Consider the following 117,784-nt stretch of genomic DNA (forward strand, 5'->3'; position numbering starts at 1 on the left):
GCAGCTGCAGAACACCTGATAGGTGCGTGTGTGTGTGTGTGTGTGTGTGTGTGTGTGTGTGTGTGTGTGTGTGTATTAGGTATAATGTGTGTTTATAAGATTTAAGATATTAGTTATTGGTCATAAATCAGATTGTTATTATAATAAATGTGGCATCTTTGTCTTGCCCCCTGAAAAGATCCTGTGTAGCTTTGTCTGTCCAACAACTGAGCCCTACAGCTTGTTTGGCTAAAGCATTTCCAGAAAGGCAGCCATTTTCCACAGGGCTAATCCGCAACTGCAGGTAGGAAAGGTAAGAAAAACGCTGCTTGAGAATCTCTGAGCGTCTGTTTTATGCATATCGACTCGGACGGTTTTGATGTGGGACGTTGACTGTGTGTGTGTTAACTTTTCAGTTTCAGGCATTAAATAATCATTGTTTGTCTCCTCTAGCTTGCACCCCCAGCATTTTGCACAAGTGTGAAAATTTAAATCAATGATAAAAAAATGCTTTAAAAATCACCATTGCTGTTCTCCACTGAAATTATGGAAACATCAAAACTGAATTCTGCGAGGGGTCCTCCTTTCTAATTTGAATGTGCTGGGCTTTAATTTCTGGCCGTTGGTTCGTGTTCTGCCTTTCTCCGCTCATGAAAAAGCTCCTCGGTACCTGGGATTTTCGACCTGGGAAGATATTTATACACACAATCAAGTCATTTCTCAATTTCCTTTTTGGGAAGTTCAACAGATTTAAGCATTTTCTCCAGCCATCAAATCTCTTTTTGGTTCTCTCCTATGCACCCCTTCCAATTTGCCTGAAACAATTGCTCAGGGGTGGGGGCGTGTCGCTCAATGTGGTGTTGACTCTGAAACCTACTGAGATATAGTTAAGCGTCGTTCTTACTGAGTCTTAATGATTCATAGATTCCAAGGACCATTGTGCTCATCTGGTCTGACACCTCCTGGATGACACAGGCCAGAGAACAGCCCCCAAATAATTCCCAGCCTGCTGTTCAATATTCCCCATGTAGCTATGGATTGGAATCAAGGCACCCCCTAAACCTGCTTGTAGTGAAGTGGCCTGGCTCCCAGCCGCCCCAGAGAGGGACGAGCTCCTCCAGATGCCAAAGTGGGCGGAGCCACTGGCGCCTGCCCCCGCCCCCCAGAGGTCAAGGCGCAGGACCAGAAGTATAAAAGCCCAACCCCAGGGCTCAGAAGCTGCCTGGCCCCCGGAGAGGCCGGATGCTGGTGCCCTAGCTCCCAGTGGGAAGAGTCCTGCCGCCTGCGACCGACCCGAGGACTGGCCATACCCATTGAGGCCGGACGCCGACCAGACGCCGGAGAAGCCAGTAAGCCTACCGGTGCGAAGGGACCCAGAGGCGCTGCCCAGCTTACCGCTCGCGGAGTGCCCCGAGGAGCCCATGGTGCTCGATGCCGCAGAGGACGCCGAGCAGATGCAGGTACGGATAGAGCGGGAGGTGGCTGCAGCACACCCAGAGCCACTGTCAGGACCCCCACCGACCTGGCAGGCGAGGACCCCGGGCTGGGATGCAGTGGAGCGGGCGGGCCTGTGTCCCCCCTGCCACCCCACCCACGGGTGGCATCTCCCCTCGCCCTGACGCTCAGGACCAGGAGCCTCGGCTTGTCCTTGAACTGGTTGTTTGCTACCCCACCCTGACCCAGGGCCTGGGCCTGATCCTGAACTCTGTGCTCAGCCCCTGCCTGAGGGCCTGAGCCCTGGACTGGTTCCTGCCCCACCAGGGTAATTCCCCGACTCACCAGACTTGTGTAGCGAGGCGGCCTGGCTCCCAGCCGCCCCAGAGAGGGGCGACCCCAGCAGCGCCCACCTGCACCCCTTCGGGGAGACTAGACAGCCCCGGGCGCTCCGGCGCTCCATCACCGCCGGGTTTTAGCAGCAACGCGATCTGAACTGGGCCTCCCGGAGAGCTGCCCAGCCCAGCCCCGGCGCGGCAGACAGCTGCTCTGGGTGGCCAAGTTTGGTCGGAAGAAATATCTGGGCTGCCCTGGAAAAGGACACGATGAAATCCATCCACCCCCGTCCGCCAGAACCTCGCTTTGGGGCTGTACCCCTGCCCGGAACGAACAATTAATGGCTAATGCCCTAATTAATAAACAGCAGGAGAGCTGGCAAGGAGCCAGGGAACCAGCAGCTGTGGGAGCAGAAAAGGAGCGAGACCCCCAGCAACCAAGGCCTGGGGGGGCCCAGCTGCACCCCACTTTGACTAGAGATTCAGGGGGTTCGAGGCAGAGGAAGGAGCTTTTTCCAGGGAGCCCGGGCCATGCAGCGAGTGTGCCCGGCCTCTCCTCACCCCAGAGAGTTCAGCTCCACCCAGCCCCATAGCCTGGCTCACGGGGGGCAGGGAGGGGGCTCAGCCCCCTCGATCCTGGCATGCCCGTGGGTGCCTCAGTCCCTGTTCTCTGCCTCTTCCTCCTGTCCTGTCCTTCCCCTCTATCTCCCTAGCCCCCCGCAGCCCCATACCCAGCCCCCCGCCACTTAATGTGCCTGAACCCCCTTTCCTCAGGCCCCCTCCCAGCAAGTGTTCCCCCCAGAATAAACAAAACAAAAAGACCCCCCCCCGACAGAGACAGATTTTAGCACCCCAAGCTGGATCCAGGGGTTTTCCAGCTGGCTGGGGGCAGGGGTGTGTGTGGGGCAAGATGGACGGAGGGGTTTGGGGGGAATGGGTGGGGATGGAGGGATGTGTGTGGCTGCAGGCCTGTGGGGGGAGGGATGGATGTAAGGGTGCAGGGGGATGCAGGGGTGTGGGGGGTGATGGGTGCTTGGATGGGGATCTGGGGATGGATGAGTGGGGTGGAGGGCAGGGATGGAGGGAGAGAGGAGGGCATGGGGTATGGAGGACAGGGATGAGGGTGTAGGGGGATGGGGAAGTAGGGTGGGGATGGAGGATGTGGGGGATGGGAGGAATTGGGGGGGGATAGGTGGTTGGAGAGGTGGGGGGTGGGAATGAGCGTGTGGGGGTGGAGAGGATTGGGAGTGATGGGGATGGGGGTGGGGATGAGGGTGTGAGGATGGGAGGGGGTGAGGGGATGGGTAGTTGGAGAGGTGGGGGGGTGAGGATGGAGGGGATTGGGGGGATGGGTGGTTGGAGAGGTGGGGGTGGGAATGAGGGTGTGGGGGTGGAGAGGATTGGGGGTGGTGGGGATGAGGGTATGGGGATGGAGGGGATGGGTGGTTGGAAAGGTGGGGGGATGGACTAGGGTGTGGGGATGGAGGGGATTGGGGTGATGGGGATGAGGGTGGGGATGGAGGGGATTGGGGGATGGGTGGTTGGAGAGGTGGGGGGGTGGACTAGGGTGTGGGGATGGAGGGGATGGAGGGGATGGATGGTTGGAGAGGTGGGGGGATGGACTAGGGTGTGGGGATGGAGGAGATGGGGGTGATGGGGATGAGAGTGTGGGGATGGAGGGGATGGGGGGGATGGGTTGTTGGAGAGGTGGGGGGATGGACTAGGGTGTGGGGATGGAGGAGATGGGGGTGATGGGGATGAGGGTGTGGGGATGGAGGGGATGGGGGGATGGGTGGTTGGAGAGGTGGGGGGGTGGACTAGGGTGTGGGGATGGAGGGGATGGGGGGGATGGGGATGAGGGTGTAGGGATGGAGGGGATGGGTGGTTGGAAAGGTGGGGGGATGGACTAGGGTGTGGGGGATGGAGGGGATGAGGGTGTGTGGGGAGGAGCAGTGCAGTGGGTCCTGCACTTACCCCCCCAGCTGGCCCAGTTGTGCCATTTGCCCCCCTCCCGCCTGCCCACGTGCCCCCGGTCCAACACCCCCCCCCATCCAGACACCAGCCAGCTGTTTCCATTGGCTTTTATTAGAAAACTCTGGGTTGGACAATTTCATGGGCTCCCCTCAATCCCCCTCCCCTCGCTGTCCCCCGGCCCGGCCTCCCCATTAACCCCCCACCCCCCTGACACAGTCACCCAGCAAACGGGGCAAGCGAGAAATAACCCCGACAGACCCCCCCCCACACACTCTGCTGTTCGCCTGGGCATGCTGCACCCTCTGGTGGCAGCAGTGGGATACTGCACACAGACAACCAGCTCCGTGCACCCAGCTGCCCCGTGGTGCCAGCGGTGGGATACGGTGGGGCGTAAAGTGCATCGGCGCAGCACAGCAGGTGTCACCGCAGGGCCCATGCCAGAGCCAGGGTCCAAGTCAGGAAGGCCGGCAGGTGGCCCGGCAGGGCCCCACTGCAGAGACACTGGCCACCTCCAGGCTCCCTGCTTCCTCCCCGGGGCCCCGGGGCTGGCGATGCGGTGGGGGAACCCTGGCAGTACATCCAGTCCTGGGGGGCTGACCTGGGGTACCCGCTCTCAGCCTCCACGCTGCCCCCCAGAAACCGCCAGTACTGGGTGCCCTTGAAGAAGTAGGTGCTTCCTGCAGAGGAGAGAGAGAGATGAGGACAGGGCACTCGCTGCAGGGGTGACTTTGGATGGGCGGCACCGCAATACCGCTCTGTGCCACGAGAGGGAGCTTGACACCAGGCTGCCCAGCTGGGTGTCAGCAAAGGAGGCCCGCCTGAGAAGCAGCGTTAGCTTGGGGAACTGCCTGCCACTGGGAAACTGCCAGCGATGCATTGTTAGCCTAGGGGACTCCCGCCCACACTGGGAATGCTTCTGGAGACACTCTGCTAGCCTGGGGGACTCCTTGCCACTTGAAACACAGCTAGAGGAGCACCGTTAACCTGGGGAACTCCCCACCACTGGGAATGCCACCTACCATCGTTCCAGCTGATGATGTCATCCAGCCCAGGGGGCACCCCCTTCCAGAGGGTCACGGACCTGGGGTACCCGGGCTCCACGTTTCCAGCTCGGTCGTCGAAGCGCCAGTAGCGGGAGCTCTCGAAGAGGTAGGTCTTGCCATTGTGCCCCCAGACAAAGGCCGCCTCCACTCTGACCCCCGGGGGCAGCCCCAGGTCAGTGATGGGGCGGGGAGACCCTGGATCCACCTGGGTGTCAGTGAAGACCCAGAAATGCTGCCCTGTGGAGAGGGTGGAGAGTCAGTATGGAGGGCGGCAGAGTGGGGGCTGGGCTGGGGATTCACGTTGGGGGGTTAATGGGTGCACAGGGGCAGGCTGGGGTGGTTATGGGGTGCAGTGGTTTGTAGGGCAGGCTGGGGGCAGGAGGCAGGCTGGGGGTCGTTATGGGGTGCAGTGGTTTGTAGGGCAGGCTGTGGGCAGGAGGCAGGCTGGGGGTGGTTATGGGGTGCAGCGATATGTAGGGCAGGCAGGAGGTAGGAGCAGGCTGGTGTGGTTATGGGGTGCAGTGTTCTGTGGGGAAGCTGGGGGGTTTATGAGTGGTCAGGCTGTGGGGGGTCTGACACTATCTCCAAACCGCAGCCCGGGAACCCCCGTTCCCCACTGATGTGGGGGTGACGGGGGTTGTACAAAGCTGCCTTGTCAGGGCTGGTTTAAAAGCCTTGATCTGCTGACCACGACCCCCTGGCGGATGGGGAGCCTCCCTGGATGGGGCATTAGGAAGTTTTGCTCCATGTGTGACTGAAATCCGCTGGGAGGTCGGGAACCCCACAACCAGCCTGTCAGGAGCGACAGAAGAGCAGCTGTCCCTGCCCAGGCGGGGGCTGACGGCCCCTCAGGGGATCGGCTCCTCAGGGCTCCTTGGAGAGGTCATGGACCCAACGGGGCTGCTCAGCCCCGAGTCCAGCCAGGATCTTTCTAGCAGCTGGAAGAAAGTATAAAGGAGGGACAGAGACAGCATCACTTGGCCTCTCTCCTTCCCCATCTCAGCACCTGGATGACAGGCTGGAAGTCACAGACTTTGAACTGGGGAGACTGGTCTGGGGCGGGACAGGAATCCAGCCACCGTACTGCCTGGACCATCCTTTCGGGTCGGAGACCGCTCGGGTCCAATCCTGCTTAGGCTGTGGAATCTGGACGTGCGCCTGCGACTTCTCATCACTTAATAACCCGTCCTCCTGTCGTCAATAAACCTGCTGGATGTTTCACCTAGAACAGTGGGGTGCTTGGGGGAATCTCAGCTCAGGTTACAAAGGCTGAGGTGTGTCCACTTCCCTCTGATGAACTAATTAACGAGCGTGCACTGTCCAAGGGACTCGGGAGCAATGTCAGACGGTGTATTTCCAGGGTGCAAGGCTGGGGGGGTTGGCTGGTGCCGCTCCCAGGAGCACTCACACAGTTTAGCTGGGTGTGGGGGCTCACATGCAGACGGCTGAGTGATTGCAGCACCTGGAGGGGTTTGCTGCGTGTCACTGGCATTGCACTGTGAGACACGGCCCTGGCTGGAGAGTTCAGGGGGCACGGCTGTCCCACAGCCCCAGGCTGCACCCCAGGAGTCCCAGTGCCGCAGCTTGTCGTACCAAGCGAGCTTTGCGCTTCCTCCACTGGTGTGGAGATTTTAAGAGAGGCTTTAAGGGCGGTGGCTGGGAACAGCCAAGAGCCAGTTGGTTATTTTCGGTTTGCTGGTTTCGGGCCTGGGAAGGAGGAACAGAAAGAGCAGAAAGCCGAGCGAGGGGGCGCAGGTTCCAGGTTGGCGTTGCAGCGAGGAGAGAGCCCGAGCACGCCAGGCAGCCGCAGCCGCTGGAGGCTGGGGTTTACCAGCGCGCCTAGAGAGGGAAGCAGCGAGGCCAGAGGGGAAACCACACAAAGAGCTGGACCGAGGGGCCCGGGAACAAGCCGAGGGCTTGGCCCAGCAGAGGCAGCAGCACGTCACCGGGCAACAGAGCCGGCTGGCAGGTTTGCCGCATTTTTGGTGCTCAGAATGGGTCCAAGTCCCGCCACCCCCAACCCCCACCCCCACCTAAGGCTCTGGGAGGGGGGTTGGGTGCTGGGTGCAGGCTCTGGGCTGGGACAGAGGGTTGGGGTATGCGAGGGGGTGTGCGAGGGGGGTTGGGTGCTGGGTGCAGGCTCTGGGCTGGGACAGAGGGTTGGGGTGTGCGAGGGGGTGTGGGAGGGGGGTTGGGTGCTGGGTGCAGGCTCTGGGCTAGGATAGAGAGTTGGGGTGTGCGAGGGGGTGGGGGGGGTTGGGTGCTGGGGTCAGGCTCTGGGAGGGGCGCTGGGCTGGGCTGGGGTTGGGGTGCAGGAGGGGGTGTGTGAGGGGGGTTGGGTGCTGGGTGCAGGCTCTGGGAGGGGCGCTGGGCTGGGCTGGGGTTGGGGTGCAGGAGGGGGTGTGTGAGGGGGGTTGGGTGCAGGGTGCAGTCTCTGGGAGGGGGGTTGGGTGCTGGGGTCAGGCTCTGGGAGGGGCGCTGGGCTGGGCTGGGGTTGAGGTGCTGGTTTCGGATCGTTATTTTGTAGATCTTGACATGTGACAGTGACACGGTGGTTTGTGCTGTTTTGTTGTGGCCATGCTGGTACCTGGATACGAGAGCCGCACGGTGGGGGAGGTATATCGTTATCGGGCCGACGCTGGTTGGTGAAAGAGACGAGCTTTGAACTCCCCGAGCTCTCCTCTGGTCTGTGGAGCTCCAGAGGGCCTGTCTCGTTCACCAGCCAAAGCTGGTCCGAACACAGGTATTACCTCCCCCACCCTGGCTCTCGCCTTGTGTCTTCACAAGCTTGGACGCCTTGAATCTCAACTTTACCGTTATTCAAAGCTGATCTGACCTCCCCCAATAATTTCCCACCACTATGAAAATTAAAACTGATAAAAAGAAAAAATCCACCCCTGGGAACTGCTGTGTCCTGCATACGAGAAGGCAGACGATGGGACCAACAATTTTACTGCTTTTAGAAGCTGTGTGTGAAGAGAGGCCCCACCCTGACTGCAAAGTTAACCGGCGAGGCTCTGAATAGAGTCCATGAAATGCCAGCTCAGGACGCTTTAGATCAGTGTAAATTCGAAGACATGGTTGTAAAATGATTTCAGACTCCGCCTGACACCTAGCAGGCGAAGTTTAGAAATCTGGAGAGAGGCTGGGATGGGGAACAAGTAAACAGGGTGAAAGATCCGGTGGGGAAATGGGTGAGGGGAACTGGACTTGCACGTTTTGAAGCAACGTTTGATCTGCATTTCCTGAGCATATGTAAAGATGAGGTGAAGCGGGGTGGATGGGAGAAAAATGCGAAGCCTCTGGAGGAGACGGCATCACTCGCCGACACCTTTCGGCAGCCCCAGGCTCTATTGCTGGTAAAGCCCAGAGAGAGGGATTGAAAGCTGGTGGGACGCAGGGTGTGATGTCCCCCTGGTGTTCAGAGACAGCTGGTTCTGATCTGAATATGGCATAACGGAGATGTTGTTTATGCCAGATGGCTCAGGCGAGGTATCACTGGAGAGGTTCTGATTTCCTGAATGGGATTATCCAATTCGCACGCACGTATCCTTTCTGTATCTGGAGTTAGGGATATTGACTGTGTAACAATTACAACTGTGAGTGCCCTCGGGGCGGTGGGGGGACACCCACCAGACAGTCAGCCGCAAGGGGCCATTTACGGAGGACACTAGAGCTCCGAAGACACTAATCTCCCACCTTCCTGAGGCGTTTCCTGGGATGCTGCTTTGACACTGCAAGGTCAGGTGGTAACGTCGCCTGATGCAAAATATCCCCTTGGACACGCTGGTGCTTTCCCACTGGGTGAAGCAAAGGGTTCCTGCCTTAGGACAATCCTTTGTAAGGCTGGGGAGGGGCTGATCTGGACTCTCCTCCACGGCCTGCCCAAGAAGAGGGACTGTTGAAAGTACCTGGCGGGACAAGGGAACGAACCTGAGGGGAAAGGCAGGGGTGGGTCCAGGCTGAGACGGGGCCAGGCTGTAAGAAGAAATAACCAGAGCTCTGAGCTACAGCAACTCTGCATCCTGCCTAGTTCAGCATTTAGCCTGGGGAGGTTTGTAACCTGTTTCTCTAATGAATCGAGCTTGGTTTGCGTGTTTTGTGATGTGCTCAGGGATCCGCTTTCTTCTGTTTGCTGGCCCTTATCATCACTTACAATCTGCCTCTCACAGTCAATAAACTGATTTTGTTCATTATTAAACCCAGGTTGTGCCATTTCTAACGGAAGCAGTGCACCTCTCTCTTCAGCGAGGGATAGGGGGAATTGTTTTGAGCCTGAGCTGTGCAGATCTGTCTATACGGTGCCAGACAGGATTCTGTTGGGTTTATCCCCCCAAAGGGGTGGGTGCTGGGGGAGCCCTCTCACACCGAGCTGGGCCTGCAGCAGAGTGTGGCCCTATCTGTGTGCGCTGCCAGAGGCTGGAGAGCCTAACTCAGCAAAACGGGGAGGGAACCCAGGCTGGTGGAGCAGGAGGGGCTCAGGGAAACCCCAGTAAATCAGGCGGCATCCCTGATGGGGTGGGGGGGTCCAACCCGTCCCACAGGGTTCCATTTTACCCCTGGGAAGGAGGGTGGCTGGGAGGCTGGGCATTCATCTCCCCAAAGCCATTCCTGCCCCCCCCCACCCCAAATCTCCTGTGGAAAGAGAAGAGCCCAAGAGGTGCTCGGAGTGTAATTCCACTCAGCCCTGGGCTCGGAGGAAGCAGCCAGCGTTAATGTCTCTGCCCTGAGCACCGAAGCCCCTCGGGCGCCTGCCCCTCACCGGACGGGTTTGTGGGATTAGCCTCTGCAGAGCCGAACACGGCGCACAGCGAGGGGGTCTGGATTGGGGCAGGGAACATGGGACGAGACGGGAGCAGATTGTGGTGGCGCAGCAGAGGGCAGTTCAGGAAGGTGACGTGCACCGGGAGAGGCGGCAGGACTCTTGTGCCTTTGGCCAAAATGCACATCCAGACTGGCGGGCTGGAAAGTGAATGAAAGGCGGGAGTGGTGACGATAGATACCCCGACTGCCGTGCTAACTGGTAATGATTCTCCCGCCCCCGTGTAGCTCAGGTCCGCAGGAGGGAGCCTTCTGCCGGGACCCCGCAGGGAAAGGATGTGAGGACACAGATATTCACGCCTGCCTGCAAAGGTCTGGACTTTAAGGATGTAGGTCTATGTGAATCATTTAGCTAGTCGTGGAGGTACCAGAGAGAGAATCTGTGCCAGGGCCTCTCGCTGGGACAGTCTGAGGCCCTGTTCTTCGGCTAAGGCCATTGGCCAAGCAGCAGGGGCAGCCATACGCTGGGAAGGGAACGGTCACGTCCTCACACCCCAAACCCGTCACATTGAAACCAGGTGGGATTGGGCTGTTGGAAATACAGTCCTGTCCTGAGAGTGCCCGTCACCACCAGCTAAAGACGGTTAAAGAAAACTCAGTTTGATTTGATAGCACCCTGTCTGGCAGGGAATCACTTCTCAATGGTGTGAAACCCTCATTTCTGTCTGTTGGATCTTCATGGCCCCCACTTTTCTAGTGTTAATCTGTCTGGTTCCCAGTGTTTCTGGCTGCTGTATAATTCGCTTTGCTGGGGTAAGTTAGTGAGGGGAGGGGGATGTAATTGGCTGGAGAATCGTGTTACAGTATGTTAGGATGAGTTAGGGACATTTCAGCAAAGTGCTTGGTTGAGGTGGAGCTGAGAATATTGCTAAGTGCATTGGGGCAAACAGGAAGGAAGTGGGGATTCGAAAATCAGGACAAAGGAAGTTGGATTTAAGCTGCTGGAAATTCACCCCAAGAAACATCGAATTGTTTGCACCATCGGGTCTTGTTGCTCTGTTCATGCGAGAAGGACCCATGAGTGAGCGTCCAGGGCATTAGCTGCTGGCTGAACAGGGACAGACCCCGCTCTAGAGAGCATGGAGAGATGGGTCTCCGAGGGGGCCCCCCGAGGAGGAGACTGGGGCAGGTATAGCGGGAGTACGGGAATGTCTCCTCACTGATCACTTGGCAGAGGACACCCAGGACACAGCGGTTGATTCAGCATCTGTGCACCCAGCCTGTGACCCGGGAACGGTGTAACGGACCTCCCGGAGGGGAGCAGTCGTGCAGCTGACCTCTCAGAGACAGAGAAAGGGGGTGACGGAGGATACCCCGATCCAGGTCCTCAGGATGCTGCTCCTGATAGGCTTTTGGAGAGTAACCGTGTCTCTGGAACCCACGCCTGTGATAGCCGAGGAGATGAGTGCAGCAGGTTTCCAGGCGATGGTTGGGGGGGGGGAACACAAGGGTCCCAGCTGGCAGGAGAAGGACTTCCCCCGGGCAGGTGAGACACAGGAAGCAGCTAAGGGAGAGATGCCAGGAAAAGCACCTCTGGCCAAAGAGATCGCAGCCCTGTAGGGTCCTTCCCCACCCACCCCCAAGAGGGGAGATGGAATATTTGCACGTGCATAACCCTGCGGATGAGAGACAGCTCCGCGGGCGTTAGCCAACATGCACAGTCCCCTGACATCCTTCCCTCACTACGCCCCAGAGCCCCGCAGCGGTGAGCGGCTGGAGGACCCCCACTAAAGGGAAACCCCCCAGGAACGGAATGCGTGCTGAGGCGCACGGAGGATTTCAAAGACACGATGGGTTTTGAGCAAATCACAGTATCCAGCAGAAGGCACGATCTGACCAAGACACTCACACAGACTGATCTGTGATAGAGTTTGGTTAACGGCTACACAGACATATAGAGATGTTCTCCACCCACCCAGGGAAGACACACACACACCAGCTTGTGAGATCACCGGAGAGGGGCCACAAAGTGTTAACAGACTTTGCAAGAGCACCTGTGGGTAACACCACAATGTTTAGCAACGCTTGGGAGTGGACCTTGGGCCCACGGCCTCCGTGTCAGTCAGTGATTCACACCACTGCAAAGGGTGGAGGTGTGACTGTACCTTGAAATAACACCCTGGGAATCAACACTGTGTTCATCACTGATGTGGGGGTGACGGGGGTTGTACAAAGCTGCCTTGTCAGGGCTGGTTTAAAAGCCTTGATCTGCTGACCAGGCGGATGGGGAGCGTCTCTGGATCGGGCGTTAGGAAGCTGTGCTCTGTGTGTGACTGAAATCCGTTGGGAGGTCGGGAACCCCACAACCAGCCTTTCAGGAGCGACAAAAGAGCAGCTGTCCCTGGCCAGACGGGGGCTGACGGCCCCTCAAGAAGAATGATCTCTCTCAGGGGCTCCTTGGAGAGGTCATGGACCCAAATGGGGCTGCTCAGCCCCGAGTCCAGCCAGGATCTTTCTAGCAGCTGGAAGAAAGTATAAAGGAGGGACAGAGACAGCATCACTTGGTCTCCTTCCCCACCTCAGCGCCTGGAAGACACAGACTTTGACCTGAGGAGACTGGTCCCAGGCGGGACGGGAATCCAGCCAGTGTATTGACACCAGCGGTGCAGCGAGTGGGGTGAAACGCACAGCTTGTCGTACCAAGCGAGATTTGTGCTTCCTCCACTGGTGTGAAGATTTTAAGAGAGTCTTTAAGGGCGGTGGCTGGGAACAGCCAGAGCCGGTTGGTTATTTTCTGTTTGCTGGTTTCGGGCCCGGGAAGGAGGAACAGAAAAAGCAGAAAGCCGAGCGAGGGGGCGCAGGTTCCAGGCTAGCGTTGCAGCGAGGAGAGAGCCCGAGCACGCCAGGCAGCCGCAGCCGCTGGAGGCTGGGGTTTACCAGCGCTCGCGACGTCTCATCACTCAAACGCGTCTTCCTGTCGTGACTACACCTGTCAGACGCTTTACCTAGAACAGGGGGTTCGGGCTGGAGCGCGCGGGGGAATCTCAGCTCGGGCTGCAAAGCCTGGGCGTGTCCCCATTTCCTCTGATGAAGCGGCGAAGGAAGGGAGTCGAGCTCAGTGTCGGGTGGAAGATTTCTGGGGTGCAAGGCTGGGGGAGCTGGGGGATTGGCTGGTGCCTTTCTCTGAGTGAATCGTGAGCTGCTCTGGGAGCATTCACGCCATCCAGCTGGGTGTGGGGGCTCCACATGCGGACGGCTGAGTGATCGCAGCGCCTGGAGGGGTTTGCTGCCTGTCACTGGCATTGCACTGTGAGAGACGGCCCCGGCTGGAGAGTTAGCGGTACCCCAGTCCCAGGCTGCACCCTGGAGATCCCATCGGGGGGTGGGTATGGGTGCTCTTATACAGGGCAGGCTGCAGGCTAGGGGGTGCAGTGGAGCAGGCTCGGGGGGCTATAGAGGTCAGGCTAGGAGACTTATGGGGTGCAGTGTTACATTGTGGGGCAGGCTGTGTGGTCATATGGGATTGATGAGGGGTTTATGGGATGCAGCGTTGTGTGGGGCAGGCTGGAGATACAAGGAGGTTCAGGTGTAATGTGGGGGTCACCCCCCCTCACCAATGAAGAAGATGATCTTGCTGTCATTACTCCGCTCATAGACTGCATCGATCGCCCCAAAATCCAGGGGGAGCCCCATCCAGAAGCGTTGCGTCTGCGCTGGCTCCAGGGAAACCAGGTTACGGGCCGGCTGCATCCTCCAGAAATGCTTCTCTGTCAGAGAAGTGGGGGACCCAGACATTGGGGGGGCAGAAATGACCCCCCCACTGCTCCAAAAGTGGTGTTAGCCTATGGAACTCCATGCTACATGAATTTGGACATTCAAGTGAACTTAGCCTGTGGGACACCCCTCCAGAGCAACCTCCCATTGCAGGCTGCATAGAGGGACTGTTATCCTGCCAAACTCTCTCCTCCCCAAGCCTCCTCCAAGAAACTGTGTGCCCGCCCCCCGCTTCCCCGGGGCTGGGGAGAAATTGGGTTAATCTGCGGGACTTCCCTCCACAGGAAATGTACAATGAGCTGCAAAAATGATGTTAATCACAAGTTTGCAATGATTCTTTTCACTTCTTACCACCGGAAGTTGGACTGTGATCAACAACCCCCCCCTCCAGTAACTTGCCAAACTCCCCACCACAAGAAATGTGCCCTAATTAAGCTGTGCAAAACCCGTGCTGCTAACTAAGAGATCAGTTTGACAGATGCCCAGAAACCAGTGCTGCCAGTGGGAATTCGAGCCACATCAAAGTACAGGGAGCTTGCTTGCCAAACCATGCACCGTTAGCCTGTGGGACTCCCTGCCTCATGAAATCATAGTGAGGTTGCTGCAGAAATGTGTTGTTACCCAATGGGACTCCATGCTACATGAGATTATAAGGAGCTTGAACTGACTCCCATGATGCCCCTCTGAGAGGAGGGGGGGGCGATGGCGTTAACCCACGGGACTCCCCACCACATGAAATTGGGTTGCGGGGCGGGCGGGAAGCGACTCACTCTTGAAGAAGAAAACCTCCCCGCGGATATTGGCGATGGCGTCAAAATGGGCCTGACAGCGATCGGGGGCCGGCGGGCGGGGCCTGCGGGGACAGACAGACCAACACAAGTGGGGTGCACCGGACAGCCCCGGCAGGCAGGGGGGAGGAGGCTCGGTGCAGGGGGGGCGATGGGGTGAAGGAGGAAGGGGGCAGGTGGGAGGGGAGAAGCGACGTGGGGCCAGGGAGCCGATACTCACTGCTGGGTGGGTCGGTGGGGTGGCAGATCGGGGATGCGGGGCTGGGTAGGGATGGGCCGCGCTGGCGAATCCTCCCCCGGGCGAAGTTGTCTCCTCCCTGGAGCAGAACAAACGAGTGAAGAAGCGAAGGGATAAACGAAGGGAAGGAATTAACGAAGCACTAGCTGACGACTGGAGGAACGAGGCCTGGGAAGACGGGGTGGAAGCGGGAAGGAAGGAGAGAAGAGGGGAGGAGGGGAACAGGGCCGGGCCGGCTGCTCACCGTACAGGGTCTGGATGCCGAGGGCATCATCGGGGGGCAGCTGGTAGAGGTGGGGCAGCCCCACGGGGCCCTGGTAATAGGGCATCATGATGGACTCCTTGGTGGAGGAGTGGGCCAGGCCCAGGGCGTGACCGAACTCGTGAACCGCCACGGCGAAGAGATCAGTGCCGGCACCTGGGGGAAGGGGAGCAGTGAGACACTACAGCCCCCTGGCCGCTGCCTGCCCCACGGCACCCCCTGCTGCCCCCCACTCCCTCCGCACTGCTACCCGCCCCACAGCGCCCCCTGCTGCCCCCCACTCCCTCCGCACTGCTACCCGTCCCACAGCGCCCCCTGCTGCCTCCATGCTGCTACCCGCCCCACAGCGCCCCCTGCTGCCCCCCACTCCCTCCGCACTGCTACCCGCCCCACAGCGCCCCCTGCTGCCCCCCACTCCCTCCGCACTGCTACCCGCCCCACAGCGCCCCCTGCTGCCCCCACTCCCTCCGCACTGCTACCCGCCCCACAGCGCCCCCTGCTGCCGCTCTGCTGCTACCTGCCCTACAGCACCCCCTGCTGCCCCCCACCCCCTCTGTACTGCTACCCGCCCCACAGCGCCCCCTGCTGCCCCCTGCTGCTACCCGCCCCACAGTGCCCCCTGCTGCCCCCCACTCCCTCCGCACTGCTACCCGCCCCACAGCGCCCCCTGCTGCCCCCACTCCCTCCGCACTGCTACCCGCCCCACAGCGCCCCCTGCTGCCGCTCTGCTGCTACCTGCCCTACAGCACCCCCTGCTGCCCCCCACTCCCTCCGCACTGCTACTCGCCCCACGGCGCCCCCTGCTGCCCCCCACTCCCTCCGCACTGCTACCCGCCCCACAGCGCCCCCCGCTGCCCCCCACTCCCTCCGCACTGCTACCCGCCCCACAGCGCCCCCTGCTGCCCCCTGCTGTTACCTGCCCCACAGCGCCCCCTGCTGCCCCCCACTCCCTCCGCACTGCTACCCGCCCCACAGCGCCCCCTGCTGCCCCAATGCTACTACCCGCCCCACAGCACCCCCTGCTGCCCCCATGCTGCTACCCGCCCCACAGCACCCCCTGCTGCCCCCATGCTGCTACCTGCCCCACAGCGACCCCTGCTGCCCCCTGCCACTACACACCCCACAGAGCCCCCTGCCTCCCCCATGCTGCTACCTGCCCCACAGCGCCCCCTGCTGCCCCCATGCTGCTTCCTGCCCCACAGCGCCCCCTGCTGCCCCCATGCTGCTACCTGCCCCACAACGGCCCCTGCTGCCCCCTTGCTGCTACACACCCCACAGCGCCCCCTGCTGCCCCCATGCTGCTACCTGCCCCACAGCGCCCCCGCTGCCCCCATGCTGCTACCCGCCCCACAGCACTATGCTTCCCCTCAACACCACAGGTGGCGCTGTGGGGTGGGTAGTGGTGTGGGGGGCACTGGGGAGAAGCTACCCAACCCACAGTGCCCCCTGCTTCTCCCCAGTGCTCCCCACACCACTACCCACTCCAGAGCACCCCTCGCTGTCCCCCACTGCCCGCCAGGCTGCTCCCCACCCGACAGACCCACCTGCTGCCCCCTGCCCCATGGCACCCCCGCCAATCCCCCCCTTCACACACTGACCCTGCTGCTTGGCCTGCGGGTCGTAGATCCAGGTCTCCTCGTCGTCGAAGTGGGTGTCTCCGGAGATGGGGTGCTCCCCGGGGAAGAAGGCGTGGGCCAGGGTGCTGCCCGGCCCGTCGAAGGGGTACCCGTCCTCGTGGAAGGAGCGGCTGAACTCCACCAGGATGTCGGCGCCGGCGCCGGGGGCCTCACGGAAGGTCAGGGCCGAGGCGTTGGCCCAGGCCTGCAGGGCGTAGAAAAGCAGGGTGCGGACGTGGTCCCGGGGCAGGCCGGACGCCTGGGGGTAGGAGCGGACCCTGCCGGGAAAGGAGGGCGTGAGAAACCGGGGGAGGAGACGAGACAGAGGGCGAGAGGCGAACAAGGGAGCGAAGGAGAAAACGGGACCGGAGAGGAGAAAACCGAGAAAGGAACCCAGGCGTCCGGCGCTCACCTCCAGGTCAGCTCCTTGACGGGCCAGACGCTGCCGCTGTGGGCGTAACGCTTCCTCCGGCGCATCAGCTCCGAGGTGCCAATGATGTCGGGGAGGGAGCAGCGTGGCTGGTCCATCATCGCCAGGGTCCTGTCGTCTGCAGAGAGAGCGGGGATAGAACCCAGGCGTCCGGGCTCCCAGCCCCCCCCACTCTAACCACTAGCTCCCACTCCCCTCCCAGAGCTGGGGAGAGAACCCAGGAGTCCTGGCTCCCAGCCCCTCCTGCTCTAACCCACTAGACCCAACTCCTCTCCCAGAGCCAGGAGAGAACCCAGGAGTCCTGGCTCCCAGCCCCCCCAGCTCTAACCCACCAGCCCCTACTCCCCTCCCAGAGCCGGCAGAGAACCCAGGAGTCCTGGCTCCCAGCCCCCCCTGCTCTAACCCACTAGACCCAACTCCTCTCCCAGAGCCGGGAGAGAACCCAGACGTCCGGGTTCCCAGCCCTCCCCACTCTAACCACTAGACCCCACTCCCCTCCCAGAGCTGGGGACAGAACCCAGGAGTCCTGGCTCCCAGCCCCCCCTGCTCTAACCCACCAGCCCCCACTCCCCTCCCAGAGCCGGGGAGAGAACCCAGGAGTCCTGGATCCCATCCCCCCTGCTCTAACCACTAGACACCACTCCCCTCCTTGACCCAGAAAGAGAACCCAGGTGTCCCTCCACACTTACCCAGAATCCCCGTCTCCTGCAATCCCGCAAATTTCTGCATCATTCTGACAGCGTCGTGCAGCCCTTCTTCAGTCTGGAGTCGGGCCTGCATGGGGTCTGGGGGGGGCAGGTACCCGTAGCGGGTCAGCCAGTCCTGGGGGGGGGATAGCAGGGAAAGGGTTAAAAGCCTGAGAGAAGGGGGCAGCTCCTGGCTACTCAGTCCCGGCCTCGTCCAACAGGGGCGCTGTGGGGAGGGGGAGGGGCGCACTGGGGAGGGGGAGGGGCGCACTGGGGGGCTCTCGCTCCCTGCACCCCCCCCTTCGGTCGTGGGCTCAGAGCTCCCATTGTTCAGGCAGAGGAGAGCAAAGTTCAAACTGATGCCCCCAGGGTTTCCCTGCCCCCCCAACTCCTCTGCCTCCCCCCTTGCTGCTGGATGGGGGGTGGGGAAGGGAACGAGGCGAGCGACCCGGCCCAGTTGCAAGGCACCGGGGGATGGGACCTAGTGGATCCCTTCCTGGAGAGAAGGATAACTCGGGAATCCAGCGGGTGAGCAGATTCCCCCTCCCCCCCAAAACTGACCCAAGCGGGTCCCTCACACCTGGAGCTGGGATCTGACAGCTGAGAGTCGATGGATCCTTCCCACCAGAGACCGACCGATCCACCCGCCAGCAGCTGATGGAGCTCGAATCCACCAGATCCCTCCCAAGGCACAAACAATATGGGAGCCCAGTCAACCCTTCCTGTGGTGGGAGAAGGTGGGATCGAGTGGGCCCATGCTCGCCCGCATGCCCAAGGCAGACCTGGGATCAGGGAGTTGTGGGATCCAGTTGATCCCAGCCACAGGAGTGAGGGGGCAACCTGACCCGATGGAGGTGAGCGGGATCTTGTCGATTCTTCCCACTGGGACCCATTGGGGGTTTCCCAGGGGTAGCGTCTGGGATATAGGATCAAGTGGATCTTCCCCACAGAGCCAGACAATAAGCGCTGGGATCTAGTTAATCCTGCCTGTGATACAGATTGGATTGAGTCGATCCCCTTGACCATTTGGACATGGAGGAGATCCCTCACATGGTGGGATCTAGGAGATCCCCACAAGAGCCAAACAAAGCAGACACCCAGTGGATCACCTAGGGCAGGAAATAAACATGGGACCCAGCAGATCACTCTGAAGAGGCAGGAGGCAGCAGGATCTACTGGGATCTACCCACAGCTGTGGGATCCAGTTGGCCCTTTCCCAGGGAAGTGGCAGAAGCAGACTGGATCCCGAGGGGGGTGCAGCTGCTGGGAGCAAGTCACTCCCCGGGCGGGGTCGTGGATTGGATCCCGGGAGATCTGGGATCCAGTGGGTCTCTCCCGGGGTAGGGGAGAGGAAGCAGCCAGGAGTTAATGGGTTTCTCGCCTCCACTCTGCCGGCGCCTGCGGTGAGGAGTGACTCGAAACGCGGGTCGATTCCCAACCCAGAGCATCTGGCAGAGACAGGGGCTCGTCTCCTTCACCCTACTGCCCTCCAGAGAACCCAGGCGTCCGGGCTCCCCTCCCCCACCTTCTGCCCTCCTAGGGGATCCAGGCATCCGGGCTCCCCTCCTCCACCCAACTGCCCTTCCAGGGGACCCGGCTCCCAGCCCTCCTGCTCTAACCCACCAGCCCGCACTCCCCTCTCAGAGCCGGGAGAGAACCCAGGAGTCCTGGCTCCCAGCCCCCCCTGCTCTAACCCACCAGCCCGCACTCCCCTCTCAGAGCCGGGAGAGAACCCAGGAGTCCTGGCTCCCAGCCCCCCTGCTCTAACCCACCAGCCCGCACTCCCCTCTCAGAGCCGGGAGAGAACCCAGGAGTCCTGGCTCCCAGCCCCCCCTGCTCTAACCCACCAGCCCGCACTCCCCTCCCAGAGCTGGGAGAGAACCCAGGAGTCCTGGCTCCCAGCCCCCCTTGCTCAACCCACCAGCCCCCACTCCCCTCCCAGAGCTGGGAGAGAACCCAGGAGTCCTGGCTCCCAGCCCCCCTTGCTCAACCCACCAGCCCGCACTCCCCTCTCAGAGCTGGGAGAGAACCCAGGAGTCCTGGCTCCCAGCCCCAATCCACCAGACCCCCCCCCCCGCGCCAGGGAGAGAACCCAGGCGTCCGGGCACTCACCACGCCCTTGCTGAGGCGCTGGGTGCTGGGTCGGCCGGCCGGGCTGTGGGGCAGGCAGAGCAGGGTCCCTAGCCCGAGCCACAGGGCCGGGAGCCGCAGCATCGCGGAGGGGGCTGTCTTCACCCCACGGGGCGCTGAGGATCTGATGCTGCCCGGCGAGCTCGTCTGCCCTATACACCCCCCTCCCCGTCTGGCTCCGCCCCATCGCAGCCCCAGCCCGCATGGATCCACACACAGGAGCCCGGACGCCTGGGTTCTCTCCCGGCTCTGGGAGGGGAGTGGGGGCCTGGCGGGTTAGAGCGGGGGCTGAGAGCCAGGACTCCTGGGTTCTCTCCCCGGCTCAGGGAGCGGGGTGCTGCTGGGTCAGAGCAGGGGGGGCTGGAAGCCAGGACTCCTGGGTTCTCTCCCCGGCTCAGGGAGCGGGGTGCTGCTGGGTCAGAGCAGGGGGGGTTGGGAGCCAGGACTCCTGGGTTCTCTCCAAGCTCCCCCCAGGCTGGGTGTTGGGGAATTTGGTCAGCAGGTCGCAGGGCCGGCTGGCGGGGAGGGGTGTGTGTCTGTTTCTTTCTCTCTCAGATCCAGACCCCAATTAGTCGCTCTGCCCCCCTGGAGGAAACCCCCCCTCACTTGCTGCTTTGATCCCCCCCACCCGCATCCTCCCCTCCTTCCCCACTAATCTCCCTCTATTTCCTCCCGTCACACCCTGCTGCCCCCACCAGCACCCGGCAGGCGGGGTTCACATGGGGGGACCCACACACCATGCCTCTTAAAAGGGCCAGGTGCCCCCTCTGCTGCACCAGACCTTCTCCCTCATATTCCAGCCCCCCAAATACCCCCACCCCCTAGGTCTGTCTCCAGGCCCCCAACTCACCCCAGACAACCCAACCCCCTAGATCTGTCCCCAGCCCCCTCAAATACCCCAACCCCCTAGATCTGCCTCCCCCCCAGCTGCCCCAAATACCCCAGCCCCCCAGATCTGTCCCCAGCCCCTTCAAATACCCCCACCCCAGACACCCAAATAGCCCAGCCCCCTAGATCTGCCACCACACCCCCAGCTCCCCCTTCCTATCCCCCAATCCCTCTAGAGCTTCCCACAGCCTGAGCTCCCCTCAAATCCCCTCACAGGTCCCCCCCCAGTCCCAAATCCCCCCTCCCCTCCCAGCACCCTCGGATCCATCCCCACACTCGGGGGAGCCCACCCTAAGGACGGTAGAGCCAGCGGAGGGGGGAGGGGAGCCCCTGGCTGTCTCTTCCCCCCCCCCCATCCAGCCTCTTCTGCTGGGAAATTAACCCTGGGCCAGTCAGATCAAAGCCAGGGACCCCCACCCCTGCCATCCAGTTCCTTCCTCCTCTCCACCGCCTGGGGGGCTGGATACCACCAGACTGTGTCCAGCGCTGGGTGAGGAGCCCTGTGTGCCCAGCCCCCCCCCAGGGCCGGCCACATCCCAGCGCTGGGCGAGGGGTCCCCGTGTGCCCAGCCCCCCCCCCGAGCCAGTCACATCCCAGCGCCTGGCAAGGGGCCTCGTGTGCCCAGCCCCCCTCACCCCAGGGCCAGCCACATCCCAGCTCCGGGCGAGGGGTCCCCGTGTGCCCAGCCCCCCTCACCCCAGAGCCAGCCACATCCAAGCGCCGGGCAAGGGGCCCCGTGTGCCCAGCCCCCCTCCCCCAGGGCCAGCCATATCCCAGCGCCGGGTGAGGGGTCCTGTGTTCCCATTCCCCACCCCAGCCCCCTTCTCCAGCCCCGGGCCCCATCCCCAGTGTGTTAGGAGAAGGTTTCCCCGAGTCACAAGGCTGGAGGCTGCAGGGAGCTCAGGGCCAGCGGCTCCAAAGTGATTCCTGGGGATAAAAATACTCCAGGCCGAGGCTGATGGGAACAAGGGAAAGGAAACGAGACCAACCCCCCCACTACAACCCCTTCTCCTGCCAGAGTCGGGGAGAGAACCCAGGAGTCCTGGCTCCCAGCCCCCCCTGCTCTAACCCACCAGCCCCCACTCACCTCCCAGAGCTGGGGAGAGAACCCAGGAGTCCTGGCTCCCAGCCCCTCCTGCTCTGACCCACCAGCCCCCACTCCCCTCCCAGAGCCCAGAGAGAACCCAGGAGTCCTGGCTCCCAGCCCCCCCTCCCCTCAGCCAGGAGAACCCAGGAGTCCTGGCTCCCAGCCCCCCTGCTCTAACCCCTAGACCCTACTCCCCTCCCAGAGCCGGGGAGAGAACCCAGGAGTCCTGGCTCCCAGATCCCCCTCCCCTCCCAGAGCCGGGGAGAGAACCCAGGAGTCCTGGCTCCCAGCCCCCCCAGCTCTCACCCCTAGACCCTACTCCCCTCCCAGAGCCGGGGAGAGAACCCAGGAGTCCTGGCTCCCAGATCCCCCTCCCCTCCCAGAGCCGGGGAGAGAACCCAGGAGTCCTGGCTCCCAGATCCCCCTCCCCTCCCAGAGCCGGGGAGAGAACCCAGGAGTCCTGGCTCCCAGCCCCCCCTGCTCTAACCCACCAGTCCCTACTCCCCTCCCAGAGCCGGCAGAGAACCCAGGAGTCCTGGCTCCCAGCCCCCCCCCCCTCCCCTCCCAGAGCCGGGGAGAGAACCCAGGAGTCCTGGCTCCCAGCCCCCCCTGCTCTAACCCACCAGCCCCCACTTCCCTCCCAGAGCCGGGGAGAGAACCCAGGGGGCCTGGCTCCCAGCCCCCCCTGCTCTGACCCACCAGCCCCCACTCCCGTCCCAGAGCTGGGGAGAGAACCCAGGAGTCCTGGTTTCCAGCCCCCCCAGCTCTACCCACCAGCCCCCACTCCCGTCCCAGAGCCGGGGAGAGAACCCAGGAGTCCTGGCTCCCAGCCCCCCTGCTCTAACCACCAGCCCCCACTCCCCTCCCAGAGCCGGGGAGAGAACCCAGGAGTCCTGGCTCCCAGATCCCCCTCCCCTCCCAGAGCCAGGGAGAGAACCCAGGGGTCCTGGCTCCCAGCCCCCCTGCTCTAACCACCAGCCCCCACTCCCCTCGCAGAGCTGGGGAAAGAACCCAGGAGTCCTGGCTCCCAGCCCCCCTGCTCTAACCCCTAGACCCTACTCCCCTCCCAGAGCCGGGGAGAGAACCCAGGAGTCCTGGCTCCCAGATCCCCCTCCCCTCCCAGAGCCGGGGAGAGAACCCAGGAGTCCTGGCTCCCAGCCCCCCTGCTCTAACCACCAGCCCCCACTCCCCTCGCAGAGCTGGGGAAAGAACCCAGGAGTCCTGGCTCCCAGCCCCCCTGCTCTAACCCCTAGACCCTACTCCCCTCCCAGAGCCGGGGAGAGAACCCAGGAGTCCTGGCTCCCAGCCACCCCCCGCTCTCACCCACCAGCCCCCACCCCCTGTTGTTGTGGGTTTGTGGCTGGGCCTGTCTCGAGTTTGCCCAACAGCCGCTTTCGGCAACACTGGGAGAACAACAGGATGTGGGAGCTGCGCTAGTTACCCCATCGCCCCCAATGCCCGGGGGCTGGGCGGAGGTAAGTTTGGCTGTGGGGGCAGGGAGTGTCTGGGTGGGGGAGGGGTATACTGGTGGGGGAGGGTTTGCAGGTGCGGGAGGGGTATCGGGGGAGGGGTGTGAGGAGGGAAGGGGTGCATGGGTGAGGGAGGGGTATGAGGAGGGGGAGGAGTGTACGGGTGTGGGAGGGGTATCGGGAAAGCGGCATGAGGAGGGGGTGCATGGGTGGGGGAGGAGTATCAGGGGAGGGGTATGAGGAGGGGGAGGGGTGTATGGGTGAGGGAGGGTATCGGGGAGGGGTATGAGGAGGGGGAGGGGTGTACGGGTGTGGGAGGGTATCGGGGAGGGGTATGAGGAGGGGGAGGGGTGTATGGGTGAGGGAGGGTATCGGGGGAGGGGTATGAGGAGGGGGAGGGGTGTATGGGTGAGGGAGGGTATCGGGGAGGGGTATGAGGAGGGGGAGGGGTGTACGGGTGTGGGAGGGGTATCGGGGAAGCGGCATGAGGAGGGGGGTGCATGGGTGGGGGAGGAGTATCAGGGGAGGGCTATGAGGAGGGGGAGGGGTGTATGGGTGAAGGAGGGTATGAAGAGGGGAAGGGGTATCGGGGAAGGGGTGAATGGATGGCAGAGGGGTATTGGGGGAGGGATATGAGGAAGGGGAAGGGTATCAGGGGAGGGGTATGAGGAGGGGGGTGCATGAGTGGGGGAGGAGTATCGAGAGGGTTATGAGGAGGGGGAGGGGTGTATGGATGAGGAAGGGGTATCGGGGAGGGGTATGAAGAGGGGGAGGGGTATCAGGGGAGGGGTGAATGGATGGGAGAGGGGTATTGGGGGAGGGATGTGAGAAAGGGGAGGGGTATCATGGGAGGGGTATGAAGGGGAGGGTTATGAGGAGGGGGAGGGGTGTATGGGTGAGGGAGGGGTATCGGGGAGGGGTATGAAGAGGGGGAGGGGTCTCGTGGGAAGGGTATGAGGAGAGGGAGGAGTGCATGGGTGGGAGAGGGGTATTGGGGGAGGGATATGAGGAGGGGGAGGGGTATTAGGGGAGGAGTGCATGGGTGGGAGAGGGGTATTGGGGGAGGGATATGAGGAGGGGGAGGGGTATTAGGGGAGGAGTGCATGGGTGGGAGAGGAGTATTGGGGGAGGGATATGAGGAGGGGGAGGGGTATTAGGGGAGGAGTCCATGGCTGGGGAAGGAGTATGGGGGAGGGGTATGAGGAGGGGGAGGGGTATCGGCGGAGGGGTATGAGGAGGGGGAGGGGTATTGGGGGAGGGGTATGAGGAGGGGGAGGGGTATTGGGGAGGAGTGCATGGCTGGGGAAGGAGTATGGGGGAGGGGTATGAGGAGAGGGAGGGGTGCATAGGTGGGAAAGGAGTATGGGGGAGGGGTATGAGGAGGGGGAGGGGTATCGGCGGAGGGGTATGAGGAGGGGGAGGGGTATTGGGGGAGGGGTATGAGGAGGGGGATGGGTGCCTGGGTGGGAGAGGGGTATTGGGGGAGGGGTATGAGGAGGGGAGGGGTATTGGCGGAGGGGTATGAGGAGGGGGATGGGTGCCTGGGTGGGAGAGGGGTATTGGGGGAGGGGTATGAGGAGGGGAGGGGTATTGGCGGAGGGGTAGGAGGAGGGGGAGGGGAGCCTGGGTGGGGGATGGGTATCGGGGGAGGGGTACGAGGCGAGGGACGCCATCGGGACGGGTCGGCCCCAGGACAGCGCCGAGCGGCTCGGGGTCACCCCCACACACCTGCCCCCCCCGCCGGCTCCCATCGATCGCTCCCCTAATGCAGCCACTTCCCGGACGCGGCTGGCGGGCACCCAGGGGACCCACTAATGGATGGGGGATGGGCTGGGGGAGGCGCTGGCAGGACCGAGGGGCGGGGGAGGGGGCTGAGGCAGGTCGGGGACTGGTGGGGAGGTGGGGGGCGGGGAGCTGTGTTGGGGGGCCTGGCCGAGCACTTTGGGGGCCTGGGGATTGGTCGGGATTTGTGGGGGCTGGGAGCAGGTCTCGGGGGGGATTGGGGCTGTGGGTTTGAGGGAGGGGGCTGCGAGGGGGGATTTTGACAGGGTGGCAGGTGGGGATTTGGGAGGTTTCAGTGGGGCAGGGCAATGGGGGGAGTTTAGGACATGCTGGGGGTTGTTGGTGAAGGGACAGGGATTCGGGGCTGGAAGCAGGTATCTGGGGGCATTGGGGCTTTGGGTTTCAGGGATGGGGCAGGGCCGGCGGAGGAGGGAAGGGGACAGGGCTGGCAGAGGGGTGGAAGGAGGGATGGGGCAGGGCCGGAGGAGGAGGGGAGGAAGGAGGGATGGGAGCAGGGCTGGCGGAGAGGTGGAAGGAGGGAATGGGGCAGGGCCGGAGGAGGAGGAGTGGAAGGAGGGAATGGGGCAGGGCCGGAGGAGGAGGGGAGGAAGGAGGGATGGGGCAGGGCTGGCGGAGAGGTGGAAGGAGGGAATGGGGCAGGGCCGGAGGAGGAGGAGTGGAAGGAGGGAATGGGGCAGGGCCGGAGGAGGAGGGGAGGAAGGAGGGATGGGGCAGGGCTGGCGGAGAGGTAGAAGGAGGGAATGGGGCAGGGCTGGAGGAGGAGTGGAAGGAGGGATGGGGCAGGGCTGGCGGAGGAGTGGAAGGAGGGATGGAAGCAGGGCTGGCGGAGGGGAGGAAGGAGGAATGGGGTCAAGGCTGGCAGAGGGGAGGAAGGAGGGATGGGGCAGGGCCGGAGGAGGAGGATTGGAAGGAGGGATGGGGCAGGGCTGGTGGAGGAGGGGAGGAAGGAGGGATGGGAGCAGGGCTGGTGGAGGATTGGAAGGAGGGAATGGGGCAGGGCCGGAGGAGGAGGGGAGGAAGGAGGGATGGGGCAGGGCTGGCGGAGAGGTGGAAGGAGGGAATGGGGCAGGGCCGGAGGAGGAGGGGAGGAAGGAGGGATGGGGCAGGGCCGGAGGAGGACGGGAGGAAGGAGGGATGGGAGCAGGGCTGGTGGAGAGGTAGAAGGAGGGAATGGGGCAGGGCCGGAGGAGGAGGGGAGGAAGGAGGGATGGGAGCAGGGCTGGCGGAGAGGTAGAAGGAGGGATGGGGCAGGGCTAGCGGAGGAGGGGAGGAAGGAGGGATGGGGCAGGGCTGGCAGAGGAGTGGAAGGAGGGATGGGGCAGGGCTGGCGGAGGGGAGGAAGGAGGGATGGGGCAGGCCCGGAGGTGTGGAAGGAGGGATGGGGCAGGGCCGGAGGAGGAGTGGAAGGAGGGATGGGAGCAGGGCTGGCAGAGAGGTGGAAGGAGGGAATGGGGCAGGGCCGGAGGAGGAGGGGAGGAAGGAGGGATGGGAGCAGGGCTGGCGGAGGAGGGGAGGAAGGAGGGAATGGGGCAGGGCCGGAGGAGTGGAAGGAGGGATGGGGCAGGGCTGGCGGAGGGGAGGAAGGAGGGAATGGGACAGGGCCGGAGGAGGAGGGGAGGAAGGAGGGATGGGGCAGGGCTGGCAGAGGAGTGGAAGGAGGGAATGGGGCAGGGCCGGAGGAGTGGAAGGAGGGATGGGAGGAGGGCTGGCGGAGAGGTGGAAGGAGGGAATGGGGCAGGGCTGGCGGAGGGGAGGAAGGAGGGATGGGAGCAGGGCTGGCGGAGGGGTGGAAGGAGGGAATGGGGCAGGGCCGGAGGAGGAGTGGAAGGAGGGAATGGGGCAGGGCTGGAGAAGGAGGGGAGGAAGGAGGGATGGGAGCAGGGCTGGCGGAGAGGTGGAAGGAGGGATGGGGCAGGGCTGAGGAGGAGTGGAAGGAGGGATGGGAGTAGGGCTGGCGGAGAGGTAGAAGGAGGGAATGGGGCAGGGCTGGCGGAGGAGGGGAGGAAGGAGGGATGGGGCAGGGCCGGAGGAGGTGGGGAGGAAGGAGGGATGGGAGCAGGGCTGGGGGAGAGGTGGAAGGAGGGAATGGGGCAGGGCTGGCGGAGGAGGGGAGGAAGGAGGGATGGGGCAGGGCCGGAGGAGGTGGGGAGGAAGGAGGGAATGGGGCAGGGCCGGAGGAGGTGGGGAGGAAGGAGGGATGGGGCAGGGCCGGAGGAGGTGGGGAGGAAGGAGGGATGGGAGCAGGGCTGGCGGAGAGGTGGAAGGAGGGATGGGGCAGGGCCGGAGGAGGAGGAGTGGAAGGAGGGATGGGGCAGGGCCGGAGGAGGAGGGGAAAGAGGGATGGGAGCAGGGCTGGTGGAGAGGGAGAAGGAGGGAATGGGGCAGGGCCGGAGGAGGAGGGGAGGAAGGAGGGATGGGGCAGGGCCGGAGGAGTGGAAGGAGGGATGGGGCAGGGCTGGCGGAGGGGAGGAAGGGGGGATGGGGCAGGGCTGGCGGAGGGGAGGAAGGAGGGATGGGAGCAGGGCCGGAGGAGGAGTGGAAGGAGGGATGGGGCAGGGCTGGGGGAGGAGTGGAAGGAGGGAATGGGGCAGGGCCGGAGGAGGAGGGGAGAAAGGAGGGATGGGGCAGGGCCGGGGGAGGAAGGAGGGAATGGGGCAGGGCCGGAGGAGGGGTGGAAGGAGGAATGGGGCAGGGCCGGAGGAGGGGTGGAAGGAGGGAATGGGGCAGGGCCGGAGGAGGAGGGGAGGAAGGAGGGATGGGAGCAGGGCTGGCGGAGAGGTAGAAGGAAGGAATGGGGCAGGGCCGGAGGAGGAGGGGAGGAAGGAGGGATGGGAGCAGGGCCGGTGGAGGAGTGGAAGGAGGGAATGGGGCAGGGCCTGAGGAGGAGGGGAGGAAGGAGGGATGGAGCAGGGCTGGCGGAGAGGTGGAAGGAGGGAATGGGGCAGGGCCGGAGGAGGAGGAGTGGAAGGAGGGATGGAGCAGGGCCGGAGGAGGAGTGGAAGGAGGGATGGGGCAGGGCCGGAGGAGGAGGGGAGGAAGGAGGGATGGGAGCAGGGCTGGCGGAGAGGTAGAAGGAGGGATGGGGCAGGGCCGGAGGAGGGGTGGCAGGTGTCGCTCACCTGTGCCGGCCCCTTTGGGGCGGGGGGAGGAACCAGGAAATAAACAGGAACTGTACCCAGGGCACCTGCTGCTCCGATCCAGGGGGGACAGAACCCAGGAGTCCTGCCCTCCCCCTCCCTCTTCGGGCAGGTAGAACCCAGGCGTCCGGCCCCTCCTCTCCCTCCCCCTCGGGGTGCAGAGAGCCCAGGCGTCCGGCCCCCCAGCCATGGCAGCCCCCCCGCCGACGCCCCCCGCGCTGGGCGAGGGGTTCTACCCCTTCCCCACGGAGCGGCGGGGGGGCGCCGGGGACCCCGCCCCCGAGGAGCTGGGGGTGCTGCTGCAGCGCCGGGAGCAGGACCTGCTGCTGGCCGCCGAGCTGGGCAAGATGCTGCTGGAGCAGAACGAGGAGCTGCGGGGGCGCAGCCAGGCGCTGGCCCGGGACCACACGGCCGCCCTGGAGGTGAGAGCCCCGAGCCCCCCCTGCCCCCCGGGCCGGTATCCCCACCCCCCTCCCAGAGCCGGGAGAACCCAGGAGTCCGGGCTCCCAGCGCCCCTGCTCTAACCCACAAGCCCCCCGTAGAGCTGGGGAGAGAACCCAGGAGTCCTGACTCCCAGCCCCCCCCAGAGCTGGGGAGAGAACCCAGGAGTCCTGACTCCCAGCCCCCCCTAGAGCTGGGGAGAGAACCCAGGAGTCCTGACTCCCAGCCCCCCCTAGAGCTGGGGAGAGAACCCAGGAGTCCTGACTCCCAGCCCCCCTGCTCTAACCACCAGCCCCCCGTCCCCTCCCAGAGCTGGGGGGAGAACCCAGGAGTCCTGACTCTCAGCCCCCCTGCTCTAACCCACCACCCGCAACTCCTCTCCTAGAGCCAGGAGAACCCAGGAGTCCGGGCTCCCAGCCCCCCTTGTTCTAACCCACCAGACCCCAATCCCTTCCCAGAGCTGGGGAGAGAACCCAGGAGTTCGGGCTCCCAGCCCCTCCCTGCAATAACCAACCAGCCTCCACACCCCTCCCAGAGCCAGGAGAGAACCCAGGCGTCCTGGCTCCCAGCCCTCCAGTGCTCCAACCAACCTGCCCCCACACCTCTCCCAGAGCCGGGAGAGAACCCAGGAGTCCGGGCTCCCAGCCCCCCCTGCTGTAACCCACCAGGCCCCACTTCCGTCCCTGAGCTGGGCACAGAATTTAGGCGTCCGGGCTCCCAGCCCCACCCCAACCTGGTATCACCACACGCTCTCTCTGGCTCGGAGTAGGGGCTGGTCCCTGGGACTTTCTCCCCCACCCATGACTCACCCTCCCGCCCTCCTTTGCTCTGTTTTGCTCCCCTGCTCTCATTCTCCCTCTGCCCCATAATTACCCCCCTCCTTGCCCGGCTGGGGCCGACGCCCCCTGGCACCCGGTCTGACTGGTCCAGCCGGCAGCACCACCCAGGGGCGCAGCCAGTACCGAGCCCGGGGTGACCCCAGGCCTGGGCAGCCACCCCCAGAGCTTGGACTGGCTGGCTCGGGGGGGGGCAGGGAACAGGGCATGGGGCGGTTCCCCTCTCTTGGGCACTGGCCCCAGTCCAGTCTGGGGGGCACTGGCTGGCTCAGGGGGGACAGGGAACGGGGCATGGGGCAGTTCCCCTCTCTTTGGCACTGGCCCTGATCCAGCCTAGGGGGGATTGGCTGGCTCAGGGGGGCAGGGATGGGGCATAGGGCGGTTCCCCTCTTTTGGGCACTGGCCCCGATCCAGCCTGGGGGAGACTGGCTGGCTCAGGGGGGACAGGGAACGGGGCATGGGGCAGTACCCCTCTTTTGGGCACTGGCCCCAGTCCAGTCTGGGGGGCACTGGCTGGCTCAGGGGGGACAGGGAACGGGGCATGGGGCGGTACCCCTCTTTTGGGCACTGGCCCCGATCCGGTCTGGGGGAGACTGGCTGGCTCAGGGGGGCAGGGAACGGGGCATAGGGCGGTTCCCCTCTTTTGGGCACTGGCCCCGATCCAGCCTGGGGAAGACTGGCTGGCTCAGGGGGGACAGGGAACGGGGCATAGGGCGGTACCCCTCTTTTGGGCACTGGCCCCGATCCAGGCTGGGGGAGACTGGCTGGCTCAGGGGGGCAGGGAACGGGGCATAGGGCGGTTCCCCTCTTTTGGGCACTGGCCCCGATCCAGTCTGGGGGGCACTGGCTGGCTCAGGGGGGACAGGGAACAGGGCATGGGGCGGTTCCCCTCTCTTGGGCACTTGCCCCGATCCGGTCTGGGGGGGATTGGCTGGCTCAGGGGGGCAGGGAACGGGGCATAGGGCGGTTCCCCTCTTTTGGGCACTGGCCCCGATCCAGCCTGGGGAAGACTGGCTGGCTCAGGGGGGCAGGGAACAGGGCATGGGGCGGTTCCCCTCTCTTGGGCACTTGCCCCGATCTGGTCTGGGGGGGATTGGCTGGCTCGGGGGGCAGGGAAAGGGGAATGGGGCAGTTCTCCTCTGGGGCCGGGGGGGATGCCCAGGGCTGTTCTCACTCCGCTCCCCCCCACCCCCCAGAGGCTGGAGCAGGAGAAGTATGAGCTGCGCCGGCGGCTGGAGTCGGGGGTGGCCGAGTGGGAGACGCGGGTGGCAGAGCTGGAGGGGGACCTGGCAGCCCTGCGAGCCCAGCTGGGCCACCAGCGGCTGGAGCAGCAGGACACCAGCCGGGAGAGCTCCCAGGTGGCACAGGAGCTGTCGGAGCAGAACCAGCGCCTGGCCGAGCAGCTGAGCCAGGTCAGCCCGGACACCTGGGTTCCTTGGGAGGGGAGGGAGGCTAGTGGTCAGAGTGTGGGGGGGCGGGGCTGGGAGCCAGGATGCCTGGGTTCTCTGGGAGGGGAGGGGGGCCTAGTGGTTAGAGTGGGGGGTGGGGCTGGGAGCCAGGACGCCTGGGTTCTCTGAGAGGGGAGGGGAGGAGTGGGTAGTACTGGGGCTGCCCGGACATCCCCTCTATATCCCATGATCCTATTGGGCTGAAATCCCTTAAGCGGCTCAGGATCCTGGGGGGGAGGAGTTGGGGGGCAGGGGGTGAATTTCCTGAGTGGGTGGGTTTAAAGGGCCAGTGCCGGGTCCCAGGGAGCCCCCCCGTATCCCTCCCAGCTCGCAGTGCAGGCAGGTCCCTGATGCTGTGTCCCCAGCTCACTCCCCCCCTTGTCCATCTGTCTGTCTATCTGCCCCCCACCCCAGGCCTTCCAGCTGGAGCAGCGGCTGCAGGACGAGCTGATGGCCTTGCGGGTTGAGAATCGCACCCTGGGGATGAGCAGCGCCGAGCACGCGGCCCGGACCCAGAGCCTGCAGGCCGAGGTGAGATATGCACCCTCCCCTCCAGGGGGCGCTGGCTCTGGTCCCACCCTGGGGCAGGGTCTGGCTTGCTCAGGGGAGGGGAAGGACCCAGGGCCTCTCCCCTCCAGGGGGCGCTGGCTCTAGTCCAGCCCCAGGGCAGGGATTGGCTGGCTCAGGGGGCAGGGGGGAACGGGGCCTCTCCCCTCCAGGGGGCGCTGGCTCCGGTCCGGCCCCAGGGCGGGGATTGGCTGGCTCAGGGGGCAGGGGGGAATGGGACCTCTCCCCTCCAGGGGGCGCTGGCTCCGGTCCGGCCCCAGGGCGGGGATTGGCTGGCTCAGGGGGCAGGGGGGAATGGGGCCTCTCCCCTCCAGGGGGCGCTGGCTCTAGTCCAGCCCCAGGGCAGGGATTGGCTGGCTCAGGGGGCAGGGGGGAACGGGGCCTCTCCCCTCCAGGGGGCGCTGGCTCTGGTCCGGCCCCAGGGCGAGGATTGGCTGGCTCAGGGGGCAGGGGGGAACGGGGCCTCTCCCCTCCAGGGGGCGCTGGCTCTAGTCCAGCCCCAGGGCAGGGATTGGCTGGCTCAGGGGGCAGGGGGGAACGGGACCTCTCCCCTCCAGGGGGCGCTGGCTCCGGTCCGGCCCCAGGGCGGGGATTGGCTGGCTCAGGGGGCAGGGGGGAATGGGACCTCTCCCCTCCAGGGGGCGCTGGCTCCGGTCCGGCCCCAGGGCGGGGATTGGCTGGCGCAGGGGGCAGGGGGGAACGGGGCCTCTCCCCTCCAGGGGGCGCTGGCTCTAGTCCGGCCCCAGGGCGGGGATTGGCTGGCTCAGGGGGCAGGGGGGAACGGGGCCTCTCCCCTCCAGGGGGCGCTGGCTCTAGTCCAGCCCCAGGGCAGGGATTGGCTGGCTCAGGGGGCAGGGGGGAACGGGGCCTCTCCCCTCCAGGGGGCGCTGGCTCCGGTCCGGCCCCAGGGCGGGGATTGGCTGGCTCAGGGGGCAGGGGGGAATAGGACCTCTCCCCTCCAGGGGGCGCTGGCTCCGGTCCGGCCCCAGGGCGGGGATTGGCTGGCGCAGGGGGCAGGGGGGAACGGGGCCTCTCCCCTCCAGGGGGCGCTGGCTCTAGTCCGGCCCCAGGGCGGGGATTGGCTGGCTCAGGGGGCAGGGGGGAACGGGGCCTCTCCCCTCCAGGGGGCGCTGGCTCTAGTCCAGCCCCAGGGCAGGGATTGGCTGGCTCAGGGGGCAGGGGGGAACGGGGCCTCTCCCCTCCAGGGGGCGCTGGCTCCGGTCCGGCCCCAGGGCGGGGTTTGGCTGGCTCAGGGGGCAGGGGGGAATGGGACCTCTCCCCTCCAGGGGGCGCTGGCTCCGGTCCGGCCCCAGGGCGGGGATTGGCTGGCGCAGGGGGCAGGGGGGAACGGGGCCTCTCCCCTCCAGGGGGCGCTGGCTCCGGTCCGGCCCCAGGGCGGGGATTGGCTGGCTCAGGGGGCAGGGGGGAACGGGGCCTCTCCCCTCCAGGGGGCGCTGGCTCCGGTCCGGCCCCAGGGCGGGGATTGGCTGGCTCAGGGGGCAGGGGTGAACGGGGCCTCTCCCCTCCAGGGGGCGCTGGCTCCGGTCCGGCCCCAGGGCGGGGATTGGCTGGCTCAGGGGGCAGGGGTGAACGGGGCCTCTCCCCTCCAGGGGGCGCTGGCTCTAGTCCGGCCCCAGGGCAGGGATTGGCTGGCTCAGGGGGCAGGGCGGAACGGGGCTCTCCCCTCCAGGGGGCACTGGCTCCGGTCCAGCCCCAGGGCAGGGATTGGCTGGCTCGGGGGCAGGGGGGAACGGGGCCTCTCCCCTCCAGGGGGCGCTGGCTCTGGTCTGGCCCCAGGGCGGGGATTGGCTGGCTCAGGGGGCAGGGGGGAACGGGGCCTCTCCCCTCCAGGGGGCGCTGGCTCTAGTCCGGCCCCAGGGCAGAGATTGGCTGGCTCAGGGGGCAGGGGGGAACAGGGCCTCTCCCCTCCAGGGGGCGCTGGCTCTAGTCCGGCCCCAGGGCAGGGATTGGCTGGCTCGGGGGCAGGGGGGAACGGGGCCTCTCCCCTCCAGGGGGCGCTGGCTCTAGTCCGGCCCCAGGGCAGGGATTGGCTGGCTCGGGGGCAGGGGGGAACGGGGCCTCTCCCCTCCAGGGGGCGCTGGCTCTAGTCCGGCCCCAGGGCAGGGATTGGCTGGCTCGGGGCAGGGGGGAACGGGGCCTTTCCCCTCCAGGGGGCGCTGGCTCTAGTCCGGCCCCAGGGCGGGGATTGGCTGGCTCGGGGGGCAGGGGGGAACGGGGCCTCTCCCCTCCAGGGGGCGCTGGCTCTAGTCCGGCCCCAGGGCAGGGATTGGCTGGCTCAGGGGGCAGGGGGGAACGGGGCCTCTCCCCTCCACGGGGCACTGGCTCCAGTCCGGCCCCAGGGCGGGGATTGGCTGGCTCGGGGGCAGGGGGGAACGGGGCCTCTCCCCTCCAGGGGGCGCTGGCTCTAGTCCGGCCCCAGGGCGGGGATTGGCTGGCGCAGGGGGCAGGGGGGAACGGGGCCTCTCCCCTCCAGGGGGCGCTGGCTCCGGTCCGGCCCCAGGGCAGAGATTGGCTGGCTCAGGGGGCAGGGGGGAACGGGGCCTCTCCCCTCCAGGGGGCGCTGGCTCTAGTCCGGCCCCAGGGCGGGGATTGGCTGGCGCAGGGGGCAGGGGGGAACGGGGCCTCTCCCCTCCAGGCATCACCAGCTCTGACCCATCTCTTGGTCCCCAGAACCTGATGCTGCAGGAACGGAAGCAGGAGCTGGAGCGTCAGACCCGGCAGCTGCGGGAGGAGACCGAGGCCATGCAGGGGCTGGTGGAGACGCTGCATGAAAACCTGCTGCTGCTGCGCCGGGAGGTGCACGAGAAGGAGCTGCAGGTACGGCCAGGGGGTGCCGCACAGCGGGGAGGCTCGGCGGCGGGGGCTGTATTAACCCTTCATTCATCGTGTCCCTCTCCAGGCCCAGCAGCTCCGGGCCGAGGCAGAGGAGCTCCGAGTCTCCAACAGGTGGCTCCAGCGCCGGGTAAGGGAGATGGCGGATGAGATTCGTCTCCATGACTCAGATGCCTCGCTCGCCTCCCTGCAGTTGGAGATTGAGCAGAGCGGCGAGGGGAGCCTGGAGCAGAATGGGGGGCCTGCTAAGGTGAGCGGAAGGGTTCTTGGGGGGTCCCCAACATCCTTGTATGGGCTGGGGTACGTTCCCCTCCATTAAACCGGCATGAGTCTTCTGTTGGGAAACCTAGAACCCACTCTCTTGGTGAGCCTAGCCACTACCCAGAAACCCACCCCATGCTGAGAAACCTAGAACAAACCCAATTTGGGAAACCAATAACTTTCTCTTTGGGGGTGTCATAGTCACCCAGAACCCAATGGTTGTTGAGGAACCTAGAACAAACCAGATGATGGGAACTCAAGAACCTCCTCTTCGGGGTGTCTGTGTCACCCAGAACCCAATCATTGTTGAGGAACCTAGAACCCCTCTTGACAAATACAGAAAGTACCTAGAACCCCCAAAGTGGATGATGGACATGGAGCCCTCCCTCTTTGGGGCCATAGAAATTATCCAGAACTCATCCATCATTGGGGAACCTAAAACCTGCTCCTTTGGAAACCTGGAAATTGCCCCTCTGAGCACTGGGTAAGGGGGTCCCTGTCTAAACAGCCCCATGCTGCACCCCAGAGGAGGCTGCATCTCAGTGCCAAAGCTGCTGTTCTTGTATTGGGTTAGCCCCTGGCCAGGACCGTCTCTGAGGCTGCCCCTGGGGGTCCGAAGACCCCAGCCCGAGGGTCGGAAGAGGAGGGTGAATGTGCTAAACGGGTCTTGGCTCTGACCCAACTGGATCAAGACCTGTTGAGACAGAAAGAGGTAGAGATACAAAAACTCCATGACCAGGTGAGTGTATGGGGGGGGTGTCTCCCCGGGGTGGGAGGCCATAAGCGAGACCCCGGGTGGGAAGTATGGGAGTTGGTACAGAGTCCCTGGGTGATGCTCTGGAACTGCTCCCCACCAAGCCAGGCAGGACTCTGGGGAGCCTCCTCTCCCTTGGAGCAGAGTTGTGTGAGCTTCATGCCCTGAACGGCTTCATCTCCTGGGTCTCTCCTTGGAGCATTCAGCATCCTCTGCCCCTCCGTGCGCTTCCCACAGCGAGTCCGCCCCAGCGGGGTCCTGGGGAAGCCACAGGGTCCTGCACCCCCACTTTGCAGTCAGACGTGACTCTCAGCCAGCCAGTAACACAGAGGTTTATTTGATGACAGGAACAGAGTCTAAAACAGAGCTTGTAGGTACAGAGAACTGGACCCCTCGGCCGGGTCCATTCTGGGGGGCAGTGAGCCAGACCCCCACGTCTGCCCTTCACTCCTCGTCCCCAGCCAGCTCCAGACTAACCACCCCTCCAGCCCCTCCTCTGCTCAGCCCCTTTCCCGGGCCAGGAGGTCACCTGATCCCTTTGTCTCCAACACCGTCAGCCGGCACCTTTGCAGAGGGGGGGCCCAGGCCATCAGTTGCCAGGAGACAGAGTGTCAGGCATTTAGGGGCACTGGCCCCTTCCTCTGCAGCAATCACACACCCTTATCCCACCACCTAGATACTTAAGAACTGCATAGGGGAAACTGAGGCACCAACACGGTATTCAGAGAAAACATTAAGACATTCCCAGTTCGCCCCCGGGGGCCCCCCAGCAGGGGGTGCTGTCCCTGCCCTACCCGCTCTCTCTGTCCCCAGCTGACCCTGCAGCACGTGCAGCTGGGCAGCCTGCGGGGGGAGCTGGAGAGCCAGAGACGCCTCTTCCAGGAGAGCGACCGGGACGAGACCCTCAAACTGGCCGTGGCCGATCGGGACGAAGCCATTATCAGGTGAGACTCCCCCCCCCCCCCCGGCCCTCCCTCAAACCAGCCAGTCCCCCCCGACCCCAGGGCCGGGGCCCCCTAGAGGGGAAAGGCCCCATGCCCCATTCCCCCCACCCTGCACCATTGGGGAAGAGAGACCCCTTGTGTCCACAAGTGGGAACTGCCCCCAAACTGACAGTATCCAGGGAGACAGGGCTGGGGGGGAACGGGGGGGGCAGGGGGATGTGAGGGGCAAGACAGGAATGATCGTGGGGGAGGGGAACTGGGCAGGCTGGGCTGGAGGGGGGCTGATTGGGGGGTGGGGGAGATGGGGCAGGAAGAGGCTGGAGGGGAGAGGGGAACAGGGCAGCCTGGGCTGGAAGGGGACTGATGGGGGGGAGCGGAGGAGATGGGGGGGAGGGGGAGATGGGGCAGGAAGAGGCTGGAGGGGAGAGGGGAATGGGGCAGGCTGGGCTGGAAGGGGACTGATCGGGGGGAGCGGAGGAGATGGGGCTAGAGGGGGAGATGGGGCAGGAAGAGGCTGGAGGGGAGAGGGGAATGGGGCAGGCTGGGCTGGAGGGGGGCTGATCGGGGGGAGCAGGGGAGATGGGGCTAGAGGGGGCTGATTGGGGGACAGGGAGATGGGGCAGGAAGGGGTTGGAGAGGAGAGGGGAATGGGGCAGGCTGGGCTGGAGGGGGGCTGATTGCAGGGAGCAGGGGAGATGGGGCTAGAGGGGGCTGATTGGGGGATTGGGGAGATGGGGCAGGAAGGAGAGGGGAACGGGGCAGGCTGGGCTGGAGGGGGGCTGATAGGGGGTGGGGGAAATGGGGCTGGGGGGGCTATTGGGGGGGAGGGGAGCAGGGCTGGGGGCTGGATCTTACCTGTGGCCCCCCCACCGCAGGAAGGGCCAGATGGAGCTGGAGCTGGCCCAGGTCTCTCTGGAGCGGGACTCCATGAGCCAACAGCTGCTGGCTGCCATCCGCCAGAAGATGGCGCTGTGCCAGGAGCTGGAGGGCTGGCAGGTGGGTAACGACTTGGGGCGGGGGGGCAGGAAGGTTCCCCCCAGGACTCCTGAGTCCCATTCCTAGCTGGTAGAGGCCCAAAATAGTATCCTGGACTCCTGGGTTCCTACCTCAGTGGCTAAAATCACCATGACTCCTGGGTCCCGTCCCCAGCAGATAGAGCCCCGAGCACAGTGACCCGGACTCCTGGGTCCCACCCCGGTGGGTAGAGCCCCCAGCACAGTGACCTAGACTCTTGGGTCCCATCCCCGGCGGGTAGAGCCCCCAGCACGGTGACCCGGCTCCTGGGTCCCGTCCCCGGTGGGTAGAGCCCCCAGCACAGTGACCCGGACTCCTGGGTCCCAGCCCCGGCGGGTAAAGCCCCCAGCACAGTGACCCGGACTCCTGGGTCCCACCCCACCGGGTAGAGCCCCCAGCGCGGTGACCCTGAGTCCCATTCCCAGCTGCTACCGTCTCTGGGCCTGTGACTTGGACTCCTGGGTCCCCTGCCCAGCCTGTGGCTATGTTCACTTCTGTGCCCCCATTTCTCCCCACAGGACGACATGGAGTTCATTATCAAGCAGCAGCTGAAGCTCCAGTGGCAGCAAGAAGGGATCCCCACATCCCCCCTGGCTCTCTCCAGGACCCCGGCGCAGGCCAAGACCTCGCCTTTCTTTCGGCGCGGGAACAGCGCCCCCAATGGCACCAGCTTCCTATCGCTCTTCAAAAAAAGCTGAGACCCTGGGGGCTGGTTCTGGAGGTTCTAGGGGGTGGAGAGGAAGAGGGGTCAGGGTGGGGTGAGTGGACACAAGACACCAGCACCAAACAAAGGAAGCAGCCAGACCAGCTGGTACTGAGGTGCCAATGAGAGGAGTCTTTGGATAACTAGCTGCAAGGTCACTTAACAAGATGTTCTAGGTCACTCAGCTAGAGAGTCTGTCCAGAGGATTTGCTGATACGCTACGCAAGTTCCAGGTCTCCAAACCCTTCCTCCCTCAATTGCCCAATTGATGTTCTAGGTGGGTCAACAGAGCCATTCTAGGTACTCAGCCTCCGAGGTTTAATGCTGCACGTTGAACAAGCAAGGGTCCGGCCATGGGCTGTTCTAGGTTACCCAATCCTATCTAACTGGGTAACTGTAGTAGCTGCCCACGGGGTGCTAGGTTCTCTTACTGCACAACCTGTTGGCTAACTGTAACCAGCTGTATACTCCATATTGACTGGACTAAGGTTCTAGATTATCCTACTGAGTGATCTATATTGGCCAGCTTTATACTACTCGATATGCCAGGGGCGAGCAAACTTTTTGGCCACATCGAGTTTCCGAAATTGTATGGAGGGTTGGTTAGGGGAGGCTGTGCCTCCTCAAACAGCCAGGCGTGGCCTGGCCCCCACCCCCTATCCAACTCCCTCTGCTTCTCTCCCCCTGACAGCCCCCCCAGGACTCCAGCCCCATCCAACCCCCCCGTTCCCTGTCCCCTGACAGCCCCCATAGGACCCCTGTCCCATCCAACTCCCCCTGATCCCTGTGCCCTGATCGCCCCAGAAATCCCTGCCCCTGAGTGCCCCCCGCCACCCCATCCAGCCCCCCCTCCTTCTTGACTGCTCCCCTGGGACCCCTGCCTCTATTCAGCCCCCTTGTTCTCTGACCTCTGACTGCTCTTACCCCTATCCACACCTCCGCCCCCTGACCACCACCCTGAACGCTCCTGCCCTCTATCTAACCCCCTGTTCCCTGCCCCCTTACCACGCTGCCTGGGGCACCGATGCCTGCGGCACTACAGCCGTGCTGCCCAGAACACCAGGACAGGCAGCCGCACCGCCCGGCTGGAGCCAGCCATGCCACCGCCCAGCACAGAGCACCGGGTCAGGCCACGTCTCTGCAGCCCGGCTGCACGGAGCATTGTGCCGGTGGCCCAGTGAGCTCAGGCTGCAGGGGAGGGGGACAGCAGGGGAGGGGCCAGGGACTAGCCTCCCCAGCCAGGAGCTTAGGGGCTGGGCAGGAGGGTCCCTGGGGCCGGATGTGGCCCGCGGGGCATAGTTTGCCACCTCTGGGATATGCAGTATTGACCAAACAGGAGTTCCCTGTTATCCTGCTGCATAATCTAGGTTGGCCAACTCTATTCAACTGGATACTCCATAGTGAACAAACTAGGGTTCTAGGTTATCCAGCTGGTTATTCAACCCTTCTCACCATGGCTTGACAAACTGGATGGTGCTGATTAGCCAAATGAGTTTCATGTGAACCAACTGAGTGTCCTAGGTTAGGATACTGGATGTGTGAGGATACCCAGACGTCCCTTTCTAAATTGGCCAGTTGGATTCCCTGTGGCGGTAGCAGTTACGGTGCGTGATCCTAGCTGGTGTTCTTGGCTACACCATTCACTCCAAGTGGATGCACCGTGTTGACAAAGACATGGTCCTATGTCCTATCCTGTTTGGGGTTCTAGATCACAGAACTCACTTCAGGGGGACTCTTCATTGCTGGCCTGCCCCTCTATACTTCCCAATGGGAGGTTTGGTGTCAGCCAATGGACAGTTCTATATCACCCTACATCCTATTAACTCCCTTGCCTGTGGCTCTCAAGCTACCAAGACATGTTGCTCATCTGTTTTTTTCAGATGAGGACTCCGGACTAACATGCATTATGTGCAGACAGAAGGTGCAGAACAGGGCATCTGTAAAAAAAATCTGCTTCAGGTTTGGGGGAGAGGTTCTAGGTGACTCAATACAAGGCACACAAGGTGGCTGGCCAAAACACTAGAGAAGCCAAGAGAAAAGAGGCCATGTAATAACCCTCAGCACTGACCCTTAGCCAGCACCTTCCACTTGATTAGCACTTTAATAACCCTGATTAACCTCCTCAACCCAACCCCCGTAAACTGAGTTCCTAACCTTATCCCCACTTCACACGGGGCAACCTGAGGCACAGAGAGGTGAAGGGACTCGACCAAGGTCACACAGTGGCAGAGAAGAGAACCCAGGAGTCCTGATGCCCAGCCCCGTCCGCTGCTCTAACCTACTAGGCCCTGCTCCCCTTCCACAAAGCACCCTCCTAACAGCTACTTGGTGGGAGTATTTCCGACTCAAGCAGCCGAACGTTTGAGGTTCTAGATTCTATCACACACGCAGAGCAGGGCTCATCCCCCTCCAGCAGGGGGCAGAATATTTTGCTCCCGTATCTGCTCAACGTGCCCCGTGCACCTTGGGTTATTATATGACCAAAGGTCTATTTATCTACACAGGGAACATGCTCCATTACTAACCATTCGTACGGCGCTGACTCAGAGGCGGCCAGTCTCCAACACGCTTGGGTTGTGAGCAGGGATTTTTCTAGCCTGCTGCCTTGTGCAAATATGTATGCAGAGTGAGTGTAGAAAGAGTTGGTTACTAATCGCTGTGTGTGTGTGTGTCATTTCTACAGGGAGCCAGGACTCCTGGGTTCTCTCCCGGCTCAGGGAGGGGAGTGGGGGCTGGGAGCCAGGACTCCTGGGTTCTCTCCCCGGCTCTGGGAGGGGAGGGGGATCTGGCTGGTGAGAGTAGGGGGGCTAGGAGCCAGGACTCCTGGGTTCTCTCCCGGCTCAGGGGGGGGGAGTGGGGGCTGGTGGGTCAGAGCAGGGGGGCTGGGAGCCAGGACTCCTGGGTTCTCTCCCCGGCTCTGGGAGGGGAGGGGGATCTGGTTGGTGAGAGTAGGGGGGCTGGGAGCCAGGACTCCTGGGTTCTCTCCCTGGCTCTGGGAGGGGAGTGAGCGGCTGTGGTTGCTTCCTGAGGGGCAGGAGAACAATGGGGTGCTTGTGATGCTGTAGGGGGGTGGGCCGGAGGCAAGGCTGGAATGTCCTTCCCCGGGGGAGGAACACACCACAGACAGACAGATGGACAACTCCTCCAGCACAGACACCCCCCCCTGCCACAGGGAATGGGCTGTGGGGGGAGGGGGTCGCCCCAGATCTTGGGGGGATCAACTGGGGGGAAGGGACTGGATGTGTGTGGGAATCAGGGGAGCCATCTTCTGTGGGGCTGATGAAGGGGGCATCTGGGGGATGAGGAAGGGGGATCCCATTTCCTGGGCAGTGAGGGGGGTGACCCCATCTCTGGGAGGGGTGGACCTGACCACCTGTGGGGCACAGCGTGGGGGCCCCCAATCCAGTGGAGAAGGTCTGGGGGGGGGTAGGGATTTGGGGTGCATGAGGGCAGGGTGGGTGTTTGGAGGTTCAGGGAGCAGGTCTGGAGGATAGAGATTTGGGGTGCAGGGGGTGGGATGCATAGGGGCAGGGTGGGTGTTCTCTCCCCGGCTCTGAAAGGGGAGTGGGGTGCTGGGGGGCAGGGTGCATAGGGGGCAGGGTGAGGGTTTGGGGTGCTGGTGGTGGGTGCATAGGAGGTAGGGTGGGTATTTGGGGTTGCAGGGATGGGGGTTTGGGTGCTAGGGAGCAGGGTGCATGGGGGCAGGGTGGGGGTTTGGGGGTGCATAGGAGGGGGTTTGGGGTGCTGGGGTTTGGGGTGCATAGGGGGCACGGTGGGGGTTTGGGGTGCTGGGGTTTGGGGTGCATAGGGGCAGGGTGAGTGTTTGGGTGTGCAGAGGAGGGGGTTTGGGGTGTTGGGGGACAGGGTGCATAGAGGGCAGGGTGGGTGTGGGTGCAGAGGAGGGGGTTTAGGGTGCTGGGGGATGGGGTGCATAGGGGTGGGGTGCTGGGGTTTGGGGGTGCTGGGGGGCGCGGTGCATAGGGGACAGGGTGGGTGTTTGGGGTTGCAGGGATGGGGGTTTGGGGTGCTAGGGAGCAGGGCGAGGGTTTGGGGTGCTGGGGTTTGGGATGCATAGGGGCAGGGTGAGGGTTTGTGGGTGCAGAGGAGGGGGTTTGGGGTGCTGGGGGCGGGGTGCATAGGGGGCAGGGGAGGGGGTTTGGGGTGCTAAGGGGCAGGACTGGGGGGTGGGTGTTTGAGGGCGCGCAGGGCCGATCAGCCGGACGGGGGCGTGTCCGGGGGGGGTCACTTGGGCCCGCCCCCAGGCCCGCCCCAGCTGGTCGGGGAGCCGCAGGAAGGGCGGTTCTGGGTCAGCTGATCCCGGGTCCACCCAGCGCCGGGCCGCGGGCGCCGCTGGCCGAGGGGGGGTGTTTGGGGGCCCGAGTCCCGCGCGGCGCTGCCCGCCCCCTTCCTGCGGCCGGGGCCGGGGTCCGGGTCCCCTGGGGGAGGCGCCCCCGGCCATGAGCCCCTGAGCCGCGGCCCCTGCGCCAGGCAGCTCCCGGCCGGGACTTTGCCCGCAGCCCGCGGGCCGGGCCGGGCCTGACCGGACAGGGGGAGGGACCGGACCGGACCGGCGGGCGAATGGCTGGCAAGGACTATGACCATCTCTTCAAGCTGCTCATCATCGGGGACTCGGGTAGGGGCGTGCCCCCCTTCCCGGACCCCCCCCCCCCGCTTCTCCTGTGCCCCCTTCCCCGCCCCCCTTCCCCTGCTCCCCCTGGCGCGATGCCCCCTGTGTGCCCCCTTCCCGGCCCCCCCCCCGCTTCCCCTGCTCCCCCTGGCGCGATGCCCCCTGTGTGCCCCCTTCCCGGCCCCCCCCCCGCTTCCCCTGCTCCCCCTGGCGCGATGCCCCCTGTGTGCCCCCTTCCCGGCCCCCCCCGCTTCCCCTGCTCTCCCTGGCTCGATCCCCTCTGGGCCCCCTTCCCCTGCCTTGTCCTCCCCTTCCCCCGGCCCACCCTGGCGCGATCCCTCCCGCCCCCTCCCGGCGTGTTTCCCCCGCCTCCGGGCCCCCTTTGTCTGCCGCCTCCTGCCCTTCTTCTCGCTTCCCCGCTCCGTGTCTCTGGTTCCTTCTTTCCTCCCAGCTTCTCTTCGCCCCCCCCCCCTCCTGGTGCCTCTGGGGAAGATTCTCCCCCCCCATCTTCCGCCCCCCCAGTTCCTTCCTCGTCCCCTAGTTTCTCTCCCTCGCTCCATGTTCTTCCCTCTCCCGGCTCTGTCCCTGCCCCCCCCCCCCCCCCGTGTCATTTCTCTTCTGTCCGGCCCGTCTCCTGCCCACCTCCCCCCCAGCCCCCCCACTGTGTCCGCCCCCTCCGCCGCCTCTTCCCTTCCCAGCGCTCCAGCCCCCCCACCCTGCGGCCTAGGGGCGAGAGCGGGGGCTGGGAGGCAGGACTCCTGGGTTCTTTCCCAGCTCTGTGAACGTGGACATTTCCCTGCACATCTGTGCCTCAGTTTACCCATGAGTGCTCTGGGGGTAAATAGACCCCCCCATTTGAAATGCATCGAGCTCGACCCCTGTATAACGGGGGGGGGTTTTCTCCCTCCCCCTTTTCATTCCTCCTCTTTCTACCTCCTCCCTGTCTGTCCCTCTGGGGTGTGCCCTGGTGTTGTGCGTGGGGGGATCCCCCAGATCTCAGCCGGTTCCCTGCCCTGGCCGCCCTCGGGCGAGGTTTCTAACGGAGTGGTGCTCGGGAGGGGAGCTGCCCCGGATGCCTGGGTCCCAGTTTCTCCCCACCTGGTGAGGCCTGGCAGGCTGTGGGGGTGGGGAGAGGTGCAGCTGTTCCCTTCAGTCCACCCACCCCCTCCCTCCAGAGCAGCTGGGGCTGAGAGAGGCCAAGACCCAGGACTCCTGGGTTCTGTCCCGGTTCTGGGAGGGGAGTGGGGTCTGGTGGGTCAGAGCGGGGGGGCTGGGAGCCAGGACTCCTGGGTTCTCTCCCCAGTTTTGGGAGGGGAGTGGGGTCTGGTGGGTCAGAGCAGGGGGGCTGGGAGCCAGGACTCCTGGGTTCTCTCCCGGTTCTGGGAGGGGAGTGGGGGCTAGTGGGTTCGAGCGGGGGGGGGGGGGGGGGCTGGGAGCCAGGACTCCTGGGTTCTGTCCCGGTTCTGGGAGGGGGGTGGGGTCTGGTGGGTCAGAGCGGGGGGGCTGGGAGCCAGGACTCCTGGGTTCTGTCCCGGTTCTGGGAGGGGAGTGGGGTCTGGTGCGTCAGAGCGGGGGGGGGGGGCTGGGAGCCAGGACTCCTGGGTTCTGTCCCGGTTCTGGGAGGGGAGTGGGGTCTGGTGGGTCAGAGCGGGGGGGCTGGGAGCCAGGACTCCTGGGTTCTGTCCCGGTTCTGGGAGGGGAGTGGGGTCTGGTGGGTCAGAGCGGTGGGGCTGGGAGCCAGGACTCCTGGGTTCTGTCCCGGTTCTGGGAGAGGAGTGGGGGCTAGTGGGTTCGAGCGGGGGGGGGGGGCTGGGAGCCAGGACTCCTGGGTTCTGTCCCGGTTCTGGGAGGGGAGTGGGGGCTAGTGGGTTCGAGCGGGGGGGGGGGGCTGGGAGCCAGGACTCCTGGGTTCTCTCCCCAGTTTTGGGAGGGGAGTGGGGTCTGGTGGGTCAGAGCAGGGGGGCTGGGAGCCAGGACTCCTGGGTTCTGTCCCGGTTCTGGGAGGGGAGTGGGGTCTGGTGGGTCAGAGCGGTGGGGCTGGGAGCCAGGACTCCTGGGTTCTGTCCCGGTTCTGGGAGAGGAGTGGGGGCTAGTGGGTTCGAGCGGGGGGGGGGGGGCTGGGAGCCAGGACTCCTGGGTTCTGTCCCGGTTCTGGGAGGGGAGTGGGGGCTAGTGGGTTCGAGCGGGGGGGGGGCTGGGAGCCAGGACTCCTGGGTTCTCTCCCCAGTTTTGGGAGGGGAGTGGGGTCTGGTGGGTCAGAGCAGGGGGGCTGGGAGCCAGGACTCCTGGGTTCTGTCCCGGTTCTGGGAGGGGAGTGGGGTCTGGTGCGTCAGAGCGGGGGCGGGGGGGGCTGGGAGCCAGGACTCCTGGGTTCTGTCCCGGCTCTGGGAGGGGAGTGGGGGCTGGTGGGTCAGAGCGGGGGGGGCTGGGAGCCAGGACTCCTGGGTTCTCTCTGGGAGATGGGGTGAGGGTGACACTCCCTGGGTAAACACCCCGGGTGGCTCTGGGAGGGGAGTGGTTGGTGTCTGTTTGTGTTGTGGGTGCGGCAGGTCGCTCTGGGACCAGGTTGGGGGGGGTCTTGGCTGCTCCCCCTAACCAGCCCTTTCTCCCCACAGGGGTGGGGAAGAGCAGCCTCCTCCTGCGGTTTGCAGATAACACGTTCTCCGGTATGTACCCCCCCCCAGCCTGGCTGCCCCCCTCAGGTCCCCAGCCTCCTTCCCTCACTGCCCCCCAAACTCCTCTGCTCCCCGATTCCTCTCCCCACTTCACCCCAACCCCAAATCCTCCCTCTTCCCCCCCATGGGCCCTGTGGTTCTTGGGGGTCCCTTCCGGGTGCTTGTGGGGGTCCTGTGGGGTTCACATCTGGGCTGGAGCGACTGCAGTCCTGGCTCTGAGCCCCTCTCCCTGGGATGGACCCCACTGGGGGGGCACTGTTGGGTCTGGGGGTGTCTCAGGGGCTGGATCCTCACAGAGCCCTGTGACCCCCTCGGCAGGATGCATCATTCGTCTGTTTCTCCGTTTTCTCCTTCCTCCCTTTTCTCCTTCCCTTTCCCGGTTCCTCTCCGCTTCCGGCCCCCGCCCCCCGCAGGCAGCTACATCACCACCATCGGCGTCGATTTCAAAATCCGGACCGTGGTGATCAACGGCGAGCGGGTCAAGCTGCAGATCTGGGACACGGCGGGACAGGAGCGATTCCGCACCATCACCTCCACGTGAGCCGGACGCCTGGGTCCCATGGGGGGGGAGGGGTCAGTGATTAGAGGGGGGAGAGGGCCTTAAGCCAGGACTCCTGGGTTCTCTCCTGGCTATGGGAGGGGAGTGGGGGCTGGTGGTTAGAGCGGGGGGGGGGGGCCTGGGAGCCAGGACTCCTGGGTTCTCTCCGCGGCTCTGGGAGGGGAGTGGGGGCTTGTTGATTACTCGGACGCCTGGGTCCCATGGCGTGTCTCCCCCTCCCCCCCGGGGCAGGTATTACCGTAACACCCACGGCGTCATCATCGTCTACGATGTGACGAACCCCGAATCCTTCGTCAACATCAAGCGCTGGCTGCACGAGATTGGGCAGAACTGTGACAGCGTCTGCAAGGTGCTGGGTGAGTCTGGGGTCCCCCTCAGCCCCCCTGGGGTCCCCTCCTCCCCCGCAGCATCTGCAAGGTGCTGGGTGAGTCTGGGGTCCCCCTCAGCCCCCCTGGGGTCCCCTCCTCCCCCGCAGCGTCTGCAAGGTGCTGGGTGAGTCTGGGGTCCCCCTCAGCCCCCCTGGGGTCCCCTCTTCCCCCGCAGCGTCTGCAAGGTGCTGGGTGAGTCTGGGGTCCCCCTCAGCCCCCCTGGGGTCCCCTCTTCCCCCGCAGCGTCTGCAAGGTGCTGGGTGAGTCTGGGGTCCCCCTCAGCCCCCCTGGGGTCCCCTCTTCCCCCGCAGCGTCTGCAAGGTGCTGGGTGAGTCTGGGGTCCCCATTTAGCCCAACCCAGGGTCCCCCCTTTCCCTGCAGTGTCTGCAAGGTGCTGGGTGAGCCTGGGGTCCCCCTCAGCCCCCCAACACTGCCCTCCCCTAGGGGATCTGTCCCTTGCCCCCCATCCCCCTACCCCAGGGGACTCTGGGTTAACCCCTGGGGCCCGACCCCGTGTCTGACCCTGCCCCACGTCCCCGCAGTGGGGAACAAGTGCGAGGACCCGGCCCGGAGGCAGGTGGAGACAGCCGACGCCCGGCGCTTCAGCGATCAGATGGGGGTGCGGCTCTTTGAGACGAGCGCCAAGGAGAACCTCAACGTTGAGGAGGTAGCGGCACTGCTGAGGGGAAGCTCGCAGCGCGGGCAGGGAGGGGGACGGCAGCCTGGGGGCACCGCTGAGGGGAAGCTCCCGTCTTGGGATGTCGGGGGGGCGGGAGGGAACAGTCCATGGCTGGGACACTGTTGCCAGGAGCTCCCAGCACCATGCCAGGAAAGGGGGGTGGGGCTGCCAGGAAGTTGGCCTTGGCCTGGCACAGCTGTTTGGAAGTTTACAGCCCTGCAGGGGGCGGGGACGGAAGCTGGCGGGGGCACTGCTGTAGGGAATCTCGCAGCAGTGGGTGGGTGGCGGGGGCAGTTGGCAGGAAGCTCCCAGCACCATGGGGCAAGGGGGGAGGAGAGGCTGCAGGGATGCTGGCGGCACCGGGATTGGGCCGGGAGAAGCTGGCGGCGCTGGGGGCCGGCCGGGGGAAGCTGGCGGCGCCGGGATTGGACCGGGGGATGCTGGCGGCTCCGGGATTGGCAGCGCTGGGGGCCGGCCGGGGGAAGCTGGCGGCGCTGGGGGCCGGCCGGGGGAAGCTGGCGGCGCCGGGATTGGGCCGGTTGGGGGAAGCTGGCGGCGCCGGGATTGGGCCGGTTGGGGGAAGCTGGCGGCGCCGGGGGCCAGGATCGGGCCAGGGGGCACTGCTGCAGGGAAGCTCACCACCCTCTCGCCCCGCCCCCCAGATGTTCAACGCGGTGACGGCCATGGTGCTCCGCACCAAGCAGGAGAACCTGGCGCGGCTGCAGCACCCTGAGGTGGTGAAGATCAACAGGCCCAAGAAGAAGCCCCCTGTCAAGAAATGCTGCTGAGGGGCGGGGGCCCCCAAAACCTGGGGGGAACTGAGCTGCCCCCACCCCCTGGGGCAGGGATGGACTGTGTGTATGGCGGGGGGGGGGTATCTGCATCCCCTCCTGCCTGGGGGCTCCTGGCTGTTGGGGGCTGGAGTGTGGGCATGTGGGGGGGCTGGAGGGAGGGGGGGTTTGGTGCAAGGAACAGAGAAGGGGGAATAGAGGAGACTATTCTGCCCCTGAGGGGGCCTGGGCCCCCCAATTTTCCCCCTGCCCCCTAATCTGCCCCAGGCACCCCGTCCCTATCCCTCTAGCCCACTGTGAACGGGAAGATGCCACTTCCTGCCGCCTGCACTTCGGGGTGCACGTGCCCCCTGAAGTCATCAGGGTCCCACAAGTCTGGAGTGGGGGAACACATGGTGGTTGCTGATCCACTCCCACTGTGCCCCCATTTGTTTGGGGGGTCTCCCTGCTCCAGCTTTCCATTCTCCCACAGGGGACCCCAAATGTTCCCCAGCGGGGGCCCCACCAAGTGCCCCTCTGCACTATGCAATCAAACCCTCTTGAGCACTGGAAAAGCAGCACCTGGGAAATGGGGGTGCAGCGAGCACCCCGCACCCTCTCCTTGCCCCTCACGCTCTGGGAGCGGCCAGGGATGTGGCCCCCTCACTGGGAATAAGATGGGGTTCCCCCCTCTTTTCCGAGAGCTCCCCCCTCTGGGATCAAAGCTGGGGTTTGCTGCCCAGCTCTGAGCGCCCGCCCCATTAGGAACGGGGTGGGGGGCAGCCCCTGCACGGGGAGCAAAAGGAGGCAGTTCATGAGTGGGGAGCAGCCCCGGGCCCCCTCCTGGGGGGCATAAAGGGAGCTTGGAATTGGGGTTCACTCCAGCACTGGAACCGGGGGCACGGCTGGGGGGTGGGGTTGGCCCCCCAGTAACTGTGCAATAATCCGGCCACGCCCCCGGGGGGCTGAACTGACACTAACCCAGCCGCTGCCACGGAGACGTTTGTCTTCAATAAAGACAATTTAGGTATGAAAAGACGCCTGATTGCTCTGCCCGGATGCCTGGGTTCTCTCCTCGGTCCCAGAGCGTGAGGTCTAGTGGGTTGGAGCTGAGAGCCAGGACTCCTGGGCTGTTCCTCGCTGTGAATGCCTCGGTTTCCCCGCACTAGGCAGTTCTGACTGTCGGGGGGGCGGCACGAGGCAGGGGCCCCGGAACGGGAACCCAGTTAATTCAGATTCATTCCGTTTACACTTTGCCAGTCTGCTTTGGGCCAGCCCTGCTCTGGGGGCAGACTGCAGCCAGCGAGGGATCTGCAGGGAAACGGAAACTGGATTCAGCCGGAGGGCCTGGGCCACTGTGGTGAGGAAGCTCACTGCGCTGGGGGGGAGAACTCGCCGGTGGGAGGGTCACTGAGGCAGGGCACAGCGCTGGGGGTGGATAGCCGGGGGGAGAACTTGCCAGTGGGGGGGGTCACTGAGGCAGGGCATAGCGTGGGGGGAGAACTCGCCGGTGGGGTCACTGAGGCAGGGCATAGCGCGGGGGGTGGATAGCAGGGGGGAGAACTCGCCGTTGGGGGGCGGGTTCACTGAGACAGGGCACAGCGCTGGGGGTGAATAGTGGGGGGAGAACTCGCCGGTGGGGTCACTGAGACAGGGCACAGCGCTGGGGGTGAATAGTGGGGGGAGAACTCGCCGGTGGGGTCACTGAGGTAGGGCACAGCGCTGGGGGTGAATAGCAGGGGGGAGAACTCGCCGGTGGGGTCACTGAGATAGGGCACAGCGCGGGGGGTGAATAGTGGGGGGAGAACTTGCTGGGGCGGTGGGATCACTGAGACAGGGCACAGCGCTGGGGGTGCATAGCAGGGGGGAGAACTCGCTGTTGGGGGGGTCACTGAGGCAGGGCACAGCACTGGGGGTGGATAGCGGGGGGGAGAACTTGCCGGCGGGGGGAAGGGAGGGTCACTGAGGCAGGGCACAGCGCGGGGCGTGAATAGCGGGGGGAGAACTTGCTGGGCGGGTGGGGTCACTGAGGCAGGGCACAGCGCTGGGAGTGGATAGCAGGGGGGAGAACTCACTGTTGGGGGGATCACTGAGGCAGGGCACAGTGCGGGGTGTGGATAGTGGGGGGGAGAACTCGCCGGTGGGGGGGTGGTGTCACTGAGGCAGGGCACAGCGCTGGGGGTGAATAGCGGGGGGGAGAACTTGCCGGTGGGGAGGGGGGGGGGTCACTGAGGCAGGGCACAGCGCTGGGGGCAGAACTTGCCGGGGGGGGGGGGGTGTTACTGAGACAGGGCACAGCGCTGGGGGTGAATAGCAGGGGGGAGAAGTTGCTGGTGGGGTGGTCACTGAGGCAGGGCACAGCGCTGGGGGTGGATAGCCGGGGGGAGAAGTTGCTGGTGGGGGGTCACTGAGGCAGGGCACAGCGCTGGGGGTGGATAGCAAGGGGGAGAAGTTGCTGGTGGGGGGTCACTGAGGCAGGGCACAGTGCTGGGGGTGGGACAGTATGTGTAGAGTCTCTGGGGGCACCGCTATAGGGAAGCTCACAGCAGCAGGATGTGTCGTCACTGGCTGGGAGAGGGGACTATTCCGGGGAGGTGGGGGGGTTTGTAAAGCCTTTTTGAGCGCCTCCCCTGCTTTGAACTCTCAGGCTGGGGAGAAACACCATGTCCCCACCCCCAGCCCAAGAACCGCCGTGGCTGGGAAATCTTCCAGGCCAAATGCAAACCAGGGGTGCGCAGTACCTCCAGCAGGGAGAGAGGGGACCTCGCCAAAGTCCCCCTCCGTGTGTGGGGGGCAGCCCCACAAACATTCCAGACCTCCCCAGCCTTAGAGCTCTGTCCTTTATTGACCCCCGGGCAGCAGGAGAGACACAACGACCAATACAGTTTGTCTTGTGGGGGGCACTGCTGCGGGGAAGCTCGCAGCGTGGGGGACAGGGTCTGTCTGGGGTGAGTCGTACCCAGCGTCTCTCCAGCTGGGACGGGGAATGATCTGGCATCACAGCTCCATCTCCTCCAGCTGTGCCCCCTGGCCCAGGGGGAGCAGCGGGGGGGCAGCCAGGGGGCTGGGGGACAGCATAAGGGTCCGGATGGAGTGGGGTACCTGGCTCCCCGGGGGGGTCCACAGCACCAGCTCCGCAGAGGGGCTCCTGGGGCAGGGGAAGGAGACAGAGAGGTGTTAGATAATGCAATCCCGCCCCGCCCCCCTCCAGCCCCTCCATGGGGCAATACTCACAGGTACTGCAGGGGGATGCAGTCGGCCATGCTGAACTCCCCCTCCAGCACCACGCTGCCCCGCTCGGCCTCCGCCCCGCCGGCGTCCTCACTCCCTCCAGCCGCGGGCAGCCTGGGGGGGGAACACACAGCGCTGAGATGCAGCCACCTCTGGGGCGAGTCCCCTGCTCCCTATGGCCCGATGCGCCCGCACCCCCGCCCTGGGTACCTCTGCTCCGGCTGTGGGCAGTGGGCGTAATCCTGCACCCACTGTGCCCAGGCAGGGTCGGGCGCCGGACCCCGGGTGGGCAACCCATTGCCGCTGTAGACGTGGTCGTTCTCCAAGCTCAGAGTGTTGAAACGAGCCGCCATCTTCTCCTCCGACAGGAACTGCTTTGGGCCGGGCTGCCTGCGGCAGGCGGGGAGGGAAAGGGCAGCTCCCAGAATGCACTGCGCTTGCTTTCGCCAAGCTGGGGGGCTCCTGGGCTGCAGGGGCCAAGATGGGGCTTCCCAGCATGCATTGCGCAGTCATGCCAAGCCTTGGGCTCCTGAGCGCCCATGTAACCAGTCCGGCCAAGCCGGAGAGCTCCCAGAAGCCATTGCAGCACCTCACGCCAAGCCCAGGGTGTCACCTGGCAGCTGTGTTCTTGGGGAACCCGGGTGGGGCCCAGCCTGCCTGACTCCCAAGAGACCCCAGTTTACGCCTAAACAAATCTCTTGTTTCCCCGTGAACCATTCTTGTGTCTCTCCAAAACCCCTCTCCGCGCTCCGGTCAGTGCTCTGATGCCTGGATCTAAACTCTGCCTCAGTTCCCCTGCTGGGGGCTCTGCCTGGCTCCAGCACGCTGGAGCCTCCACTACCACCCCCACCCGGGACCCCCGATGGAGTCAAGCTTCCCGGAGTGGTGAGAACCCAGCTCGTGCTAGGTGTAGCTGTCTGCCCATGACCTGTGGGATCAATTATTGTTTTCTAAACCTGACTTTTATAACCAAATGTAAGTCTCGGAGGGGTGCCGGGTTAGTCTGTATCCACAAAAACGAGGAGTCCGGTGCCACCTTAAAGACTAGCTGATTTATAGGGGCAGAAGCTTTCGTGGGTAAAACCCCACTTCTTCAGATGAAGTGGGGTTTTACCCACGAAAGCTTCTACCCAAAAAAATCGGTTACTCTTTAAGGTGCTACCGGACTCCTTGTTGTTTTAATCTAATTTAAGGTCGATTTAATATTATCACTGTTTTGTCTGGCTCTCCCGTGGTTATTACCTGGCAATAAATAACGTTCATGGTTAAGCTGGTTGCTTCTCTCTCCCTCTCTGTCTCCCCATTAGGGGTGTTTTTTTGCTTCCCCATTCTCTCTGCAGCAATGCTGCTTGTACCTAAGCTAAAGGCCCCTGCTGTGCCCCCAAATCCTGTGGGGTTTGCTCAGCCAGTGGGTTATGACCAGAACAACTGTGGTGTGTGTGTAAGACCCCAGCCCTGGGGATAGCCCCATTGGGAGGGGATTGCAGCAGGGAGAAGCAGTGCCCCGTAGGAGAGCACAAGGGACACAGTCAGCACAGACCCACCCCCAGAAGAGTGAGCCTAATAAATTAGCGCACCCCAAAGTAACAGGCAAAGCTGGCAAGGGGTCTCCTGGGCTGCACTGCACCTAGTGACACGAGGCCAGGAACCTCCCAGAATGCACTGCGCTGAGTTACACCAAGAGAGGGGACTCCCAGCATGCACTGCCCCCAGTCCTGCCAAGCCCCGGGACTCTCAGCATGCACTGCCCCCACTCATACCAACCAGGGGAGCTCTCAGGAAGTCCCACCCTTGGTCTTGACAACTAGGGATCACCCAGCATGCACTGCGGCCAGGCTATGGTGAGGAGCCAGGTGGGGTTTAACCAGGAAGGGGGATGAAGGCCAATATAGGGGGGAACCCCCAGGCCTCCCCCATGATAGGGGCGAACTCCCATGTCACCCCACCCCACTCACTGCTCCTCCTTCTCCAGGCGGCGTTTGAGGGCCAGTGATGCCACGTGGGGCAGCTGGTGGGTGCTGAAACAGGAGGAGAGAGTTAAAATCAGGAGGTCCCAGCTCCCCGTCCCAGTTCTTTCAGTCCCAGCAGCCCCCCGTATGCTCACCATGGCAGTGCTGTGCCCGTGAAGCTGACCAGCCCCTGATTCCGAGCGGCCCAGGGCATCCTGCGGGGCACCTCCTGTCTCCAGTCAGGGGTCGGGGCTGTGCAGCGGGGGGAGCCTAGCCACGGGCGGCGGCTCCAGCCCATGTCCCCCCCAGGAAAGGGCAGCGCCAGGGCTCGAGGTCACTGCCAGCCCCAGCTGTCAGGGTGGGGGACCCATCCACAGGTCATCGCCTGGGGAGACAAGGGAGAGAAAGTTACATGCACAGCAACCCCGCCAATGGGGCTCACCCGGCCCTGTGCAGCTCCCAAGGCGCATGGCTGACAGATGGACCGAGCTGCTGGGCTCCCAGCATGCATTGCACCAGGTCATGTCAAGGTGAGGGACTCCCTGGATGCACCGGGCTGGGGGTGGGGGTCACGCCAAGCCATGAGGCTCCCAGGACGCACTGGGGTGGGTCACGCCGGGCTGAGGGGCTCCCAGGACGCACTGGGGTGGGTCACGCCGGGCTGAGGGGCTCCCAGGATGCACTGGGGTGGGTCATGCCAGGCCGAAGGGTCCCCAGGATGCACTGGGGGCAGGTCACGCCAGGCCGAGAGGCTCCCAGGATGCACTGGGGCAGCTCACGCCAAGCCGTGGGGCTCCCAGGATGCACTGCGGTGGGTCACGCCAAGCCGTGGGGCTCCCAGAATGCACTGGGGCAGCTCACGCCAAGCCATGGGGCTCCCAGGATGCACTGGGGTGGGTCACGCCAAGCCATGGGGCTCCCAGGATGCACTGGGGCAGCTCACGCCAAACTGTGGGCCTCCCAGGATGCACTGGGGCGGGTCATGCCAAACTGAGGGGCTCCTAGGATGCGCTGGGGTGGGTCACACCAGGCCGAAGGGTTCCCAGGATGCACTGGGGTGGGTCACGCCAGGCCATGGGGCTCCCAGGATGCGCTGGGGTGGGTCACGCCAGGCCATGGGGCTCCCAGGATGCACTGGGGTGGGTCACGCCAGGCCATGGGGCTCCCAGGATGCGCTGGGGTGGGTCACGCCAGGCTGAAGGGTTCCCAGGATGCACTGGGGTGGGTCACGCCAGGCCGAGGGGATCCCAGGACGCACTGAAGTGGGTCACGCAAAGGTGAGGGGCTCCCAGAATGCACTGGGGCGGCTCACGCCAGGCCGAAGGGTTCCCAGAATGCACTGGGGCGGCTCACGCCAGGCCGAAGGGTTCCCAGAATGCACTGGGGCGGCTCACGCCAAGCCATGGGGCTCCCAGGATGCACTGGGGCGGCTCACGCCAAGCCGTGGGGCTCCCAGAATGCACTGGGGCAGGTCACACCGGGCTGAGGGGCTCCCAGGATGCACTGGGGCGGCTCACACCAAGCCATGGGGCTCCCAGGATGCATTGCACCCAAGCACAACCCCATGAAAAGATGGGGCGGGCACTACAGAGGGGGCGTGGCTAGAAGCAGGGGGCGGGGCTGCAGTTCAGAGGTCACGCCACAGGCCGGAGTGGGGCCCGCGCGCATGCGCAGTGTGGCGGTTGCCGCCTGGGCGCGCGGCTTAGACCGTTCGTCTCGAGCCGCGGGCAGCGGTTGGGCGGTGTTCGACGCATGCGCGGTACGCACCTGGCGGAGATTTTTTTCGCACCTACCGGGGTCCTTTTTCTTGCTCCCCGTCCCCCCCACCTCAGCGTCCGTTGGATCCTCCTCCGCGGGCTTCCGGAGGGGGATGCGTGCGCAGCTTCCCCCGTCACGTGACGGGAGCGGACTAATAGACTGCGGGGCCTGCCGGGAACTGTAGTCCTTGGGCTTCTGCTGGGACGAGCCCGTCCGGTGCGTGGGGACTCCACTTCCCATCGGGTCCCGCGCGCGCTCGCTACCCCAGCCTCCCCGGGCGGGGCCGCGTTGCCTGCTGGGAGCTGTAGTCCTCGGCCGGAAGGCGCGGGTGGATGACGTCAGAGGAGCGCGACGAGGAGGCACGTTGTGTGAGAAGGCCGCATGGTGCCTCGGGAGGTAACTGGAGCCGCGGCGCGGGCAGGGGACGCGGGGGCGGCACCCAGCATGCACCGGGCGGGGGGCTCCCGGCATGCACCGGGCGGGGACCTGGCGTAGGCTGGGAGCCCCCCCCGGGTTGGCACGACCCGGCCCGGTGCATGCCGGGAGCCCCCCCGGGTTGGCGCGACCCGGCCCGGTGCATGCCGGGAGCCCCCCTGGGTTGGCGTGACCCGGCCCGGTGCATGCCGGGAGCCCCCCCGGGTTGGCGCGACCCGGCCCGGTGCATGCCGGGAGCCCCCCCTGGGTTGGCGTGACCCGGCCCGGTGCATGCCGGGAGCCCCCCTGGGTTGGCGTGACCCGGCCCGGTGCATGCCGGGAGCCCCCCCGGGTTGGCGTGACCCGGCCCGGTGCATGCCGGGAGCCCCCCTGGGTTGGCGTGACCCGCCCCGGTGCATACCGGGAGCCCCCCCCGGGTTGGCGTGACCCGGCCCGGTGCATGCCGGGAGCCCCCCTGGGTTGGCGTGACCCGGCCCGGTGCATGCCGGGAGCCCCCCGGGTTGGCGTGACCCGGCCCGGTGCATGCCGGGAGCCCCCCTGGGTTGGCGCCGCCCGCCCCGGTGCATACCGGGAGCCCCCCCCGGGTTGGCGCGACCCGGCCCGGTGCATGCCGGGAGCCCCCCCTGGGTTGGCGTGACCCGGCCCGGTGCATGCCGGGAGCCCCCCTGGGTTGGCGTGACCCGGCCCGGTGCATGCCGGGAGCCCCCCGGGTTGGCGTGACCCGGCCCGGTGCATGCCGGGAGCCCCCCTGGGTTGGCGTGACCCGGCCCGGTGCATGCCGGGAGCCCCCCTGGGTTGGCGTGACCCGGCCCGGTGCATGCCGGGAGCCCCCCGGGTTGGCGTGACCCGGCCCGGTGCATGCCGGGAGACCCCCGGGTTGGCGTGACCCGGCCCGGTGCATGCCGGGAGCCCCCCGGGTTGGCGTGACCCGGCCCGGTGCATGCCGGGAGTCCCTCGGGTTGGCGCCGCCCGCCCCGGTGCATGCCGGGAGCCCCCCTGGGTTGGCGTGACCCAGCCTGGTGCATGCCGGGAGTCCCCCGGGTTGGCGCCGCCCGCCCTGGTGCATGCCGGGAGCCCCCCGGGTTGGCGTGATCCGGCCCGGTGCATGCCGGGAGCGTGTATCCCAGTACTTAACCTCCTAACCCGCACTCCGTTCTGCCCCCAGATGGACGCTCAGCGTGCGCTGGAGCTGCTGCACATGACCGTCTTCTCCCAGAGCGTCTCGCCCTGTGGCAAGTACCTGGCAGCTGGGAACAACTATGGGGAGATCGCCATCTTCAGGTAACCCCCACCCTGCCCCACATCGCCCTCTGCCCCCTCGGGGCTGCTCCCACCCTCTCACCACCCTCTGCTCCCCCACAGCCTCTCGGCAGCGCTGAGCTCTGAAGCCAAGGAGGAGAGCAAGAAGCCGGTGGTGTCCTTCACAGGTAGGTGCCTGTCGGGCACGGGAGTGAGGGGTGATGGGGGATTCCCAGCATGCGTTTGGGCCACTCGCACCAACCTGGAGGGAGCCCGGGGTGCTTCATGCCTGGTCACACCAACCTGAGTAGCTCCCAGAATGCAATGTGCCCAGTCACATCAAACCAGAGGGCTCCCAGCATGCATTGTGCCTGGTCACGCCAATCTGGGGAGCTCCCAGAATGCACTACATCCAGTCACACCAAACCAGAGGGCTCCCAGCATGCATTGTGCCTGGTCATGCCAACATGGGTAGCTCCTAGAATGCACTGCACCCAGTCATGCCAAGGAGCTCCCATCATTCACCGAATCCAGCTGCCCTGCCTGTCCCCCAACACTGACGCCGCCTCGCTGCCCTCCGCAGCCCACGACGGCCCGGTCTACGCCATGGTATCCACCGAGCGGCAGCTGCTCAGCTCCGGCAACGGCGAGCTCAGGGCCTGGAACTGGAGCGACATCGTCAAGAAGGTGAGATGTGCCGCTCCCCTCCCCGCGTGTCCTGGGCTCCTGGGTCCCTGCTGACACCACCTCCCCTGCCCTGGGCTCCTGGGTCTCTGCTGATGCCCCTGCCCCGGGCTCCTGGGTTCTTCCTAACGCTGCGTCTCCCCCTGGCAGGGGTGCAAGGAAGCCTGGAGCCGCAGACCCCCGTACAGGTGAGCCCCCCCGTCCCCTGTCCCCACCCCCTTTGCTCTCTCACTCCTCCTCTCTCTCCTGTGCCAGGAGTAGCCTGGAGGTGCCCGAGATCAACAGCCTTCAGCTGAACCCCAAGGTGAGCCACCTTGCATTGTGGGAAGGGGGGTGCCCCTCTGTCCCCCAGCTCCCCCTCACCTGCTGTCTCTCTGCCCTTCACCCGCAGGATAACAGCATCCTGCTGGCCGGGGGCGACTGCGCCGTGCACGCCATGGACCTGGAGTCCGGCACCTTCACCGTGAGTGTGGGGTGGGGGGCACCATGGAGCTGGGGGGACCATGGGAGCCTGTGGGTGCAGCAACAGGCCACCAGGGGGAGCCCCCTTTGGTCACTGCTGGGGAAATGTGCAGGGTCGCACTGAAACGGGAGGGTAGCGTCTGTTTGTCCCTGTTCACCCCCGTCTGTCTGTCCTTGTCTGTGTGCCTGTCTTCCTGTCTGTCTGTCCCCATCCACCCCTGTCTGTCGGTCAGTCTGCGTCTGTCTGTGCCCATCTTCCCGTCTGTCTGTCCCTGTTCACCCCCGTCTGTCTGTCCCTGTCTGTGTGCCTGTCTTCCTGTCTGTCTGTCCCCATCCACCCCCGTCTGTCCAGCTCTCCGTCGCCGTCCACCCGTCAGCCGTCTGTCTGTCCCCGTCCACCCCTGTCTGTCGGTCAGTCTGCGTCTGTCTGTGCCCATCTTCCCGTCTGTCTGTCTGTCCCCGTCCACCCCTGTCTGTCAGTCAGTCTGCCTCTCTCTGTGCCTATCTTCCCATTTGTCTGTCCCTGTCTGTCTGTCCTCTTCTGTCTGTCCCTGTCCACCCCATCTGTCGGTCTGTCCTCGTCTGTGTGTCCCCGTCTGTCTGTCCCCGTCCTCCCGTCTGTCCTCATCTGTCTGTGCCCATCTTCCCGTCTGTCTGTCCCCGTCCTCCCGTCTGTCTCCGTCTGTCTGTCCCCATCCACCCTTGTCTGTCGGTCTGTCCCCGTCTGTGCGTGCCCATCTGTCTGTCCCCGTCCTCCCGTCTGTCTGTCCCTGTCTGTCTGTCCTCGTCTGTCTGTCTGTCCCCATTTGTCTGTCCTTGTCCACCCCATCTGTCGGTCTGTCCTCGTCTGTCTGTCCCCGTCTGTGTGTGCCCATCTTCCCGCCTGTCCCGGTCTGTGTGTGCCCATCTTCCCGTCTGTCTGTCCCCATCCTCCCGTCTGTCTCCGTCTGTCTGTCCCCGTCCACCCTTGTCTGTCGGTCTGTCCCCGTCTGTGTGTGCCCGTCTGTCTGTCCCCGTCCTCCCGTCTGTCTGTCCCCGTCCACCACCATCTGTCTGTGCCCATCTGTGTGAGCCCATCTTCCCGTCTATTTGTCCCTGTCTGTCCCCGTCCTCCCGTCTATCTGTCCCCATTTGTCTGTCCCCATCCACTCCCGTCTATCGGTCTGTCCCCGTCTGTCGGTGCCCATCCTCCCGTCTATCTGTCCCCGTCTGTCTGTCTCCGTCCACCCTTGTCTGTCTGTCTGTCCCCTTCTCTGTGTCCCCATCCCCCCCGTCTGTCTGTCCCCCTGTGCCCACTCTCTCTCCCTGTCTCCCAGCACGAGTTCCGGGGGCACAGCGACTACGTGCACTGCCTGGCGCTGCGGGACCAGTCCCAGGAGTGTCTGTCAGGCAGCGAGGACGGCACCGTGCGCATGTGGGGTGAGGAGCCGCCGTCGTGACACCCCTGTTCATCCTGAGCTCTAGGGCGGGGGGTGACTTGGAGCCTGGGGCCCTCTCCATGTCCTCTGGGATGGCGGGGGGCCGTCCATGTGCCCCCCTGCCACAGGCTGAGCGGTGATAAGGGCCCATCCCGCTGCTATCTCTCTGCCGGGGGCAGGTGATGACTTTGGGGGTGAGGGAGGCCCTGCCCCCCTCACACCGAGTTCTCTGTTGCAGATCTACGCACGGGGGCACAGGTCCATCTCATCGAAGTGCACAAATACGAGGTAACAACAGCTCCCCCCGCCTGTTCTAACCACCAGAGCCAACTTCCCTCCCAGAGCCGGGGAGAGAACCCAGGAGTCCTGGCTCCCAGCCCCCCCCCCTGCTGTAATCCACCAGACCCCACTCCCCTCCCAGAGCTGGGGAGAGAACCCAGGAGTGCACCCAGCCCCCCCTGCTCTAACCACCAGCCCCCACTCCCCTCCTAGACCTGGGGAGAGAACCCAGGAGTCCTGGCTCCCAGCCCCCCCCTGCTGTAATCCACCAGACCCCACTCCCCTCCCAGAGCCAGGGAGAGAACCCAGGAGTGCACCCAGCCCCCCCTGCTCTAACCACCAGACCCCACTCCCCTCCCAGACCTGGGGAGAGAACCCAGGAGTCCTGGCTCCCAGCCCCCCTGCTCTAACCCACCAGAACCCACTCCCCTCCCAGAGCTGGGGAGAGAACCCAGGAGTCCTGGCTCCTAGCCCCCCCTGTTCTGACCCACCAGACCCCACTCCCCTCCCAGAGCTGGGGAGAGAACCCAGGAGTCCTGGCTCCCAGCCCCCCCTGCTCTAACCACCAGCCCCCCCTCCCCTCCTAGAGCTGGGGAGAGAACCCAGGAGTCCTGGCTCCTAGCCCCCCCTGTTCTGACCCACCAGACCCCACTCCCCTCCCAGAGCTGGGGAGAGAACCCAGGAGTCCAGGCTTCCAGCCCCCCTGCTGTAACCCACCAGACCCCACTGCTCCCGCATTAACGGTCCCTCCTTCCCCTCCGGCAGGAATGCAGCCGGCCCCAGCACGGGAAGTGGATCCGGTGCCTGGCGACAGACTGTGACTGGATGGTGCGTGAGTTCCCAAGAGGGGGTGCTGAGGGCTCTGGTTGCACCTGGGTGGTAAAGTCACCACCTCCCCTATTGCGCGAGGCCAGGGGGGCTGCGGGGACGAGACGGGCCCAGCCCAGTCGCGTGAGGCCGGGGGGGCTGCAGGGCCGCACTGGGCCCAGTTGTGCGAGGCTGTGGGGCTGCACTGGGCCCAGTCGTGTGAGGCTGGGGGGCTGCGGGGACGGGACAGGCCCAGTTGTGTGAGGCCGGGGGGGCTGTGGGGCTGCACTGGGCCCAGTCGTGCGAGGCTGGGGGGCTGCGGGGATGGGACAGGCCCAGTCGTGCGAGGCTGGGGGGCTGCGGGGACGGGACAGGCCCAGTCGCGTGAGGCCAGGGGGGCTGTGGGGCCGCACTGGGCCCAGTCGTGCGAGGCTGGGGGGCTGTGGGGACGGGACGGGCCCAGTCGCGTGAGGCCAGGGGGGCTGCAGGGCCGCGCTGGGCCATCGTGCGAGGCCAGGGGGTTCCTAGGATGCACTGGGCTTGGTAACAGTTTCCCCCTGGCTGCGAGGGCTTGGCCTGAGACACAGAGGCTCATGGGATACAGGCTGTGGGGGGTCTCGGCGACGTCTGACCCCGTCTCTTCCCCCAGGTGTGCGGGGGGGGGCCGGCGCTCACCCTCTGGCACCTGCGCTCCGTGACCCCCACCACGGTCTTCCCCCTGCCCCACTGCCAGCAGCACGTCATGTTCTACCAGGACCTGGTGAGTGCCCCCCACACTGCGCCCCCCACACTGCGCCAGCCCCGAGCTCGTCCGTGCCTCCTCCCCCCCGCTGGCTAGTCGCCCAGCCAGCACGCGCCGGGTGGGCAGGCGTGGGGCCTCTTCTTTCCCCTGGGGGGCGTTCATTCCTCCCTTCCTTCCTTCGTTCTCTTCCCCTGTGTCGTTTGTTCTTCCTATTGCCCTGCGGGTTCGTTCACGTTTTTCATTGACTTACTCGTTTGTTCTCCTCCCTGGTTCATTCATTCTCCCCCTTGGTTCATTCTTTTTACTGATTCATTCCCGCATTTTCTTCTTTCATTCTGTTCCCCGATTCATTCTTTCTAGCATTCATTCGTTCTCCTTCCCGGTTCATTCATCCTTTCTTTCTATTTCTCCATTTGGGCCATTTTCATTCTTTCTTCATTCTTTCTTTCTCTTATTGTTCATTCCTCATTGGGGTTCTTTGTTCGTTTGTTCTTTTCCCGTTTGTTTTCATTTTTCTTTGCGTTCTTTCTTGCCTTCTTCCTTCCTCCTTCCCTCTGGGGCACCTGCCATTGGTCGCCATTGTTCTTTTCTTCTTTTTCATTCATTCGTTCTCTTGCCCCGTTAGTTCCCACCTTTGTTCTGTTTTTCCTCCATTCATTCTCTTCCTCCGTGGTTTTATTTCACTTTTTTCCCCGTTCGTTCTGTTCTCCTGTTGGTTTGTTCATTTGTTCTTTTTTCATTGTTTTCTTTCTGTTACCCTCTTCCTCCCTTCTTTGTCCTGCCCTCTTCATTCGTTCTCTTCCCCGGCGTGTTCATTTGTTCGCTTTTTTAATCATCCCTTTGTTCTAGCCCAGTGGGGCTCAGACGTTTGCACTGGTGACCTCCTTTCACTAACAGGCCTCTGAGCGCGACCCCGTTATACGTTAAAAACGCTCTTGTATATTTAACACCACTATAAATGCTGGAGGCAATGTGGGGTTTGGGGTGGAGGCTGGCAGCTCTCGACACCCCATGTAATAACCTCGCGACTTGAGGGGTCCCGACCCCCAGTTTGAGACCCCCTGGTCTAGCCCTTGGTTCCTTCTTTTTTGTTCTGTCCCCCAGGTCATTTTTTCACTCGTTCTTTCCGTCTCTCTCTCGTTTCTTCATTTGATTTCTGAGGTTCTTTTCCTCCGTCCCTGTCCAGCCGTTCAGCTCGTCATTCGTTTCCATTTGTTCGTTCATGTCGGCGCCTTTTCTCGTCTGGCCCGTTCCCCCTTTCGTATGATTGGTCTTTGTAATGCTCTCTCCATTCAGTCTAGTCCCCTCTTTTCTTCCCATCCCCCCGCTCGTTCATTCCCTCCGTTATCTCCCGGGGGCTCTCACTAACCCCCCTGCCCCGTCTCTGCCCCCCAGATCCTCTCGGCAGGGCACAGCCCGGCCATCAACCACCTGCAGATCAGCGGGGAAGTCAGGGCTCAGATCCCCTGCACGCCCCGCTCCGTCCACTCGCTCTGCGTCAACGAGCACTCCCCTGAGCACAAGGTAGGGGGCGCCCCACCCGCGCGGGGGGCTGGGAGTGACATGGCTCGGGGGGAGGGGCTGAGAGTGGGGGCGGGGCTGGGATTGGAGTGATTGGAAGGTACTTAACTGGGGGGACTTGGAGTGGAGTCAGGCACCTAGCTGAGAGGAGGGGGAGGGCAGGGGGCTGGGAAGGGGGGCTCTGGGGCAGGGACTAATCCAGCCCAATGGGGTCCCCGGGATCCTGGCCCCACTGATTCCCCACTCCCCATTGGTCTGACCCCCAGGTGCTGACGGCCGCCGGGAGCAGCCACAAAGTCGACGTCTTCACCAACTTCAGCTACCGGGCGTTTTCCCTCTGCTTCGCGTAGCGCCCCCCCAGCGCCCCCCGATCCCCTCCCCCCACCCCTAATCCCACACCCCTTCAGCTACCGGGCATTTTCCCTCTGCTTCACGTAGGGCCCCCCAGTGCCCCGATCCCGTCCCCCACCCCGATCCCACTCCCCTCCTGCTTCGCATAGCACCCCCCAATCCCCTCCCTGATCCCCTCCCCCACCCCTAATCCCTCACCCCTTCAGCTACCGGGCGTTTTCCCTCTGCTTCGCGTAGCGCCCCCCCAGCACCCCCCGATCCCCTCCTCTGATCCCCTCCCCCACCCCTAATCCCACACCCCTTCAGCTACCGGGCATTTTCCCTCTGCTTCACGTAGGGCCCCCCAGTGCCCCGATCCCGTCCCCCACCCCGATCGCACTCCCCTTCTGCTTTGCGTAGCACCCCCCAATCCCCTCCCTGATCCCCTCCCCCACCCCTAATCCCACACCCCTTCAGCTACCGGGCGTTTTCCCTCTGCTTCGCGTAGCGCCCCCCCAGCACCCCCCGATCCCTTCCTCTGATCCCCTCCCCCACCCCCAATCCCACACCCCTTCAGCTACCGGGCGTTTTTCCCTCTGCTTCATGTAGGGCCCCCCAGCCCCCCGATCCCCTCCCCCACCCCTAATCCCACACCCCTTCAGCTACCGGGCGTTTTCCCTCTACTTCGCATAGGGCCCCCCAGTGCCCCTCGATCCCCTCCTCTGATCCTCTCCCCCACCCCTAATCCCCCACGCCTTCAGCTACCGGGCATTTTTCCTCTGCTTCGGGTAGCGCCCCCGATCCCCTCCCCCACCCCAATCCCACACCCCTTCTGCTTTGCGTAGCGCCCCCCAGCCCCCCGATCCCCTCCTCTGATCCCCTCCCCCACCCCTAATCCCACACCCCTTCAGCTACCGGGCGTTTTCCCTCTGCTTCGCGTAGCGCCCCCCCAGCACCCCCCGATCCCTTCCTCTGATCCCCTCCCCCACCCCCAATCCCACACCCCTTCAGCTACCGGGCGTTTTCCCTCTGCTTCATGTAGGGCCCCCCAGCCCCCCGATCCCCTCCTCTGATCCCCTCCCCCACCCCTAATCCCACACCCCTTCAGCTACCAGGCGTTTTCCCTCTGCTTCGCGTAGCGCCCCCCCAGCGCCCCCCGATCCCCTCCTCTGATCCCCTCCCCCACCCCTAATCCCCCACCCCTTCAGATACCGGGCGTTTTCCCTCTGCTTCGCGTAGCGCTCCCCAGCCCTTCGATCCCGCCCCCCACCCCCGATTCCACCCCTTCCACTCCAGAGCCCCCCCAGGCACCTTTCCCTGCTCACTTTTGGTTTTTTCTCTTCTGTTTATTTTATTAATAAAATCCAGGTGACCCCCCCCTCGCCCGTCTCTGTGCCCCGGGGGTTCCTGCTGCTCAGGAGTTTGGCGGGGAGATCTGGAGCGGGGGGGTGCACGGAGCAGTCGCCCCACAGATCTGGGGGTGCACCGAGGCAGCGTTTGACGTGGAGGGCAGGAATGTGTTTAGCCAACCTGTGTTACCCAGAACCATGAGGAGCCGGGGCGGAGAATCCCAGCCGGGCCCCTCGCGTGGGCCATGCAGCCGGCTCCGCCTCCGGCCTCGCTGACTGCGCCCAGCTCTGGTGTGCGGCCTGCTGCCGGTTTCGTCACAGTTCGCGGTACAGCACCTCCGCCTCCGCCTAGGTCGCCGGGCTCGGGGCTCTCTGCCCGGTAGCCGGCCCTGGGCGACTGGGGGACCTGGCACCACACTCATCCCCGGGTCACTCGCAGCTGGTGTGAGTGACTCAGCGGGGACCCCGCAAGGGGAATGGGGGTGACACTGGCGATCGCGGGGGGAGCCGGCCTGGATCAGAGAAGGAGCCCTGGGGATTCCGAACCCGGCGAGCCTGGGGCTACGCGCAGCAGGAGACACTGGAGCTGAGTCTGAACGTGGGAGGTACCGTAAAGGGTGTGACAGCGGGGAACTGCCCCAGGGAGGCCAGGGGAGCCAGGCAGCAAATCCTCGGTCTAAGAGGCAACCCCCCCTTGCTCCAACAGCCCCCACTCCCCTCCCAGAGCTGGGGAGAGAACCCAGGAGTCCTGGCTCCCAGCCCCCCCTGCTCTAACCACCAGCCCCCACTCCTCTCCCAGAGCTGGGGAGAGAACCCAGGAGTCCTGGCTCCCAGCCCCCCCTGCTCTAACCACCAGCCCCCACTCCCCTCCCAGAGCTGGGGAGAGAACCCAGGAGTCCTGGCTCCCAGCCTCCCCTGCTCTAACCACCAGCCCTCCCTTCCCCTCCCCTCCTGGAGCTGGGGAGAGAACCCAGGAGTCCTGGCTCCCAGCCTCCCCTGCTCTAACCACCAGCCCCCACTCCCCTCCCAGAGCTGGGGAGAGAACCCAGGAGTCCTGGCTCCCAGCCCCCCCTGCTCTAACCACCAGCCCCCCCTCCCCTCCCCTCCCCTCCCAGAGCTGGGGAGAGAACCCAGGAGTCCTGGCTCCCAGCCCCTCCTGCTCTAACCACCAGCCCCCACTCCCCTCCCCTCCCGGAGCTGGGGAGAGAACTTAGGAGTCCTGGCTCCCAGCCCCTCCTGCTCTAACCACCAGCCCCCACTCCCCTCCCAGAGCCGGGCAGAGAACCCAGGAGTCCTGGCTCCCAGCCCCCCTGCTGTAACCACCAGCCCCCCCTCCCCTCCCCTCCCCTCCCCTCCTAGAGCTGGGGAGAGAACCCAGGAGTCCTGGCTCCCAGCCCCCCTGCTGTAACCACCAGCCCCCCGTCCCCTCCCAGAGCTGGGGAGAGAACCCAGGAGTCCTGGCTCCCAGCCCCTCCTGCTCTAACCACCAGCCCCCCTCCCCTCCCCTCCTAGAGCTGGGGAGAGAACCCAGGAGTCCTGGCTCCCAGCCCCCCTGCTGTAACCACCAGCCCCCCGTCCCCTCCCAGAGCCAGGGAGAGAACCCAGGAGTCCTGGCTCCCAGCCCCCCCTGCTCTAAACACCAGCCCCCCGTCCCCTCCCAGAGCTGGGGAGAGAACCCAGGAGTCCTGGCTCCCAGCCCCCCCTGCTCTAACCACCAGCCCCCCGTCCCCTCCCAGAGCTGGGGAGAGAACCCAGAAGTCCTGGCTCCCAGCCCGTTTGACTCTCACCAGATGAGGGTCTGGCCCCTTTGCTCAGACGTTCTTAATCTCACAAGTAACCCAAAGGTGGGGGGCAGTTTGCTCCTTTGTGCCTCATGGGGCTGGGAAACTTCTCCCAGTTCCAGGCCTGGGTCCCTCCATGCTGGTTCCTTGCCCGGCCTCATGGGACCTGTTCCACGGCAGCGGGTCCCGTGTCCACAGGGACGAGCGGGGCCCAGCCCCGGGTGCCAGGATTCACACAACTGGGCTCACTCCCCCCGGGCCAGGGCTGGACCTGGGATCTGTTTCTGCTCTTCCACCCGCCTGCTGGGTGACCTAGGGCGAGTCGCTTCATGGCAGCGTGCCTCAGTTTCCCCATCTGGCCAATGGGGCTAATGACGGGGGCTGGGAAGGGTGGTGGCAGAGCCGGGGTGGGTCCTGCCCGGGCTGCAGCGCTACGTTCCCACGAGCTGGGCTCTTCTATTTAACGTTTACGTTGTGGTGGGGGCCTAGGGGCCAACCTGGCAAAGGGGGGGCTTGGTTTGCGTGAATCCATTTTCCGGGGGGGAAGGATCAGAACGGAGGTTTCCCAGCCGCTTGCTGCCTGGTTCCCAGTTTGTGCTGGTCGGGAACAAGTTCCCGAGTGTGGGAAACGGGGAGGGGAAATGGCCCTTCCCCCCCTTGTCCGGCTGGCCGAGGCAGCAAGAGGCTGTGAAAAGTGGGGCTTGGCCCCCGTCTGGGTGTGAGACGTGGCTTCCCCTGACCTGCGCAGGGCTTGGGCCAGTGGCCAACAGAGGAACTTGGTTTTTTAAAAGAAAATTTAAAATGTTTTGAGGGTTTAAATAGCCCCACGCGATCCTCCCTCCCCCCTGTTGGGGTCTTGGGGGGATATTTCAGGGCCTGTGTGGAGGAGGATTTTGCAGTAGGTCAAACCCCAAACCCTGTGGCCATGGAGCTGAAAGCCGGGGGCCCGGCCGTGGGGGGTGCGTTCTCCAGCGACTGTATCGGTGACCCAAACATCACAGCCCAGGGAGGTGAGGCCAGTGCCTCCGGGATGGCTGGGACTGAGCCAACCCTCCAGGCAGCCTGGCAAAATCCACAGCCACCTTTCAGGGCTTTGGCTCGTGCGAGCTCAATGATTGCCACGCCCCGGATTAACGAGGGAGCCTAATTATTCTCTTGGCTTGTGCAGCGTGGGGACCTGGGCAGCCCACACTGGGAATGCCAAGGGCAGGGCTGCAGCAGGGAGAGCAGATCCTCCCAAGGCTGGTGGGTAACACTGAAGTGAAACTCCCCAACACGTTACCCCCGGTGCTCCCTGATCCCCCGCCACTGGTTACTGCAGGGGTTCTCACTTGTGTCCTGGTGACCCTGTCACACAGCAAACCTCCGAGTGCGACCCCCATTGTACATTAAAACCCCCTTTTAATATATTTAACGCCATTCTAAATGCTGGAGGCAAAGCGGGGTTTGGGGTGGAGGCTGACAGCTTGTGACACCCCTCCCCCGTAATAACCTCGCGACCCCCTGAGAGGTCCCAGCCCCCAGTTTGAGACACCCTGAGTTATTAAGAAGCTGAAAAAAGCAATCACCCCCCCCGCCCTTTACTGCATTCCAGTTCTCTGGTCCCAGCCAGCACCAGGTCCAGTCCAGGGCGAAGTTATCTAAACACTCTGCTCACTCTACAAAATGTTCTTCCGACCCCAAAGCGTGAGGCACGTTGCCAGGTCAATAGTAGTTTGGATTTTATGCAAAATCCCGCACTGCTGGCCAATCCTTCAGCATCTAAAACTAACGGTTTTGTAGGAAAGAACAAGAGGAGAGTGGCTCAGTGGTAACGAACGCAGACGTCAGAGTCCAGAGATCAGGTTCTTAGCAGCGCTGGGGAGGTTGCTGGCTTGAAAGTCCCTCTGGAGTCACCCACGGCTGGGCTGGGCCAGTCCGTCCCATGCTCAGAGCTTCGTTGGCAGAGCAGGGACTCCGGAGGTGGGAAGCAGGATTGAGACCAACTGGAGCTGATGCAGCTGCCATGTCCTTTGCCATGCGGCTCGTCCGTCCTCTGTCCCGAACACACAGCGCGTGGGCCTGGAGAAGCTCTTGGAGTCTCCTGTCCACGGGCCTGGCCCTACGTGGCTTCTGCAAGCGCCTTCATTGCCCAGCTGATGGCCTTTGGGGGGCCATCGGACAGACTGCCTGGTGCTGCTGCCAATCTGTCGGGGGGGGGGAGTCACCAGATCTACCCCCCTGCACACACACCTGTAACTCACCATACAAAGATGATAAACAACATCCTCCTTGGCCAATCATGACGTTTTCACTGACCCTGCACGTGGTCTCTCTGCTCAGAGTCATCGCAATGATACATATTGGCATTAATAACACCATAAAGTGTGTCCCATGGGCCATGCAGCGGCCCAGCTTGTTTAACGATCTCTTAGCGCCATGCAGGAGAACAGCGACAATGAGCCAGCAGAACTCACTGCTACAGGATGTCGCGGCAGCCGAGGGGGTCAGAAAACCAGTGGAGGTTTATAGGGATTATGGGAACATCCTGACTTCTGTTAGGAGCAAAATGGCCTCAGAGCTCCCAGTCTTCATGCTTCAGGGCTGTAAAGCCACCTTTGCCTATTGGTGGTCAGGAAGAAATGTCCAGTAAGGGTGAGTTATTCTCTTACTGGCCTCGAGGGTGTTGCTGAAGCAGCTGGCGACAATAAGTGACCGAGCTGGAGGGATCCATCCCCGTCTCTGGGACAGTGGCAATTTCTGTCTTTCCTTGGCCCACAGACAAGGGAAGTCCCCGGGAGGGGCAGAGCTAAATATGCCAAGCGGTGGCCATTGGATGAGGCGCCCTGGGATGCCACGGAGCTGGCAGCTCACAGGGTCTTGAGGGACTGTGTGTTGCCCCCCTTGTCGTGCCAGCAGGGGTCAAAGATGGGATAGACGGGCGTGTTGTCGAAGGATGTGTGGAAAGTGTGGATGTGGGTCAGTGTGTTGGGGTGATCAGCGTTGTAGAAGGAGACCACCCCATCCGTGTAGTTCAGGTGGACCCCTATGGTCTCAGGGTGGGGATGGATATCCAGGGACCATGGATTAGTGTCAAATATCCAGTACTTCTTCCCGGCCTTCTGCTGGTGGTAGCCAATCAGCCAGTAGCCCTCGGTGCAGACCTTGCGAGGGGGCCATGGCCACCTCTTCATGCTGATCAACCTCCCCTGCCTCCTGGCTCGGTCCGAGACGACGCCCAGGTTCCAGCGCCGCTTCCAGCCCACGGACACCTCCCAGTAGTGCTGCCCCGTGCTGAAGCTCTGCTTGGCCACCACGCAGTTCGTCATGTCGAATCGCCTCGGGCTGGAGTCGACAAACCTCTCTTGACTGACGCATGTCACCTCCTTCCCGTCCTTCGAGATCACCAGGTTAGGGTGAGCCATGTCCGGGTCCAGGGATAAAACTTCCTTCCCTAGAAAGTGAAAAGGGACAGAGGCTCAGGACTCCTGGGTTCTCTCCCCGGCTCTGGGAGGGGAGTGGGGGCTGGTGGGTGGGAGCAAGGGGGGCTGGGATCCAGGACTCCTGGGTTCTCTCCCCGGCTCTGGGAGGGTAGGGGGGGTCTGATGGGTGAGAGTGGGGGGGTGGGAGGCAGGACTCCTGGGTTCTCTCCCTGGCTCTGGTAGGGGAGGGAGATCTGGTGGGTGGGAGCAAGGGGGGTTGGGATCCAGGACTCCTGGGTTCTCTCCCCGGCTCTGGGAGGGGAGGGGGGGCTGGAATCCAGGACTCCTGGGTTCTCTTCCGGCTCTGGGAGGAGAGGGGGGCCTGGTGGGTTAGAGCAGGTGGGGCTGGGAGCCAGGACTCCTGGGTTCTAGGCACAGATCCCAAGGCCAGAAGGGACAATTGTGATCATCTCGTCTGACCTCCTGGATTATGTAGGCCTGGGACCTTCCCTAGAAGAAAATTCTCAGAGCAGAGCTTTCAGAAAATTCTCCCATCTTGATTTAAAAAGTTGTCCTTGATGGGGAATCTCCCCCGACCCTGGGTAAATTGTTCCAAGGTTAATTCTCATAGTTAAAAATTTGTGTCTTGTTTCCTGCCTAAGTCTGTCTAGCTTCAGCGGCCGGCCACTGGCTGGCGTGAGACCTTCTCTGCTAGACTGACGAGCCTGTTGTTAAATGCTGGTTGTTCCCCGGGTAGGTAATTACAGGCTGGGATCAAGGCATCCCGCACCCTGTAGCCACCTCTCAGTTAGGCTAAATAGATCGAGCTCCTGGGTCTCTCACTGTAAGGCTGGTTTCTAACCCTTGAATCATTCTCACGGCTCTTTTCTGACCTCACTCCAGTTTATCACCAGCCCCCTTGAATGGTGGGCACCAGACCTGGACACGGGCCCACCCAGCGCCAAATCCAGGGGAAATCCCACCTCTGCTCTGCTCCTGCTGGCGATTCCCCTGGCCAGCCACCCCGGGCTGGGCCCAGCTCCTGTTTGGCTCTGGCAGGGTGCAGAAGAGGATGGGGGGGGGGTTGGAGAGTCACAGCACTGGAGGGGCGGGAGAGGCACTGTCTGTGTTTAGCCCAATCCCAGCTGCTTTGAGCTGTGTTCTGATCATATCATGCCCCAGCCCCTGCCCTGACCTCCCCCAAACCCAGAGCTGCCTTCTGCATCCCAACCCCCTCATCTCTGGCCCCAATCCAGAGCCTGCACCCCACCACCCAGAGCCTTGATCTCCTCCTGCATCCCAACCTCCTGCCCCAGCCCAGAGCGCCTCCCACACCCTGAACCCCTCATTCCCAGCCCCACCCTGCAGCCCTCACCCCAGCCCTGACCCTCTCCTGCACCCCAAACCTCTCATCCTTGGCCCCACACCAGAGTCTGCACCTGCAGCCCAGAGCCCTGACCCCCTCCTGCACCCCCAGCCCTGAGCCCCTCCCACGCCCTGAACCCCTCATCCCCAGCTCTGTTGGGACATGGGCATCAACAATTTTCTTCAACTGGGTCACTGGAAAAAAGGGTTTGAAAACCACTGGGCCAGGATACTGCTTGGGCAGACCTCCAAGGAAAACAGAGGGTGCTGCAGGGAGTAGGATAGGGCTGTGGCAGGAGGCGCTCTCCCCTGGCAGTCAGAGCTGGCCCCAGTGCGGCGCTAGGGGGCGCTGTGCTGCAGGGGATCAGTAGGGGGCGCTCTCCCCTTGCAGCCAGGACTGGCCCCAGTGCAGTGCTAGGGGGCGCTGTGCTGCAGGTACAGGGCTCAGCAGGGGGCGCTCTCCCCTGGCAGCCAGGACCGGCCCTGATGCCTCAGTGCGGAGCTATGGGGCGCTGTGCTGCAGGGAGCGGGATGGGGCTGTGATAGGGGGCGGTCTACTCTGGCAGCCAGAGCTGGCCCCAGTGCGGGGCTACGGGGTGCTGTGGGGCAGGGAGTGGGTCAGGGCTCAGTAGGGGGTGCTCTCCCCTGGCAGCTGGGGCTGGTCCCAATGCCCCAGGGTGGCACTAGGGGGCACTGTGCTGCAGGGAACGGGCTCTGCAGGGGGCGCTCTCCCCTGAGGGTCAGGGCTGGCCCTAATGCCCCAGTGTGGCGCTAGGGGGCGCTGTGCTACAGGGAGCAGGGCTCAGCAGGGGGTGCTCTCCCCTGGGGGTCAGGGCTGACCCCAATGCCCCAGTGCAGTACTAGGGGGTGCTGTGCTGTGGGGGCTCTGCAGGGGGCGCTCTCCCCTGGGGGTCAGGGCTGGCCCCAATGCCTCAGTGCGGCGCTAGGGGACACTGTGCTGCAGGGAGCAGGGCTCAGCAGGGGGTGCTCTCCCCTAGGGGTCAGGGCTGGCCCTAATGTCCCAGTGCAGTACAAGAGTGTGCTGTGCTGTGGGGGCTGTGCAGGGAGCACTCTCCCCTGGCAGACAGGGCTGGCCCCGATGCCCTAGTGCAGCGCTAGGGGGCGCTGTGCTGACGGGAGCAGCATTTCTACACACAGCTAAAATTTTGTCGTGGGTATTTTTAGTAAATATCACAGGCCATGGGCAATAAACAATCAGTCCCGGACACCCCGGGCCTGGCTGCCTGGGGCTGGTCACGGAGGTCACGTAAAATCACAGAATTCGCAACCAACCTGTAGCTTTATCTCTGCACCTCCAGAAACGAATATTTTCTTTTTTGCAACTCTTCCAACCCGCACCCCATCATCTGCTGTGAGGCCTGGAAATCGCCTTTACATGGTGTTTCAGAGGCGGCGGGGACGGGCCGCCGGCCTGACTCACCGGGCGTGAGCGGCAAAGCTCTGGCTTACCAGGGAAATTTCTTCGGGGGAGATTTTTCCACATTCTGGTTTCAGAAGTCTCAGCAAGCGGCTGCCAGGACGGGGTGGAGGTGGGGGAAGGTCGATGGCTTTCCTGATGGATAAATCTCACACACACATTAAAAAGTGGGGAAAGGGAACTAAAGATGGATAAGTAAGAAAAAGACTAGCCCTGCCCACTAGTCCCAACTCCCCTCCCAGAGCCAGGGAGAGAACCCAGGAGTCCTGGTTCCCAGCCCCCCTGCTCTCACCCATCAGCCCCACCCCCCTCCCATAGCCGGGGAGAGAACGCAGGACTCCTGGCTCCCAGCCCCCCTACTCTCACCAACCAGATCCCCCTCGCCTCCCAGAGCCGGGGAGAGAACCCAGCAGTCCTGGATCCCAGCCCCCCCTGCTCTAACCCACCAGACCCCACTCCCCTCCCAGAGCCAGAGAGAGAACCCAGGAGTCCTGGATCCCAGCCCCCCCTGCTCTGACCCACCAGCCCCCACTTCCCTCCCAGAGCCAGGGAGAGAACCCAGGAGTGGAGACCCCAGCCCACTTCTGAGAGCCGGGGACAGCCTGGAGCCTGGACCCCTGGGTTTGAGGGTCCCCTTGTTGTCTGGTGGGTCCCAGTCCCAGGGCCTGGAGTCAGGGTAGCTAGGCCCAGGCAGAGATTCACTTTCGTTTTCAGGCTGAGGAGGAGCCTCAAAAACTGCTCTGGGCAGGAACTGGCAGCTTGTATCCAGCAGGCTCAGGAACTCCTGCAGAAGCCGCTGCCCTCACCCTGCCCTCAGCTGGAGTCAGCTTCTCCTGCCAGCTATGGGCAGGGGCTAACGGCGGTGACACAGCGATGAAAAGGGCTAGAAAACATGAGCTGTGAGGGGAGATTGAAAGAACTGGGGGTGTTCAGTCTGGAGAAGAGAAGGCTGGGGGGATGTGAGAACAGTTTTCAAGTACATAAAAAGTTGTTACAAGGAGGAGGGAGAAGAATTGTTCTCGTTAACTGCTGAGGACAGGACAAGACGCAATGGGCTTAAATTGCAGCAAGGGCGGTTTAGATTGGATGCTAGGAAAAACTACTTGTCCGGGTGGTTAAACACTGGAATAAATTGCCTAGGGAGGTTGTGGAATCTCCATCACTGGGGATTTTTAAGAGCAGGTTGGACAAACCCCTGTCAGGGATGGTCTAGATGGTGCTTGGTCCTGCCATGAGTGCAGGGGACTGGACTTGATGACCTCTTGAGATCCCTTCCAGGCCTGTGATTCTGTGATCATCAATGTCTCCCTCTTCTCTGATCAGAAGGAACACTGTTCCATGCCACCAAAGGAGGAACGGTTGTCATCATGCACACTAGGGAACAAACCCTACAACTCTTTGAAATGTACCATGACAGTCCCCGTGGTGGACATCAAGGAGTTGTCAACATAAGAATGGTGCTTATCTCAAGGTGCTATTGGCCTGGGATGACAAAGGACAGCGTCGAGTGGGTCTGTAATGTAATTAAACCAAACCCTGACCTGTGTCATTTAAAATTACTGAACCACCAAAACAGAAAATCAACCTGCTGGTGGCATCTGACTCAGATAGTGAAAATGAACATGCATCAGTCCGCTCCGCTTTGGATTGTTATCGAGCGGAACCCGTCATCAGCATGGACGCATGGCCTCTGGAATGGTAGCTGAAGCATGAAGGGACATATGAATCTTTAGCGCTGTCACGGAGTCACCAGGCGATGCTCTGGAACTGCTCCCCACCAAGCCAGTCAGGACTTCGGGGAGCCTCCTCTTCCTTGGAGCAGACTTATTCAGGGGAAGAAGCTCACACGTCTTCATCTCCTGGGTCTCTCCTTGGAGCATTCAGCATCCTCTGCCCCTCCGTGCGCTTCCCACAGCGAGTCCACCCCAGCGGGGTCCTGGGGAAGCCACAGGGTCCTGCACCCCCACTTTGCAGTCAGGCGTGACTCTCAGCCAGACAGTAACACAGAGGTTTATTCGATGACACGAACAGGGTCTAAAACAGAGCTTGTAGGTACAGCGAACCGGATCCCTCGGCCGGGTCCATTCTGGGGGGCAGTGAGCCAGACCCCCACGTCTGCACTTCACTCCTTGTCCCCAGCCAGCTCCAGACTAACCACCCCTCCAGCCCCTCCTCTGCTCAGCCCCTTTCCCGGGCCAGGAGGTCACCTGATCTCTTTGTCTCCAACACCTTCAGCTGGCACCTTTGCAGAGGGGGGGTCCAGGCCATCAGTTGCTAGGAGACAGAGTGCCAGGCATTTAGGTGCCCTGGCCCTTTGCTCTGCCAGATACTTAAGAACTGCCATGGGGACACTGAGGCACCAACACAGTATTCAGAGAAAACATTAAGAACTTTCCCAGTTCGTCACATCTCTCCCTCCTTCAAGACTGAACTGAGCGAGGTCACTCCAGCCAGTGACCTGGGGAAGTTCGAACCCACCAACGTTCCCATGGATGCCCCAGCATCTCTCCCATTCCTGGGTGTGAGTTACACCAGGACAGTCTAGTCTCACGCCCTCCCTTAGGTCGGGTGTGCTTGATGGCACTTGCAGGCCACATGTGGGAAGGCTTATGCAGCTTGAACCCTTTTGCCAGCCCAATACCCCTGGGGTTCAAACTGGGACGGGGTCTTCTCCCAGCACTCTGGGCTGCGATTCGGGCTCTCTTGGTTAAGAGCCCCCATCTTGGCCTTGGCCAGCTCTGGGCTTGGGCAGCCGCTTCCCACTTTGTGGCCCAGACGCAACGCCTCTGCCTTCCCCCCTTACACTTTCCAGCTTTTACCGTCAGTCCCACCTCCTTGAGGCAGCCCAGCCCCCTCTTCACCTGGCACACCTGTTCCTCCCAGGTTTGGCTAAAGATGCACATGTTATCAGTGTCTGCCAGGGTCAAGTTCTCCATCACCCTCTGCCTGTCTAGAATCTCCCCAGGCCTAGGCATAGGGTCGGCATCGGACACTGATGGCTTTAAGCTTCTGATAGCCCCCATAAAACCAGATCATCCTGTCTCGCTTGGGGATCAGCCCCACGGGTGAGGCCCATGGGCTGTAAAACAGCTGGATCCCATCTAAAGCCAGCAGGCCCTTGACCTCTCTCTCCAGGATCTGGGCTGCTTTCCCAGTGACTGAACGGGGAACACCTGATGGGGAGATTGGCTCCCACCTCAGGGAAGAGATCCCCCAGGGAGTCTTCCCTCTTCTCCTCCCAATCCTCCCCTTTCAGGTCCAGGGGTCCCCTCACTCTCCTCCCATCCAGCAGCTCGAATGGGAAGAACCCTATGGATTCCTGGGGCACCACCAGCTGTCTCCCGATTCTCCCCAGTTCTACTTCCCCTTGGGGAGCCCATTCCCGGGACAGGAATCCCTTCTCCTGCAGGACTCTGTCCCTGCAGCCTTCCCCAAGGGGGTTTGCAGCGCTGTGGCCAGCAAGTTCCCTCAGCTTCTCCAAGGAGGGATCCCTCTGCAGCTCGGTCTAGGATTCAGCGGCTGGGGCAGGGAGTGGGACCTGCTCCCTCTCGCTGGCTGGGCCTGGGGTCACAGCCCCCCTGAGCCCTGTCCCTGGTAGCTGCCTGCCTGCTGTGTAATCACTTCCCAGCAGCACGTCTGGACCAGGCAAACCTGGTTGGCAGCCGACCTGCCCTGCCTGGGTGTCCCTGCACTCAGCTGGGGTCTCAGCTCCCCCCGTGCTCAGCGCTGCCCTTGCTGTCCCAGTGGGGGCAGGCAGTGAGCTCTCTGCTCTGGTCCCAGCATCAGAGCTAGCATGAACCCCCTCTCTGGTGTGCAGGAGGGCGGGGAGCATCTCTCCCTCCCACTCAGCCCCAGGGGGCTGGTTACAGGTAGGCAGGTATCCTGAGCCCAGCAGCCCCTCCCCACTGCCAGCCAGGTCATTTGCATTTTCACTGACCATTTCCATCCTAGCCAATTGGTTCCCTGGATTTGAATTCAAACCCTCGGCCGTTACAGGAGCGGGGCCCGGATCCTGTCCCAAGGGGAGATAGTCACCCCCCAACAGGGCCTCCGAGCCGAGATCCTGGAGAACCCCAACCACCAGCCAGCCCGATCCCTCCTGGGTCTGCACAGGGATCTGGGCCATAGGCAGGGCGAGAGGCTTCACCCCAGGGAACTTCACCCAGGTCCCACAGTCCCTCAGCATCTAGGCTGCACCACCACAGTTCTCTCTGTCTCAGGGTCTAGCCCCCGCAGGCGTGTTTCCCCACTGACCCCTGGGCAGCCCCCTATGTCTCTCTGCTCCACCATCACCAGTCCACGCTGCTGCTGCTTCTCCTGCAGCTTTTCCTCGGGCTCTTGCTCTCTCATGGTCCTCTCGCTCTCTCGGGCTCTGCTCCCATCCTATCCGTCTCCAGTCTCCTGATGGAGAACCCAATCATGAAGACCCTCGTCTGATTGGGGACCAGACTCCCGGGGATGCCTGGCTGCTGCTCCAGCTGCTCCCAGATCCTCTTGTAGCCCCATCTGGGTCAGGAATCTGCTCCTCAGAGCGGTCCTCCTCCTCCAGCTGCACGATTAACTGTGCCTTGGTGAACGTCCCCATGCGTAACCCTCTCTTTGTGCACAGGATCACAATGTCCTTCTCAAGGAGACGGTGATAGGCCATCACTTCACCGTTCCCAAGTGGCTCTGGACTCACAGGCCTGTGTGCTCTTGGCTCCCCCATGGTTTCCAGGAAGAACCCCTGGTGTGCCAGCCCTCCTCGTGATCACCACCTCTTTGCCAGGGTCGAGCTGCAGACTCCTCCGTACCTGGGACTGCTCCTGCAATCCCCAGGGGAACCCTGCTACTGCAAAAATCCTTCTCTCTCCCAGGGTCGAGCGGCAAGCTCCTCCGCCCCTGAGACTGCTCGCTGCAGTCCTCAGGGGGACCCCGTTACTCCAACAGTCCTTCTCGCTGGTCACACACTCCCAGAGGTTAACTGCCCCCTGAAACCATCCCTCTCTGAGCCTTCAGCACGCCTGGTCCTCATTATCCCGCCTTTGCTGAAAATGTGTCTGGTATGACTGGTTGGCAAGAACAACCAGCTTTCCAAAGGAGCGCTGTCAGCAGGCGTTTTCTAGCACGTACTAGGACAGTGGAGAACGAGCCCATGTTAAACCACACACTGAAGTTGTGGAGCGGGCACACGCTCAAGCTAGCCAACAACAGTGACGAGACAATGAAGATTTAGAAACTGTGACAACATTTCTGTGAGCCAGCGTAACTGGAGCCACACGTGCGGAGTGAGGGAGCAGGCTGGGCCTTCAGAAAGGAAGCCGACGTGCTGTAATGAGCCACGGATGAATGGCGTTCGAGGGCAAAAGGAGAAAAGAGGTTTGGTTTCTGCTCTCAAAGGGCTGGATTCTGATCCCAGCTGCCCTGGGGTCAAACCGGAGTCACCCCCTGACTGCAGTGGGGTCAGGGCCAGATTCTGATCCCAGCTCCCCCTGGGGTCAACCCAGAGCGACCCCATGTGACACCCACTGCAAAACTCAGAAGGCCAATAAACAACCTGGCATTTATTATTGTTTAAAAACATTGGTTTTTTAATCAAGTCTCATGGTTTTTAAGCAGACTCTGTTCCCCGGAGATAAACCCAAAGCCAAGTGAAGTTAGCGTAGACCAGAGGTTCTCAGACATTTGTACCCGTGACCCCTCTCACCCAGGAAGCCTCTGAATGTGACCCCCCCCTAATACATTAAAAACACTGTTTAATGTATTTAACATCATTATAAATGCTGGAGGCAAAGCGAGGTTTGGGGTGGAAGTTGCAGCTCGCGACCCCCCCCATGTCATAACCTCACGGCCTCTTGAGGGGTCCCGACCCCCAGTTTGAGAACCCCTGGTGTAGAATATTTAACTGCAGACACGAGCCCAAGTGTCTGTGTTGGGTGAAGAAGATACTTGCAGCTCCCTGTACCGGCTGTTTTTCTTCCTTCAGGGTTTTGAACTCTTCAAAGTCTTTCTGATGCTCCCTTCTAAACTCATCGAGCTCCTGCGCCTGTTGGATGAAGGGTCCCAGGCCTTGGGGTTTGGCCAGGTCATAGCTCAGCTGGAGGTACTACTCTGGGCTGCATCTCATCAGCCTCACCTCCAATCTGACCACTTCCAGCACCAGGTTCTTCAGGGAATTCTTCCTCACTGCGGTGCCAGTCGAAGAAATTAATCGAACGCAGGAAGTAGCTGGGCAGGTGTCTCTTCTCCAGGCAGAACTCCAACACCTTCAGCAGGGTCCCCAGAGCATCCGGCAATGTGGCCCAGTGCTTTGTCTCTGGGTTGAGGTCAGAAGCCCAAAACAGGACCATCTGCAAGAGAAGAAGTTACTCACCTTGTGCAGCAACTGGAGTTCTCCCAGAACCGTGCCCCGATGGTACCTCACTTCAGGGGCGCACCCCCCGTGTGCCTTTGAGCAGAGATTTTTTGGTAGCAGCACCTGTTCTGCCTGTGTGTGAGCTCCACACATCCTTGTGTCCCATATTGAGATACCTAGAGGTGCAGGGACAAACTGCCCTCATTTCCTTCTCTACCGTGACATCCCACAAGATCAGAGGTTCTCAAACTGGAGATCAGGACCCCTTGGGGTCGTGAGGTTATTATGTGGGGGGTCACGAGCTGTCAGCCTCCATCCCAAACCCCACTTTGCCTCCAGCATTAATAATGGTGTTAAATATATTTAGAAGTGTTTTTAATTTATAAGGGGGGGGGTCACACTCAGAGGCTTGCTACGTGAAAGGGGTCACCAGTGCAAAAGTTTGAGAATCACTGCACAAGATGAAACATTTTCTGTCTTATTTTCTATCTCTCTCCTAATAGTTTCTAACACACGATTAGCCTTTTTGACTGCTGCTGCGCACTGAGTGGAAGTTTTCAGAGGACTATCCACAGTGACCAAAATCTCTTTCTGGAGTGGTAATAGCGAATTGAGAACCCATTGTCATGTATTTATAGTTGGGATTATGTTTTCCAACGTGCATTACTTTGCACTTATCAGCGTTGATAAGTCACCCAGTTTTGTGACATCCCCCTGTAACTCTTTGCAGCCAGCTTTGGACTTAATTATCCTGAATAATTTTGCCACTTTCCTGTTCACCCCCTTTTCCAGATCATTAATGAATATGTTGAGCAGCAAAAGTCCCAGTACAGACTCTTGGGGCACCCCTTTGTTTTCCTCTCTCCATTGTGAAAACTGACCATTAATTCCAACCCTATCTTTCAGCCAGTTACTGATCCATGAGAGAACCTTCCCTCTTCTCCCATGACAACTTACTTTGTTTAAGAGCCTTTGGTGAGGGAACTTGTCTCAGGCTTTCTGAAAGTCCAAGTACACTATATCCACTGGATCCCCCTTGTCCACTTGTTTGTTGACCCCCTCAAAGAATTCTAACAGATTGGTGAGGCACGATTCTCCTTTACAAAAGCCAAGTTGACTCTTCCCGAACAAATCATGCTTATGTGTTTGATAATTCTGTTCTTTACTATAGTTTCTACCAATCCGCCTGATATGGAAGTCAGGCTTACTGGCCTGTAATTGCCAGGATCGCCTCTGGAGCCCTTTTCTAAAATTGGCGTTTGCTTGGTCGTCCTCCAGTCATCTGGTTCAGAGGCTGATTTAGGCGATAGGCTACATACCTCAGTTAGTTGTTCTGCAAATTTCACATCTGAGTGCCTTCAGAACTTTTGTATTAATCCCTTCTGGTCCTGGGGACTTGTTACTGTTTAGTTTAACCATTTCTTCTAAAACTTCTTCTACTGACACATCAGTGTGGGTCAGTACTTCAGATTTGGTCCCCAAAGAGGATAGATCTGACATGGGAATCTCCCTCACGTCTTCTGCAGTAAAGACTGATGCAAAGAATTCATTTAGCTTCTCCGCAACAGCCCAGCCTTCCTTGAGTGCTCCCATAGCACCACAATCGTCCAGTGGCCCCACTGGTTGTTTGACAGGCTTCCTGCTTCTCAGGTATTGAAAAAAATCATACTATTTGTTTCTGTACTTTGTCGGGGGGGCTGGCTAGGTACTTCGGGCTGACAATGCCACCTAATGGTGATGCTCCAGGATAGAACACCCACCAGTGGGGGCCCCAGGGGTCGCTTTGCCTAGCAGCAATAGCACAGGGGTAATACCGCTCAGTGGTATGCATGGGAATGGCAGGGGAACTCCACCAGGTTCTTACCCAGGGCCCTTCAAAACAAAGAGATCCCAGTACTCGCAAGTGCTTTCCTTCAATCGCTTTCTACACTTGTCCCTCAAGCGGCATCTCCAGGGCTTGGACGTGGGGTCCTTCTTGTGTTCGCCCTGCTCTGTGTCTGGCAGCTCCTTTGCTGGCAACAGCAAGTCGTCCCTCTCCGCTCCCGCAGCCGGCTGGCTTCCCGCGCTGCAGCTAAGAGGTTCGACCCCAGCGGCTTGAAGTCCCGGAGGCTTCCTGCCAGGAGGCTCTTGCCCACAACTGCCCTCCTCCTCTGTCAGCCCAGACTGAGCCCAGCGACTCCCTTTTCAATGCTCCTACCACTGGGAGTGTGCCCAGTAGGGGCGAGGGGGCGTGGCCTCTTGGGCCCAGAACCGTTTGTTAACCCTCGCCTCTCCAGCGCAGGGTTGGTTCACCCTGTCACAATCTTTAGCAAGTTGCTTCTCAAATTCTTTCTTGGGCCTGACTTATTGTACTTTTACATCTAACCTGCCAGGGTTTGTGCTCCTTCCTCTTATCTTCACTAAGATTTGACTTCCACATTTGAAAGGATGCCTTTTTGCCTTCTGTGGTCTCCATTACTCTGCTTGGTAGCCATGGTGCCGTTGTTCTGGTCCTCTTACTGTCTTTTCTGATTTCGGGTATACGGTTAGTCTGCACCTCGATGATGGTGTTTTTAAATAGTCCCTATGTTCCTTGCAGGAATTTTACCCTTGTACAGCTCCTTTGAATTACCATCTAACTAGCTGCCTTGCGTAGTTCCCCTTATTAGAGATAAATGTTATAGTGGAGGGGTCTTTTTTTTAATTATCCCCCTAAATGTAATTGCATTGTGGTCACTATTACTGAGTGGTTCAGCCAGATTCTCCTTCTGGACCAAAGACTGAAAATCCTTGCACAGGGCAATGAAAGGCTGAACTCTGACGGAACTCGTGGAAATACCTGATTTCTTTAAATCCATCAGATAATCAAGAACATCGGAGAGGGAAGAATGATGAGGTGAAAACTGTCACTGAGGACCCCAGTGGTAAAATCTCTTCCATTTCTGAAGGTATTTCTAGTAGAGATCTTTGTATCTGTTTTATCTCTGCTGAGCAGGAAACCTCTATCACCAAGAACCATTGAGGAACCAGGCTCTGAACCAGAGAATGGCCACCCTGGGGTGGAGAGACCGACTGGAGTTCTGGGGCAGCCGACAGGAAACGACCAGGAGCTGCAGCTGGACAGGAAGTGAGACGAATCAGGTCAGAGAACCAGATCTGGTGCGACCGAGTTTGCGCAGCTGGAGTGATTCTGTCTCTGTCTCGTTTGATGTTGTTCAGAATCAGTGGTGTCAGAGGATATGCATGAAGACGAGATCTTGTCCAAGGAATGAGGAAGGTGTCTCCCAAGGACTGATAACCCAGACCTTTCTGTTGGCAGTGGTCGGAAAGAGGCCAACTTCTGGAAACCCTCAGGTCTGGAAAATCTGGCTGGGGATTTGAGGGGATTGAGGTCAATAGGGCACTGTTTTCACTCAGAGACCAGTATGGTACCTGGGCCTGGACTCAAGACTGGTCAGAGGGAGAGCTCCATCGTGACCAGCCTAAGTTTAATCTTCAGTTTTTACAACATCTCCTTTTAACTGCCAAGCAGATTTTGCACTTTGCTGGGATTTGAGGGTATCTCAGGCAGTGGCTACACGGGAATGTCTGTCACTGACTGGGAAAGCTAGAATCCTGGGGATCCCAGCATACCAAGTCAGCGACAACCCCTAAGCAAAAACCTCTCAGAATGGAGGGGAAGGGGCAGGTGGAGGAGGAAGGGGGCAAAGGGTACATTAAATGGATCCCCCCACCCCAAAGTATAAAGAAATAAATGAGGTGAGCTAAACAGCACCACACTCTAATTGTAAGTAAAACTGGAGGTTTAGCTAAGCTAACAAAGATGAAGTGGGCACGCTGGAGGCTCCATTTTAGGCCATCAGGCGATGGAGAAGGAATTGAGGGTGGTTCACCCAGGCACCTCTAGATATCCTCGGTATGGGGCGTGAGGATGTCTGGAGTGTGCTCTTGGGCAGAATGGGCACTGCTACCAAAATTCTCCCAATAAAGGCATCTGGGGCACATGGGCATCTGAGATGGAGAACCCAGAGCGAAACAGTTGGAAGAAGAAACACACAGCTCTAAGCACTAGACCCCACACCCCTCCCAGAACCAGGGAGAGAACACAGGAGTCCTGGCTCCCAGCCCCCACTGCTCTAACCCACCAGACCCCATTCCCCTCCCAGAGCTGGAATAAAATCCAGCTGTCTCCGCCCTCCCTCCCCTGCTGCTCTAACCCACTAGATATTTCTCCCCTGTACCTGTGGCTGCTCCTATCACTCATTCCCCACCCCCTCCCACTCTGCCCTCTCTGTCTGAATTACCTTCAGGTGGTAGGAGGTCAGGACTTTGCCATACCGCAGCCTCCACTTCTCCATGTTGATTTGCTTCATCAGCTGCAGCGCCTCTCGCCAGCACCATCGAGGTCAATGTCCCTGAGGAGTCGGGTCTCAGCCAGAGAGTAAGTGAGCCTGGGATGGGGTGGGGGAAATGGGGCAGGGCTGAATGGGAGTACGAGGTCAGACAGACCCCCTCATCCCAGTCCTGCACCAGGGTGTGTGTGTGTCCCTGTGCCCCCTGCTGGTGGGGATGGCCCCTGCTCTGTGTGTGTGTGTGTGTGTGTGTGTGTGTGTCCCTGTCCTTGCGCCCCCTGCTGCTGGGGATTCATGCTGTTCTGTGTGTGTGTGTCTTTGCCCCTCCATGCTAGCAGGGATAAGCCCCCCTCTGTGTGTGTTTTTGTTGACTTCTGCTAGAACAAACGAGATTTGCATTTTTACCTCCAATACAGATTCTTGGCCCTCAGATCAGTCCCAGTTCTGTAAATCTCCATGATATTCCAGGTGGGTTTGATCTGCTCAGTGCCCTGCTCCCGGTCCCACCAGTCGGAGAGCCACCTGAGATCCTGCTGCAGCCAATCCATGGACATGTCCACTTTATTCTGGACGGTGGGCACCAGGGCCGGCTCCAGGACCCAGCGGGATGCCTGCGGGAGGTCCACCGGAGCCGCGGGACTGGCGAGCGGCAGAGCGCCCCCTGCGGCATGCCGCCATGCTTGGGGCGGCGAAATGGCTAGAGCTGGCCCTGGGGGCACCAGGTCTATAGACACAGCTTGGCCGTCCACCTCTGCACTGAGCAGCACGGCTGGACTAATTGGTGTAATACCCACAGTGTTCTCCAGTCTAACGTTGCCTTGGAGAGGGCAAGACAGAGGAGTGGGAGTCAAAAGCCAACAGCTGACAGAGGTCAAAGCTTTGCAGATCTGAGATGATGGAAGAGCAAAGGTCAAGGGAATGAGGGCCAAGATCCCAGGACTCCTGGGTTCTCTCCCAGCTCTGGGAGGGGAGTGGGATCTAATGGCCTAGAGTGGGGGGTGGGCTGGGAATCAAGACTCCTGGATTCTCTCTCAGCTCTGGGAGGGGAGTGGGGTCTAGTGGCGAGAGCAGTGGGGGCTGCCAGCCAGCATTCCTGGCTTCTATTTCTGTGTCTCTGTGACATTGTGTAACTAATTTCATTTCCATGGGCACGTGGTGAGTTAGCGGAAGAACTGAGACTAGAAACCAGGAATCCTGACTCCTTAACCCCCAATTCTGGGAACTCCATTGTGCAAGAGAGATAATGAAGGAACAGTGAAAAATTTCTCACCACACAGCTCCACTGGTGCCCCTTAATCCTCACCTCCAACCCTGGGCTTCTCCCTTTATGCCCCCCAGCTCTGCCAATGCCCTGACCCACAGACCCTGCTATCACAGCTGTGGGCTTCCCCAACACACAGCTCTGCTTGTGCCCATCAACCCCAACCAGCAGCCCCTACTGTCACAGCCAGGGGCTCTCCCACCCCCTACAGCTCTTGTCAATCCCCTCAAACCCAACCCACAACCCCTTTTCAACGTATTTACTATTTTACCCTAAGCAACTTAACAGTTTTCCCTTCTATATTTCCCTCGTGCTTGTGCTTATAACTCCTCCACTTAGAGAGTCCCTTAATGTATATAATTTTACTTACTAATTCCAGTAGCAGGGTTTCTTTGCTCTAAAAAAAGAGAAGAGGCAAGAAAAGCACTAGTTAAAATCTGTGACACTTCATTTCTTTTACAGAAGGCTGATCACAAAGGTAAAACTGGAAGAAAATGATGAGATTCCTGCAGGGTTGGAAAAAGTCAGATTTCTTTGTGTCTATATTAATCAAGTCTTTCAGCCAGCCCACAGTAACAGATACGGGTTGTCTTAAGTGCTGAAATCAACACACACCGGAAATACGATCAGTTAATCCTGTTCCACACTCAATAGTTCCACTGTTTACTTCATTTATGGGGAGGATTTTTATCCCAGTATAGGAAAATCCTTCCAACCCCTGCTAGCATGAATGCTGTTATACTGATATTAAAGGGCTGTCGCATTTGGCAAGGAATTGACTGGAGCAACAGCAACACAACCCAGGTTGAAATGAGATTAAGAACATTCTCAGGACATGGATATAAAAACACAATGTTTACCCAGTGCAAATTGGTGTTATGCCCTTTACCACGGTCGCAAGGGTGCACCTCTTTGGCAAACTCCTTGGGAAGTTAAAGAATGAATTAACAGCAGGTGGCAAAAAGAGAAACCTGAAAAATATTCCTCAATAGAGCTGCTGGGGTTTACGTCGCCATAGTTATGGCACTCGTGGTACGGAGTATTCAGACCCCTCAGTGTCGTAGCTATGTACCTAACTTTTATGTGTAGATGAGGCCGTAAAGAGCTCACTCTGTTTACTTTATCAAAAAAAAAGATTAAGAGGTGACTTGATTACAGTGTATAAGGATCTTCATGGAGAGAAAATCCCAGCTACTAACAGGCTCTTTAATGTAGCAGATAGGGTCGCTAGGTGTCCGGTTTACCTCCTGCCACCCCATGAGTCTATTGTGCTGGAGGCATCCATTCACCCCACCTCACCTCTAGGACTCCAGTGCCCTGGGAGCCTCTAACCCCTCCCCTGAAGATTTCAGTGCACTGGGAGCATCTACCCCCTTCCACGATTCCAGTGCACTGTATCTACCCACCCCCATGATCCCAGTGCACTGGGAGCACATCCACCTTGAAGATCCCAACTCCAAGCACATTGATTCTCGAGAAGTTTATGTATAGTTTGTTTATGTATAATGTATAGTTTGTTATGTTTGGTGTGTGTGTGTATGTGTATATATATATATATATATATATATATATATATATATATATATATATATATATATATATATATATATATATATATATAAAAGTTAATAGAAGAAAAACAAGAAAATAAAACAAACCAAAACAAACACTCTATGTCAGTGTTTATCATCTTCCTGACCAGCCTTAATTAACTAATGCAGTAATAATGAATTAATATTCCCAAAGAAACTTACCTTCAGTCAGAGCTTTCTGGACACACTCCCACAATTCTGTTATTACACTATATGGACTAACGCTATTCTTCCAAAGCTGTAGCTGAAAAGGGGGGAAATACGACATCTTTAGACACTTTAATCCAAATCAAGAGGAAGCTGCAGGTTGGGACTGAGTGGTACCAGCAGAGCTGTGGTGGAAAGCCCTGGGCTGGGCTAGCAGAGGGCTGCAGATCAGGATTGAGGGGCACTGGCAGACCTGAGGGGCTGAGGGGGGGAAGAGCCCAAAGCTGGGCTAGCAAAGAGTGACTTTTTGAATGCCCTATGATCTCACTCACCTGCTGGTCATTTATTGTTTTTATGTCTTCCTCTGTGAGATCCACGTCTCCAGTCTTCCTCTCCAAGAGATCTCTTATTATCAGTTTGTTATAATCCACCACCACTTTGTTCCCTCAGCGGTACACTGGCACCCCATGCTTCAAGCTCTCCCAGACAGGCAGAAGACTTTTTGGGGTGTATAGTTTTCTATACAGGCTGCCCATAAGGATCAGGTTCGTGTTGTACTGGATGGGGACCAGGAAGTCATAGTCCCTGCTGCTGGACTCTGTCCTGACGTGGAGGTCCTGGGCTTGGCTGCCCACCAGGATGGCTTCCCCCGTGAACAGCTGCACATTCCACTCATGCACCCGAGCCATAATCCTGCTGACCAGAGCTTGCACCAGCTGGCACTCCCGCTCCCTTCTCTGGTGTTCCCTTTGCTCAGGATACACATGGTTCCCCAAGAAGCATTTCAGGAACTCCTGGACAAGTGTATGAAAGTCAGCCTGTTCCTCTTCCCTTTCCCTTGGCACCTCTGCCTCACTCTGGTACTTGCCAGCCATCCCTGCAAGGCACAGATGGCTCTTGGCAGGGCTGAGCCCTCCTCAGTCACTCGGAAAACTCTAGTAGTTCAGCTAGGCACTTCCTGTAAAAGGCACCTCCTGTCCTGCCAATAGCTCAGCCACATGGGGGAAGGGGGTGTTGTTTGCAGAGGGAATCGGCTGGTTATCTGCCAGAGAGACCTTTGGCATCTGACTTACCGGAAATGACACCATCACAATAATCCAATAGCAAACGCATGAGTCATTAGGAGACAAATTCCATTTCTTTCAGACTCACAGGGACCCCTGTGATCATCTGCTGAAATGTCCTGTATAACACAGGCCAGTGGACTGCCCTGAATTAATTTGTTTGCACTAAACCCCAGTTCATACTGGCAGGCTGGCTGCAGCGGCTCAAGAGCATGAGTACCAACCTCAGGGCAGACTGCTAAGAAGCAGGATACAAACCAAAAATTGAATGTGAATTCTATACTTAGATTTCACCAACTAGTTATCAAGTGTAAACTCCTCTGGCACGATACCAGCCTTAACACAGAGTGACAGATGGTCCCCTGGGATACTCTGATCTATCCTGCACCTACTCACGCCTGCCTTTGTGATAGATGGTCCTTTACACCAAAAATCACAGCAATATTCAGATTCCTCCCGAGCCCAAAGGACCAATCACTTACCCCAGGTCAATTACACCCTTGATCTTATACCAAAGAGAACCCGCTTGTAGCAAATCCTATAATAAATTATCTAAAGATTTACTAACTAAGAAAAAGAAATGAGAAGTTATTTACAAGGTTAAGGCAGGTAACTTATACACACAAATGAGTTACAGCCTTAGGTTCCAAAAGATGATAGAAGTTTCTGTAATCAGCAAACTCTATACATCTTTTAGGACTAGCCCTGGCCACGCACTGGGGATCTTTTGCTTATGCTTAGTGACCCTGGCCCCTCAGTGACCAGGCAGCAAAAAGACACAGTTTCTTCCTGTCAGGGATTTCTATTCCCTTCCTCCCAGAGTTCAGGCTGATGGGATGAGTTCATGTACAGGTCTTCCCTTCACTGGGTGGGGTGGAATGCAATTAACAAAGTCTTTGTTCTTTGAGGTTCACAATGGCTCATTTGATTTCAATGAGCATTCTGGTGGGCAGGCCCTAACACCTTCTGTAGGAAGCTGGCATTGTACATTAATGAATGCTTCTTTCCTGCTTGACGATTTACACAATTACAGAGGATTACAAGCGTTTTATAAAGTCTGAACCCTAAACACATTCTTAGAAACTTAACAGACTGCTAACACACAGGTGAGCCAGACTGCTTTCCAGCTATGTATTTGTCAGTGTTTAGTTGAGACCTTGGGGCCTTAGCATGAGCTGGCAACTGGTCTGCCAGCGTCACACAAATTTTTCAGAAAAACGCCCCATCTTGATTTACAACTTGCCAGTGAAGGAGAATCCACCCGAGTCCTTGTTAAGTTGTTGCAGTGGTTAAGTCCCCTCATTATTAACAAATTCATTCTTTTGAGTCTAAACCTGTCCAGCTTAAAATTCCAGCCATTGGATCTCATATGTTTGTCTGCTAGATTGAAGAGCTTCCTATTACAAAATTTCTGTTCCCTGTGTTGATACTATACTTATAGACTCTTATCTGCTCCAGAAGACATACCCAGTGTTGCCAATCACAAACCTTAAACGGTCATGAAAATGGCTTAAAATCATGAGATTTGGAGGGAAAAAACGCTGGGTTCTCTTTATTCACCTTTGGGTTTCCGAGCCTTTTAGGATCTTGTTTTCCTACTTGCCTCCTCAAACCCTCCACCGCTCCCCAAAAACAGTTTTGTTAAAGATGAAACCATCAGCTAGGTCCCTACTCAGCATAAGTATAGCACTACTTTCAGTACCCACAGAAGCGTTCTGTAGCATACTACTGAACAGAGCCAAACATGTCATCAATGAAAAACTGTGTACTGAATGAACACAAAACGATCATGTGTAGATCACATCTTTACCCTGAGACAATTGAATGAGAAAAGTCTTGCTTATCAGAGATGAATCTTGAACTACATAGATTTCACCAAATCTTTCAGCTGCATCCGTAGGGTCTCCATTGCAGATCTTGCAATAATATGGTCTTCCTAGAAAGATAGTGTCACTGACCAAGATGCTGTATGAAGCTTCAAAATGCTGTGTAAGGACAGAAAGTGGAGAGGCAGATTGGTTTGCTATCAGCAATAGAGTGTGGCAGGGTTGTATCTTAACACTTTTCCTTTTCCGCATAGATTACGTGATGCAAAAAGCAACATCAAAGGAAGATACAGTAGTTATGTGGAATAGAGAAAAGTTTCAAGAGACCTTTGCAGATGACATTGTTCTGGTGGACACAGATGACAATGCCATGACAAAGACCACTACAATGTCAAATGTGGTGCTGTCAAAGAGGATTAAGAAACAGCCAAAAGAAGACAAAAGTCATGATTGTTGAAAGAGTCAGCAATGTTGTGCATCTGATTGATGGTGAAGAATAAGGCATAGTTAACAAATTTGTATATCTTGGAAGCACAATCAGTACTGATGGCCAACTCCATAATGAAGTGGAAACAAGAACTGGAGAGGCAAGTTGGATTTTTTGAGACTGTCAAATATCTGAATAAATAAAGAGATTCACACTAGAACCAAGATAAAAGTTATACAATGCCACAGTGATACCCACATTGTTACATGCTTCTGAAACTTGGCAAGTGCTAGTGTCATAAACAGATAGCTAAGGGTTAATGTCTCTTTCACCTGTAAAGGGTTAACAAACAGTGACCTGCAACACCTGACCAGAGGACCAATCAGGAGACAAGATACTTTCAAATCTCGGTGGAGGGAAGCCTTTGTGTTTTTTGGGTTTTGCTTTGTTCTCTCTGAGCTCTGAGAGTGACCACATGTACCTACAGGCTCTCTAATCTTCTATTCCAATTTTGTAAGTATAAAGGTAGAAAGGCGGTATCGTCTTTTTATTTGTTTTCCTTTATGTGCAAAGGTGTATTTGGCTGGAAGTATTTTAAATTGTATTTCCATTGGAGGAGGCTGTTTCTCCAATTTCTATAAGCTGACAGACCCTGTAACTTTTTACCATCTAAATTGCAGAGATGAACCTTTTACTTTTTTCTTTCTTTTTATTAAAAGTTTTGCTTTTAAGACCTGTCTGATTTTTTTCTCCTAGTTAAGGCTCAAAGGAACTGAGTCTGTATACACCAGGGAATTGGTGGGGAGAAGGGAAAAGTGAATTTCCTTTGTTTTAGATTCACGGAGTTGAATCTGGATTGCCTCTGGGGGAAGGTATCATTCCTCTCTGTGTGGTGATTCAAGTTGAATCACGGTGATCTCCTAGTGTACCCAGGGCGGGAAAGAGCTGGGAGGAAGAAAGGAGGGGGAAGGGATATGGTTTATTCCCCTTTGTTGTGAGACTCAAGGAATTTGGGTCTTGGGGTCCCCAGGGAAGGTTTTGGGGGAGACCAGAGTTTATCAGGCACTCTACTCTAAGTCCTGATTGGTGGCAGCACTACAGGATCTAAGCTGGTAATTAAGCTTAGGGGAATTCATGCTAGTACCCATATTTTGGACGCTAAGGTTCAGATTTGGGAATTATACCATGACAGCTAGAAGCCCACAACAGGAAACAACACACTCCATCAGAGATGCCAGCTGAGAATACCTGGTGTCCGCTGGGGGGACAAAGTAACTGACGCTGATGTGTTATGAAGGACTGTCCAACAAACAGGCTGTAGAGATAATGATTCGAAAAAGAAGACTGAAGTGGTTTGGGCATGTTGCACAGATGTCAGGAAAAAAACCACACCCTATACTCCTAGACAAGCACTTGACTGGAGATCCAGCAATATCCCCTTCACAGACTCTCTCTCAGAGATCCCCCAATATCCCTGCTCAGGGATCCCCCAATATTCCTCTCAGAGACACCCATCAGTTTCTCTTCAGCGACCCTTACTAAACCTCACAGAATCCACGCTGTTAGAAATACACAATATCTCCCTCAGAGACCTCAAAACATCCCACAATATACCCACAGAGAAACCCAATGCCCCCTCAGAAATGCCCGAATAAGCCAATAGCCCACAAAGAAACCCACCAGTTTCCCCCATCAGACGTTCAAATATTCCCAAGAGACCTTCCAGTTTCATCCCCGATAACCCCACGATATCCCTCCCCAAGGATCACACAACCTCCTCTCTGACCACCTCCCAACATCCAACTCAAGACACGCCTAATATACTCACGGGGACCTCGCAACATCCCCCTCAGAGCCTCCCAATATTCCCTTCAGAGACCCCAATATATACCCAATATCTCCCCTCAGAGACCCCCAATATATCCTCAACATCCCCCTCACAGACCCCTAACATCCCCTTCAGAGCCCCCCAACATATCCCCAATATCCCCGAGACTCCCAATATCTCCCCAACAGACCCCTAACATCCCCTTCAGAGCCCCCCAATATCTCCTCAACATCCCCCTCAGAGCCTCCCAACATCCCCTTGAGACCCCAATATATACCCAATATCTCCCCTCAGAGACCCCCAATATATCCTCAACATCCCCCTCACAGACCCCTAACATCCCCTTCAGAGCCCCCCAACATATCCCCAATATCCCCGAGACTCCCAATATCTCCCCAACATCCCCCTCACAGACCCCTAACATCCCCTTCAGAGCCCCCCAATATCTCCTCAACATCCCCCTCAGAGCCTCCCAACATCCCCTTCAGAGACCCCAATATATACCCAATATCTCCCCTCAGAGACCCCCAATATATCCTCAACATCCCCCTCACAGACCCCTAACATCCCCTTCAGAGCCCCCCAATATCTCCTCAACATCCACCTCAGAGCCTCCCAATATTCCCTTCAGAGACCCCAATATATACCCAATATCTCCCCTCAGAGACCCCCAATATCTCCTCAACATCCCCCTCACAGACCCCTAACATCCCCTTCAGAGCCCCCCAATATCTCCTCAACATCCCCCTCAGAGCCTCCCGATATTCCCTTCAGAGACCCCAATATATACCCAATATCTCCCTCAGAGACCCCCAATATCTCCCCAACATCCCCCTCACAGACCCCTAACATCCCCTTCAGAGCCCCCCAATATCTCCTCGACATTCCCCTCAGAGCCTCCCAACATCCCCTTTAGAGACCCCAATATATACCCAATATCTCCCCTCAGAGACCCCCAATATATCCCCAACATCCCCCTCACAGACCCCTAACATCCCCTTCAGAGCCCCCCAACATATCCCCAATATCCCCGAGACTCCCAATATCTCCCCAACATCCCCCTAACATCCCCTTCAGAGCCCCCCAATATCTCCTCAACATCCCCCTCAGAGCCTCCCAACATCCCCTTCAGAGACCCCAATATATACCCAATTTCTCCCCTCAGAGACCCCCAATATATCCCCAACATCCCCCTCACAGACCCCTAACATCCCCTTCAGAGCCCCCCAACATATCCCCAATATCCCCGAGACTCCCAATATCTCCCCAACATCCCCCTCACAGACCCCTAACATCCCCTTCAGAGCCCCCCAATATCTCCTCAACATCCCCCTCAGAGACCCCCAATATATCCTCAACATCCCCCTCACAGACCCCTAACATCCCCTTCAGAGCCCCCCAATATCTCCTCAACATCCCCCTCAGAGCCTCCCAATATTCCCTTCAGAGACCCCAATATATACCCAATATCTCCCCTCAGAGACCCCCAATATATCCTCAACATCCCCCTCACAGACTCCTAACATCCCCTTCAGAGCCCCCCAATATCTCCTCAACATCCCCCTCAGAGCCTCCCAACATCCCCTTCAGAGACCCCAATATATACCCAATATCTCCCCTCAGAGACCCCCAATATCTCCCCAACATCCCCCTCACAGACCCCCTAACATCCCCTTCAGAGCCCCCCAATATCTCCTCAACATCCCCCTCAGAGCCTCCCAACATCCCCTTCAGAGACCCCAATATATACCCAATATCTCCCCTCAGAGACCCCCAATATATCCTCAACATCCCCCTCACAGACCCCCAACATCCCCCGAGACCCCCGATATCCCCCCAATATCCCCGTCAGAGAGCCTCGGACACCCCCCCTCAGGCCCCTTCCCCGCAGAGCCCGTTGGTGCCATTCCCCCCCCGCCCCCCGCAGCGCAGCTGTGAAGGGCGGGAAGGAAGCGGCTCCAGCACAGGGGGGGGGAGAGTAACGGCCGCAACGGTCACTGGCGGGGCGGGGCGGGGCCTGAGGGGTGATATTTGGGGCGGTTCTCTGGGGAGTCTCGGAGGGGCGACATTTAGGGGGTCTCTGAGTTGGGTTGGGGGGGTCTCTGAGGGAATCATGTCAGGGGCATGCCGGGGGTCTCGGAGGGGAGGTGGAGGGGATATGGGGGTTTCTGAGGGGGATGTTTGGAGTCTTGGGGGTGGGGGGTTTGAGGGGTTTCTGAACAGGGATGTTGGGGGAATATTGAGGGGCTCTGAGGGGGATATGGGGGGGGTCTCTGAGAGGTTTGTCAAAGGATCTCTGAGCAGGAATGTTGGGGAGATATTGGGGGTTCCTGAGGGGGGATATTGAGGGTTCCTGAGGGGGATATTGAGGGATCTCTGAGAAGTGATGTTGGGGGGTCTCTGGAGAGGGATATTTAGGGGCCTATTGAGGGGTGCTGTTGAGGGTTATCTGAGGAGGGATATTGGGGGGGTCTCGGGAATATTGGAGGGCTCTGAGAGGTCTGTTGGGGGATCTCTGAGCAGTGATGTTGGGGGTCTCTGAGTGTGGATGTTGGAGAGATATTGGGGGACTGTTGGGGTCTCTGAGGGGAATATTGGGGATGGTTGGAGTCTCTGAGGGGGAGGTTGGGAAGATATTGGGGGTCTCTGAGGGAGGTATTGGGGTCTCTGAGAGGGGATGTTGGGCAGTCTCTGGGGGGAAGTTGGGGGTCTCTGAAGATGGAGGTTGGGGAGATATTGGGATCTCTGGGGGATGTTGGAGGTCTCTGAGGGGGGATGTTGGGAAGATATTTGGGGTCTCTGGATGTCAAGGGGTTTCTGAGGTCCAATATTGAGGATCTCTGAGGGGGATATTGCGGTCTCTGAGGGATACTATGGGGAGTCTCTGAGGGGGCAGATTGGGGAGATATTGGGGTTCTCTGAGGGGGACAGAGGGGCGCTTGTACTGTAACCATCTGCCCCAGCCCCACAGCCCGCCAGGGGCATCGACTCAAGTACACTGAGATTGGGGTCCCCGTTGCTGCACACACACACACACCCCGACAGACTGCAGCCCCCATCGCTGCACCTGAGCAAACCATGGAGAGAAATGCTGTGAGCCCAGGAACAGACGCAGGGGGAGGTAAGCTGGATGGGGCAGTGGGTCGCAGTGGGACTCAGGACTCCTGGGTTCAGTTCCTGGCTCTGCCACAGATTCTCTGTGTGACCTTCATCATGTCACTTGGACTGTTTCTGACTCAGTTTCCCCATGTGTACAGTGGGGATTCTAGCCCTGCACAGCCTCCCAAAGGCATCGTGAGGATAAACACACTGATGATTGTGAGGTGCTCCGATACGTCAGGGTTGGTGCCTGTTACAGCTGAACCCTTGGCTGTCATTTAGTGGCCATCCAGCTCTAATTAAAGCTTGATCGTTTTCAGTGCGTAAACTTCAGACCAGTGCTCAGATTGCCTGGGCACTGGGTAGGCCCCATGGCGGCATGGGCTACGGTCAGGGATCCAAATGTGGGGCCATTTGACCAAGTGGTTCCCGGGATCCAGTCAAAAACAACCTGGCTTTAAGTTCACAGATTCTACCTGTGATTTGCTGAGCACTGGAATATAAGATGCTAATGGCTGATTGGAGAGGGGAGCTGGAAATATGGAGGGGCGGGGGCTATATGTCAGGGTGGTGGGCGTGACGTGGTGCTCCATATGACTTTATGGAAATAGCTTATGAGTGTGAATATAATGTAGTTGAAATATGCTTCATGCAAAAGATCTCTTGTAAGATATCATTACAAAGCTTATAATCTACTGAGTGTGGTCCTCCTATTTGTATGTATGTATCATTCTTGTATCTGAAACTAGAAATATGAAATATAACTCTGAGGTCCTCTTGTAATTATGCAAAGTGTGGGCCATTAATCGTAGAATCATAGAATATCAGGGCTGGAAGGGACCTCAGGAGGTCATGTAGTCCAACCCCCTGCTCAAAGGAGGACCAATTCCCAACTAAATCATCCCATCCCAACTAAATCATTAATGGTGGTTTGGAATCTTGATGGCTCTCATCAACTAGGACAATTGGTTGTAAATGGCTCTGTTTACTTGCAAGCCTTCCAGTGAGTCAGGCAGGGAAGAGTGAAAGCTTGAGGGTCTCACAGGACATGTGGCCATGTCACCTGGTACTGGAATCCATCTTAAACCTGGTGCTTTTCCATTTAGGAGGCGGTGTGGGGATTCCTGCCTTATGCTAAAGCTATATAAGGGTGTGGACCAGAACAAAGGAGGTTCCAGCCACCAGACATTCCCTAGTTACCATCTGAGCTGGAGCTAACAAGGACTGCACCAGGGGAAGGATTCTGACCAGACTAGGAAGTAGTCCAGTCTGTGAAAGAAGCTTACTGGAACATCTGAGGGTGAGATTTTATCTGTAATCAGTTTCGTAATGTATTAGGCTTAGACTTGCATGTTTTGTTTTATTTTGTTTAGTATCTTACTTTGTTCTGTCTGTTATTACTTGGAATCACTTAAATCCTACTTTTTATACTTAAAAAAATCACTTTTGTTTATTAGTAAACCCAGAGTAAGTGATTAATACCTGGGGGAGCAAACAGCTGTGCATCTCTCTCTATCAGTGTTATAGAGGGTGGACAATTTTGAGTTTACCCTGTATAAGCTTTACAGGGTAAAATGGATTTATTTGGGGTTTGGACCCCATTGGGAGCTGGGTGTCTGGGTGCTGGAGACAGGAGAACTTCTTAAGCTGTTTCCAGTTAAGCCTGCAGCTTTGGGGTGTGGATCAGACCTGGGTGTGTGTTGCAGCAGGCCTGCATGTCTGGCTGGACAAGGCAGGGTTCTGAAGGCCCAAACTAGCAGAGAAAATGGGTTCAGAGGTAGTCTCAGCACATCAGGTGACAGTCCCAAGGGGGTCTCTGTGACCAAACCCATCACAGCAGGGAAGGAGAGAGACACACCAGTCTTCTCTCACATACTTAAAGGCACCATAACACCAACGTAATAAAACCATCATGCTTTTGGGAACTAGATCATGGATGAGGTTTCCCTCACCAGCCCTGTTAGCATCTACACGCAATTCAGGGCCATTATCCCATGAGAACTGTGATAAATGAAGGGGAGTGGTAGCTCCCTTTTATGGACACCCAGCCAGCCAGTAGCTATAAAATTCCTCTTAGTAGCTGTTCTCTAATTGCTCTACCTGTAAAGCATTAAAAAGTCTCATTGCTATTCATAGGTAAAAGGAAATGAGTGAGTGGGCACCTGGCCAAAAGAGGCAATGGGAAGATTGCAATTGGGAAGAGGCAATGGGAAAATTGAAACAAGACCCCCTTTTGTCGTCTGTGGTTGTTCTCCTGGGGAGAGGTGGACAGGGCAGCAGTAATACTGTAAGAAGCTTGGGCCAGGTATGTAAAATCCTCGGTATCATACCTAGGGTTTGATTAGCTGGTGGCTACATCTGATTTCCTTTTTTTTTCTCAGCTCTTCCCCAGAGGGGGCGTGAAAGGGCTTGAGGGTACCCCACAGGAAAGAATTCCTAAGTGCACCTTCCTGGGCTCTCAAAGGGGTTCTGCACTTGGGTGGTGGTGGCAGCATCTACCAATCCAAGGTCAGAGATAAACTGTAACCTTGGGAGTTTAATACCAGCCTGGAATGGCCAGTATTAATTTTCAGAATCCTTGTGAGCCCCCACCTTTGGCACTCAAAGTGCCAGAGTGGGGAATCAGCCTTGACAAGAACAGTGTGCAGGAGGTAGGGGGGACAGTTAGGAATCACATAGTGACCATCTGGCCTAGTGGAGAGAGCAGTGGATCGGGACTCAGAAAACTGGTGTCTGTTCCTGACTCTGCCATTGGCCTGTGGGATGACTTCAGCCAAGTCATTTCCCATCTCAGTTTCCCCATCTGTACAATGGGGATAATGATGTTTTCCTCCTTGAGAGCTACTGGTAAAAAGCATTGTATAAGAGCTGGGTATTATTCACAATACTTGGCCACAGGAGCGTCTGAACTGCCCACCTACATGAGAATTGCAGCTGCCTCAATGAGCACTAGGTCCTGCCAACAACATTTTCTTTCTGTTCAAAAAAATTAGGAAATTCACTGACAAAAACCGTTGTGAATGCAGAGTTAAAGTTGCCCATGGGTAGCTCGTGCCCTTCTGGAACGTTGAGCTCAGCAACATTCGAACTTTGGAATCTCAGGGAATACAGTGTTATGGTAAATGCCCAACACAACCTTAACTCTGCTCTCTTTGAGCGATGCCTCAATACAGCCCTAATGCCCACACTCATACCCTGCCTTTGACCTGTATGGAGCAGGAACTCCCTACAGCCACCCTACACTCAAGACATTGAGCCTGACCACAGAAAGACACTGGAGCTACTAATAGTACAATCCCTTTCACAGTTAGTGAGAGGGATGGAGAACTTTACAGTAGCGTACATTGATGATATTTGTGTTGTTAGCCAAACCTGCGAGGACCATGTGTCCCAGGGAAGAGGGTGCTGATCACCTCTAGGATGCAGGGCTGACTGTAAAAGCTGGCAAGTGCCAGGTGGGGATGGCTGAGGTGTCATACCTGGGCCGTAAGATGGGGGGTGGCTGCCTAACGCCAGAGCCGGCCAAGGTGGGGGCAATCAGACATTGGCCTGCTCCCCAGACTAAGAAACAGGCCCAGGCATTTATCGGGATGGGGGGGCACTACTGGAGGTTTGTGCCCCACTTTATCTGTGTGTCTGCTCCCATCACTGAGCTATGTAAGAAGGGTGAGCCAGACAAGCTGATCTGGACTGGGCAGTGCCAGAGGGCTCTCTGCACGCTGAAGGAGGCTCTGGTCAAAGGCCCAGTGCTGGGAAACCCTGACTTTGACAAGCCCTTTATGGTGTTCATTGACACGCTAGACACAGAGCTGAGTGCGGTGTCAACGCACACTATTGCAAAGGAGAAACACCCCATCCAGTACCTGAGCAGAAAGCTGCTGCCCGGGAGCAGGGCAATGCAGCCATAGAGAAGCAATGCCTGGGCCTGGGATGGACTCTTAAAAGGCCACAGCCAAGTAGGGACTGTCTGTGTGGGGAGTGGGAGAGCAGGGGAGGACTTTAGGGGATGGACAATGCCAGGGCCTGTAACCTGAGCTAGGTAAGGGAGGGGAAAGGTCAACACCTTTGCCCGGGAAGGGGGAAAAAGGAAGGGAGTGGCAGGAGGGAAGCAGTTTTGAGTTTGGGCTTGGGGCTGTGTGGGCGGAATTCAGGGTATCCTAGCTAGGATCCAAGCACCCTGAAAGCCCAGAAGGACTCGGTGGAGGGGTCCTGACTGTGCTTGCAAGCTCTGCTGTAAGCTGTGTTCCTGTTGTCCAATAAACCTTCTGTTTTACTGGCTGGCTAAGAGTCACTGTGGGTCCCAGGAAGAGGGGTGCAGGGCCGAACTCCCCCACACTCCGTGACAACTGGTGGCAGCGGCGGGAGATACTGCACCCCGTGAACGGCACTTCCTGCAGTAAGTGACTGGGGAGCAGTAAAACGAAGGGGTGATTAACCCCTGGGAGTGTGTGCCCAGTGAGAAGGACTTTGCAGTAACAGAGTCCCCCGGGGGATTGCAGCAAGCGGTCCAAGAGGCGGAGGAGTCTACAGCTCGACCCTGGCAAAGAGGTGGTGACCTCAAGAAGGGCTGGTGCACTAGGGGTCCCCCTGGAAACCATGGGGAGCGGCGAGCACCCGGCCTGTGAGTGGTCAGCAGGAAGATGTATGCCAAACGGTGCAAGTGTGACCTGGTGGAGCTGTGCAAGCAGAGGAGGCTGCACCCAGGGAGGCTCAGCAAGGACCAGCTGATTTCCCAGCTGGAGCAGGGAGACCGCATGAATGAACGGAGCCCTGTCTCTGAGGGAAGCAGCTAGGCAGATGCAGCGCAGGCACCAGTGTCTGTCCCCGCTGGGAGTGGTCAGCCAGTGGACGAGGGCTTCCCGAGACCCCCCCTTCCTAGGCCTAGGGGAAGGGCGGGGAGGAGACCAGTGTATACCGAGGGCACCGTGACACCCCCGGCCAGCAGGGGATCCTCCCGGCGAAGCCCACCCCCCAGCAGGGCATCCTCTCGGCAACACTCGGCATCCGTAGAGCAGACACGGCTGGAATATGAAAGGGAGAAGCTCGAGTTAAAGAGGCAAAAGCTGGAGGAGAAGGCGAAACAGCGTAAACATGAGCAGGAGGAGAAGGAGAAACAGCGTAAACATGAGCTGGACCTGGCCCGGCTGGCAAGCAGTGGGGCCCCGGCTGCGGTGAGTGAGGGGGGACCCAAGCCTACAAAGAGCTTTGATAAGCACTTGCTGCCTCGGCGTAAGGAGTGGGAGGACATAGATACCTTCCTGACGGCCTTTGAGAATGCCTGCGAGCTGCACAGGGTTGACCCTGCAGACAGGATCGCAGTTCTCACCCCCTTACTGGACTCCACAGCCGTGGAGGTGTACAGCCGACTGAAAGGGGCGGAGGCAGGGGACTACGAACTGTTCAAACAGGCCCTGCTCCACAAGTTTGGGCTGACTCCTGAGATGTACCGGAAAAAGTTCCGGAGCCAGCGTAAAACCCGTTAGGTCACATACCTACAACTGGTCAACTGGGCGCAGGGGTATGCCCGCAAGTGGACAGCTGGGGCCCAAACTAAAGAGGACCTGCTTGACCTATTCATACTGGAGCACCTGTACGAGCAGTGCCCGTCCGACTTGAGGCTGTGGTTGATGGACCGGAAGCCGGAGAACCCACAGCACGCAGGCCAGCTGGCCGACCAATTTGTGGACAGTTGGGCAGGGGATGGCAGGGAGGAGTCTCGAAGGAGCAAGCCTGCCTCAACGCAGAGAGAGAGTCATCATGGGACCTCCCAGCGGGGTCCTATGGAGAACCCCCCCAAAAGGGGAACATCCAGCAGCAGGTCCCTCCGACCCACTCAAGGGGACCCACGAGACATGGGCTGCTATCGCTGTGGCCAACAAGGTCACATACGGGCCCAGTGCCCCAAGCTCAGGGACAGACCAAGCAGACCCAACCCGCAGAGGGTGGACTGGGTAAAAACCCAATCGGAGGAGGGGCTACATTCCCAGGAAAGGGAGGCTGGCAACCTACCACCTGTGGATGCTCCAGGCTCCGGGTTTGTGGTTTACCGGGTGGGCGCGGGGCTGCCCCTCCGGAAGGAGTGCATTGTTTCCCTGGAGGTAGATGGGAGGAAGGTCACTGGGTACTGGGACACGGGCACAGAGGTGACGCTGGCCCGGCCCGAGGTGGTGGCCTCAGATCGGATGGTGCCCGACACCTACCTGACCCTGATGGGCGTGGGCGGGACCCCATTCAAGGTGCCCGTGGCAAGGGTACACCTGAAATGGGGGGCCAAGGAGGGCCCCAAGGATGTGGGGGTACACCGATATTTGCCCACTGATGTGTTAATGGGAGGGAACCTCAGGGACTGGCCTAGTAACACCCAGAGTGCCCTGGTCATAACTCGTAGTCAGAGTCGGCAAAGGGCACTGCACCCCGACAACGGGGAAGGTACTCGACCCGAGGTGCAGGACCCTAACCCAGGGAGCGGGGAACGCCCAGGGGCACGGTGCAGAGAGGCTGCAGCCTCAGACCCAGCCAGCAAGAGAGAGCCGGTCCCCATCCCTGTCCCAGCTGCTGAGTTCCAGGCCGAGTTGCAGAAAGATCCCTCCTTGCGGAAGCACCGGGACCGGGCTGACCTTAGTGCGGTACAGACCATGAGGAGAGGTTGCAAGGAGAGGTTCCTGTGGGAGAAGGGGTTCCTGTACCGAGAATGGGCTCCCCCAGGGGAAGTAAAGTCATGGGGGATCAGAAGGCAGCTGGTGGTTCCCCAGAAGTTTCGTCACAAGCTGCTGTACCTGGCCCATGACATCCCTCTCGCAGGGCACCAGGGAATCCGACGCACCAGGCAGAGGCTGCTACAGAACATTTACTGGCCTGGGGTCTTTACCCATGTCTGACAGTACTGCCAATCCTGTGACCCCTGCCAGAGGGTGGGGAAGGCCCGGAACAAGGGGAAAGCGGCTTTAAGGCCTTTACCCATCCTAGAAGAACCTTTCCAGAAGGTGGCCATGAACATAGTGGGACCCCTCAGCAAGATGATCCGGTCAGGGAAGAAATACATCCTGGTGGTGGTGAATTTTGCCACTCGCTACCCCGAGGCAGTGGCCTTGTCCTCTATCGAAGCCGACACAGTGGCAGATGCGCTGCTGACAATTTTCAGCCGGGTGGGGTTCCCCAAGGAGGTCTTAACGGACCAGGGGTCCAACTTCATGTCGGCTCTGCTCCGGTCCTTATGGCAGAAATGTGGGGTCCAGCACAACTGGGCCTCAGCGTATCACCCCCAGTCCAACGGGCTGGTAGAAAGGTTCAACGGGACGCTGAAAATGCTAAAAACATTTATGAACCAGCACCCGCAGGACAGGGACAAGTACTTACCTCACCTGCTGCTCACGTACAGGGAGGTGCCCCAGAAATCTACTGGGTTTTCACCTTTCGAACTGTTGTATGGAAGGCGGGTAAGGGGGCCCCTAGACCTGATGACGGACGAATGGGAGGGGAAGGCCTCTCCCGAGGGAGAGTCAGTGGTGAAATATGTCCTGACCTTCCGGAAAAAACTGGCCCAGCTCATGGGCCTGGCCAGGGAAAATCTGGCCCGAGCCCAAAGGAGGCAGAAGGTCTGGTATGACCGCACGGCATGGGCCCGTGCCTTCGCCACCGGAAATCAGGTGATGGTTCTCATCCCCGTGAGGAGAAACAAACTCCAGGCCGCCTGGGAAGGGCCCTTCAAGGTTATCAAGCAACTGAATAAGGTAAACTATGTGGTGGAGCTGTCAAACCAGGCACATCACCGTCGGGTGTACCATGTGAACATAATAAAATCACACTATGACAGGGGGAATGTGGTGTTGGCCGTGTGTGGACATTGGGAGGGGCAGGGAGATGACCCCTTAGTAGATCTATTCCCTGGGACAAAAGCTGGTTCCCCCCTGAAGGCGATTTCCCTCTCTGATCAGCTGACCCCGGCCCAGCACGCTGAGATCAGAGGGGTGCTGCATCTATACCGACAGCTGTTTTCCAACCAGCCTGGACACACTAATTTGACTGTCCACCAGGTGGAGACCGGGTCACATCCCCCTATAAGATGCTCCCCTTTTCGGGTCACTGGTAAAACTGCCCAGGATCTTAAAAGAGAGGTCAGGGACATGCTGGCTTTGGGGGTGATCCAGCCGTCTTCCAGCCCTTGGGCCTCGCCAGTGGTGCTGGTTCCCAAGAAGGATAGGTCAATCCGGTTCTGTGTGGACTATCGAAAGCTCAATGCCATCACCGTATCTGATGCCTACCCTATGCCCAGGCCTGACGAGCTCCTAGACAAGCTGGGAGGTGCTCGGTACCTCACCACTATGGATCTTACCAAGGGCTACTGGCAAGTGCCGCTGGACGCAGATGCCAGGCTGAAATCGGCCTTTATCACCCCTCTGGGGCTCTGTGAGTTTCTGACCCTGCCCTTCGGCCTCAAGGAAGCACCGGCCACCTTCCAGCGCCTGGTGGATCAGCTACTGAGGGGAATGGAGAGTTTTGCCGTGGCGTATATTGACGACATCTGCGTCTTCAGCCAGAGCTGGAAGGACCACATGTCCCAGGTTAAACAAGTCCTGGACCGACTCCGAAAGGCTGGGTTAACAGTAAAGGCTGAGAAGTGCAAGGTGGGCATGGCTGAAGTATCTTACCTGGGCCATCGAGTGGGGAGCGGCTGCCTGAAGCCGGAACCAGCCAAGGTGGAGGTGATCAGAGACTGGCCTGCTCCCCAAAACAAAAAGCAGGTCCAGGCCTTTATTGGAATGGCGGGGTACTATCAAAGTTTCGTGCCCCACTTTAGTGCCATAGCCGGCCCCATCACTGAACTGTGCAAAAAGGGGAAGCCAGACAAGGTGATCTGGACTAAGCCGTGCCAGGAGGCTTTCCGGGCGCTGAAGAAGGCTCTGGTTAGCGGCCCAGTTCTGGCAAACCCAGATTCTGACAAACCCTTTATGGTGTTCACCAATGCCTCAGACACGGGACTGGGGGCGGTGTTAATGCAGGAGGATGAAAAGGGGGAGAGACACCCCATCGTGTACCTGAGTAAAAAGCTGCTACCCCGGAAACAAAGCTACACGGCCATCGAGAAGGAATGCCTGGCCATGTGTGGGCCCTTAAGAAGCTAGAGCCATATCTCTTTGGGCGACACTTCACTGTGTACACCAACCACTCTCCCCTAACCTGGTTGCACCAGATAAAAGGAGCCAACGCCAAGCTGCTGAGGTGAAGCCTGCTCCTGCAAAACTATAACATGGACGTGGTCCATGTGAAGGAAAGTGCCAACCTAACAGCGGATGCGTTGTCCCGGAAAGGGGGCCCTAAACTTCCCCAGGTCACTGGGCAAAGTAACCCCGCTCAGTTCAGTCTCAAAGGGGGAAAAGATGTGATGCAGTAGGGACTGTCTGTGTGGGGAGTGGGAGAGCAGGGGAGGACTTTAGGGGATGGACAATGCCAGGGCCTGTAACCTGAGCGAGGTAAGGGAGGGGAAGGGTCAACACCTTTGCCCGGGAAGGGGACAAAGGGAGTGGCAGGAGAGAAGCAGTTTGAGTTTGGGCTTGGGGCTGTGTGGGCGGAATTTAGGGTATGCTAGCTAGGATCCAAGCACCCTGTAAGCCCAGAAGGACTTGGTGGAGGGGTCCTGACTGTGCCTGCAAGCTCTGCTGTAACCTATGTTCCTGTTGGCCAATAAACCTTCTGTTTTACTGGCTGCCTAAAAGTCACTGTGGGTCCCAGGAAGAGGGGTGCAGGGCCGAACTCCCCCACACTCCGTGACACACAGCCAGATCTATTCAGGCATCACTTCACTGTGTACACTGACCACTCGCCGTGCTGTAGCTGCAGCAGATGAAAGGGGCCGATACAAAGCTCCTGAGGTGGAGTCTGTCCCTCCAGCAGTATGAGATGGAGGTGGCCCATGTTAAGAGGAGTTCCAATGTTATAGCTGATGCTTTGTCCCAGAGAGGAGGGGCTCGAACCTCCCCACATCACTGGCTAAAGTGACCCCACTCAGTTCGGTCTCGAAGGGGAGAGATGTGATGAAATGGAGTTTTACTCACCTTGTTATGTTGTATGTGAGCCTATGTGAGTCTTACACAGTATTCATGCAAAAAACAGTGTGTCTCAGTTTCCCTGGATATTGCACTAAGATTCTAGGTGATGAGAATAAGAGGGTATGACTTTTGCGGGGACTACTCCCACCGGCTGCACCTATGCTATGGCCGCCCCTTCCTAACGGGAGCCTAGGAGGGGGATGTAACCAGGTGACACCTTTTGCCCAGGAAGCACACAAAGATGGGAGGAGGAGCAATGGGCAGGGTCCAGGAAGTGAAGTGAGTCGGTCTCGGCTGGCTTGAGGCACAGGGAGGGCCAGAGCCCTGGCTCTGGGCTCCCCTCCTCCCAAGACAGATTAAGCTGAAAGTCACTGATTTCTATGCTAACAGTGTCCTATTCTACGCTGTGTTCCTCTTGTCTAATAAACCTTTCATTTTACAACGCTGGTTCAGTCACATCTGACTGCGGAATTGGAGTGCAGGCATAGGCACTGACTCCGTGGGTGCTCTGGGGCTGGAGCACCCATGGAGAAAAATTGGTAGATGCTCTGCACCCACTGACAGCTCCCTGCCCCAGCTCACCTCCACCCCACCTCCTCCTGAGCACACCGCATGCCCACTTTTCCCCCCTAGCTCCCAGTGCTTGCTGCTGCGTAACAGCTGTTTTGCGCGGCATGCACTGGGAGAGGGGAAGAATGGGAATGCGGTGCACTCAGAGGAGGTGGTGGGGCTGGGGTAGGGATCTGGGCAGGGATCTGGCAATAGGGGCAGGGAGGGGGCAGAATTGGAGCAGGGACTTTGGGGAAGTAGTTGGAATGGGAGGGGGGGCAGGGGTGGGGCCAGGGGGCGCGAGCACCCACCAGCGCGGGGAAAAGTTGGCACCTATAGGTGTAGAGCCCCATGGCTTCCCCAGGAGCCCCACCTGGACAGACTGGCTGCAGGAAGTGCACGGTGTGGAAGGGGATGCTGGATGCTCCACGATCAGACTCAGGAAGGATGAAGCTGTGTAAGCTCCTTACCCTGGTGACAGTGCACTCACCAAAAGTAGGTACATTGCCACAGGGCCCTGGCTGGCTTCATATGGGGCAATTCTATTGCTTTGCTCCCACGACTCTGTGACACTCTCTCAACAGGAGGCACTGTGGGGAGGGGATGGGGCATTGGCTGTGTGGGGGAGAACTCCCAGTTACGCCAGCCCTGGGCTGTCCCATCAGGGGGCGCTGTAGGTGGCAGAGATGATCATGGCTGGTGCGTGTCAATCTCAAGAGCAGGGCCGGCTCCAGGCCCCAGGGCGCCAAGCACGTGCTTGGGGCGGCATGCCGCGGGGAGTGCTCTGCTGGTTGCCAGGAGGGCGGCAGGTGGCTCCGGTGGACCTCCCGCAGGCGTGCCTGTGGAGGGTCCGCTGGTCCCACGGCTCCAGTGGAGCATCTGCAGGCAGGCTTGCGGGAGGTCCACCGGAGCTGTGGGACCGGCGAGCAGCAGAGCGCTCCCCGCGGTGTGCCGCCGTGCTTGGGGCGGCAAAATGGCTAGAGCCGGCCCTGCTCAAGAGCCACAATCCCACAGCCCAGTAACTTTTTTTTTTTTTTACTGAATGTTTGTCCATTTCACATCCCCTATGCCCTGAGTATTTTGCCCAGCTTCACCCAGACAGACCCTTGATAAGAATGGGGGAAATTTTAAAGTGAGGGCGGCAGTGGGGGAGAGGCATTATATCTGAGGAGCCTCTTCACCATATAACACCGACATTTCAGTACTAACTCTGCCCCTGGCCCCCGCGGAGCTCAGCAATGTTCAAGACAAACTGGTGATGCATGAGCATTTTAGTGCTGCTCAGATTACACGTTTCTCATTCTTAGCTATGGCAGTGGCTTTTTTCCGGCAGAATCCTATAGCCAGCATCTGCTCCTCTGTTCAACCCTGCAGGGCTCTACCTGTTCCTTCCCTGGGATTGGCCAGGCAGTTACATTCTTGTTGCCCAGCTCTTCCTCCTCCTCCAAATCCTTCAGCTTCTTCAGGGCTTCCCGGTGGCTCGCTTTAAATTCCAAGAGAGTGCTGAAGGCCCCTGGACTCTCAGAAACCTTGAGGACTCTCCAGGATATATACAGCACTGGATCCACCTCCAATAGCTCCCACTCGTCAAGAACCTGCAAGGCCAGGCGCTCATAGAACCCATTGCCTTCCCTGTAGCGCTTGTTGAAGAGGTTAAAGTCACGCAGGAAATAGTGGGGGAGCTTTCTCTTGTTCACGCAGTGACGTAGGAGGCTCAGGAGGGTCTTCAGGGACAACTCCAGGGTCTCCCATTTCTCCTTCTCCGGGTGAATATCTTGGGCCCACAGAAGAACAGTCTGCACAGAGAGAGGAAAGTTATATAGCCAAGACAAAAGAAATCAGTGTAACTCCTTGAGTTCTTGACACCAGCTGGGATTCTGGCCCCACTGACCCCCAATGGAGCGACGGCCGAGTGACCCCAGCTGGGATCTGGTCCCACTGATCCCAATGGAGCGACAGCCGAGTGACCCCAGCTGGGATCTGGCCCCATTGACCCAATGGAGCTAGGGCCGAGTGACCCCAGCTGGGGATCTGGCCATTGACCCCAATGGAGCTACAGCCGAGTGACCCCAGCTGGGGATCTGGCCCAGCTTTTTCCGTAATTTCCTTGACAGATTTTTGTTGAGTTCACGTCCCCCTCCCCCATCAGCAGTTCAGGTTTTGTCTCCTCTCCCCTGAATATTTTTATGGGTGACCAAGGTGGAGTTGGAGGATTGAGCAGTTCTTGAACTCAGACACTTGAGCAATACTGCGGAGAAAAAATGTTTGAATTAAAGGTCTTCCAGGCTGACCTGAAGAAATCCCTTCACAACCCCAAATCTGGCAACCTCGAGCATGTGATCCAGGCCCACCAGCCAGGCAGCTAAAAGAGGATTCTCTGGACCAGCTCAGAGCACCAGTCCACCCGGTCTGGCTTCCCATCTCCAGCTGTAGCAGGTCCCCAGTGCTTCAGGGGAAGTTGAAAGAAACCCAGAATGAACCTGGCCAGTTGTGCATTGGGGGAAAAAAAGTCCCTTTCCTGATCTCCACAGTTGATTAGCTTAAGCCCTGAAGCATGACACTGGATCAGAGTCAAAATAGATTATAATTATACAATATAGCCAGGTCTCTCCATGAGTCTTCCAGTGAAAGTAGAGAAGACACTCTGACTCAACAGAGGCAGCACGGATTGCACTGCTTGGGATCTGACACAACTCACAACATCTCGGACCAGAGCCTGAGCCCAGACAGACAGAACTACCTATGCTTGAATTATCCCCCCCCCCCCATGCCCTCCCCAGCATCCCCTTACCGCAGATGGTCCTGCCCAGGCATGCTGGGAGAGTTACCTTCAGGTGGTAAGATGTCAGTATCTTGCCGTATTCTGGGACCAAGCACTCCTTGTTTATGAACTTCAGGAGTCTCAGAGCTTTCCGTCGCTGCCCCCTGTCACTGTCGATGTCCCGGAGAAAAGCTGTCTCGGCATTAGCAAAAGAGAACCTGGAACCGAGGGAAAGAGCAACCTCATTGAATGTCGGTGAGCGAGGGATCTCGGTATAAACAGCCCCCACGCCCCACCGCAGAGGCAGCCGCATTTCAGTGCCAGGTGCAGACTGCCATTTCCCACTCACCAGAACCAAACCAAGGCACTCCTGAACGGGAATGAGTGTCCACACTGGGGCTAGCCCAGTATAACTAGACTGGCTTACATTCAAGCCTTGACTTAAACCAAAGAAGTTTTTCCATGTAGACACTAACTTTTTCAGAGTTCACGAGTGGAAAAAGAAGGAAAAGGAATAGATGGGGAGGAAACTAGCCTGGAATCCATCATTCTATTGGATGGCCAAAAAACAGGACAGAGGATGAAAAAACAAACAAATTCATCAACATTTCAGAAATTAAAATTTTTTCTAGTTTTCAAGAGCTGAACATTGCAATTCAATTCATTTCAATTCAAAATGTCTCTCTGGGAAATAAAAATGTTGATTCAAGACCAAGAGAACATTTCAGTTCTTTTCAGCGGTGGATCTTTTTTACCTCCAGAAACTATCTTTGGCCACTACTTCAGCCCTGACTCTCCCAACTTGCTCTGCCTTCTGGCGGAATCTTTCCTGGCTGTTGCCCAGCTCCTTGTCCCACCAGTCGGACAGTCTGGCCAGGTCATCTCTCTGCCAGTCCTCAGACAACACCACCTTACCCTGGATGGCAGGGACCAGATCCACAGAGACACTCTCATCCTCGCCCAGCCGGAAAATCAGCTGCACAGCCAGGCATTTGGGGTCCCAGGGCTGCAGTGTCATTCTCTCTATGAGATGGGGAGAAAACAGAAGATCCAGAGATGCACATAAAAAGATAAGGCTGGGCGTGTTCTCAGATCTACCGGTTACAGATGTGGTTAAAGCTGCTGGTCTTGCTTACAAGTGCTAGGGGAAGAGAGGGGCTTTGTGTGGCCCACATTTCCCCCCATACCTCCTTTTCACAAAAATCCATACGATTCCATTTATTGATGGCTTGAAATTTCCCGGAAAGTTCGGCACGGATCGGATGTGCCATTTGCACAGCCAATGAGTGTAAACCCTAATGTAGACACTCCACAGACGCTGGAGCCTGGTCATGATTCACCCCAGGTGGGGCCCTAGGCTACAATACAAACACGTGTTAACCTGTAACTTGCTCTGCCTGCTGGGGCAAACAAGTATCTGCTGTATTAGGAGTACAGGAATTTAGAGCTGTGCCCTGGAAGTTGGGGTGGAAAACACAGGTCAGCTGCGTACAGCAGTTCACCACACATATTCTCCAGTTTGTTTTATTAAAAGTTTAATTCCTTTCTCATTCACCGGTTCGTTGTTTAATGCAGGGGCTCTCAGCCTTTTCAGACTGCTGTACCTCTTTCAGGAGGCTGATTTGTCTTACACACCCCCAAGTTTCACCTCACTTAAAAATGACTTACAAAATCAGACACAAACGTGTCACAACCACAATATTCCTGACAAATTGCTGACTTCCTCCTTTTTACCACCGAATTATAAACTAGATCAGGGGTTCTCAGACTTTTGAACTGGTGACCCCCTTCATATAGCAAGCCTCTTAGTGTGACTCCCCTTATAAATTAAAAACACTTTTTAATATATTTAACACCATTATAAATGCTGGAGGCAAAGTGGGGTTTGGAGTGGAGGCTGACAGCTCGCGACCCCCCATGTAATAACCTCGCGACCCCCTGAGGGATCCCAACCCCCAGTTTGAGAACCCCTGAACTAAATCAATAAGAATATAAATATTGTACTTACAATTCAGTATATGGTCTATAGAACAGTATAAACGAAGTCATTGCCTGTATGAAATTTTAGTTTGGACTGACTTTGCTAATGCATTTTATGTAGCCTGTTGTAAAACTAGGGCAAATATCTAGATGAGTTAATGTGCCCCCGGGAGACCTCTGTGTATCCCCAGGAGTACGTGTACCCCGGTTGAGAACCACTGGTTTAATGAACCCCAAGATCAGTACATATGGAGCAGCAAGCAGAGAAGTACAAAGGCTTGTGTATGTATTTTATGAAGCTAGTAGTAGTTTGACTATCTTATGAAGGGGAAAAAATGCTAAAAATGGAGGTGTTGCAACCTCCATCCAGTCTGCTATTGTCAGGCAATGTTGCAGAGAACTGGAAAAAAAATCAGACAAAGATCTGAATTGTATTCAGCAACCAGATGGGCAGAGGAGAAAAGTGATCATGTGAAATCATCTATCTTTCTGCATGTTGTTGGGTAGAAAGCATTGGATAGTTATAACAACTTTAAGTTTGAAGAAGGTGAAGGCAAGAAATTAAGTCCAATACTGACTACGTTTGAGGAACACTGCATGCCAGAGTAATGAGACCTTTGAGAGAGAGAATTTTTTTTTGTTATATGCATGCAAAAAACTGGTGACACTACAGAGGAATATGTCACAGAATTAAGGAAACACAGGAAAACCTGTGACTTTGGTGAGCTGACAGATTCTCTGGTCTGAGATAGAATCATTTGTGGCCTTAAAGATAATGTGTTAAGAGAGGGACTGCTCCATGAAGGAGACTAACTTTATAAATAGCTCCCCAGATATTCAGGACAGCAGAAAGCATGGAGGAACAAGCCAAAGAGCTGAATCCACAAGAAGGGGTTACCCGAGTACTATGAAAGAATATAGACAGACTAGGTCAAAATCAAAAAGGGAACCACTCGCTATGAAGACCACTGCTAGGAGGAAGACTGGGTACGGACGGTGATTTGGAAGGTGTGGATCACAGCATGGTCCCAAACAGTGCGTTGCCTTTTGGAAACTGTCATAAATGTGGGAAAAACAATCCTTTTGCAAAATGCTGCAGATCCAAATGCAGAACAGTCAAGTGCATTCAGTTAAAGACAATCTGGGTTGAGAAGTTTTTCACAGACATACTGAGATCTAGCAAGCCCAATGAGAGGGACTGGATACTACAGCCTGTGACAGTGAATGGAGTAGCTCTTCCACTGAAAGTGGGCACAGGAACTCAGGTTTAATATTCTGTCTGAACAAGAGTATGAGAAACTGAAAATAAGATCAAAACTAGGACCAGCAAAAATAAAAGTAACTGGTTATTGTGTAACAAATATACCAGTGAAGGGCAGGGAGGGAGTGTGTGCACTGCTAGCCTCAACCTAAAACACCACATACAGGCTCCCATTCATCGCAGTGCCAAAGGAGGTGGCACCAATTTTAGGCCTGGCTGCATGTGAGAAACTCAGTCTGGTAAAACAGGTGCTCTCACTACAAGATCATACTGAACCTGGCCATGAGGTAGGTACTCTTTTGGGAATATCATGACCTATTTCCAGGGTTGGGTTGCTCACAGGGTGAACATACAATCCAGACAAACAAGCAGGTCCCTTCAGTTACTCAGCCATGTAGAAAAGTGCCACTTGCACTCTGTGATAAACTCAAGGCTGAGCTCGCAAGGATGGAAACAATGCAAGTAAAAATTAAATTGAGGCGCCAACAGAATGCATCAGCTCCATAGTCATTGTGGAGAAAAGTAACGGCCAGCTACGCATGTGCTTAGATCCCAGAGACCTCACCAAGACTCTAGGGAGAGAACATTTCAAACTACCAACCAGAGAAGAGATTATGGCTCGATTTGCAAATGCTCAATATTTCAGTAATCAGAGGCATCCTCGGGTTTTTGGCAGCTAAAATTAACTGAAGAAAGCTCAAAACTATGCACATGTAATACTCTGCTTGTTTGGAAGATACAGATTCTTATGCTTTACCCTTCAGCATAGCTTCAGCACTAGAAGTGTGCCACAAAACCATACATACGGTCTACGAACATATTAACAGTGAAGACAGTGGATGACATCATCAGCTGGGGCCCAACAAAAAAGGAGCATGATCGTAGACTTCGGGAAGTCCTGGATGCAACTAGAACTGCAAACTTCAAACTAGATAGGGAGAAATGTGTTTTAGGGGTTACAGAACAGACTTTTGTTGGAGATATTATTTCCAACAAAGGTGTAAAACCTGATAAGAGGAAGATATGATGCCACATCTGCAGTCAAAGAAAGATGTCCAGCGGTTCCTGGGAATGGTTCATTAGCTTAGAGAAAACTCCCAGAGAATAAAAATGAATGATATTGGGGTGCAGAACAGAAGGAATCCTGGGAAGGTTTAAAACAACAACTGATCCAAGAGCCATGTTGACGTTCTCTGCACCAGGAAGGCCTATTGACATCTCAGCAGATGCTTCACAGTCTAGATTAGGGCAGTGATTTTACAGAAGGAATGAGGATTGTTGGCAGCCAGTGGCATATGCATTCAAATCACTGACTGAGGCAGAAACCAGATACACACAGATTGAGAGCAGCTTTTAGGAATATTGTTTGCCTCTGAGAGATTCAGTAGGTATGTTTATGGACAGATGGTAGAAGTTGAAATGGCCCACAAGCCCCTGGTAGCATTATTTAGCAAACCGCTAAATGGCTGCACCTTAAGGATTCAAAGAATGATGATAAAGCTGCAAATTATGATTTTGTTGTGACCTACACACCCGGTAAATTCCTGTTAACGGCAGATGCACTTTCCAAAGCAGTGGCTCCCATGAAACCGGAGAAGACTTTAGAGACAGAGACATAAACCTACGTAGATCTGGTTGTAAAGGCAATTCCAGTAGCTAAGAGGAAAACTACAACAAATGAGAGAGGAAACAGAGTAAGATGAATCGTTGGGGATCCTTAAAGAAGTGATCATTAAAGGGTGGCCAGAAGAAATAAGCAGTTGCTGTTCCAGTATGAGTTTATTGGAACTGCAGATGTGAACTTACTGTGATAGATGGGGTGATTTTTCCAGGGCACTAAGGCTGTAATTCCAATGAGCCTCTGAAAAGAAATGCTGTGGAAGATCCCGAGGGACATTTAGGAATTGGAAAGTGCCAACAATGGGCATGAGAGGTGCAGTATAGGCTGAGAATCACTCACGACATTAGGAACGTGGTAAGAAATGGCTTTTCATGCCTGAAATATAAGCCATGCCAACAAGCAGAGCTGCTGAGACCTCATCCAGTTCCACAAAGGCTTTATGAGAAGGTTGGCACTGACTGATTTACCTAGCAATCAAAAGATTATTCAAAGTCACAGATTATTATTATTATTTATTAGTCTAGGTTGGATATTAGGAAACACTATTTCACTAGGAGGGTGGTGAAGCACTGGAATGGGTTACCTAGGGAGGTGGTGGAATCTCCTTCCTTAGAGGTTTTTAAGGTCAGGCTTGACAAAGCCCTGGCTGGGATGATTTAGTTGGGGTTGGTCCTGCTTTGAGCAAGGGGGTTGGACTAGATGATCTCCTGAGGTCTCTTCCAACCCTAATGTTCTATGAGTCTATGATTATTCTCTGTATCAGAAATTTGCACACTGCATAGTACTAACAGTAGTCAGTAGTCAGTGATATCCGGCATGAAGGGAATCTTCTCTGGACACAGAATTCCAGATGAAGTCTTCAGCGATAATGGGCTGCCATTTTCCAGGTTTTAGGCAATTTGCCATAGATTGGGATTTTCATCACAAAAACGTCAAATCCAAATTACCCCCAATCAGATGGACTTGTGGAAAGATCTGAACAGACAGTAAAGAATTTGACATTGGGGGTGATTTGTATAAAGCATTACTGGTTTACCAAAGTACACCCCTGGAGATTGGCTTTTCTCCAGCTCAGCTGGTAATGGGAAGAAGGATCAGACCTATTTACCAACCACTGATAACTTGCTGAAATCTCATAACAATGAAACCATACAGAAAAGGAAAGACAATCTGAAGTGGAAGCAGAAATTTTATTTTGACAAAAGGGCCCATGATCTCCCATCTCTTAACCCAGGGGCTAGTGTGTGCTTGAGACATCCCACAGTCTAACATAGACCAGACAGATCCGGGGAACACATTTTGATGTAATTGAAGGGATCTATGAGTAATCCCAGAAAGTTCCAACACATTGACAGTAGATGTGGACTCTGGCATTTCCCAACTGACTGATCCTTTATCATCAACACACAAAGGAGAAACTGTCGAGGAACATGAGAACAGCTCAGACTCCAATGGAAGGCTGGTACTGAGGAGATCAGAGCAGGAGATTAAACATCCTGACTCACAGAGACTTGCTAACCTGTCTGGAGAAGGGGAAGTTGAGGAAAGTGAGCGGCAAAAACTCACTCCAGAGTGATGTGCTGGCAACCTCTCCTTGCTAGGTAGCTGACACACTGGGTTTATGGAAATGTATTAGGTGAGTGGAGAATTTAATGCATGTGCTGTTAGATAGAGGTTATCTGTTTATATATACCTGTAGGTAAGAGTTAATTCATTTTTCTTTAAGAGGGAAGCTGTAGAGACATGTTTGCAGAAGATTTAGAGAAGTTCCCTCAAAAGGGACAGGTTATGAATACAGGAATTTAGAGCTGTGCCCTGGAAGTTGGGCTGAGAAACTGTGTAGCTGTGTGCAGCAGTTCTCCACAGACACACTCTAGTTTGGTTTATTACAGATTTTATTCCTCTCTCATTCACTAGTTTGTTATTTAATGAACCGCAGGATCATTACAGTCCCTGTCTGTGTAAGGTGATAGTAACATTGCTGCACAGGACGGCTCTTCAGAAATTGGTATCATGTAAAACCTTTTTCTTGTTCCACATTAATAAACCTGCCTGAGCTATTTGATCTTGGGTATATTTCATAATGAAATAATGAACCAAAATGTGGTCAAGCAACTGGCTATACAATTTATTAACAGCACAAGAGTCCCTTCTGGCCTTGGAATCTATGAAAAGTCCTGTTTTCTAAACCTCTGCTCATTTTTGTTGCTCTCCTCTGGACTGTCCCCAATTTGTCCTCATTTCTCCTAAAGTGCAGCACTCAGAACTGGACATAGTACTCCAGCTGAGACCTCACCTGTGCTGAGCAGAGCAGAACAATTACCTCTTATATCTTACACACGTGTGACATTTCCAGACTATAGAGCTATGATTGTTTTCTGTGTTTTAAAGAAATGGCCCAAAAGAAAATAATGCTAAAAGAATGTTGGGAATTCTTAGGAAAGGGATAGATAATAGGACAGAAAATATCATATTGCCTCTATATGAATCCCTGGTATGCCCACATCTTGAAAACTGCGTGCAGATGTTGTCACCCCATCTTGAAAAAGATATATTGGAATTGGAAAAAGTTCAGAAAATGATTAGGGGTCTGGAACAGCTGCCATATGAGGTGAGATTAATAAGACTGGGACTTTTCAGCTTGGAAAAGAGATGACTAAGGGGGGATATGATTGAGGTCTATAAAATCATGACTGGTGTGGAGAAAGTAGATAAGGAAGTGTTATTTACTACTCAATGGCTATTGGACAGGATGGTGTCCCTAGCCTCTGTTTGCCAGAAGCTGGGACTGGGCGATAGGGGATGGATCAGTTGATAATTGCCCGGTTCTGTTCATTCCCTCTGGGGAACCTGGCACTGGCCACTGTCGGCAGACAGGAATCTGGGCTAGATGGACCTTTGGTCTGATCCACTATGGCCATTCTTATGTTCTTAAATGTCCAACTTACCTTTTATTGATTTATGAATCTGAGGCACTCTAGGTTTCCATAGTCTTGCTCGCCACACCGGGTCTAGAAGGAGAGAGAGGGGAGGGAAAGTGTGGGATCAGTATTACCAAAGGTTTCTTTTGACTCATCGTTTGCTCCCATTTTATAAGGTCAAGTTAAGTTTCCCAGAGATGACTGCCTAAAGTTTGGTACCTAAATCCATATTTAAGCCTCCTCTGTGACAGCTCTGACAAACCCAGGCATCTCTCTGTGACAACTGTCTCCATTTTACAAAACTTATCAGCATCTCTGGGCCAGAGATTGCACGCTGGCTGGTGGCGTAGGTTACTGAACTCTGTCCAGGAGCTAAAACCGATGGTGGACAATCACTGCAGACCCCTGGACCGGCAAGCACCTCCAAAGAAGGACCCCTGCGTTCTGAGTGCGGCCAGAGAAGGCACTGGTGGTGTGACTGTGCCTTCATGGATTGCAGCCCCAGGCAAGCCTGGCCAGCCAATGCTAGAGCTTGCAAGCAGGGCTTGGCCAAAATGACAATACCAGGAAGGGTCAGTGGGGCCTAGGTGACAGGCCTAAGGACTCAGGATGCAGTCAGACATCAGCGGGGGAGAACTTAGTGCAGGCCCATGACCAGCCTGGTGCCAGGGCCGGCACAACCCATTAGGCGACCTTGGCGGTTCCCTAGGGCACTAGAATTTGGGGAGCGGCAACCGCTGCGGCCAGATCTTTGGCCGCCCCGGTCGTCGGCAGTATTTTGGGGGCGGGACCTTCTGCTGCCTAGGGCGGCAAAAAAGTTGGCGCCATTAACTGCCGGCAAAGCATCCCCGGGATGTATGTCCCTATCCCATGGAGCAGTGCAGCTGATGGCAAGGAACCACATGGAATCTCACTGTGTGGGGTCGTCACCTGCTTTGGCCTGCCCTGTAATCTCAGGTCGAGATCTGAAGCATTTTGGGGAGATCCAGCTGGAGGTCTAGGGACAATGGAAACAAGCAAACCAGGGAAACTCACTGGAGCTGGAGAAGACCCAGAAGATGGAACCTCCCTGCAGCCTGGAAGCTCGACCCAGCACCCCACCAACCGCCGGGCACCCTGGTTATAAGGATCAACGGGTTAATGCAAGATGTGGATTTCCAAGGGAAGAACACGAGGACCAGACTCTGAGTTGGGCGTTTGAACACAGAGCTGTGACTAATGGCAAAGAGATCGACCCTTCAAACTCAGAAACGAATGACTGCACCAGATGACACTGCACCCCCAAACCAGGGAAATAGGGTTCAGCTTCTGGTGCCCAAGAAATTCTGCCAATGAGTCTTACACCCAGTTCAATTGGTGCCATGAGCTAGGTACTTGGGGAGGGAGAAGACACTGGAAAGGGTGAGCCTCAGATTTCATTAGCCTGGGATACCAACTGTCACCTGGCGGGGCCCAAGAGAACCCCGAAGTCTCCCTTGGTCCCCCTCCTGGTGCTGGGGGTACCCTTTGAGTGAACATGCCTGGACTTAATAGGGCCACTCAAGAAAAACCTGTTGGGTTATTGGCACGTATTGGTGACGGAGGATTACAGACATGGTACACCTGAGGCTATTCCCCCCCACATGACAAACACACCCACCATTGCGACCAAACTCATGAAGGTCTTCACCACGGTCGGGATACCTAGAGAAATCCTGGCAGACCCAGGGTCCAATTTCACATCAAGACTGATGCAGGAATTGCATGAGCTGCTAAAGGTCAAATCCCTCAAGACGTCAGTCTACCACCCGCAGGCTAACGTGTTAGTGGAGTCGTTCAATGGGACCACGAAGATGGTGCTGAAAGTTTGTGGCCTCTAACCTCTGCCACTACCAAATGCTGCCACCCCTGCTGTTCACCATATAGGAGGTCCCTGAAGCCTCCACAGGGTTTTTGCCATTTGAGCTGCTGTATGGGAGACCACACCAGGGGATTCTGGGCCTCCTTTGGGAATCCTGGGAAGAACATTGGGTACCCAGAGCTATAGGCTCATTGCAGTATATGCTCCAGCTACAGGAGAGGCTAAGAGTGCTGGGGAGGGTGGGGATGTGGTGCAAAGGAGAACCTCACTACAGCTCAGCATTACCAGGAACACACCTACAATAGAGGAGTGGGACAGTATATTATTGTTACTACCAAGCTCCGAGTCAGCTGGCCAGATGTCAAGGTGATAAGGGTAGGGCTGGTTGACTTTGAGATTTGTCAGTCTGGCAAGCATAAAGAGATGCAGATATTCACGTTAACCTCCTAAAAGGCCTGGCGAGATCAGGAAGGCCCTGCTCATACCCCTCTATTCCCCGAGCTGGAGCAAGGGCCTCAAGCCATGACATCTCAAGATGTGCACCCAATTCAAACCCAGCTCCAACCTGAACAATGGGCACAGATGCTACAACTAGTTCAGTCTTTTTCCTCAGTGTTCTCAGCCCACCCAAGGCAGATGCATTTGATTTACAACCTCATACCGACCGAGCCGGGGCACAAAGTCCAGGAGAGCCCCCGGCTCTGAACAAGGAGGATGTGGAAAATGGTATACAAAGAGCTGCAGCTTATGCTAGCCCGAGGAGTCATCAAGGAATCCTCCAGCTGGTGGAGGAGCCCGACTGAGCTGGTGCCAAAGACAGACAGGTCGATTCAATTTTGCATAGACATTAGGAAAGTCCAAGCAATACCCAGGTTACCCAAGCCCGGGGTGCAGGAGCTGCTGGAATGGCTGTGGACCACTGGACCATAGACCACCTTAGACCTGTCCTGGTAGACCCCATTGCTGGTGGAGTTCGGGGCTTGGCCAGCTGTTACGGGCTCTTACTAACCTGGTGAAGGACACTGGCCGCAAAAGGTCAAATGGATGAAAGCTGATGACAGTATGTTCAAAGCCTTAAAGAACCATCTCACCCACAAACTGGGTCCTCTTCCACCCTGGCTTCTCAAAACAGTTCACCCTACAGATGAGCGTCTTGCAGATAGGCCTCAGGGCAGGGCTATCCCAGAATGTGGATGATGAGGGACACCCAACCCTCTACATGAGCAGAAAGCTGTTCCCTCGGGCAGTAAACTACTGGACCATAGAATCACAGAATATCAGGGTTGGAAGAGACCTCAGGGGGTTGGAAGAGACCTCAGGAGGTATCTAGTCCAACCCCCTGCTCAAAGCAGGACCAATTCTCATCAAAAAGGA

At 58.9% G+C, this 117,784-nt stretch overlaps 7 protein-coding genes and 1 long non-coding RNA gene across 13 annotated transcripts; 3 read left to right on the plus strand and 5 right to left on the minus strand.

Annotated features, from left to right (window-relative positions):
• Positions 1–3,933: 3,933 nt before the first annotated feature.
• On the minus strand, positions 3,934–19,589 carry MMP25 (matrix metallopeptidase 25). Of its 2 annotated transcripts, XM_030547833.1 has the most exons (11): positions 19,433–19,510; positions 17,901–18,042; positions 17,324–17,456; positions 16,617–16,752; positions 16,187–16,482; positions 14,571–14,744; positions 14,309–14,405; positions 14,071–14,153; positions 13,141–13,293; positions 4,742–5,002; positions 3,934–4,399 (listed from the first exon to the last, which is right to left on the minus strand). In XM_030547833.1, the coding sequence occupies exons 3-11, from the start codon at positions 17,412–17,414 to the stop codon at positions 4,143–4,145; spliced, it is 1,548 nt and encodes a 515-aa protein (XP_030403693.1). In that variant the 5' UTR covers positions 17,415–17,456; positions 17,901–18,042; positions 19,433–19,510; the 3' UTR covers positions 3,934–4,142. The 2 variants fall into 2 exon arrangements, with proteins under 2 accessions (XP_030403693.1, XP_030403692.1); XM_030547832.1 differs by lacking the exon at positions 17,901–18,042 and having other exon boundaries at positions 19,433–19,589.
• Positions 19,590–28,022: 8,433 nt separating this feature from the next.
• BICDL2 (BICD family like cargo adaptor 2) lies at positions 28,023–38,272 on the plus strand. The gene is made up of 9 exons (XM_030547787.1): positions 28,023–28,256; positions 30,308–30,523; positions 30,974–31,090; positions 33,818–33,964; positions 34,047–34,229; positions 34,815–34,979; positions 35,808–35,938; positions 36,814–36,934; positions 37,471–38,272. The coding sequence occupies exons 1-9, from the start codon at positions 28,023–28,025 to the stop codon at positions 37,648–37,650; spliced, it is 1,494 nt and encodes a 497-aa protein (XP_030403647.1). The 3' UTR covers positions 37,651–38,272.
• Positions 38,273–42,137: 3,865 nt separating this feature from the next.
• LOC115643813 (ras-related protein Rab-35-like) lies at positions 42,138–48,369 on the plus strand. Its single transcript, XM_030547835.1, has 6 exons — positions 42,138–42,288; positions 44,898–44,948; positions 45,371–45,494; positions 45,748–45,872; positions 46,427–46,551; positions 47,226–48,369. Exons 1-6 carry the CDS (start codon positions 42,234–42,236, stop codon positions 47,349–47,351), a joined length of 606 nt encoding a protein of 201 aa, XP_030403695.1. The 5' UTR covers positions 42,138–42,233; the 3' UTR covers positions 47,352–48,369.
• A 1,789-nt stretch (positions 48,370–50,158) lies between these two features.
• On the minus strand, positions 50,159–54,394 carry HCFC1R1 (host cell factor C1 regulator 1). 3 transcript variants are annotated; one of them, XM_030547782.1, is made up of 6 exons: positions 54,307–54,394; positions 52,669–52,898; positions 52,520–52,582; positions 50,775–50,954; positions 50,568–50,678; positions 50,159–50,481 (listed from the first exon to the last, which is right to left on the minus strand). In XM_030547782.1, the coding sequence occupies exons 2-6, from the start codon at positions 52,809–52,811 to the stop codon at positions 50,331–50,333; spliced, it is 648 nt and encodes a 215-aa protein (XP_030403642.1). In that variant the 5' UTR covers positions 52,812–52,898; positions 54,307–54,394; the 3' UTR covers positions 50,159–50,330. The 3 variants fall into 3 exon arrangements, with proteins under 3 accessions (XP_030403642.1, XP_030403643.1, XP_030403641.1); XM_030547783.1 differs by having other exon boundaries at positions 52,523–52,582; positions 54,281–54,386; XM_030547781.1 differs by having other exon boundaries at positions 54,281–54,385.
• Positions 54,395–54,504: 110 nt separating this feature from the next.
• On the plus strand, positions 54,505–63,565 carry THOC6 (THO complex 6). Of its 3 annotated transcripts, none has more exons than XM_030547778.1 (13): positions 54,505–54,630; positions 55,872–55,987; positions 56,069–56,133; positions 56,529–56,632; positions 56,780–56,817; positions 56,885–56,933; positions 57,021–57,092; positions 58,408–58,510; positions 58,748–58,797; positions 59,554–59,616; positions 60,245–60,355; positions 61,733–61,861; positions 62,125–63,565. In XM_030547778.1, the coding sequence occupies exons 1-13, from the start codon at positions 54,604–54,606 to the stop codon at positions 62,206–62,208; spliced, it is 1,011 nt and encodes a 336-aa protein (XP_030403638.1). In that variant the 5' UTR covers positions 54,505–54,603; the 3' UTR covers positions 62,209–63,565. The 3 variants fall into 3 exon arrangements, with proteins under 3 accessions (XP_030403638.1, XP_030403639.1, XP_030403640.1); XM_030547779.1 differs by having other exon boundaries at positions 54,565–54,667; XM_030547780.1 differs by lacking the exon at positions 54,505–54,630 and adding an exon at positions 55,243–55,266.
• Positions 63,566–66,784: 3,219 nt separating this feature from the next.
• Positions 66,785–85,631, minus strand: LOC115643790 (tripartite motif-containing protein 72-like). The gene is made up of 5 exons (XM_030547785.1): positions 85,520–85,631; positions 83,819–83,845; positions 71,555–71,657; positions 69,703–69,771; positions 66,785–68,751 (listed from the first exon to the last, which is right to left on the minus strand). Exons 3-5 carry the CDS (start codon positions 71,586–71,588, stop codon positions 68,168–68,170), a joined length of 687 nt encoding a protein of 228 aa, XP_030403645.1. The 5' UTR covers positions 71,589–71,657; positions 83,819–83,845; positions 85,520–85,631; the 3' UTR covers positions 66,785–68,167.
• LOC115643791 lies at positions 76,488–82,228 on the minus strand. Its single transcript, XR_003998375.1, has 3 exons — positions 82,140–82,228; positions 79,721–81,204; positions 76,488–77,851 (listed from the first exon to the last, which is right to left on the minus strand). It is a non-coding gene; the product is annotated as an uncharacterized LOC115643791 (long non-coding RNA).
• Positions 85,632–105,282: 19,651 nt separating the features above from the next.
• On the minus strand, positions 105,283–115,681 carry LOC115643821 (protein mab-21-like 3). The gene is made up of 5 exons (XM_030547844.1): positions 115,606–115,681; positions 114,598–114,660; positions 107,543–107,810; positions 106,855–107,005; positions 105,283–105,822 (listed from the first exon to the last, which is right to left on the minus strand). The coding sequence occupies exons 3-5, from the start codon at positions 107,803–107,805 to the stop codon at positions 105,364–105,366; spliced, it is 873 nt and encodes a 290-aa protein (XP_030403704.1). The 5' UTR covers positions 107,806–107,810; positions 114,598–114,660; positions 115,606–115,681; the 3' UTR covers positions 105,283–105,363.
• Between the last annotated feature and the right edge of the window lie 2,103 nt (positions 115,682–117,784).

The sequence above is a fragment of the Gopherus evgoodei genome, unplaced genomic scaffold (genome assembly GCF_007399415.2).
Source record: "Gopherus evgoodei ecotype Sinaloan lineage unplaced genomic scaffold, rGopEvg1_v1.p scaffold_71_arrow_ctg1, whole genome shotgun sequence".
NCBI classification, from domain to species: Eukaryota; Metazoa; Chordata; order Testudines; family Testudinidae; genus Gopherus; species Gopherus evgoodei.

Coding starts and splice junctions, on each gene's coding strand:
- LOC115643821 (XM_030547844.1), bottom strand. CDS start 107,805: ATGACACTGCAGCCCTGGGACCCCAAATGCCTGGCTGTGCAGCTGATT. Junction 107,006..107,542: donor GCCAAAGATAGTTTCTGGAG/GTAAAAAAGATC, acceptor CCTCGGTTCCAG/GTTCTCTTTTGCTAATGCCG. Junction 105,823..106,854: donor TGACATCTTACCACCTGAAG/GTAACTCTCCCA, acceptor CTCTCTGTGCAG/ACTGTTCTTCTGTGGGCCCA.
- THOC6 (XM_030547778.1), top strand. CDS start 54,604: ATGACGTCAGAGGAGCGCGACGAGGAG. Junction 54,631..55,871: donor CAGAGGAGCGCGACGAGGAG/GCACGTTGTGTG, acceptor TTCTGCCCCCAG/ATGGACGCTCAGCGTGCGCT. Junction 58,798..59,553: donor TCGAAGTGCACAAATACGAG/GTAACAACAGCT, acceptor CCCCTCCGGCAG/GAATGCAGCCGGCCCCAGCA.
- LOC115643790 (XM_030547785.1), bottom strand. CDS start 71,588: ATGTGGAAAAATCTCCCCCGAAGAAATTTCCCTG. Junction 69,772..71,554: donor CCCCCGAAGAAATTTCCCTG/GTAAGCCAGAGC, acceptor GCACCCTGCCAG/AGCCAAACAGGAGCTGGGCC. Junction 68,752..69,702: donor CCAGCAGGAGCAGAGCAGAG/GTGGGATTTCCC, acceptor TTCACTTTCTAG/GGAAGGAAGTTTTATCCCTG.
- HCFC1R1 (XM_030547782.1), bottom strand. CDS start 52,811: ATGGGCTGGAGCCGCCGCCCGTGGCTAGGCTCCCCCCGCTGCACAGCC. Junction 50,679..50,774: donor TGCCCACAGCCGGAGCAGAG/GTACCCAGGGCG, acceptor TTCCCCCCCCAG/GCTGCCCGCGGCTGGAGGGA. Junction 50,482..50,567: donor TGCATCCCCCTGCAGTACCT/GTGAGTATTGCC, acceptor CCCCTGCCCCAG/GAGCCCCTCTGCGGAGCTGG.
- MMP25 (XM_030547832.1), bottom strand. CDS start 19,534: ATGCTGCGGCTCCCGGCCCTGTGGCTCGGGCTAGGGACCCTGCTCTGC. Junction 16,753..17,323: donor GCAGGAGACGGGGATTCTGG/GTAAGTGTGGAG, acceptor CTCTCTCTGCAG/ACGACAGGACCCTGGCGATG. Junction 5,003..13,140: donor CAAGATCATCTTCTTCATTG/GTGAGGGGGGGT, acceptor CCCTCTCCACAG/GGCAGCATTTCTGGGTCTTC.
- BICDL2 (XM_030547787.1), top strand. CDS start 28,023: ATGGCAGCCCCCCCGCCGACGCCCCCCGCGCTGGGCGAGGGGTTCTAC. Junction 34,980..35,807: donor TACAAAAACTCCATGACCAG/GTGAGTGTATGG, acceptor CTCTGTCCCCAG/CTGACCCTGCAGCACGTGCA. Junction 36,935..37,470: donor AGGAGCTGGAGGGCTGGCAG/GTGGGTAACGAC, acceptor TTCTCCCCACAG/GACGACATGGAGTTCATTAT.
- LOC115643813 (XM_030547835.1), top strand. CDS start 42,234: ATGGCTGGCAAGGACTATGACCATCTCTTCAAGCTGCTCATCATCGGG. Junction 42,289..44,897: donor GCTCATCATCGGGGACTCGG/GTAGGGGCGTGC, acceptor TTCTCCCCACAG/GGGTGGGGAAGAGCAGCCTC. Junction 46,552..47,225: donor AGAACCTCAACGTTGAGGAG/GTAGCGGCACTG, acceptor CCCGCCCCCCAG/ATGTTCAACGCGGTGACGGC.